General features: G+C 46.3%; 2 protein-coding genes across 10 annotated transcripts; one reads left to right on the top strand and one right to left on the bottom strand.

The window, feature by feature from the left end:
- Positions 1-2,129: 2,129 nt before the first annotated feature.
- On the top strand, positions 2,130-109,061 carry kcp (kielin cysteine rich BMP regulator). 3 transcript variants are annotated; one of them, XM_078419626.1, is made up of 56 exons: positions 2,130-2,382; positions 16,030-16,583; positions 17,798-17,870; positions 21,527-21,780; positions 22,738-22,921; positions 25,216-25,355; positions 26,531-27,446; positions 28,992-30,363; positions 32,531-32,715; positions 34,555-34,728; positions 35,706-35,782; positions 36,388-36,484; positions 38,358-38,425; positions 39,357-39,453; positions 46,383-46,465; positions 46,692-46,785; positions 48,327-48,406; positions 56,155-56,248; positions 58,475-58,554; positions 58,969-59,054; positions 59,425-59,515; positions 60,392-60,491; positions 62,850-62,935; positions 66,740-66,833; positions 69,113-69,265; positions 69,511-69,617; positions 69,824-69,917; positions 71,795-71,968; positions 72,305-72,387; positions 75,866-75,959; positions 77,030-77,212; positions 77,590-77,760; positions 78,527-78,703; positions 79,461-79,543; positions 79,736-79,826; positions 81,407-81,489; positions 82,456-82,629; positions 86,146-86,325; positions 88,079-88,343; positions 88,710-88,792; positions 90,012-90,179; positions 91,051-91,144; positions 92,122-92,295; positions 93,804-93,886; positions 94,768-94,888; positions 95,984-96,066; positions 97,973-98,072; positions 99,047-99,135; positions 99,259-99,361; positions 101,723-101,865; positions 102,220-102,392; positions 103,025-103,136; positions 103,474-103,575; positions 104,717-104,881; positions 105,801-106,101; positions 107,582-109,061. In XM_078419626.1, the coding sequence occupies exons 1-56, from the start codon at positions 2,271-2,273 to the stop codon at positions 107,797-107,799; spliced, it is 9,615 nt and encodes a 3,204-aa protein (XP_078275752.1). In that variant the 5' UTR covers positions 2,130-2,270; the 3' UTR covers positions 107,800-109,061. The 3 variants fall into 3 exon arrangements, with proteins under 3 accessions (XP_078275752.1, XP_078275753.1, XP_078275754.1); XM_078419627.1 differs by lacking the exon at positions 71,795-71,968; XM_078419628.1 differs by lacking the exons at positions 2,130-2,382; positions 16,030-16,583; positions 17,798-17,870; positions 21,527-21,780 and adding an exon at positions 23,364-23,527 and having other exon boundaries at positions 22,834-22,921; positions 107,582-109,057.
- drd4-rs (dopamine receptor D4 related sequence) lies at positions 108,924-121,015 on the bottom strand. 7 transcript variants are annotated; one of them, XM_078419634.1, is made up of 5 exons: positions 120,622-121,015; positions 115,782-115,931; positions 114,347-114,459; positions 111,810-112,384; positions 108,924-110,718 (listed from the first exon to the last, which is right to left on the bottom strand). In XM_078419634.1, exons 2-5 carry the CDS (start codon positions 115,848-115,850, stop codon positions 110,516-110,518), a joined length of 960 nt encoding a protein of 319 aa, XP_078275760.1. In that variant the 5' UTR covers positions 115,851-115,931; positions 120,622-121,015; the 3' UTR covers positions 108,924-110,515. The 7 variants fall into 7 exon arrangements, with proteins under 7 accessions (XP_078275760.1, XP_078275755.1, XP_078275761.1 ...); XM_078419629.1 differs by having other exon boundaries at positions 115,648-115,931; XM_078419635.1 differs by lacking the exon at positions 120,622-121,015 and adding an exon at positions 120,332-120,381.
- Between the last annotated feature and the right edge of the window lie 2,002 nt (positions 121,016-123,017).

Genomic DNA, 123,017 nt, shown 5'->3' on the forward strand with positions numbered 1-123,017 from the left:
GGTAAACTTGATTCTTGCTGAGACTGGCAGAGATGCTCAAGGTCAATGGTCTGCACTGTATTAGAATTCATGACTGGTTCTACTATTAGAATCCAGAAATTGAGGAGTTCTTATCAAGAGCCACAAGATGTGCCACCAAAGGTTGCCCCTGTCCTCCATCCTACAACTGACTTTTCCCAAAACCTCAAAGTGTGATTTCACCACCCCTGACCTTCAAGTTAAAATCCCTCTTCCTTGCACCCTCAGCAGGGTGCCCCCCATTTACCCTCCGCATCCTCAGGATGGGACCTCACCCACCTGCCCCTCGGACCGGGACTCAGTCCCACCACACCCATCCCATCTCACCTGCCCTTCAGAATGGAACCCCACCCCAACATACCCTTCCTCTCCTGCAGCCTCAGGATGTGACTCCCCACATCGCCTGCATCCTCAGATTGAGACTCCTCACACACACACACACACAATCAGTTTGGGGCACTGTTCACTCTGCACCCTTTAGATGGGATCTTCTGCTCTGCACTTTTGAAGGGACATTCATGGTTGATGGTCTGAAGAAGGGTCTCCACCCGCAACGTCACCCATTCCTTCTCTCCAGAGATGTTGCTTGTCCCGCTGAATTAAACTCCAGCATTTTGTGTCTATCTTCATTGCAACATCCTTGGGCCAATGCCACTATCCCACCCAACCTCACACCTTTGACCTGGGATACCAACGACAAGACCCCCACCTCTCACGGTCAACCTGCGGCCTGTTCTCTATCTTCATCTCCACAATCTAGTTATTGACCCACTGAAAACCATTCACCTCGGCTCTATCTCCTCTTCCCAAACGCCCCCCTCTGTCATTCATATCCACCCTCAAACTGCCGGTGTCTCCTGCCCCTCCGTCCTTAACTCTGAACGAGGCCCCTCACCACTTTACCCCCCCCCCCCCCTGGAGAGGGAACTCCGCCCATCCCCGGCCTGCTGTTCCTTCCCCGTGGGTCTGCATTCCTGCCCCGGCTCACTCCCGTCTCCGCCCTCTGCGCGCCGGCTGGGTCGTACTCCAGTCCGCGTTTTGCAACAGCTCCGGGTCCGAGTGCGGGATCGGGGTGAGAGAGGAGAGGAGAGGAGGGGAGAGGAGGGGAGAGGAGGGGAGGGGAGAGCGGTGGAGAGGAGAGGAGAGGAGAGGAGAGGAGGGGAGAGGAGAGGAGAGGAGGGGAGAGGAGAGGAGGGGAGAGGAGGGGAGAGGAGAGGAGAGGAGGGGAGAGGAGGGGAGAGGAGAGGAGAGGATTGTGAGAGGAGGAGAGGAGAGGAGGGGAGAGGAGAGGAGAGGATTGGGAGAGGATTGGGAGAGGAGAGGAGAGGAGAGGAGAGGAGAGGAGAGGAGAGGAGAGGAGAGGAGAGGATTGTGAGAGGAGAGGAGAGGAGAGGAGAGGAGAGGAGAGGAGAGGAGAGGAGAGGAGAGGAGGGGAGAGGAGGGGAGAGGAGAGGAGAGGAGAGGAGAGGATTGTGAGAGGAGAGGAGAGGAGAGGAGAGGAGAGGAGAGGAGAGGAGAGGAGAGGAGGGGAGAGGAGAGGAGAGGAGAGGAGAGGATTGTGAGAGGAGAGGAGAGGAGAGGAGAGGAGAGAGAGGAGAGGAGAGGAGAGGAGGGGAGAGGAGAGGAGAGGAGAGGATTGTGAGAGGAGAGGAGAGGAGAGGGGAGGAGAGGAGAGGAGAGGAGAGGAGGGGAGGGGAGAGGAGAGGAGAGGAGAGGAGAGGAGAGGAGAGGAGAGGAGGGGAGGGGAGAGGAGAGGAGAGGAGAGGAGAGGAGGGGAGAGGAGGGAGAGGAGGGGAGAGGAGAGGAGAGGAGGGGAGAGGAGGGGAGAGGAGAGGAGAGGAGAGGAGAGGATTGGGAGAGCGGTGGAGCGGAGAGCGGTCGGTCAGCTACCCGGAGCCGGAGCCCTGACTCTCCCCCCCCCCCCCGTCCCCTCTCATCCCCCTGACTAACTCGACCCCTTCTCCCCTCTGACCCCTTGCCCCTCACTCTGCCCCTTGTCCTTCGCTCTCTTTCTATCTCTTTATCGCCTGTTCTTGCACCTATTCTCTCCCTCACATCTCTCCCTCTCTGGTTCCTCTCCCCCCCCCCCCCCCCCCACTTCCTTGCTCTCCACTCTCCAGTTCCCCGTCAGTCTTTATTTCCACGTCTTCCTGCCTCTCCCTCTCCAGCTGTGTGCCATCCTCACCCCCGTGTGAACTGAGGTAGGGGGTTATTCCGCCAGCAGCCTTGGTGCATCTCGGCCGGTGTCCAGGATGTGCTGCTGGCTGGCTGTGTGTGTCACGATCCAGGCAGCTCTGGTCTGGCAGATGGTGCTTGGAGCAACTTCAACCCAATTTTCCCAGCCCTACTATCACCAGGAGAACGGTAAGTGTCAACTTTATTATCTCTATGCAGGACGTGACAGGGCTGGCACTTATCACCTTATCGCACTATCTGCAGCAGAAGAAGGGAGGAATATTTCTGCTCCCTCTTCCCTCTCCCCCACCTCAGCCCGTCTGATTTGCTCTGTCTGTTCATGTCCCCCAGAGACATGGTCTGACTTGCTGAGTGACTCCAGCACTTTGTGTTTTACTCTGATCAGTATTGTCTGAAGAAGGGTCTCGACCCAAAACGTCACCCATTCCTTCTCTCCTGAGATGCTGCCTGACCTGCTGAGCTACTCCAGCATTTTGTGAATAAATACCTTCGATTTGTACCAGCATCTGCAGTTATTTTCTTACATAGTATTGTCTGCAGAATCATCAGTGCCATGGTGTTTGCCCACCTTTCCCAGGGTGCTGTCTGGCTGAATCTGCCTCCTTCTCTGTCTCTCTGATTTCCCTCTCTCTCTCTCATTCCTCACTTTTGATCTTTTTTTCCACAAGCCCCACCAGTCCCAGGTGCTTTCCACTCCCTTGGAAGCGCTGAAAGAACTTTATTTTTGTTCAATGATGCCTGCAGTTATTGACTGGCAGTCCCACAGGTCCACTCTCCTGTTTACCCCCCCAGTCCCTGAAAGGTTTCTGTGCTTCACTTGTTCTCTTTTCCTTTATTCAGGCAGTGTAGTCAGAAAGTGAACATCACAAACATCAGCTTGTGTGTGAAAAACAAACATGAAGTGGTGATGGGGGTCTCGCAGTCAGACAGATTGTGGGTTTAGTTCATGAGGCCCGGACAACTCCTGATTCAACATCCTCCATTGAACCATGGATGAGAGCGACCCATAGATTCCAGGTTTGCCCTCAGACAATGAGCAACTATTCTTGTGAGCAAACGTCTGTTGCTTTTTCACAGTGAGGTTTTGTACTTATAGGGAAAGCTCTCTGTGTAAAGAGTCTCATAGTGGTGGGTACTATAGCAGGGGCAGTGTTGGTGGGCTCCATTTCTGTTGAGGTAGAATCTGTTATTGTCAGACATGGGAGCATTGCATTCTGTTAGAGGATAACACCGGTTTGTTTTTCAAAAATATATACCTAATTCTTAAAATTAGCAGTCATACAAATAGAAACATGACATTGTCTTCATGCACGTTGCCGAAGCCATCATTTTCAGTACAATATTTGTAGTGCGTTGGCTTGTCATAAAACTTTGATCCTGACTACAGCTGCTGTCTGTCTGGAGTTTGTACATTCTCTCCGTGACTGCGTTTGTTTTCCTCGAGTGCTCTGGCTTCCTCCCACACTCCAAAGACGTACAGGTTTGTAGGTTGACAAAGATGCTGGAGCAACTCAGCGGGACAGGCAGCATCTCTGGAGAGATGGAATGGGTGATGTTTTGGGTCAAGTCCCTTCTTCAGACTGTTGGTTAATTGGCTTCAGTAAAATTGTAAATTGTCCCCAGTGTGTAGCTTAGTGCAGGTGTACAGGGTGATTGCTAGTCGGCACGGACTCAGTGGGCTGAAGGGTCTGTTTCCGCGCTGTATCCCTCAAGTCTAAAGATTACTTTACAGGGGCCCAGCCACTTGGTGGCCAATGGCGAGAAGATCCTACACTGTGGCTTTTCCCTCAGAGTCTCTGAAAGCACTGCACCAAGCACCTGTCCATCTCTCAACACTACTCCTGGAATGTGCCAATCTACAACTTGCGTTTGTGGGCAGCTTGTACGGGAAAACCAACAAGACCCACATGCATCTTTCACAATGATCTTCCAGCCACAGATCAGCTGGGTAGAGGTTACATTGTTTAATGTGCAGTCACCTGGTGGAAACAGGTCCCTTACCATCTGCCCTGGTTACAGTAATGCTGGTCTTTGGTCTGATGTTTCATGACGCTGAAGTACAGTACTCTCAGTACTGGTCTTTCATTGTATAACCTAATTATTCCCGGATAAGATCTTACTGGAAAACAAAGATTCTAACAATGGTTACAGACCTGTTAATTTATAACACTGTGAACACTGAGGTGTTCAGTCTGTACTCTGTAACGGGTGCATCAGTGTATATCACTTGGGAAATGAAGTCTTAGGTATTGGTTGGAAAGAGACCATTCAGCCTAACTTGCCCATGCCAACCAAGATGCCCCATCTGTGCTAATCCTATCTGCCTCAAGTTTGGTTCAAATTCCTCTAAACCTTTCCGATCCATGTACCAGTTTAAATGTTGTTATAATACCTGCCTCAACTCTCTCCTCTTGCAGCTCGTTCCATGTACCCACCGCCCTTTGTGTGGAAGAAGTTGCCCTCAATTTCCTATTAAATCTTTCCCCTCTCATCTTAAACCTATGTACTCTGGTTCTTGGTTCCTCCTTCTGAGACATGGACTAGTCACTGCAGGCACCACAAAGCACAAGAGATAACACCAACGCATTATGCCAAATCCTCGAAAGCCATTGGCAGCATAGGTGAACCATTATATGTCCTTTCCCCGGTCCCCAGTACCCTACTGATGATGTGTTGTTGCAATAGTAATCCTATACAGTACGAGAGGAACAGCAGGTTCGGACATTTGGTGTATGTGCTTGGCTGAGGAGCCAATGGTGCGAAGCTACCATCCGTGGGATTATGACTGAACGCCTGTGAGTCAGAGTCCCGCCTAAACGTAATGAACCCCTAGCGCCGTGCGTTGTTACTGGCCTGGTGTGCGGATAGACGTGCACCGCCACTCACCCGTTTAGCACACTGCATGTTCATGGGGAACCTGGTGCTAAAATAGTCATAGACCATCTGTAGGATCACTGTAGGGTGACCACGGTGGCGCAGCGGTAGAGTTGCTGCCTTACAGCGCTTGCAGCACTGGAGACCCAGGATCCATCCCAACCACGGGTGCTGTCTGTAAGGAGTTTGTACATTCTCCCCCGTGAGGTGGGTTTTCTCCAAGGTCTTCGGTTTCCTCCCACACTCCAAAGATGTACAGGTTTGTAGGTTAATTGGCTTGGTGTATATGTAAATTGTCCCTAGTGTGTGTAGGATAGTGTTAATGTGTGGGGATCGCTGGTCGGTGCGGACTCGGTGGGCCGAAGAGCCTGTTTCTGCGCTGGATCTCTAAACTAAAAAGGCCTGATTCTGGCTTGGTTTCGTAAGTAGCAGAGCAGCTACCTGGCTGCGATCTATTGAAAGTCATCCCCAGTAATGACATCCTGATTACAATCAGTGTCCTGAGCTGGACAAGCCAGGTCCTTCATGTGTCCAATTACGGACTCAAACACCCATCTGGATTACGGAAGCAAACACACATCGCCAAGCTCCATTACACCAAGTGGTGGTGGAAGGTTGCTTTTTGGAATGGAGGCCTGTGACCAGTGATGTTCCTCGAGGATTGTTGGTGGGCCATTACTGATTGTGGTTTATATCAACACTTTGGATGAGAAGGTACAAGGCATGATTAGCAAATTTGCAGATGACACTAAATTAGTTGGGATCGTAGACAGTGAAAATGGTTATCAAAAATTACAGCAGGATGTTGATCAGCTGGGCAAGTGGACCGAGGAATGGCTAATGGAGTTTAATGTAGATAAGTGTGGGGTGTTGCATTTTGGGAAGTCAAATCAGGGCAGGGCCTTCACAGTGAATAGAAGAGGCTTTGGAAATTATTGTAGAGCAGAGAGATCCAGGAGTACAATCACATAGTTCCCTGAAAGTGGTGTCACAGGTAAATAGGGTGGTCAAGAAGATTTTTTGTACATTGACCTTCATCGTTCAGGGTTTTGAGTGTACAGTTTAGGACATTGTTTTGCAGCTGGACAATACGCTGTGCTAAGTTTTGGTCACCTTGCTCTAGCAAGGCTGTTGTCAAGCTGGAAGGAGTGCATAGAAAACTTACTAGACTGTTGTCAGGACTCAAGGGCTTGAGGTATAGAGAACGTTTGTGCAGGAGGCTGAGGGGTGATCTTATAGAGATGTATAAATTCATAATGGAAATAGATTGGGTGAATGCACAGTCTTTTACCCAGGGTAGGGAAATCTAGAACCAGAGGACATAGGTTTGAGGTGAGAGGGACAAGATTTTAAATGAATTTGAAGGGCAACTTTTTCACTCTGAGAATGGTGGGTATATGGAACGTGCTGTCAGAAGAGGGAGTTGAGACAGGTACTATAACAGCATTTAAAAGCCACTTGGATGTGCACGGATAGGAAAGGTTTAGAGGGATATGGGTCAAACACGACAATGGCATTAGCTTAGATTGCGCTTCTTGGTCAGCCAGGATGACATGGGCCAAATGGCCTGTTTCCATGTTGTATGTCTCAATGTCTCATTCAGGGACAAATAGGTCTGTCATGTGGTATCACTGGGATATTCGGGTTAAAGAAGGCAATGTCACCTACTCCTGCTCCTAACCCTCATCTGGAGAAAAATGTGGGAAAATTTGGAAAGCAAAGTTACATAACACAAAACCAGGAAATGTAGGTGTACAGGGTGTGTGAGTTTGTGATATGGAAAGGAAGTTGGCAGTTACAGCAAGCATTTATGATTTCCAAGAGTAAGTTGGCCTCAATTTCAAAGGAGTTAGAGTAGAAAAATAGGGATTGTCCTGCTGAGACCAGACAGGCCTTTAATCAGACCTCATTTGGAGCAGTGTGTGCAGTTTTGGTACCCTATGCCCAAAACAGCATGTAGTTGGCTTAGACCCAGGGCTGCATGAATTCACCAGGTTGGAAAACATTCTCATCCCAGGAATTAATGAGGAAAGATTGAGTAAAGTTCGAATTATACTCACTGGAGTTTAAAATAATGGGAGGTTCAGGCAATGTGAGACAGGCCTGTAAAAGGGGTTGACACAGCCACCGCAGTGAGAAGGTTTCCCCCAGCTGGAGAGTCTTGATCTGGAGAAGACGACCTCGGGTTTGATGCTTGTGTCGAGAAAGAGGGAATATTTATTTGTGCAGATGAATTAAATTTGAATTGAATAGAATTGAATTGGATTGAATTGATTCGGATACTTTATTGTCACAAGTGACACATCACAGTGAAATTCTTTGCTTGCACACCCAAGATAGTCGCCACAAAAGGACGCCGACAGTTACAAAGAATCCTGCGGCAGGTCCACCATTGTTCTTTTGTCAGAATTTAGCAACTATCGCATTTGTTGACCCAGTTCAAATGTTACAAACAGAATACTGAAAAAGCTTTGCAGATCAGGCAGTGTTTGTGGAGAAAGAAACAAATAACTTTTCAAGTCAGTGATCTTCCATCTCACTGAATCAGTTTTCCCCTTCACAGATGATGTCTGACCTGTGGAATCTTTCCAGCATCTGCAGTTTTTGTCGTTCAAGTAATGAGTTTACTCAGTCCGCCTGGACCTACCTGATGTCCCGGTTGCCAAACACTTTAATTCTCCTTCCCACTCCCACACTGACCTTACTGTCCTAGGCTTCCTCCATTGTCAGAGTGAGGCCAATGGCAAATTGGAGGAACGGCATCTCATATTTCGCTTGGGTAGCTTACAACCCAGTGGTATGAATATTGATTTCTCTAACTTCAAGTAATCCCGGCACTCCCTCTCTCTCCAGCCCTCCCCCACCCAAGTCACACCAGGTTTCCGTTCTCACCTAGCAAACAGCTAACAATGGCCTGTTTCCTTTATCATCGTTACTTTTCTTCATATCTTTCATTCATTTGATCTACAATATATCTCTCGACATCACTGCCTATATCTCTCATTTCACTTTCCCCAGACCAGCCTGTGGAAGGGTTTCGACCCGAAGCATCATCGATTCCTTCTCTCCAGCGATGCTGCCTGTCCCGCTGAGTTACTCCTGCATTTTGGGTCAAAAATGAGTCAATGGTTGCACGGAACTGAATGGGAACCAAAAAATGATCGTCCTGTGAGGCAGATGACGTGGCGGAGGTTCTAACTGGGAACTTCCTGTCTCAGATTCACCAGTGAAGAGGTTTCTCCCAACGCACGGATAACTGAGGAGGCAGCTGACATATTGAATAGGTGGTTAACAGACTGATGTGTTTAAAAAGCCCTTCATGTCGAAAAGTAGTTTGACTAACGTAACATGTGGAATGTTAACAAAAGTAAAATCCTTTGGGTTAAAGGAATCGTGGCAGCATAAAATTGGCTCAGGGACAAAGAGTAGAAAGTAGCAAAAAGCAAACACAGCGGGTCAGGCAGCATCTGTGGAGGGGAAGGAACAGTCGACGTGTTGGATCGCGACCTTTCTTCTGGACTGACAGAGTGGAAGGGAGATAGCAAGAATAGAGAGGTAAGGAGATGGGGGGTGGGGGTCTGGCAGTTCCAAATAAGGAGGGGTGGATTGGCGGAAGGATTCAGGTGGGGAGAGAGAGATGGAGAAAACAACAGAACATGATAGGCAAAGGTAACAAGGGGCTGCAGATGATAGAATCTGATGGGAAAGGAAGATGGAGTGGAACCAAATAGGGCAGGTAGGGTAGGCAGTTGGGAACAGGAGGGGTGTGGGACACAATGGGATGGGTATGAAGGTGATGGACAGTGAGTGGGGTAGAAGCAGGGTGAGAGGAGGTGGGGCGCAGAGGAAAAGAAGGGTGTACACACAAAATGCTGGAGTAACTCAGCGGGACAGGCAGCATCTCTGGAGAGAAGGAATGGGTGATGTTCTGGGTCCAGACCCTTCTTCAGAAAGAAGGGTGTATGTGGGAGGATCTGGGTGGAGAGAGAGACGGAGGGTGGGGCGAAAGAAGGTTATCTGAAATTTGAGCATTCAGTGTTCATACAAAGGTGGAATATGAAGTGCTGTGCCACTAGTTTGCACTTTTCTTTGCCTTGGCAGTGAAGGCAGCCGAGTGGAAATGGGGAAGAAAATTGGAATGGGTAGCAACCAAGAGCACGGGCGGAGGTGTAGGGGCAGGTGTTGCAGTGGAAAGTGCCTGGGGATGGGAGGGATAAGCGAATCATAGAGAAAGGGGTCCTTACTGAAAGCAGAAAGGGGTGGTGAGGGGAAGATGAGACAGATGGTGGGATCACATAGTAGAATGTCAAAGAATGATCTGCTGGATGCAAAGGCTGGTGGGGCCAAAGATGAGGACCAGGGGAACTCTATCCTTCCTCCTTCTGGGGAAGATGAGGGCCAGGGCAACATAGATCACACTGGGGAGGAAAGGGTTGTTTCCTGACGAAGGGGAACATCTCCGATGTTCATGAGTGGAGGACCTCGTCTCGAGTATTTTTATAAACAGATGAGGCAGAGGAACTGAGAGAAAGGGATGGAGTCTGTTGAGAGGCAGGATGGGAGGAGGTAGCTGTGGGAGTCTAGGCAGCTGTGGGGGTCTAGGGAGCTGTGGGGGTCTAGGCACCTGGGGGGTCTAGGCAGCTGTGGGAGTCTAGGCAGCTGTGGGGGTCTAGGGAGCTGTGGGGGTCTAGGCACCTGGGGGGTCTAGGCAGCTGTGGGGGTTTAGGCACCTGGGGGGGGTCTAGGCAGCTGTGGGGGTTTAGGCAGCTGTGGGGGTTTAGGCAGCTGTGGGGGTTTAGGCAGCTGTGGGGGTCTAGGCAGCTAGGGGGGTCTAGGCAGCTGTGGGGATCTAGGCAGCTGTGGGGGTCTAGGCAGCTGTGGGGGTCTAGGCAGCTGTGGGGGTTTAGGCAGCTGTGGGAGTCAGTGTGATTGTAGTAAATGGCAGTGGATACTTTATCTCCTGAGATGAGGATAGAGAGATCAAGAAAGAGGAATGAGGTGTCGGAAATAGTTCCAAGGAATTTGAGAGCAGGGCAGAAGATGGTAGTGAAGTGGATCAAATCAATGAGTTACATCGCAGTTGAATTTCAGACAGGAGGGAGGTCTATAGTGATGGAGTTACACATGTGGGCATGTCAAAGTTTGCAATTGACTTAAGGAGGTTCTGAGGAAACCTCACTAACTTGAAACATTAGCTCTGTTCCTTTCCCACAGGTGCTGCCTAACCTGATGTGTATTTCCAGCATTCTCTGTTTATGTGAACATTCTAAGTGGTCATTTCCCGTGTGCTCTCCACCGCTCCTGCTTCAATGCAGCTTAAAACATGCTTGTTTTCTATTTCCAGTTCTGATGAAAGGTCATCACTTGAAATGTTAACTCTGATCCTCAGGTGAAACTGCTCGACTATTTCCTGCAGTTTTTGTTTTCATTTCAGATTTTCAGCAGCTGAAGTTATGTTTTTTGTTTCTCGATTACTGAATTAAAGTTTACATTCTTTTATCCAGCCCTGCCCCATAAACTGCGTGCCATGTTTAACAACCTGCTACATGTGTTTTAGTCATTAATGGCAATTTTAACTGAGGATCTAACACCAGTTTCATTAAGGATCTGTAAAATAGTGCAATAAAATATCAGAAGAGACTTTGTATCCAGCAGGGGTCAAGCATCTGGTGACAATTTGGAGAGTCACTCAGAACAATTGCTGGAGACTCTCCTCGGGTCGATGTAACTTGGCATGGGTTATATCACAGACTGAGCTATCGCTAGCCAATCATTAATGGTTGGGGGGATTTGGCCATGTTGTACATTGCATGCTGGCAATTAAAGTTCTGCTAAATTTAAACATAGTCAAAAAATGAAAAAATAAATTTAAAACTTGCAGATGCTGTAAATCTGAAATAAACAAAGAAAATGCTGGAAGAAGGAACTGCAGACACCGAAGATAGCCACAAAATGCCTCAGTAATTCAGCTGGACAGGCAGCATCTCTGGAGAGACGTGACGTTTCAGGTTGAGACTCTTCTTCAGTCTGAGTTACTCCAGCATTTTGTGTCTATCTTCAGAAAATGCTGGAATTCGATTCACCTCTACCCCATTGAGGATATTAGACTTTGTCTAAAGAACTGATGTGCTACAATGCTGATAAATATATCTTCCCCTTTTCCCCTTATATTCTGTATCTTCTCCTTTGCTCTGCTGATTGCACTTGAGTTTGAACTGATTGTATCTTTGTATGGTACATCTGATTTGTTTGGAAAGCAAACAAAGCTTTTCACTGTACCTCGGTACAGGTGACAATAATAAACCTAAACCTAAACCTCAGCAGGGTAGGCAGCAACTGTGGAAAGGCAAACAGAATTAACGTTCGGGTCTGAGACCCTTAATTAGGACTGGGAAAGAGAGAAGATTGTTTCATTTAAATTGCAGAAACAGTGGGTGGAGCAGAGGGAATATGTTTGGATGCAGATTATGTTGCCTTGGCTGTGTGGGGGTTGACAGTGGCTGAGTTGTGGATGGGCCCAGCCCACCAGGCTGCACTGACAGAGAGAGAAATACTGGGACACGACAGCAAAAACTGAGAGGGTGGTGCTCCACCAGGAGCTTCTGATGATTAGAGATGGAGAGAGTGTGAAGCCAATTGTGCACCTTCTTGGCTCACACAAAGCCAAACTGCCCGTAAATCTATCTTCGCCCAGCCCATACGTAAGCATTGCATTATAGTGTCCAAACTACAGCAAAATACAAGGTAATAATAATAATATGCAAAAATAATTAATGAACACAAAAATGGCTCCTGCCCCTGATAAAGGAGTCCACGTGGATGAGGAATTCTGAAGGCAAGAAACAGGGTCCATTGAATAAGGCGTAGATTCACTAAAAGAAAAGTGAGCATAAAGGCAAAGGTGGGCAGAAGAAAACATCAACCTCCTACTGAGCACAATATCTGTTAAAGTGGTGACAATGTGATTAGGCTGAGCCATTTGTACGGATTGATAACTTGGGGATAGTCAGGAGAGGAAAAATACAACAAGAGGTGAGATTCAGAGAGACAGGGTCATAGAAATGTGATGGGATAAAAGGTTGAATAAGTGTTTGTATCCAAGAATTATTGAAGCGTACAATCTGTTGAAGGGATGTGTAAAACCATAGGTCATATCCTGCTGATCAGAGAATGTTTATTTTATCTTTCTATCCCCCCAATGACCATATTAAATTCTGTTGCACAGTGAACTCTGCTTCTGTGGCTGTCATTTGTCATTAATGCTCTTATGTAGAACTTATCCCAAGTTTTTTGATACTGCAAACAGAAGAAAATGCTAGATATAACCCATTGTTCACAAATCCATGTTGAGCCTCAAGTCAATGATTCCAAGTAATCAGTAACTCTGTCACTGATAGTCAATTTGAGGAATCTGTACGGCGCTGACATTATATTGCTGGGTGTAAGCTCCTGGTGACCACCTTTGAGGCCTTGCCACCGAGAGAATGATTTAACCGGCAACAGGAGACCACGTCATAAGAATTGAGCCCATTAATGCACAGCGATATCACGCCTCTAACCACAGGTGGCAGTGGGATTATTTGGTGGACTTTATGTGCATATGGAGAATAATAGGGGGCTAAAAGACATTGTTTTAAGATGTGAAGGATAAAGTTTAAATGAGATGTACAGAGCAGGTTTTTTTACACAGAGGGTGGTGGGTGCCTGGAATGTGCTGCCAGGCTTGGTGGCAAAGACAGATAGAGTAGTGTGTTTGAAAGGCTTGTAGATAGCCACGTGGATATGCAAGGAATGAAGTGATATAGGTCACGCGCAGGCAGATGAGATTAGTTTATCTTAGCCTCATATTCGGCACTGAGGGGCCAAATCTGATGCTAATAAATTAATCTCATCTGGCTGCACACGATCCATACTGTACTGTCCTAGGTTCTATGTTCTTAATGGGAGGCAGTTTCCTCCTGCGAATACATCAGAGTAAGTTGATGAGAAGATTGGTGTCGCCAATGATGAACAGGAAAGGAAGGCTCCAGGTAGAGAAGAGATTCCGATCACCCTGAAGGGAAGATTTGTGGCCAAAGAAGTGAGCAGTGAGGTAAAGGGAATGGAAGAAAACAGCTCATGTGATATAGGTTTGGACTGAGTGCAGCTGATCATTCTACTCAGCTAGTCAGCGCTTAAACTAAACCCCAGGCAGTGGTACCAAGTCTCTGTGGTGACAGCGTGGAAGAGGCCGATCTCTCTGCTGATTTATCTGTTTTCCTGGTCATGGGTCGACCTTGTCCAGTGTCAGTGGCTAAGAGACTTGGCAACAATGAGAAGCATCGGCAGCATTCACAATCAGACAGCTTGGCATTCAGCACTGCTCTGCACTCTGGTGTGAAAGGGAAGGTGTGTGTGTGTGCAGGTTGTGGATACTGGGAGTGGGGGGAAAGCTAGAAGAATGTGGAACGGTGCGGAACAAAATTACTGCAGATTCCAACTAGCCACTCTTCTGTAAAAGCTCTGACCTTTTTTAGGTGATACTATTGGAGCATGCTGGACACCAGCTGTTGTGATGGAACTCCTGTTTGAGAATATTGTTTGCATCCATCCTGACTCTGACACCATGAGAGGGAAGACTTGAGGAGGAGGTTGTGTGATCACCTGGTCCCTTTTGAGCAAGGCATCCCAGCAATGTGAATGTAATGTCCTGATCCTGTGGTCAATCATTCTGGTACCGAACAAACTGGGGAATGGCAGCGGTTTGAGTCTGGATTCAACAGGGCTGTGGAAGGCTCAGAAACAGAGTACACAGTTCATAGCAGCAGGGAAAAATCCCACACTGTGTGACCTGGGCGATGATATATACTGGGGCCATGTGCACTTTCCAAACTGGCAATTTTCCCATGGCTCATAATTCTCCTTTTTTTCCACAAGGTTAAACTGTTATATTGATATAAAATCAAGCAGTTTTTCCTTTCAAGCCAGCTGTTTTATTTAAATAAATGGTGGGCCTATGACATTACAAGAACATTGTTGGTCCCGACCTGAAACGTCACCTATCCACGCTCTCCAGATATGCTGCCTGACCGGTTCAGTTATTCCAGCATATTGTTGTTATTGTTTTTCACTGTGGACGATACCAGAATGCTTTTCGTACACAGTACCCAAAAGGAGTGTGTGTTCTTTGGTCACCCTCTATGTGTCCTGCTGGATTACTTTAGGAACCCTGTTACCCTCGGAAGAGCAGTCGGTGATCTGGGAGGAGACTTAACGGAATGCTGAAGCAGTCAATAAGATTTAAGAGGTGTTTGGAAGAGTGGGGAGATTAGGAGATCCTAATTGACAGCAGCCTGAGAATCATTGGTTAAAGAGATTCAGCTGTGTGATGTTATGGAGGGGGAGATGAGGGAATGCAGACAGGAATGTTTTGTTCTGTCAAGCCTGCACAAACTTACTCTTCAAGTCCCTATACATTCTTTACAAAGAGCTGAAATCTTACTCTGCAAAAATAAATTCTCCTCATCCACAAGATCTTGGTGTTCCTGCCCCAGACAACTTGGCTCGTGTGGTTGAGACTTCACTCGTTTCAGTGCGGCATTTAATCTTATCTAACATTTTGATTGAGAAGGCATAAAGAGGAAAGGAGAAATGGGTTATTTGATTCTTCACATAGAAATATGCTCTTCCGCCAGAAGAACATATGGCGGAATGTTCTTCTGCCATATGAAGAACATTGTTTATCTTACAGAGATAAACAAGCCCTCATTGGTACTGAGAATTCTCTTTCTAAATGTCATCATCTTTTGTTTTTCCATATTGTTGTCCTCTCCCGCAACTACAACTTTATGACAATTGTACGCCTCCATTAGTTTCTTAGACATCTTTTGATTTGTCATTACATTCTGCCTTCAAGTAACCGTGCCCGATACCATTCTCTCTGCAAACCTCTTCGCTTGCAACATCGGTCACTTCCTCGATGGCACCAGGGTACAGTTTTGTCTTTGTTTTGTTTTAATTGAGTTTAGTGATACAGTGTGGAAACAGGCCCTTCGGCCCACAGAGACTGCGCCAACCAATGATCACCTGTTCTATGTTATCTCAGTTTCGCATCTGACACACTTGGGACAATTTATAGAAGGCAATTAACCTACAAATCTGTACATCTTTGGAATGTGGGAGGAGACCGGAGTACCCGGAGAAAACTCACACGGTCACAGGGAGAATGGACAAATTCTGTACAGACAGTATCCGTAATCAGGATTGAACCCAGGTCTCTGGCTCTGTAAGGCAGCAACTGTACCACTGTATTGCCCCTAACAGTTTGTAAATATCTACCTTTTCAAGCTTTTGGCCACCTGTCCTAATATTGCCAACTGTGACCAAGTGTCAAATATTACTTGATAATACTTCTGTGAAGAATCTTGGAAAGTTTTAGGTTAAAGTTTGGATTTTAGCAATCTTGCCAACCCTTCACAAGTCCATCACGTAAACAAGAATTGCTCTAATCCTTGCGAAATTCAGCGAGAAACAAAAGGATGCCTTGAACTATAACAATAATACTGTATCATGGTGTTATAGACATTAAAGAAGAAAGTAATAACCATCCAGTTTATTAAATAGAATGTTCAAGGAATTTGTTTCATCATCTCCTATCTGCATAGTTATGTTTAACAGAATAATTGTTTCAAATAAAGTTTAGTAAAATATGCATGGACTTGAAAGTATGTATATCAACCAATGTTTTGAAAAATAAGCATTGAATTCTGCCCAGCCAATTTTATTAGATAAGTGCGTTGATGTCTAAGTATCTCTCTTCACATGTCAACACCTTTTTTTTTAAAGACTTTTCAAAAGTGCCCATAAATGAGACAAATGCCAGATTTTACAGTATTATGGGCGGAGAGTTAGGCTTTATCTGTGGTATTTTAGATCAGTACAATGTTTGTTTTTGTCTTGTAGTGGTTGATCTTCTGGAAGCGCTGAACATCACCAGATTTATAAAGGGAGTGAGCAGAAGCAAAGGTGTTGAGCCAGGGGTCCTGGCTTGGAAGTTTCGGAAGCGCGTCCCCAACCTCATACTGCCACGGGACTATGCCATCTACTTCCTCACCTCTATGCAGGGCTCCATTGGCTTTCACTTTGTGGCAAAACAAAGCAAGAACTCTGAGGGGTCAGTCATCTCCTTCACCTCTCCCACCACCACCAAGAAGGACGGGCATCCGCTGTTGCAGCTCACGTCCAGCACCAGAAGCAACGAGCTGCGGCTGGATTACCGAACTGTGCACAACATGGAGCCAGCATCTGTCGTCTTTCCTGGAGGGACCCCCTTTAGCAATGGGCAGTGGGGCAGAGTGGCTTTCAATCTGGAGTCCCGGAGAATAACACTCTTCATTGACTGTGAGGAAGACATTGTATTTGAGAAGAATACGGACGATGATGCCATCAGTCTGATTCTCCCCATCGATTTGGAGATTCACTTCTCCGGCATGGAGGGAGGAGGCAGCAAGTTCACGGTAATGGTGGCTCCAAGCCTCTCGCGTATGTTCCCTCGACAAGAGTTTTGCTATCCTCTTTGGTCATAGACTTACCTGTTTGACTGGATGATAAAAGATGAAAGGTTATCTAGCACATCTTCCGCAATCTTGGTAAACAGATGATCCATTGATAGTGGGGAAGTCAATCTGTCCGTTAGTCCTACAGTGAACACAAACTTCCCTGAAGACACCAGCCCCCATTCCAACCCTCCCTAAAGGTATGATCCTCTAAAGGTATCAGCGCCTGCCACCCTAAAAGGTACCACCCCTCTCCTGAAGATACAGTCCCCTGTATACGCTCTCCTGAAGATACAGTCCCCTGTATACGCTCGCCTGAAGATACAGTCCCCTGTATACGCTCGCCTGAAGATACAGCCCCCTGTATATGCTCTACTGAAGATACAGCCCCGTATATGCTCGTCTGAAGATACAGCCCCCTGTATATGCTCTACTGAAGATACAGCCCCGTATATGCTCTCCTGAAGATACAGTCCCCTGTATACGCTCGCCTGAAGATACAGTCCCCTGTATACGCTCGCCTGAAGATACAGCCCCGTATATGCTCTCCTGAAGATACAGCCCCCTGTAGATGCTCTACTGAAGATACAGCCCCCTGTATATGCTCTTCTGAAGATATACAGAAGCCCCCTGTATACGCTTTCCTGAAGATACAGCCCCCACAAAATACTTGCACCCCCCCCCGCACCCCAAGGTTTCAGTGCCTGCCCCACCCCCACCCCCATTCCAACCCTCCCTAAAGGTATGATCCTCACTACACCCTCCCCTTGAAGCTACAGCTCATCTTAGCACTGCCGATAAAGACACAAGCCCTCACTAGAAACTCCCCTCCACCCCCCCCCCCCCCCCCCCCCCCACCATGGCATTGGGATGGGGCAAGAAATTGAGGGTATAAGAAAAATAATCCTTTTCAACTGGTTACAGGATCCAGGATGCATCAGAGTCTTCCTCCTGACCATCAGACTGACACTGTATACTCAGAATAACACTGTTCCTCTGGGTTGTCTGATTGGGTGAATGTTCCATGTTTTTCTATTTATTCTGATTTTACACTGCTATCTGTTCATTCCAGCTCACTGTCAGAGCGAGCTTGTGTCTGCCCTGGGCCTGCTGCCAGGCTGTGGCTCTCTCTGTCTCTGGGTTTGCTCTCACACTGCACTCTCTGTCTGCTGCAGGGACACTGGCAGACGGCGGAGATCTCTCCGAGTGGGTTTGTTCACCGTCCGTGGCACTGCGATAACCTGCCAGGTAGGGAGGTCGTGTCTGTCCCTCAACAGAGGGGCGCGAGGCTCGGGGGTAAGGTGCGATCTCATGAGGGGCGTGCCAGCGAGGGATAAGGGGTGAAGGAGGGGCAAAGGGGTGAGGAAGGACTGTGGGGGTGAGAGAGGGGCACGAAGGTGGAGGAGCAAAGGTGTGAGGGAGGGGTAAGGGGGTGACAGAGAGGTGAGGGAGGGGTGAGGGTGAGGGAGGGGAGAGGGTGAGCGAAGGGAGGGGCAAGGGGGTGAGGGAGATGTGCTGGGGTGAGGGAGGGGGTGAGGAAAGGGTAAGACGGTGGGCCGCGGTAGGTGAGGGAGGGATGAGGGAGTGATGGAGGGGCGAGGGTGAGGGAGGGGTAAGGGGTTGAGGGTGGGGCATACAGGATGGAGTGGTGAGGGAGGGGAGCGTAGGTGGAGGGATGAGTGAGCAATGGAGGGGCACAGAGTGAGGGGGGTGAAGGAGGGAGTGGGGCAGCACGTGGTGTGCATTTGGAGGGGAGGGGGCAAGGGTGGAGCTAGTGCAAAGAGTTAACATGGGGAGGAGGGGGTGCGCAGAGAGTGTTCATGATTGGGGAGGGGAGCACGCCTGTTGGGGGTGGGGAGGAAGGGAGAGTGCAAGATGGGAGAGGCATTTCTTGCCTGGAGGGGGCAAGAGCCCAAGTAAGGAGGAATGTGTGAGCAAGAAGTGGGTTAGTGAGGGACGGGGCTGGAGGCAGGGGGTTGGTCTCTGAGTACATGTGGAGGACTGGATGTCTGTGAAGTGTTGTGATGGGGTGAGGGGGCTGTGTGCAAGGGGTGAGTGAGAGCAGAGAAGGGAAGTCAGTGAGGGAAGAGTGTGCAAGGGGGGTTTTGTGAATATACTGTATGAGAAGGTGTGTAGGAAGGAACTGCAGATGGTGGTTTAAACCGAAGATAGACACAAAAAGCTGGAGTAACTCAGCGGGTCAAACAGCACCTCTGCAACAGCATACAGACAGAGATGCTGTCTGACCTGCTGAGGTTCCCCAGCGTATTGTGTCTATGGGGAGAATGTGGTGGATATAAGGAATGAATTGTATTGAGCTGTCTGCATTCTTAATAAGAGCAGCTCACACATCAACAAGAGAAGTGGCAGCACCAGGGGCACTGAATCGTGGATGTCTTGACCCATGTCTCTCCCAGGGCAGCTCCCACTGGGTCTTTGGGTGTGGTGGGTGGAACGCTGGAGTCTCCAACTTCTGTTTACATTTAGAGTTTTTGTCATCGCTCTTTAAATGAATTGCAGATCAAAAATATTCCCAGACCTAGAACTCCCGCAATACCGTTCCATCAAACGCTTCCAGGGCAGGGAGAGGGCAGCGAGGGGTTCGAACCTGAGTTACTCTGCTAGTCTGAGCATAGTTGCATGGGTAGCTTGGTGCTACTATTGATACCCTGCTCCTTGCCAAGGACTTTCCCTGTGGAGCCCTCGGTGATCTCGGCTTGTTGACCACCTTCTGAATACTAACATGCTGGTTCCTGCTGATTACAAGAGAATCACGGAGACAATCAACACAGATAGGCCCTTCAGCCCATCGTGGCTGCACCAACCATCAGACACTAATCCTATCCCAACCCATTTTAGCCATCCCACATTTCCATCAACTCTCCACTGATTTTACCACTCGTGCGCACACCAAGGGCAATTTACAGCGGCCAATTTACCTGCCAACCCCCAACGTTTTTGGGATGTGAGAGGAAGCTGGAGCACCAGGAATCTCTACATTAGGAGCCCAGACTCCATCATTGTTGACTTGTTTAATGAATCAAACATTGGACCTTGTACTCACCGCCCCCAGAGCCAGGGCTTTACATCAATAAAGTCCTGCGGTGCAGCAGTGCCCTTTAACAACGAGTGTCCATGACAATGGAAAATATGGACCACTTCTCACATCGTCAACAGGGGCAGAATTGGTGATTAAATTAACCACTGCATCCAGTGTACCATTTGAGGAAAGCCCCATTGAAGATCAGACCTCAAACCAGGCACAGTTTACTTGGAGGTTGTGAATCTAGCCCATCTGTACACATCTGAGATATTGGCTTCCACACTGGCACCCTAACACTATCTCTGCAGAATTCACCAGACTATTAGTGGGTTTAAATGAACCAAGAGCAGATTCTTCTGCCAGGCCCACATCCCTAGTATTGAGGATCCCAGTACGTGTAACCCAGCTCCGACAGGTAGGCCACAATGGGCCAACATCATAACTCCTGGAAAAGTTACGGCAAGAGGTTATCAGGGGAAGAGAGAGAATATTTCAGGGAGGTTCTCAATTGGGGGGAAAACCCACAACATCTCCACTGAGCCATGAGAATCCCTGACATTGATCAATCATTATGTCTGAAGAAGGGTCTCGACCCAAAACGTCACCCATTCCTTCTCTCCAGAGATGCTGCCTGCCCCGCTGAGTTACTCCAGCATTTTGTGTCTATTATGGTGGAACATCTGTCAGGGAACGGAGAAAGTTGAATCTCTTCATTCGCAGCACATGGGAATCCTTTGGAGATGGGGCAAAGTGCCCATATCTCCCGTACTGCTGAGTCAAGCATCTTCTGCTCCATCTGTGCCAGAGCCTGTGGATCATCTTAATCAGCAACCCCAGAGTACATAGTAGTGGAAGTAATTCATCCTTGACCCCGAGGGACTGCCTGAGTAAAATAACGTGTTGGACCACCCAGTGCAGGGAATATTTTGCGTTGTTTAGGTTAGCAAGGAATTCTGTGCAGTCCTCTGCGAGCCTGTTGTTAACAGTAGTGGTATTTAGTGCTGAAAGTGATCACAATATACCCATATGCCATACCCGTATTTTTTACAAATACTCGTCTAAGTATTATTACGCTGAATAATCTGTGATTAAAAATGACATGTTTAACTGTCCAGAGTTACACAGTGCATGATCCTTTAATAGCAACCGTACATTTACCTAGCAAGTGGCTATTATCCAGAATAAAGCGGCTGTAATTTCACACCAAGGAATCTTTACTCTGGGTAAGCAGTTGCCGATGGAAGGCTGCAGGAGGGTGGGTGAATGGGATGAGCTGGATTGCTCTTGCACAGAGCCCGCATGGACTCAGGGCTGAATAACATCCCACCTCCCTGAAACATTTCTGTGAGCTGAAATATTTTGAATTCCTCCATAAAAATCCCGTCTGACTTGCCGAGTACCTTCAACATTTATTTCAGTTATATTTCAATATCCTTTTACACCGGTGACGGCAGTCATTAGAGGGAATTCTCCCTTATCCTGATTAAACAGATTCTTAAATGACCTCTCCTTGAACAAAACATGACAGCAAAACATAGAATCAATGTTACTCTGATTAAGCAGTCACTGTGAATGACAACAAGGTGACTGATCCTTAACCTGATTAAACAGTCTGTCGGTAGAGTTAAAAGAGCGGTAAGAGTATTTAATTGTCATATGCAATTACACTTTTACTTGTTCTAGTTTAACAGGCCCATTTACAACGTAACACACAAATATATATATAATAGTTAACATTACAACAAAGTTACAGGGTAATCGGTATAATTAGTGACCACACTGTGATGTTTGTGTTGTTCAGTTTATGGCTCTGTTGACTGGTTTTGTACATGTTTGAGATGATTTGGTATCTCTTTCTCAGATTCCTTACCTTTGCCATATTCTTTGGCTGAGGAGCGTTATTCTGATTCAGACGAGGAATTTCAGTTCAATGAGGATGTCTCCGCACATTCAATGTCCTTGTCTGATGTCAGTCAGGATGGTCAGCAGCAGAACGATGCTGAGGCTTCACTGTTGACCCACAGCCTAAAACCCAGAAGCCAAGAGCAGCGACTAGAGAGGTTGGAGGAGACGGTGACCTCGCTCAGCAGAATGCTGGACATGGTCAAAGCTCAGGTAGGTGGAAGCCAAGCTCAAAGGTACGTAACCTACACCAAAATATGCATTTTCACTACATTTCCCCAGACTCTCCCTGGGGTACAGTTCCCAAGACTGCCTCTCCCTGGGTACAGTTTCCCAGACTGTCAGTGCTGGTAATTCCACAGACATTGACTGTGAGTGCTGCACAGTTACACCAGCGCTATCCTTCACTGGGATACGATTCTCTTAACCACTGCCAAAGGCCGGTTGTGCAAAAGGGCTGTTCCAATTTCACATTTGCTACCCATCTAATGCATTGCAAACATATGTCAGTGCCCTGGGGTAGACGTCAGGAAGCTGCGCCCAGTACTCGATTGAAGAACTATAAAGTGAGCTCCAATTTTAGCTTTTGATTACTGGACCCTGCTGTGAGTGATGAGGCTGAGTTCTGAATTTTCCAGTTGTTTTCTTGCTGGCTTCTTCCCTTTTCTCTCCTGTGGGCTTGGATTTGACAAGTTATGAAACAAAGTCCCCCAGCAGTGACACTGGTAGGAGGCTGTCTCTCCTCCTGATCCTGGCTCCGTCAAGTGACCCCAGTGAAAGGTCATGCTTCCAAATGGCTTTGGCCACAGCAAGACACTTTGCCATCGCATTTATGTTCATACGTCAAAGGAGCCGAATTAGGCCATTAAGTCTACTCCGCCATTCAATCATGGCTGATCTACCTTTCCCTCTCAACCCCATTCTCCTGCCTTCTCCCCATAGCGGCTGACACCCGTACTAATCAAGAATTTCTCAATCTCCACCTTAAAAATATCCATTGACCTGGCCTCCACAGCCTTCTGCAGCACTGTATTCCATTTGTAACCATGGTGAAAGGTCACACCTCCTCAAAGTCATGATGCCAACAAGTGTCTGCACATCTTTCTGACCAGGCAAGCTCTGCACCTCCAGGTCTGGGTTTGTGATGCTTTGCTTTCCTCTCCTGTTTAGAATTCCGACCTGCTGCTGCGAGTCAAGCACCTTGAGGCGTGCGAGTGCAGGAAGGCCGTGTGCTCGTGGCAGGGAAGGCAGTACGAGGACGGCCAGTCATGGGTCCTGGACCCCTGCAACACCTGTGCCTGCACCAAGGGGGAGATACAGTGCTCAAAGCAGAGTGCCAGCCCCACCTGTCAGAGTAAGTAGTGGGTCGAGGAGGAGGGAAGGTGTGCTCTGCCCCTTACACCATGTCAAGGGTTGGATTCACATCAAGGTTATTGATTATGTAGCATTACATTGAAGATGCAGAACAGAAACATGGCCCATCCATGCCATTCTGGTATTTTGCTCCACTGTGAGCTGCCTCGAAACGCATTTCTAACAGCATTACTCCCTGCTCTGCTCCATTCTCCCTCAATTGTTTCTCCGAATACTTTTGCAATGCATCTGTACTATTTGCTTCAAACACTTGCTGCATTGGCAAACTCACATTCTTATTATCCTCAAGGATGCTTCCAAATGCTGCATTCAGAGTTTGGTGACCATTCGGGATTGATAGCCTTTCGGCTTGCTCATCCATACAAGTACAACTATTCTAAAACTTCTCTATCATACTGTTTCATTATTTCTACTACTGTTAGGTCACCTTCTCAGCTTTCGCTTTTTAAGAGAAGATATCCAGACTGTGCCTGACTTCCAGGAGCATCCTTGTAAATCTTCTTTCCACTCTCTCCAATCCTCTACATCCTGCCTATGATGTGGAGACAAGAATTGTACACAGCACTCCACGTGTGGTCTAACTCAGGTCTGTTACCAGTTTACTTTAACTCCTTGTGTAGTAAGGAACTGCAGATGCTGGTTTAAACCAAAGATAGACACAAAAGGTTGGAGTAACTCAGCAGGGCAGGCAGCATCTCTGGGGAGAAGGAATGGCTGACGTTTTGGGTTGAGACCCTTCTTCAGAATGGTTAGAGATATGGAAAACAAGAGATATAGACGATGATGTGGAGAAATAAAGAACAATGAATAAAAGATATGTAAAAAAGAAAAGATAATAAAGGAAACAGGCCATTGTTAGCTGTTTGTAATGGTGAAAACGAGTGTGATTTGGGTGGAGGAGGAATAGAGAGCGAGGGAATGCTGGGGCTACCTGAAGTGAGAGAAATCAATATTCGTACCACTGGGCTGTGAGCTGCCCAAGTAAAATATGAGATGCTGTTCCTCATATTTGCATTTAGCTTCACTCAGGCAATGGAGGATACCTAGGATGGAAAGATCTGTGTAGGAAAGGGAAGGAGAATTAAAGTGCTGGCAACTGGGAGATCAGGCAGGTTCAGGTGGGCTGAACGAAGGTGTTCCGCGAAACGATCATTACTCCAGCTGTTTGTGTCTATACTTTAACTACTTGACTTGTTCTCTCTGTCTCTTTCGCCTTGAGAACGTAGGACGTACCAGCATTGTGGTCTGCACTCTCACACACTCACGCCTGCTCTGCCATGCATTCAATCATGGCTGGTATTCAACCTCGTCTCCATTTCTCTGCACTGTCCGATATCGCTTGATTTATTTGATGCAACAATATGTTGGCTTTCAGTGGCAAGTGAACAAGGATATCCAGTTCCCTTTAAATATAAGCAATGCTCAATCTCTCACCGTTCAAAAAAAAAAGTCTTCTAGTTTGTGCTGCACAGTAGATGTTTCCCCATTTTCCCACGGGGTATATTGTATTTGCTATGTTCTTGCCCACTCACTTAGTTTGTCTGTATCCCCCTGAAGCCTCTTTACATCCCCCCTCCCACTCACAACTCCACCTGGTTCTGTGCCATCTACAAACTTGGAAATGTGACCTTGGTCCACTTAGCCAACTGACTGATATACATCATGAACATCCAGGGCCAGAGCTCAACCTGAGAAAGATCTGTTTATTCCCACCCCTTTGTTCAAAACCAGACCTCAATCCATGTCATTATGTTGCTCTCCTCTCCTCTCCCGCTCCCCCTCCCATTCAGTGTTCTCAGATCTTGTTAACCAGCCTCCTGCACGAGACCTCATTGAAACATCTTTGACAAACCAAATCCACCACAACCACTTCTTCTGCCTCGTCTATGTTACTGAACAGATCCTCAGAGAGCTGCAGCAGTTCCTGAAAAAGTCAATAAAAATTAAAACTATCAGATATAGATAGCCCAGTCGAGGACCGTTCCGGTTCCGAAGCAGTAGCTGGTGCCTCCAAGTCTCGTTTGGGATGTAAGCCCGTAAACCAGGCTCACGCTCCCCGTACAAGCCTGGACTGAGGGAGTCCTGCCCTCTGAAGAGCCCACTGGGTCGCTCTGTTGTGTCAGAGGTGACGTTTTTCAGGTGAGGCATTAATCCACGTTCTCACTTCCCTTCCAGGCAGGGAGGTTAGGGAACCTGTGCTCCACACACAGTAGTTTGTTCTTGTCCCTTCTCTCAGCAGCCATGGGCTTTCTGAACATTCTGCTTCCTTCCTAGATCCCTGTGTGAGCAACCCATGCAAGAACGGGGGTGTCTGCCAACCTCTCACCTCTGACTCCGCGACACAACATTCAGGGTTTACGTGCAACTGCCCCGGGACATCGACAGGCCACTTGTGTGAAGATCACTTGGTCCAGGTAACGGAATTGTTCAGGGAAATGTCTGAAAGTATTCGTCTTTGTAGAAAATAGTAAACATACAGCCCATGGTGACGGTCGAGACACTGAGAATATTGGAAGTACAGAGTGGGTCCGTCCATCACAGTCTCGCCATCTAGCCATGAGATGCATCCCTCTAGGACTCAAACATCCCCACTGTGGCCCATCCTTTTTCAGTACCCTCCTACAAGACCTTCTTTGCCCTATTTCCTCATAATAGGCCTGTCCATGTCGACCCAAGCTCCGTTAGTTTAGTTTAGTTTAGAGATACAGTGCGGAAACAGGCCCTTTGGCCCACCGGGTCCGCGCCGACCAGGGATCCCCGCACATCAACGCTAACCTACACACGCTAGGAACAATTTACACGTACACCAAGCCAATTAACCTACAAACCTGTACGCCTTTGGAGTGTGGGAGGAAACCGAAGATCTCGGAGAAAACCCACGCTGTCACGGAGAGAATGTACAAACTCCATATAGACAGCACCTGTAGTCAGGATCGAACCCGGGTCTCCGGCGCTGCAAGCGCTGTAAGGCAGCAACTCTACCGCTGCGCCACCGTGTCGTGTTGAAGCCCATCTCTCTTCCAATTCTTCCAAATCGCTCATGGATTTTATTATGATTATTATTATTTTATTTTATTATATTCCATTATTATATTATATTGTATTATAGTACATTATATTATATTATATTATGTTATATTATGTTATATTATATTATATTATGTTATATTATGTTATATTATATTATATTATATTATATTATATTATATTATGTTATATTATATTATGTTATATTATATTATATTATATTATATGATGTTATATTATATTATATTATGTTATATTATATTATGTTATATTATATTATATTATATTATATTATATTATATTATATTATATTATATTATATGATGTTATATTATGTTATATTATATTATTATATTATATTATATTATATTATATTATATTATGTTATATTATATTATATTATATTATATTATATTATATTATATTATATTATATTATATTATATTATATTATAAGAAGTGTTATTAGATCCAGGGTCAGATATTTTAGTGCCTTCGTGCAGGGCATATCTGGTGACCATTTGGCAGATAAACCATTTGTTGCTCCTCGGTTGGCTCTGCAGGTTTGTACTTTGCCTCGGGTTGAAGGACGTTGCAAGGACGGACACAGTGCTCCCACACAACGCTGGTTTTACAGCAGCAGCTCAGGTGTGTGTGAAGAGTTTAATTACAGTGGCTGTGGCGGCAACAGCAACAACTTTGTGACCGGTGAGGAATGCAGGGAGAGGTGTGGGGTTGGAGCTTGCTGCTACCGGCACCCACAATTGTCCGACGTCCTGATTGGTTACGACCACGAGGGCTATGATCGCTATGGTTACAACGTATCCAGCCTGGACCGGAGTGGAAGGAAAGTGGTGGCCTTTAACCCCGTGCGGTCTGGGCCTGCACTCTTTGGTCCAAATGGGCAGGTCTTCAGCGGCCTGAGCGACGGGCGGGAGTTCGACAAGTACGGATTTGACAGGCAGGGATACGACCGCGATGGCTTCCACAGGGACACTGCGTTTAACCTCACTGGCCACAACAAGAAGGGGGAGCACGACTCGAGGGCAGAGTTTGATGCAGCAGGATTCAACGCGGACGGTTACAACCGTGCCCAGTTTGACTGCGTCGGGATTAACCGAGAGGGTTTCAACTACCTCGGGTTCTTTGCAGCCTACACCTATCACTGTGAATATCTGCCAACCTCTCTCTGCCAGGCTCTCAACAGAGGTGAGCTGGGGAGAGAGGTGGTCAGCTTCAGGCCTGGCCAGCGGTGTGAGGATGTCCAGTGCAGCCAGGGCTGTGGCTGTACCTTCCATGGTCGCTCCTACCGCTTCGGAGAGTCCTTTGAGTACGGCTGTGAGATCTGCCTCTGCAGCTACACTGGGGTGATCGAGTGCAACTGCCGGCATGTCAGCCAGCGCAAGGAGATCCGCGACGTGATGGCTGAGGAAATGATGGTTTACCAGGCAGCAATACGTGATCTCTACTTCAAACGGGGTAAGCTCCAGTCTCTACTACACATGCCGCCTGTCATCTGTGGGCATGTACTGTTGGTTCATTTACAACGCACGGTGTCTCTTGCATGACCAACATTTAATGGCAGCCCCTAATTTCCTGCAGTTCTTGAACCACTGCTTTCTGTGTGGTGAAGCTGCTACCTTGATACGTAGGGTGCAGGCATTTCAATGATTTTGACAAAACGATGGTAAAGGAACTGCAATTCCGGTTGCAAACCAGGATGGTGGGTGGAATATGGAGGAAGTAGTGATCTCTCTGTAAGTGTTTTTATTTATTAAGATGGCAGAGATCACAGGTTTGCACAGTACTAATAAGGTCTTGGTGAATATCAGTGGATTTTGAGTCTGGAACATACTGGACTGCAATTGGCAAGGCGTGAATGTGCAGGGTTGAGTGAGGTGCAGATATGTGGGCTCTTATACTTTTTTCAGTTTAGTTAAAGTTTCACATGTCCAGGCCAAGTGGAAAATAATCCCAAGCATTCATGTTGTGTTTTAAGTCTTTGGAAAGGCTTTGGGAAGTATATTTGTGCAGAATACTGCACATGCTCAAATGCATTGGCCTTGTGCTTTCTGAGGGAATGTTGATGGCGCTGTGTCCGATGCCTGACCTTTTGAACCTGCTCGTGTGTATACAATTACAAGTGCAGTGTTCACATGGGTGCACGGTGCCTTGTTCCACATCAGATGGTTCACCAAGCTGCATCCTCTCAGCTCCAGGTAAAATATTGCATGGCCTTGTTGGGAGAAGAGGGGAAGAGTTCTCTTGGCTAACATTCACCTTACAATTGACATCATTAACATGCACGCTGTCGCTCAACAACCTTTGCCGGTAGGAGAAACAGCTATCCACAAGATGGTTCCTCCTCCTTTCCCTTCAGCCCACAATGACATTCCAACACCTCGTCCTAGCCCAAACTGCTTTATCGTCTCCTGCACACTGGTTGGTGCATTCTCTGACAGTAAATCCAATGGAGATGTGGCATCCATAGAGTCATAGAGACATACAGCTTGGAAGCAGGCCCTTCAACCCCAGCTTGCCCATGCTAGAGTAAACTACCCCATCTACACTAGTCCACACCTGCCTGCTATTGGCCCATATCCCTCTTAACCTTCCCTAGCCATGTATCTGTGACAGGTGGCTTTTAAATGTTGTTATAGTTTTTGATTCAACTACCACCACCACCCTCTGTGCGAAACGGATGCCCCACAAGGAGGGCCCAGCAAAGGTCATCTTCTAAAATGATTTAATCCAAAGCCACATGTTACCAGGGTGTTTCATTTGGAGAATATTTAGATCATTGACAGTCCTTCCCTGGTTATACTTGCTCAAGCATGACAAAATCAAGTGAACCATTCAGTCATTAGATTGTTGTTTAGAGACACCTTTTTGTGCCCAAATTGGCAGCATGCTTCAAACATTGCAGAGCCTTCTATGCTTCGTTGGCTGTGAGGAGCTTTGTGGTGCCGTGAGGAGATAAAGGCACAAGTGAAAAATGGTTAACACTTCCTTGTGGTCCAACAGGTTTCTGGGAGAAGTTTGCCAAGCTGAAGGCAGAGTACTCGCCACAGGCCAATGGAGTGTCCACCTTCCTGCCCTGGCACCGCTACTTCCTCCGAATGATGGAGCGAGAACTGCAGAAGATATCATGTGACATCAGCATCCCATATTTTGAGTGGACCATTGACGCGGGTTTGATGGAAAGCTCGACGGCTTGGCAGGGAAACTTCTTTGGGGCAAACGGAGAGTCTGAGACGGACTGCGTGTCCCATCACCCTTTCCAGCAGGACAGTGAATGGGTGCCTTGCCTCCGTCGTCACTTCAACCCGTCCATCATTCTTCCAGATGCAATCAACATTCAGTTGATATTAGCAGAACAAGACTTCACCCAGTTTTCCATTCAAATGGAAGCCATCTCCGCGCTCTTCCATCTCTGGGTAGGCGGCCACATGGCCTCACCGTTCAGTGCCTATGATCCAATATTTCTGTCTCATTATGCGTTTATAGATAAGCTGTGGAGTCACTGGCAAGACCGCAGCCCCACTGGTCTGCCCCGTTACCCATGTGAGTCCCGATACGTGAAGATGAAGCCGTTTGACATTGCGCCGGATGACCTCTTGTTATCTCAGCAGCAGCTTTGCACAGTGTACGTGCCAGTCACACTCGGTGCCCCTTGCAACTACACTCACTCCGATTCTCTCCACCGTGACCAGGATGGCTATGACGGGAAAGGTTTTGATCAAGATGCGCAACCAGACACACACAGAGTTTACGATATTCATGGGTATGACAGGCAGGGTTATGATCGCAGCGGCTGGGATTGCAATGGTTACGGCAGAGACCATTTCAATCGGGACGGTTTTGACATCGAAGGATTTGATGTTTCAGGGTACAATCGGTATGGATTCAATCGGTCTCTGGTCACACCATTTGGAATGAGGAAAGATGAGACCTACCTGCCTAATGTTAAGGTGGAAGTTATCGAGTCACTCTTTGATGGTGGCTATAACACTTACGGATACAACAAGTTTGGCTTGGATAAGAATGGGTTTGACATGTTTGGTTTTGATGAGAAGGGGTATGACAAAGACAACTGCAATTATTTCTTCCGAGGTCCTCATCACATGCGGTTCTACTTCTTTGTCCAGCAGCAGCTGTACATGGCAAACACTGAGCTGCTCCTCAATATTAAACGTATCTGCCCCCCAGTGACCCCACTCCCAGATTGGTGGCTTGCCCACAACTGGATGACCACTGATCAGCACGATACGATCACCCTCATCCGGCACATTGAGCAGAAGTGGGCTTCACATCATCCTTTTGACAGCGGATATATCCCCGACATATCCTCAGTGAAAGACGATGGCATCTGGCTTCCTGTGACCCCTGACCTCAGGTAGGGATAGAGAATATGTACTTGTTAATTATTTACTAATGTACTATGTACTTGTATAACTGTTTGACTATGGTCCCAGTACAGTACTTTTAATGAAGGTGGTGTGATTTAGTTTAGTTTTGAGATACGGTGCAGATACAAGCCTTTCGGCCCACCGAGTCCGCACCGCATCGACCAGCGATCCCCGTACACTAGCACTATCCTACACACTAGGGACAAGTTACAATCTTTACTGAAGCCAATTAACCTTTAAACATGTGTCTTTGGAGTATGGGAGGAAACCAAATTACCCGTAGAAAACCCACGTAAGTCACGGGGAGAACGTACACATTCCGTACAGACAGTCTGGATCGAACCCGGGTCTCTGACATTGTAAGGCAGTAACTCTGCCACTACGCACCATGACGCCCGTTGATTTAACATTTTTTAACATTATTGATTTAACATTTACTGAGAACTATTTTATAAAGCTATAAAAAACCTAATTGTGAGTTAACTTCAGATGCAGAAACGTGCTCTTTAGTTTCATGCTCAAAACAACCAACATTTGTTTTTTAGTTCCTGGATGTACTGCAAAAGTTCACAATTACCAGAGCCTCACACTGTGATTACTCCAGTACAGCTTAGTTTGTGCCCTGGTCTATCAGCAGAACCCACACTACACCTACTCCAGGTATACTGGGGCTGTGCCCAGGTCCATCAGCAGAGCCCACACTACATTTACTCCAGGGTAGGGGTGGTTTGAGTCCATCAGCAGAACCCACACTACACTTACTCCAGGCTGTGGCTGGGGTTGAGCTGGTGCCGACCTGCAGTGCAGTGTTTGTTAAACTAAAGCAAAAGTCTGCAGAATGTTGGTTGGCACGGAACATAATTTATCCTTAAAAATGTCACTATCTTTAACATTGCATTGATTTTGGATGGATTGTGTAAATAAACTGCAGAAATCTTGCCTCTATGCCCCTATATAGATAAAACACACACTGCTGTTTGATTTTTATGGTTTATCTGTTCTCTCCTAAATGTAAAACTGCTGCTTTGCCTATAGTAAACTAATTTCTGTTTCATCCCTTCAATCCGTCACGTGTTAATTTTAACTAGCTCCTAACTAAACAGTATTTTGATTTTAAAATCCTCATCCATGTAGTCCAATCCATCTGTGGCCTTGTCTCCCTAACCTCTCATCTAAGATCTTGTGGTTCTCCGGTTTGCTTCAGACAATTAGGAATTAGTCCACTCTTTGGCAGCCATTTCCTTGCTGTCCAGACCTCAACCTTTCCACAGCTTACCTTACTGCCTTCATTAACTATCTTTTCCTCCATAAAACATTCCTTAATATGTATTTCTTTGACTAGTCACTATACGGGGTCATCTGTCCCCATATAATTTTTATGTACCTCAATGTCATGTTTTGTTTGGTAATACACTTAGGGAAACACTTAGGGACACTTAGGGACAGTTTACCATGTTAAAGATGCTTTATAAATGCTGCTTGTTGCTATTATTGTTGTTTTAGCTACCAGTACTTGAACTGATTATAATTTGTGATACAAAATTCTAAGACCCAACTCATCCGTATTAACAATTATGCCGATATATGTTAATCCCACCTGCCTGCAATAGGACAGTATCCTTCTGCTCATTTCCTACCCAAGAACCTGTCAAAATTAATTTAAAATACCTTAATGGTACCTGCCTCTCCCACTTCCTCTGGCAGCTAGCACAATATAACCACCATCCTCTATGTAAAATAACTTTCTCCTCCTTTAAATTTCTCCCCCTTACATTAAACCTATGCCCTCCAGTTTTAGATTTTTAGAAAAAGACTAAAAATGTCTCCCCCTCACATTAAAACTATGCCCTATTTACAGCACATAATTTTATAAACCTTAAAGTGGTAACCCCTCAGCCTTCCATATTTAATCCCATGGCTCTCAATGTTCATGTTCATACATCATAGAAACAGAATCAGGCCATTTGGCCCATCAAGTTTCCTCTGCCATTCAGTCATGGCTGATCTATCTTTCCCTCTCAACCCCAATCTCCTGCCGTCTTCCCGTAACCCCTGACACCATTACTAATCACGAATGTTCGTGCGCAGGGTGATGATATGAACCTGTCCCTGCTTTGTTGACCTCTCCCTTGCCTGCTTTCTCTTGCCTCCTAGGTTTTGCTTCGAGCTGCATTGGTACTTGGGCTGCCCGATGGGCACTCAGCCAGTCAGCTGCCCTGACCTGTGCCGGCACACGGAGTGCCTGGGGTTCCCAAACGCGGAATGCCGGGTCCATCGCTGCGGGGCCTGCTTCAGCGAGTGGTACGACCGAGCGACAGGCCGCCATGTCATGTGTCAGGGTCGGTTACTAGCACTTCCCAGTCAACCTCTTCACTTTGCCTGCTCGCTGGGTTTAAAGTCTGGCTCGTTGGGGCCGGATTATGGCTGGGATGAGGGGGGGGGGGTGGAGGGAAGAATGGCTGTAATGGCTCTAATGCATAGGAAGAAGGTGCAGATGCTGGTTTAAACCGGACAGACACAAAATGCTGGAGTAACTCATTGGGACAGGCAGCATCTCTGGTGAAAAGGAATGCATGATGTTTCGGGTCATCGTTACTTTTTTTGCATATTTCTCATTCATTTGTTCTATATCTCTCTACATCACTGTCTGTATCTCTTGTTTCCCTTTCCTCTGACTAGTCTGAAGAAGGGTTTCAACCCGAAACGTCACCCATTCTTTCTCTCCAGAGATGCTGCCTTGTCCCGCTGAGTTACTCCAGCATTTTATGATTATCTTTGGCACTAAAGAGGGATTATTTTGGGCTATGGGAGGGGAGACAAACTGTTGGTTAGGACCACAGGAAGGGAGAAGTTGATTTTCCACGTTTACCCTATGATGTAGAAAGAAGCCATTTGGCCAGCCAAGACAATGCCTGCTCCCAGAGCAACCCCACAAATCTCATCCCCCCCTCTTACTTCCCTGCAACCTGATCTCTCTCACATGCCCATTGACACCTCTCTATTCCACCGACGTTACTTACACTTGGAGTGATTTGCTGCGGCCTATTGACCTACCAACCAGCACGACTTGGGATGTGAGGGGGATTTGGAGCACTTGGGGAGACCTGTCAACATCAAAGCCAGGGCACTGGAGTTGTGAGGCAACTGCACCATCAGGAGCACTACTCTGCCACCTGTTGGAGCAGGTGAAGGGGCAGCTCAGAGGTGAGGTGAAGAGACTGTGTTGGGCTGGGATGGTCAGGCAGGAGATCGGTCTGTGTTTGTACAAAGGGTGACCTGGACTGCATTGTGGAGAGGGTATGTAGGTCTCTGGGGAGGGGATGGCTGTGGAGGGAAAGGAGAGAATGCCTGGGACTTTGCAGAGTGGAGTGGTTGTGTCGGACTGTGGAAAGAGGAGGGGCTGTGGTGAGGAGAGTGGCAGTGTCGGGCTGTGGGCGGACAAGGGTCTGTGTTGGGTGCAGGGAAGCAAGGGGCTAAGTTGGAGGGGCTCTGGGGAAGGGAGGGGCTGCTTTGAGCTATGAAGGGAGGGGTTGGACCAGGCTGCGTTTGTGCATTCACTTTGATTTCTGTGGTTGATATAATGTGAGAAGATTGAAGGGCTGTGCGCAAAACCTAATACTAATGGTTGGTATCTGAGCATATCCAGTTCTCTCCACCTTCCCTCTTGCGCTGGTCTCTTTTCACTTTGGAATGTAGAGTTGCAATCACTTTTGGCTTTCTCCAGACAAAGCTTGGCATTTGCCTCTGGACTTGGACGATACTGATCACAACATCCTGATGGAGCATTTCGGTTTTGAAAATGCCCCAAGTTTGTGTAACACATTGCCGACCCCCTGGTAATCCCAACATCAAGCCTTGTGTCAGGATAATTATTGGATCCAGACTCTGACAATAGCACACAAGGGAATGGATGCATAGACTGGGAAATAATTTGGGCAGCTTCTTGCTAATATGTTCTGCATTTGAGGCTGAAAATCATTTATGCTTGAATGTATTGACTGGTACTGACATTAATCTTCTTTGCAGTTTTAGCTGCTTTATGTACCAATTTCTTTAATTTCTCTCTCCATCTAATGACCCCTTGCTCTCAGAATGTGCCTCCCCATTATTTAGCTCACTCGTAGCTCACTCTGCTGCATGTTTGCTCATTGTCTTTACGACTTCTTTCTTCATTCCAGGTTGTATGGATGAAATGGGCATGAGTCACGTGGATGGGTCAAGCTGGCAGTCTGGATGCCAGCTGTGTATATGCCAAGGTGGTGCCGTGTCTTGTTCGAAGCTGCACTGTCCAGACCCTGGGAGCTGCCAGCACCCAGCCCCGGACTCGAGTCAATGCTGTTCTTCTTGTGATGGTACAGCCTGCTCCCCATTCACTGCTCCCCGAAACTAGCTCAGTCTAATTACAATGTAAACTTTCAAAAGGGTATCAAAACCAAAAGGTAACAGGCACACATGGTGAGATCTAAGATAACCCAGCCTCTCCTCTTCATTAGAAACTGTCTCCATAAACTTCCCACTCTCATTCATCTCTTAATCACTCTATCCCTGGACTGCAACTACAAGGAACTGGAACTTATACAGCCTTGTTGTGTATGCCTCTACACTCCCTTCCATTTCTCTGCCACAGCTTGCTGCCTGCCTTCTCCCATCAACCCAGAGTATCTCTGCACTTATCCAGATAAGAAATGCAGGAAGAGCGCTCATGAGAGTGACAGAGGGGAGGGAGGGGGGTAGTAGAGCAGGGAGATCAGGGGGTATAAAATTGTTGGGTATTGGGAGGGAGCATAGGAAGTATGAGAGTCGTAACGGGGAGCAAGTGATCTCGCAGAGAAGTAGGATGAAGTTAGCAAAGGGTGGGAATAGGAGAACACTGAGAGAAATTCATTAATAGGGTAAAAAAAAAACAGAGAATTAACAATATGGAGTTTGTGGGAATTAAAGAGATCTTACCTTTTGAGACGTAAATTGAAAAGGGAATAACATGGGCAATTATGGATAGAAAAATTAAATTGGAGATGGGTGTGTTGCTGAAAGGAATGAATGTCATGAATTTAGAGATGATCACACCATGAGAACTTTGGAGAAATTTACCCATTTTACGAATGGACCAAGGGTTAATGATCTCAGTACAGCAATTTAGAAGAGGCGGGAGGGCATTGAGTTTAGGGCTTTTATCTGTAAATTGATAGAATGGAGCAAGGTTTTAATTTGTTATTTTAATCCTAACAAACCAACATGATGGTCAGAAGAAAGGGAATAATTTTCAGGTATTTCAGGGCTGGGGTCTCAGATGTGAAACAATTTACCAGCTGTCTTCTTCCTGTTGAAGGTTGTAGGTATAATGGGCAAACCTTTCAGAACGGAGATTCGGTCATCGTTGACACTTGCACATCCTGCGTGTGCCTGGTGAGTGAACGAGACTGAGAGTTGGCACTGTCAAGGGAAGGGGAAAGAATCAGGTCTCCAGGGGAGGGGGAGGGAGGGGAGAGTCTCCAGGGAGGGGAGGGTCTCCAGGGAGGGGAGGGTCTCCAGGGAGGAGGGGGGGCGGGTAGGAGAGTCTGGCAGACGGAGAGAAAGCCAGGTTTCCAGTGTAGGGGAAGAGAGAGAGTCACGCCTTCAGGAGGAAAAGGAGGGTCAGTGCTTGGGAGGAAGGGAAGGGTGAGTCACAAATTCAGTAGGAGAGGAAGAGACAGACCTTCAGGAGAGGAGTCAGAGAATCAGTCCTTCAGAGGAGGGTGGAGGGATTTAGCACCTTGAGGGGAGGGAGAGAGAGAGAGTCACGACCTTCAGAGGAGGAGAAAGGAAAGTCAGCACCTTCAGAAGGCAGGGGAGAGAGTCAGAACCTTCTGGTAGGCGGGGAGGGAAGGAATCAACAGTTCAGAGTCAGCATCTTTCACAGATGGGTGGGATGATGAAAATGTGTAATGGGTTATTGGGAGGTAGTTGTACTCTTGAGTTTGAATCTGTGGGTGAAGCCCATGGCTGATGAGATGCATGACCTTGCTTTGAAGAATGGAGATATATCCTGTGCATCAGTCCAGTGCCCGACTCTCAGCTGTAAGGATGCTGTGCAGAGACCAGGAAACTGCTGCCCACAGTGTGCTCAAGGTAAGTGGTGGGAGACAGGACTTGGTGTTGATCTGTTTGGTGTGTGTGCCTTCGATTGACACTCGTTAATCCCAAGTTGTGTCTATCAATTGGACGGGACCCTTCAAACATTATAGTTGTCTCTGGGAATGTGGGTGGTGCAGGGAACAAGAGAGCAGGCAGGAATTTGATTTCCTGACTTTTGAGCAGAGTGGATAAGGCCAGGGTTCAGAGGACCTCAGGGTGCACCTCACATGTGCTGATTCCCTGATTCCTGTATGATGCTTTGTTTTATCCTACCTTCCTTGCGGTAGTCCCTCGGGATTAATGGTGACTTGTTTCCACTCCAGTTCTATGGGTTCAGAGGTGGCTAGAGCGTGGCCGGATACAGAGCTAGTTGTGTGGCTGGGAGCGTGGCAGTCACGTACCTGGGGGGCATTGAGGGTATAATACAGGATGGGACAACATAGCGGTGGAGAAAGGGGCATTCAGTGGGATAAGGTGTCTTACTATTTCCCCCTTTAACAGCATCAGCTTAGAATAATTACACCATTAATATTTAAATATTGTTAAGTGCAGAAAAGACAAGCAAGATGTCGGGCTGATTAATTAGCGATTCTTCGTGAAATACGGAGTCATAGTCATACAATGTGGAAAACAGGCCCTTCGGCCCAACCTTTCTAGTATGGATGCCCCATATAAGCAAGTCCAATTTGTCCGCATTTGGCCCATATCCCTCTAAACCTTTCAACAGGCCCTTCGGCCCAACCTTTCTAGTATGGATGCCCCATATAAGCTAGTCCAATTTGTCCGCATTTGGCCCATATCCCTCTAAACCTTTCTCATCTATGTACCTGCCTAAATGACTTTTAAATGCTGTTATTGTGTCTGGCGTCACTAATTCCTCTGGACAGCTAGTTCCAGATACGTGCTAAAATACTTATTGAGAGCGTAATAAGTGTGAAAAATACTTATTAAGACCGTAACGTTCATGCTGTGACTGTGTGGTTAGTGCATGAAGCACAGCAACTGGTCAAGGTCATTCAGCCCCTTCCACTTGTTACACCACCCAATTAGTTCATAGCCATTACAACTGCCTGCTCAGTCTTAACTCCAGTAAAAATGAATCCCTTTGTCAAACGTAAAGCTTCAGTGTGTTTGTTAGTATATCTGTGCTCCTCTGCTGCTCCATGTGTGTGTCTCTCTGTTGCTCCATGTGTGTGTCTCTCTGCTCCATGTGTGTGTCTCTCTGCTCCATGTGTGTGTCTCTCTGCTCCATGTGTGTGTCTCTCTGCTCCATGTGTGTGTCTCTCTGCTCCATGTGTGTGTCTCTCTGCTCCATGTGTGTGTCTCTCTGCTCCATGTGTGTGTCTCTCTGCTCCATGTGTGTGTCTCTCTCTGCTCCATGTGTGTGTCTCTGCTGCTCCATGTGTGTCTCCCTGTTCCATGTGTGTGTCTCCCTGCTCCATGTGTGTGTCTCCCTGCTCCATGTGTGTGTCTCTCTCTGCTCCATGTGTTTGTCTCCCTGCTCCATGTGTGTGTCTCTGCTGCTCCATGTGTGTGTCTCTCTGCTCCATGTGTGTGTCTCTCTCTGCTCCATGTGTGTGTCTCCCTGCTCCATGTGTGTGTCTCTCTGCTCCATGTGTGTGTCTCCCTGCTGCTCCATGTGTGTGTCCCTGCTGCTCCATGTGTGTGTCTCTGCTGCTCCATGTGTGTGTCTCTCTGCTCCATGTGAGTGTCTCTCTCTGCTCCATGTGTGTGTCTCTGCTGCTCCATGTGTGTGTCTCTCTGCTCATGCTCATTCATGTGTGTGCCTCTCTGCTGCTCCATGTCTGTGTTACCCTATCCCAAAGCTCTGCGGTTTGGTAACTTGCTTGTTTTGATTGCATGGCAGGCTGTGCCAATGGAAGAGCTGATGGGGAGAGCTGGAAGCCGGAAGCCTGTGCACAATGTTCGTGTGAGGTAGGAGGACCCTGCAAAGGTATAACTGTATTGTCAATGCGAGTGAAGACAGTTCCGGGAGGCTGAGAGATGCAGGAAGCCAGCCTAGGCTTAGTCTGCCTTGCATTGGACCACAGACCCTATTAGGTGGGGCCACTGGAAACTTGAGTAGTGAGCAACCAGTTTCAGATGTTGAAAGTTTAGTCCCTAATGCACTCAGAGTCTTGTTTCAATTTAAAAGAGATTCGGGAAGAGACTCAAGGGCGGGAGATATCTCCCTGGCAATGCATAAGGGGACGTGGGAGATCAGTGGTTCGACCAGTTGGCCACTAGATCAGAGGAGAGAATAATATTAATGAAAAATTAACCAACGCCAACTGAAGCCCTGATTCATGCATGGAAATGCAAAGTGGGGTTGTGGCCTGTGTTCCGATATTTGGACCACTTGTCCTGGATAGCCTGGCCCAGCACAGCGCCTCCTGCTCTGACTGATCTTGCCACTCCCACCTGCCAAGGAAAGAGCTGCTCTCCAATGGTAGCCCCCCCCACCCACCCCCCCACCATAGCCATGGATGGCCCCACTCCTGCCCGCCATAGAGAGACCCATCTTCAACAGATAGCGCCAGTCAGGAGATCACTGTCCGCCATAAATGGTCCCACCTCCACTTGGCCCGGGTCAGCCCACCTCCATCTGCTACATACAGCCCCATTTGTTGCCGGATAGCCCGGTTCACCAGGGATGCCAATTCCCTCCCCCACTTTGGTCATCCCAACTCCATCCTCCAGAGAGTTGTCCCACCCTACAACTCTGGACCTATTCTCCACACCACCAGTCCCCCAATAACTGTTGCCCAGAGTTTTGCAGGTGGATTTTCTGTTCATGCTGCCTTTCTAATTGCAGAGTCTGAATAATGTGCGGATTAAAACACAAAGAATTCTTTTTTCTCGGCAGGATGGGAATGTCCAGTGTAAGGAGGTCACCTGTCCAGAGCTCACTTGCTTAGACCAGTACAAGCCAGCTGGAGAATGCTGCTCCATCTGTCAGTCAGGTAACATCAGATAACATGAGATGTACAGGTAACTTTAGACACCCTGTCATTAGTGTCTGGTAAACAGGGGAATTTAATTGACATAATTAAAGTTAGAAAGCTCGAATCATAGTTTTTTGCCATGCAATTCTCAGAATGCAACAAAACTGATCTTGTTCTATTATGTGCCGTAAAGAAGGACATTTATTTTTTTCCAAGGCCTTGTTGCTTGTGAACCTATACCAACTTTGCTACTCTTAACTGTCTTCTGAATTGGGCAAATGATTTATCACATTCACTCAGAAAAAAATGCAATTAACATTAGAATGCACAACCCTGCAACATCCTGGGCAATGGGTTCAAAACCAATAAAGGTGGGACTGTCACAGTCTTCCCAGCAAAGCCCCTCTCACTAACAACTGGGGAAGTCCCAGAGTGTACGTAACCGGCTCCAGCTCATTCAAGCCAATGACCTTTTTTGGAAATTGACTTGGAATTGCTAAGGCCCCTTGTCCCAACCTCGAGATCCCTCTGTCATCGATCCTTCTTCCTCCACTCCCCCAGGACCCAACTGCTCTCCTTCTCTCCCCAAGAACTGAAGAAAGGCCTGAAGAAGGGTCTCTACGTGAAACGTCACCCATTCCTTCTATCCAGAGATGCTGCCTCTCCCGCTGAGTTACTCCAGCATTTTGTGTCTGTCTTCGAACCCTTCCACCCTTGCCCATTCCCGGGGACCTTCGTGCCATTGTTATGCCTCAGGGACCCTCCCATCCTCATCCCACTCTATCCCGGGATTCCTTTTGTCCTCAATCCCCCCCCACCCCCAGGACTCTCATAGCCCCTATTTGGAATCAGTTAAGGATACTTCAGTCAAGTTGCACGGAGCCTGTGCCTCCTTGTCACGTGATTGCTACGGTCTAGAATTGTTCCTGCCAGCAACACGGGAGCCAGTCATCAAAGATTCCAGTTAGGTTTATGAGAAAGTGGGGGCAAGATGTGTTGCTCATGCAACTGCGCTTCGCAGCGCTCTGTGACGTCGACACGTGTTGGAGGATTTAGTGAAGGGAGAATTGCTGGTAAGATCACTGCTTCTGTAAGATCAAGACTTCCACGGGGGAATCACAAAGGAAACAAGCCATCACACAGCTGCAGCGTGAGGCGCGTGGTGAATGTGAGCAGCTCACAGCTACGAGGGAGTGCTTCAGCTGCGACTCAGAGGAACCTGAAGGAGTTTCCACATTGTCTTTGATCAAACAGCGATGATAAAGGAGAACAGGCAGCCTTTCCCAATGAGGCCGCTCTGGTTATACAAAACATCCACAAGAGGAGAGTAGGGCTGGTCTGCATTGGAAGCCATCCTTTCCTCTCCATGGGGCTGCTTGTTTCTTTGAATATAAGGGTAGTTGAAGTTTCACTTTAGAGATACAACGTGGAAAACCCGTCCCTTCAAAGAACCAGGTATACCCACTCAATTGAACATTGTGATATCATTGGCACTACTTTATGGCTAAACCTTACTCTCATCTATCCCTGAAGAGTCCGAAGAAGGGTCTCGGCCCGAAATGTCACCCATTTCTTCTCTCCAGAGACGCTGCCTGTCCCGCTGAGCTACTCCAGCATTTTGTGTCTACCTTCGATTTAAACCAGCATCTGCAGTTCTTTCCTACACACCTCTCATCTATCCCACTCTCATCTGAGCCATTCTGTCATCTGTCATACCATGAACCAAAGATGTTCTCAATCATAGCGGCAAAGTCACCTTGATCTAGAAAAGGTGTTGCAGAAACTATGGCTTCTGAACTAAACAAAGTTCCAGATGCTCAATACATGCTGCGAAGTGCAACAGCAATATTCAGTGCAGAAAGGCAGGGCCAGCATCCAGCCCTTCCTCAAAGGCTGCCTGTTTCTGGGGACCACGACCCAAACCTTCACTGATATTTTCTTCAAGGCGATTGGTTCAGGAAAGGGCAGGTGAGCTTCTTGGGCTGTTATTATTAAACAATTTAGGAAGAGATGGATAAAAGGAAGGATTTGCTTCATCTTAGATTGAGTGAAGCAAATGGCTAAAAAGTGAGAGGTTAAACCAGGGCAGGTATTAATTGGCAGGGCCCCGAGAAATACTCTCTGGGGAGTATTGTTGAGTGTTGTTCAGTTGATCTGTAAACTTATACGCCTGTTGTTATCCTGGGGTACAATCATCTAGATCCCTGAGGTCAGAAAGGTGGTGAAGAAAGCATATGGCAAGTCGGCCTGCATTGGCCAAAGCACTGTCAAGAATTGGGATGTTGTGTTACAGTTGAACAAAAGCATTGGTTCGGTGCAGTTTTGGTCTCCACCTTGCAGGAAAGATGCGATTATGCTCGAAGGGAGCAGCAAGAATTTGCAAGGATGATCTCCTGGTTTGGATGTGGCTGAGTTACGAGGAGAGATTAGATGGATTGGGACCTTCCCTGGAGTAAAGATGACTGAGAGGTGACATGATATAAAATTGAGACGCATAGATAGGATTGGTAAACAGAGTCTGTTTCCCATTGTAGGGGTGTCTAAAAATAGAGAGCATAGGTTTAAGGTGAGAAAGAGGAGCTTTTAAGGGACTAAAGGGTAGACCTTTCCCACAGAGTTGTTGGTATCTTGAATGAGCTACAGAGGAGGTGCTAAAGGCAGAAACAGCAACAACATTTAAGAGGCATCTATACAGGTACCAGAATGAGCAAAGCATAGAGAAATATGAAATTAAAATAGTCTATAGCAAGTCTATAGTATAGATAGGCAAGGTGGCACAGAGGCACATCTGGTAGGGCTACTGCCTCACAGCATCAGAGGCCTGGGTTCGATCCTGACCTCAGGTGCTGTCTTTGTAGAGTTTGCCCGTTCTCCCTGTGTCTGTGTCGGTTTCCTCCATATGGTCTCTTCCCATGTCCCAAAATGTTTGGGCTTGTAAGTTAATTGGCCTCTGTAAATTGCCCCTAATGTGTCAGGAGTAGATGCGAAAGTGGGATAACATAGAACTAGTGTGAATAGGTGATTGATGGCCAGCATGGACTAGGTGGGCCGAAAAGCGTGTCTCCATGCTCTGTCTTTCGATCAATCAGGATATAGGACAAAGAGGTTGTGGAGAACTCCATGATTCCAACCTTGTTCAGAATCTCCAGCAAGGAGGCCTAGTTGTGGTCATGAACAGTGTCTCCTTACAAAAACTTTGGCTGCTGGGTTGGTTGGTTGGAAGTGAGACAATGAAAGAGAGTCTATTGCAGAAAGTGAGACAATGAAAGAGGATCTCGTGGAAGCTTTAAAGTTCAGACACTGCTTACAGACATTGTTTCCACACGATTCTCAAGGCTGTTGGCAACACTGCTCCCCACATCATTGGAAACTCATTTGTAACACTGATCCCAACACTGTTGGAAGCTCTCCAGTAACGAGGCTCTCAACAAGCTGGAAGCTCTCCACTAATGATCTTCCTGGTACCATTGAAACTCTCCAGTGTTACTGCCCCCAGAACTATTGGAAAGACTCCAGCAATATTGCTTCCAATGCTGTGAGAAATGCAAAAATAAAAATAGATAGCATTGGAAGCACTCAGCCGGTCAAGGCAGCACCTGTGGAAGAAGAAACAGAGTTACTGTTTCAGGTCAGTGGTATTGGAGGCAGCGTTGCGCTTCCAACAAGTGTTGGCAGCAGTGTTGGCATGGAGACACTAGAGCTCAGAAGTCAGCACATACACTGCAAAATAAATTTTGGTAATCCAATGAGAAATAATAGGAGTGAGAAATATCAGATCAGGGGTAGAGTGAATGGCACTTGCTTAATCTGTCCAAGTCCACTTAAAGTCACCTTGTAGATGCAAGCAATCCAGATGCTAGTTTACAAAAAAGGCACCAAGTGCTAGAGTAACTCAGCAGGTCATGCAGCATCTCTGGAGGACATGGATAGGCGACATTTCAGGTTGGGACCCTTCCGACTATCTGTCGTGTCGGTGGGAGGGGGGGGGGGGGGGGAGGGGGGAGAAAGCTGGAAGACAAAGTCTGGCAAGTGAAAGACAGATGCAGGTAAGGGAGTGGGGAGGGATGACTAATCTACAAATACCCTTCACAGGCCTTTTTCCCCTCTCTTCCATATATGCCCCACATGTATGTGCAGCCCTTTTTCCCATTCCCTTCCACACCCCCCCCCCCCCCCCCCGTCTTCCACCTAAATCCCTCCTCTCCCCTCATATTTTTAGACCTTTTCTCCTTATCTCGCACTTTGTGTCTTTTCATCCCTAGCTTTTGCCAACCATCTGCCAATCAACCCTCCTCCCTCACCTGTATCCACCTATCACTTGCCAACTCTGTCCTGCCCCAACCTCTCTTCCAGCTTTTGTCCCCTACTAAACCAGTCTGAAGAAAGGTCCCATCCCGAAACGTCACCTATCCATGTCTCCAGAGATGCTGTCTGAACCGTTGAGTTACTCCAGCACTTTGTGTACTTTTTTGGTAAACCATGTTCTGCAATTCCTTGTTTCTTCTAAACATTTGGTTTTCATCAAGGAAAGAACGCTATATACTTGCTGTGGCCCTGCGATCTTTATCATGGATCCCTTTTCAAACAAACTTGGCATAACTATCATTAGGTTAGATTTAAATAAAGAAATATGGCACAGGCAATTTTAAGCAACATTCAGATATTGTTTCAACTGTGCCTGGGCAGTGGTGTGAAATGTTGTCTGTTGGTGCTGCAATAAGTGTCAAGAATTCCTCAATATATGCAACAAAAAAAATTATAATGAAGTTTAGACACCACGAACTACAGATACTGGCTTACTAAAAAACGCAAAGTGCTGGAGTAACTCAATGGGTCAGGCAACATCTCTGGAAGACTTGGATAAGCCTTACCCAAACGAATCAGGTCAAAACCATTCTTCAGCCTAATCTGTCTGTATTATTAATTAGATAGGTCCTGACCCGAAACCTCACCTGTCCACTTCTCCACAAATGCTGCCTGTCCAAGGTACTCCAGCATTTTGCGTCTTTTTTACACGCGCACACCACACACAACAAATACACAACGTACACATCACTTCACACACGCAATATACACATTTACATTATGGACATCCCATGTGTGCGTATCACATGTATGGCACAAAACACACCAGGCACAGTAGAAACAGGGAACTGCAGATGCTGGTTAATACACAAAAGAACACAAAATGCTGGAGTAACACAGCAGGTCAGGCAGCATCTCTGGAGAACATGGAGAGGTGACGTTTCAGGTCAAGACCCTTCAGACTAATTGTAAGGAGGGAGAAGAAAGCTAGAAGGGGGGAAAGACAGACAATGCGTGGTAGGTAATAAGTGAATGCAGGCGCGACGGGGAGTTTTGATACGCAGATGGTTGGAACAAAGGCCAGAGATAAAAGCAGAAGGTGTGAGACAGGGGTGAAGAGTTGCGTATAGTGAAGCTAGAAGGAGGAATGTAGCAGGAGGGGGAAATACTCCTGAAAACTGTTAGTAACATGGGTGAGCAGCTGATTATCTGGAAGCAACACAGCAAATGTGCTTCAATCCACTTTTGCCAGGTTCACAGCCACAGTGTGAGGCTCACAACCCCAGTGTGAGGTTCACAATCCCAGTGTGAGGTTCACAATCCCAGTGTGAGGTTCACAATCCCAGTGTGAGGTTCACAACTGCAGTGTGGTTCACAACCCCAGTGTGAGGTTCACAACCCCAGTGTGAGGTTCACAACCCCAGTGTGAGGTTCACAATCCCAGTGTGAGGTTCACAACCCCAGTGTGAGGTCCACAACTCCAGTGTGAAGTTCACAACCCCAGTGTGAGGTTCACAACCCCAGTGTGAAGTTCACAACCCCAGTGTGAGGTCACAATCCCAGTGTGAGGTCACAATCCCAGTGTGAAGTTCACAATCCCAGTGTGAGGTCACAATCCCAGTGTGAGGTCACAATCCCAGTGTGAGGTCACAGTCCCAGTGTGAGGTTCACAATCCCAGTGTGAGGTCCACAGACAGTTTCGTCAAACCATTTGAACAGAATTATGAATTGATTGTATTTGGCTTTATGTTATCTCAAACAATTGGGCATAAATTCATCTGGGTAGGAATCTTATGTTTAGTAGAGTTTATAACTCAATGCAAGGGCACATGGGACTTTAGAGGCTTCCCAATACTGTCCTCCTTACTGGTGTCAACTGAGATGATGCTAAAATAGCAGCCTGGACCTGAGGCTGTGCCTTTAATGAAATAAAGTGACTGTTCTCAGCTGGTACATAATGAGAGCTTTATTACGCCTTTGTTCCTGAGAGCTTATATTCTCATGTGTTGTCTGCCCTGATGGCAGGTACAGTTGAAATACTTGAATGGTGAACAAAATATAAAGTACAACCTGTGTCAGCCCAGGCATGGCACTCCATGTTCCTTTCTCATAACTCTGGACAGCAAGACATGCGCAGGGCTTCAGTTGTGACTTAGAAACGTAGCAAATAGGTGCAGGAGTAGGCCATTCGGCCCTTCGAGCCAGCACCGTCATTCAGTATGTTCATGGCTGATCATCTAAAATCAGTACCCAGTTCCTGCTTTTCCCCCCAGTTCCCTTGATTGCTTTAGGCTAAAAGCTAAATCTAACTTGACGACTTTGAGATTATCGCAAACCAAATAAATAATTGAACTGTTTTGTATTCCGCCTCAGTTTGACACCCTGTCATTATCTTTACTTGTGGGTGCAACGGCAGTCGGGTTGGTTTGATTGTATGGTCATGGAGAACCTCCCTTAAAACCACTGGGCCACAGAAATGCAGAGGTTTCTTTCTTTAACGTTGTCTCAAACATCTTCTGGCTGCTGGCAGCAGGAGTTAGGTGCCATCTGCATTATCACATTTGGCAGTGCTCTGCAACAGCAGCAGGGCTGAGATCATTTGTCTGGAATATTTGTGACTGACTCTGTTGCCTTTTGTTCAGGTTGTAACTACGAAGGGAAGCAGTACATGAATGGAGATATCTTCTCACCAATTGCCAGCCCCTGCATGAACTGTACGTGTGTGGTAAGTCCACCATTGTGAAATGCTGAAGAGTAGCGGCATATGCTCATCAATGACTTACTGAACGAGCCAGCTTTTTTTACATGGGTTAATTGAAGCTGTATTGTTTGAGGCTCATTTACGTCTGGTTGCATGACCCTTGGATCTGAATGCTTCTCTGTAAATTCCAAGTTTATTTCTGTTTTAATTTGGAGCTGTTTTTAATTTCTGTTGTTTGTGTTTGTCATAGAGCAGCTTGGTGAGATGTGCTTCCCCACAGTGTCCGCCCCTGGCTTGTTCTCACCCGGTCCAGGAGTCTGGTCAGTGTTGTCCCAGCTGCCCAGGTGAGAGGCTACCAGGCGTCTAGCTCAGTCAATGCGGTCTGAGGGAAACACCCAGCTAACTCCGACACACAGAAAAATCAACAGCATCGACCCTAACATTAATGTCTCTGTACTCTGATATAATAATAAAATAATGACTGGGAAACATACATCAAATGAGAAAATAGTGACACAAATGCTCACCATTTCAAGTAAATACTGAGACCAAAGATAAACACAGAGTGCTGGAGTAGCTCAGCGGGGCAGGCAGCATCTCTGGAGAACATGGATAGGTGACGTTTCACAGAGTGCTGGAGTAGCTCAGCGGGGCAGGCAGCATCTCTGGAGAACATGGATGGGTGATGTTTCACAGAGTGCTGGAGTAGCTCAGCGGGGCAGGCAGCATCTCTGGAGAACATGGATAGGTGACGTTTCACAGAGTGCTGGAGTAGCTCAGCGGGGCAGGCAGCATCTCTGGAGAACATGGATAGGTGACGTTTCACAGAGTGCTGGAGTAGCTCAGCGGGGCAGGCAGCATCTCTGGAGAACATGGATGGGTGATGTTTTGGGTCTGGACCCTCCTTCAGACTGGGGAGGAGTCTGCAGAAGGTCCTGACCCGAAACGTCACCCAACCTTTTTCTTCAAAGATACTACCTGACCTGCTGAGTTACTCCAGCACTTTGTGTCTATCTTCAATAAACCAGCATCTGCTGTTCCTTTCTACACAAATACTGAGACCATTTCAACAATATTTCAAATTCCGGTATACGCTGCTTTAAACTGCAAACCACCCTCTGCTGGGTGCACCAATCTCTAGTCTGTAAACCACACTTTCCTTCAAACTTCAATCCACATCCCAGCTTCCATACCAACCTTTAATCCTCTTCATCCCAGTCCACCGGTTGATAATTCCCAAACTGTACCATCCCACTCTCTGCTACTGTTCCCAATTATTTTCCCCAGTCTCCTGTCTTTATCCTAGACTCCCCCCATATCACTGTTCTCCATCTTGCACTTGCCTTAACCTTTAATCTCCATGTACATTCTCCTTTAGTGTCCAGCCTTCATCTCACACTTTTTCCCCGTCCAAGATCTTTCCGCTTTCTCACTCGGTCTCAAATCTCAATTCCATACTTCATTTACCAATCACAATACTGTCCTGCACTCTCCCATCCCCCCCACCCCCCGCATCTTGAATCCCAGCCACACGCTTCCTTCGTACTTCCTCAATGTGTTGAAATCAAGACTCTTCTACCGTTCATTCCCTTGCTGACCCTCATAAGAAGATACTCCTGAATCCTTTGTCCAGCTGATATTCACTACAGCCTTTTAAAAGCTTAAAGTTGTTGCCATTGATTCACCACTAGACTGTCTTTATCCCCACAGGCATCTTTTGAAAAATGATATGATTCTGCTGCCTGGGGCCTCTTTTTATGTTTTCCATTAAAACTGAATGTGCTGACACCGGCACGTTGCTGCAAGTCACTACAGGACAAGTATTGATCCTGCCATGTGTCTTTACCTAGAAGGTTTGATTGGTTTTCTTTATTGCTTCCCCCAGGCTGTGAGCTGGAGGGAGCCATCTTGGATTCCGGCCAGATATTCACGTCACCAGACGGCTGCCGAACATGCTCTTGTACGGTGAGTAACGGCAAGCAATCAGCTTGCTGTGTATTTAAGCTCACGTCAGTTTAGAAATGTGCCATTTGGCCCACCTCGTTTCTCATGGCAGCTCATCATCTCAAACCTCTGTCCTGGGAAACTGAATCCAGCAGATAAGCTTAGATTGTACATGATTACTTGGAGCAGAAACACTTTTCTTTTGACACAGTTACAGCATGTGCAATCAATTGCTGCACACAAACATCCTCCCAATCACAGGAGTTAAGACATTATGTTACAAAATGCTGGTGAGGCCACACTTGAAGTATTGTGTTCAGTTTTAGTCAGGCAATTATTGGAACAATGCCATTAAGTTGGAAAGAGCGCAGAAAAGATTTACAAAGAATTTGCCTGGATTCAAGAGACTGTTATAGGAAGAAGTTTGGCAGGCTCGGACTCTATTCCATGCAGCGTAGGAGACTAAGGAGTGACTTTATAGTGGTGCATTACAGTGGACGTAGAAAGGAAGAATGCAGAGGTTTTTTTCCCAGGATTGGGAAATCAAGTGCATGGTGAGAGGGGAAAGATTTCATAGACAGAGCCATATATGAGGGGCATTTTGTTTTACACAGAGGGTGGTGGGTACATGGAACAAGCTGCCAGAAGAAGTGAGTCAAGTGCAAAACAACATTTAAAAGACATTTGGACAGGTACTTGGAAGGTACAGTGTGGTATGGATCAAACAGAGGAAAATGGGTCTAGCCCAGATGGGCATCTTGGTTGGCATAGAATAGGTGGGCCGAAGAGCCTGTTCCCCTCTAATAGACTCTATGATTCTGTGATCTGTTACTCAAAGTTCAATTCATTTTTCTCATTGTAAATGGGCAATGAACAAACCATAATGGACTAGCATTCCAATCTTGGCAGAGATGGCACTTGCACCAATAGAATAATTTATCGGGACATCACTGAGATTTTGAGTTGTCAAGAGTCAAGACTCGAGTATTTTATTGTCATACAGTAAGTCCCAGATAGAACAATGACATTCTTACTTGCAGTAAGGTATATTCGTGTATTTGGAGCTGCACACATTCAGATAAACAGACACTTGCACGGGACTAATACATACACACCCACACAAACAGCAGCGGTCTCATGGACAATTTTTGAATAGTCAAACATATGGTGGCCTTATCAATTTGGCCAAACCTTGTGATTCAAGCATGTGTTGACTTTTGCACGTGTGCAAGTACGTGTGAACCAACAGTGGTCCCATTCAGTGAGAAGGAGCAGGGATCTGAACAGATTCATTTCTAGAAACAAAGAACTGAAGATGCTGGTTTATACCAAAGATGGCAGAGTGCTGGAGTAACTCAGCGGGTCTGGCAGCATCTGTGGAGAAAAAGGATAGATGATGTCTTGGGTCGGGATCCTTCTTTAGACTGCAGATTCATTCTACATCCTCACCCGGTGCACGGTCCCCAAGTCCACTGGCTCTGTCAGTGGGACTTCCCATCTCCATGGAAGCAATATATGGTGCCGAGACAATGGAGCTGCCGTAGGACTCCTAGCCACCCGTAATCCCAGCGACAACCTCCTGCTGCCACAGAGAACAGGGATCAACAGAGCGGGCAATGAATTGAATTCAAGAAGGGTCTCGACCCGAAACGTCGCCCATTCCTTCTCTCCTGAGATGCTGCCTGACCTGCTGAGTTACTCCAGCATTTTGTGAATAAATACCTTCGAACTGGAGCAGAAGATCACTGAGCTGTTGGAAACGTTGAGCAGTTATTTAACGGAGCACAGAGGCTCCGTGAGGGACTGCTGCCTGCGGTGTTCCATCAGGACTTGGCGAAGGAGCAGCGAATCATGAGGGTGGATGCAAGAGCTCGGTAACTTGATCCTCGAGGACCCCACGTCAAGGAGCCCTGCTCTTGAAAAGTTTCCAACAGACGCTCAGTTAACCCTTGAGGCACAGATTGGCTTTCTGTTGAAAGTCTCTGTTAGGATTAATAGTTTTCAGATTGTTTATTTGTCCAGCTACCTGTAGGTACGTGAGTGTGAAACACGGCTGAAATGGAGCAAGCACCATAGGGACAGGTGGGCGCGTGCGTATGTTAGTTGAGGTCTGATTGCTCATTTTCCTGTAATTAGAAGCATGTTTATGTGCGACTCTCTACATTTGCATATTTCTGTTTTCATGCATGCACATGCCTGCACCCATGTGTGTTCTTGAATGTGCGGCTTTATTTCTACGTGCACATGTCCATATGTCTCTGTGGTTTAGTGTCTTTGCATGAATACAGCTGCAAGCATGTCAGCTCTGTAAGTGCCGGAGTGCTCCCACATTATTGTGGACAAGTGAGATTATGCAGGGTAGGACAGTACTTGTGTCTTAGCTCTGGGCACTGGGAGTTGTGTGTTCATTGGGATCTGCCCATTTATATTTCACATCTTGCTTCTCCTTTCCCCTCTCCATGCTGCACATCTGTAATGTTCAGGAACGTGCCAGTGTTTAAATCCCCAGGGACCGTGTGCCAATCCTCAGCAGGTCCAGCATGAATCCCATTCCGGTCACGGAGATCAAGGTAGTTGGGAGAGAACAAACCCCAGAGTAAGATACTATTCTCATGCAATATTCCAATGTTGCTTGCCTTTAAGGTTGATTGTTCTTGTGTGCCTTTCCGTCCAGAATGCTGACTTCTTTGTACTTTTAATCTTACACAGAAATACACTGCAAAGAATTGGGTCTGATATAATGGTTGACTCTCCTCCCAGTTCAGCAGGGAGACATAGGAGACGACAGATGCTGGATAGTGAGCAAAAAAAAAGTGATGGAGGAACTGAGAGGTAGATACCAGGAACTGCAGATGTTGGTTTACAAAAAGACACAAAGTGCTGGAGTAACTCAGCGGGTCAGGCGGCATCCATGGAGAACGTGGATAGGTGTCATTTCGGGTCGGAACCATGTGGCGCCCTGTTCTAGTCAACAAATTGTTGTGGTGACTCGTTTGAGGGGACAGGAATGAACGCAGTCACAGGTTGATCAATGTACAAAGTCCTTTTGGTTGCTAAGAGAGCTCTGTCCCCCCCACCCCCACTATCCCAACATTACCACCTCATCTTTCAGCCCCTGTGTAGGTGGAGACCGCGGTGATCAGTTGTTGGACCTGTGATGATGTGATATTGACCCTTGGCTTTTATTGTGTCTCTGGCATGGCAGTGCACGGGGAGTTGTTGGGGCTGTCGAGCTGCTGCTGAGGAGATGTGAAAGGTTTGATGTGGTGATGGAGACGGGGAGATGTAGGAAGACAGATTAAGAGGGCAGTCTGCAAGAGTTGTTTTGTGGGAAGGATTCTGGGGTAGGTCACAGGAAGTGGGGGGGGAGGGGGCAGGAGGGTTAGTGGCAGGTTGGGGGAGATGGTAGTTGAATGGTGGGATAGATTTGGAAGGGAAAGGGTGGGAGGTGGATTGAGGGGGGGGGGTATTTGGAAAGAAGCTCACTGATGCAGGAACTGGCCGCGACAGCTTTGATCCACTGATGCTTTTAATGAGCTGATTTTGTGAAGGCAGTTAATGAGGGAGAGAATATCGAAGCAGGCAGATTTCTGCTTCACCTGCTCTGCATAAAGAGCCATTGCCGGTCCTGCCCACTCCCAAACTGATGAATGTTTAGAACAAAAGGCGATGAGCTGAGAGACTAGGCCAAGGGCATGAGGTTAGGGGGCTGAGACTGGGATAAGGGTGAGTAAGGAGCATGGTGTTGAGTATAAACTAGCGATGGTCAGAGTGGGTGGCTAGCTGGGTTTGAGGTAAAAGTCAGGAGTGTGGTGCCTGACCTGCTGAGCTATTCCAGCACTTTGTGTCTTTTTTTTTTGTAAACCAGCATCTGCAGTTCCTTGTGTCTACATTTGATAAGAATTCCCGGGGGCCATTGTAAAGGTGAGAGGGTAGAATTACAATGAGAGTCAGTGTTCAGTGTGGTAGAGAAATTAATAAAGGCTCTGCTCAAATTTTTATTCTTACTTTCATTATTGGCGTTTTAGTGCAAAAAATTCAGTTCTGAGAAATAGAAGTCCCAGTGCAAATTTCCTGTATACGAGTTTAGGTCATTCTCACGTGTGCAGAGGTACAGTGAAAAGCTTTTGTTGCGTGCTAACCAGTCAGTGAAAAGACAATACGTGATTACAAGCGAGTCATTTACAGTGTAGAGATACATGATGTATACCATCCTAACGCTGGAGGCTAACGTGTGTCTAATTGTGAAAGTGCACGATTTAACACTTTTGACGCATGTTTCCGTCTGATGTCGACTTCTTCCACTGCTTTGTTTCCAGGCTATTCTGATGCATATTCTAAAGGAGCCCGCAGTTACATCTTCGTTGCATATGTTTGCTGAGTGAAGCATTGAGTGAGATAGTGATTTGCTGTTGGTAGCTATTTGGTAGCTATTTCAACGCGAGGTTTGTTTCCTCTTGTTTTAAAAGGAACATCTTGCAACACCAGCCTGTGTGGCTTGCCATCCAATCTACCGGCTGAGCAATTGCGCCCCCTACAGTTACATCCAGTGCATCAGGAACTTCTCAGCCGTTGTAATAATCCCTGCTCCGTGTTAATTCACTGATTTTGTTTTTCTCGGTAGTTTAAGATTTAGTGGGGTCCTGGGAAAAGAGAATATATCCACCCCATGTTCACGCAGCCACACATGACATTGTAAACACAGGTCTGCCAAGATGCATTGGGCCATTAAAGGTTTAACACGATGCATTAATAAATAAATATAGCACAATGTGCAATGTTGAATTTAACAGCTCTTTTTTATATTACTCAAATAAATAAAAACAGCTGCCTTGGGAAAATATGTTTTACGTTGGACCTACACCACAACAAAATGCTGTCCAAGTAACCTCAAGCACCTTTCTGAATACCACTGGCCATTCTCCCTGTGAAAATAAGGCAGCAGGTCTACACAATTCAGGCCCTTTTTTTTCAATAATTCCTGAAATACCAAACATCTACTGAATTTGTATGATAAAATCTGCCGTCATATACCCGTCACACCTGCTTTAAAAAGCATATAATTGTGATCAAAATGTGAAAAATGCAAACATATAAAATGGAGACACAAGGGACTGCAGGCACTGGAATCTTGAGCAAAAAAAGGAACTCAGCAGATCAGACAGCTGAGCTCAGTCTGAAGAAGCTTCCTGACCAGAAGGTGGAATTCATTGCCACAGAAGGCTGTTGAGGCCAAGTCAATGGATATTTTTAAGGCAGTGTTAGATGGGTTCTTGATTGGTCTAGTGTCAGGGAGAGAAGGCAGGAGAATGGGGTTGAGAGGGGAAGATAGATCAGCCATGATTGAATGGCAGAGTGGACTTGATGGGTCAAATGGCCTAATTCTGCTCCTATCCCTTATGAACTTATAAACACGTCTATCCATTCGTGCCACAGATTCTGCCTGACCCACTGAGTTCCTCCAGCAGTTAGTTTTTTGCTCAGACATGCAACATCTCATGAACATGTAGCTCTAGTCTTTTACATGATCAGTTTCCTATAAGCTTTTAGGGAAGAAAACACTTATATAAATTAAGTCAGTATGTTCAACCAGTTCTGCTTTGACAGCCACCAAAGATAAGAGAATCAGGTGGTTCTCACAGCCTTGGCTTTGGGAATGTTGGTCCCTTTACAAAGTTTGGAACTGGCAGCGTCAGGAAAAGTTGAAGAACAATGTAAATGTCAAGGAAGGTTGCCTGACTTTGCATTAAAATCTGTAGCAATTTTGCAGTTTTGTCTGGCTTACTCTGTACAAAGAATTTCAATTGTATGAGTTCATCAGGAAGGTTCTGTTGCATGGAATGGGGTGAACTGCAGCAGGTTTGTCAGTGCTAGCATGACGAGTTTTGGCCAAAGTGATTGTTCAGCAACCAGTAACTAACTGGCAATCTCACTTAAAAAGGTTTCAGTGCAAAGCCGCAGGCTTCCCAAAGATAAGGCCGCAAGTTCTCCCTATTTAACTGCAAACTATTTTTGATTTTGTATAAAATCAGGTCGGGTGCAGGTCAAATCACTTTAATATTTGTTTGGAACAGCCTCCTACGTGTCTGTACTTCCTTTTTGGAATTCTGGAACAGATTTCAGAGAGACACCAGGAATGATTCAAGTGATTGTTGGAACTGACCAGATGTATTGAGTCAACATTATTTATCAGTAGATGGAGTAACACAGTGGGTCAGACGGCATCTCTGGAGAAAAGGAATATGTGATGTTTCGGGTCACCCCTGACTCAGTCTGGAGAAGGGCCTCGACCTGAAACGTCACCTATTCTTTTTCTCCAGAGATGCTGTCTGACCCGCTGAGTTACTCCAGCTTTTTGTGTCTATCTTCGGTTTAAACCAGCATCTGCAGTTCCTTCCTGCACATTACTTTTCAGTTGCTGCAAATTGATCATTTTAAAACATAAGGTCATAAGTTCTAGGAGCAGAATTATGCCATTCGGCCCATCGAGTCCACTCTGCCATTCAATCGTGGGATATTGAAGAATAAGGTTTCAAAATTGTGCCATGAAAGCAACTTCCAATGGTCTTATCTGAAGAGGACACCTCCCAGTGATGTGACTGACTTTCTGCCTTATCCTTTAACATATCTTCTCGAGTTTGTTGAATTGTGTTGCAATTTTGACAGAGGGCTTTCATAGAATCTGTGCCACTGCTCCAGCCTGGGTCTGGCAGCACTTGTGTCAGGAATTTATGGCGATAATCATTACTGAAAACATATCTCCATTTATATAGGGTGCCATCAGACGGCACACAGAGGCTTTAGAAACAGAAAATATTAATAGCGGTTGAACAACTGTTGTTAATATTATGAATGCCCTACAAATGTAATGTGTAGGAAGTATGGGGAATGCAACATATAGGTGGCACTAGTCATTTTCGGTGTGACTGTACTGCATTGTATAACCCTGATAAAGGATTGCCCATGGCAATTAGAAATATCCACACTCGAGTTCTCCACCATTGCAAGTAAGCAGGTGAGCAAGGCTTGCATCTGAGGGATTCTTTCATGGCACAAATCCAATAAATCATTCTACAGTTTCCCCTTTGAATGAATAACTTTCGACATGAGGATATTTATTCACAAAATGCTGGAGTAACTCAGCAGGTCAGGCAGCATCTCAGGAGAGAAGGAATGGGTGACGTTTCGGGTCGAGACCCTTCTTCAGTTAATGTGCGGGGATCACTGGTCGGTGCGGACTCGGTGGGTGGAAAGGCCTGTTTCTGCGCTGTATCTCTAAAACTAAAACCATGGTCGCATACAGTAATAGAGGAGCTTCTAGCCTTTCAGTTTCATGTTAATCTTCCCCTGAGTGATGGCAGTCACATTGGAGGAGCAAACTGCAGCCACAATGTTCAGTGAAGTACATATACTCTGTCAGTCCGCAGCTACAGGCTTCCAACGGTCAGCATGTAACACTGTCTCATACTATCACTGGGTGGCAGGTGCAGAGTGATACAGTTATTGCAGGCTCTTCATTCTTCTTTCCTCAGTGAGGAATCAGTTACTTCAGGTCATGCACGAAGAGAACTTTAAAAAACATAATAAATTGTTCTCCTTCAGCAACCATCTTCGAACCGAAAAAGGGTCCTGACCCAAAACGCCACCTATCCATGAGCTCCAGAGATGCCGTCTGACCAGCTGAGTTACTCCAGCACTTTGTGCCTCCTTTTTATAAACCAGCATCTGCAATTCCTTGTGTCTAAATTGTTGTTGTTTGTGTTTTCCAGGAAGGGCAGGTTGTGTGTGAAGAGAAACACTGTGAGACCACCTGCAGGAACCCAGTCCCACCCCCATACGGAAACTGCTGTCCACTCTGTGTTGGTGAGAGCCCTTCATACTCGTCTCCAGTTCCAGGGTTTGGTGACCTACCTTGTATATAACTCCCCACAATCACTAATTCACTCATTTTATACATATTAATGCTCTTTCTAATGTACACATCTCAGACAATCACATCTCACTCAGTGCCACATAGGACGGCACGGTGGCGCAGTGGTAGAGTTGCTGCCTTACAGCGTCAGAGACCCGGGTTCGATCCTGACCACAGGTGCTTGTCTGTACGGAGTTCGTACGTTCTCCCCGTGACCTGCATGGGCTTTGTCCGAGATCTTCGGTTTCCTCCCACACTCCAAAGTCGTACAGGTTTGTACGTTAATTGCCTTGGTATAAAGGTCCCTAGATGGTGTGCAGGGTAGTGTTAATGTGCAGGGATCACTGGTCAATGCTGGCTCGGTAGGCCAAAGGGCCTGTTTCAATGCTGTATCTCTAAAATTAAAAACGAAAACATATTCTGAGCTATGCGCACTCACACAAACACAAGTGTGCCATTCTTGTACTCCTCACATCTACCCCATTGTGGACATTGGACTTTGTCTAAGGTAGAACGGTCTCGACCCGAAACGTCACCCATTCCTTCTCTCCTGAGATGCTGCCTGACCCGCTGAGTTACACCGGCATTTTGTGATACCTTCTCTAAGTATTAATGCGCTACAATGCTGAGAACTACGTACTGCATTCTGTATCTTCCACTCTGCTCTGTTTATTGTACCTGAGTTTGAACTATTTGTATCTACGAATGGTATATCTGTTCATTTTTAACATCAAGCAAAACAAAGCTTTTCACTGGACCTCAGTACATGTGACAGTAATAAAACCTAAACCTAATCCCTCACTGTCACTGAAACCCTCAATCAGGCAGTGACCAGTGGGGTACCACAAGGTTCGGTGCTGGGACCCCAGCTATTTACGATATACATTAATGACTTAGACGAAGGGATTAAAAGTACCATTAGCAAATTTGCAGATGATACTAAGTTGGGGGGTAGTGTGAATTGTGAGGAAGATGCAATAAGGCTGCAGGGTGACCTGGACAGGTTGTGTGAGTGGGCGGATACATGGCAGATGCAGTTTAATGTAGATAAGTGTGAGGTTATTCACTTTGGAAGTAAGAATAGAAAGGCAGATTATTATCTGAATGGTGTCAAGTTAGGAGGAGGGGGAGTTCAACGAGATCTGGGTGTCCTAGTGCATCAGTCAATGAAAGGAAGCATGCAGGTTCAGCAGGCAGTGAAGAAAGCCAATGGAATGTTGGCCTTCGTAACAAGAGGAGTTGAGTATAGGAGCAAAGAGGTCCTTCTACAGTTGTACCGGGCCCTGGTGAGACCGCACCTGGAGTACTGTGTGCAGTTTTGGTCTCCAAATTTGAGGAAGGATATTCTTGCTATGGAGGGCGTGCAGCGTAGGTTCACTAGATTAATTCCCGGAATGGCGGGACTGTCGTATGTTGAAAGGCTGGAGCGATTGGGCTTGTATACACTGGAATTTAGAAGGATGAGGGGGGATCTTATTGAAACATATAAGATAATTAGGGGATTGGACACATTAGAGGCAGATAACATGTTCCCAATGTTGGGGGAGTCCAGAACAAGGGGCCACAGTTTGAGAATAAGGGGTAGGCCATTTAGAACGGAGATGAGGAAGAACTTTTTCAGTCAGAGGGTGGTGAAGGTGTGGAATTCTCTGCCTCAGAAGGCAGTGGAGGCCAGTTCGTTGGATGCTTTCAAGAGAGAGCTGGATAGAGCTCTTAAGGATAGCGGAGTGAGGGGGTATGGGGAGAAGGCAGGAACGGGGTACTGATTGATAGTGATCAGCCATGATCGCATTGAATGGCGGTGCTGGCTCGAAGGGCTGAATGGCCTACTCCTGCACCTATTGTCTATTGTCTATTGTCTATTGTCCTCCTTACCCTTCACACGTTCCAGTGCTGTAATCGTTCATCTCTCTTCTTCACTATCCATCCTTCCAGGATGGTGGCCCAGGGACCCAGCATTTGAGTCGATCAATCCAGATCCCTGCCCCTCTGGTTACATCCCTCAAAGAATGCTGGGTAAACTGATACTGCCTTATCTGCTTGCTAATTAATAACAGATATCTTGACATTACTATTCCCTAAGTTACTGTTCCACTGTCATAAATTGTGGAAGGATTTTGGGTATTTATAAATCCTCCAATTACCATCAGCATGTTTGTCTGTCTCTCACTCTGCAGATTGTTCCGTCAATGGACAGATCTACCTGAATGGGGAGAGAGTGCCCAGTGAGGATCCATGCACAGATTGCAGCTGTCGGGTAAGTTGGTGGGTCTCCTTTATCAAAAAGCAACAGCACTCGAAAATCCTGTCATTTCTCAAAGTTTCTCTGATTGGATTTGTGATCTACACCATATGAAGAACACTATCAATATGAAATCTGATGCATGTACAATACGTGTTGGATGCAGAATGTAGCTCCTTCCACACTCTTCCATCAAATGCTCTCAGAAATGGTTTAGCTTGGATTAGATTGGGAGCACAGTTCCCTTTACACTCTCCCTGCAAACACTCCCAAACCTAATGAAACATGAATTAGGTTTAGAATACACATCCCTCCACATTTTCCCTCAAACTCATGATAAAATGAAGTGTTGTGTAGACGATGAGCAGCTGTTGGTGAATCAGAGACATTGGCCTCTCTAACATAAAGATGCTTCCTGTTTGTCCACAGGCTGGAGATGTTCACTGTGTGCCAGTGACCTGTCAGGCTGTAACTTGCCAGGACCCCAAACAAGAACCAAAGGAATGCTGTCCAAGGTGCTCAGCTTAATACTCTCTCTGCACTGCTGGGGAAGGTCTGGAGGTTTGAGATCAAAGGAGCTGTTTCAGTTCTGCCTGTGGGGCTGAGCTCTGGGTTTGCCCCTTGGGGAAGAGTCGGGACGCTGTGAGCTCTTGGTCTAATGCATCAAGGTGTCTCATTTTTGATGACAAGAAGGCTGTGATGCATAATAACACTTGGGATTTCTAGACTTCCTGATCTCTCCACTGAAGTACCTTGCAGCCCTCAAATTCCAGTGTAGAGTTGTGTGTGTTGGGCACAGCAAGGGGTGCATGATTCAATGATGGGCGGACGTGCCTGCTGGTAGGGCAGTTCAGTGACCTCTCACTTGTCTATCTCCACTGGTAGGTGTGTGGAATGTGAGTACGAGTCTCAGACTTTCGCTGATGGACAGACCTTCATCCCTCGGTCAAAGCCCTGCCTGAGCTGCCATTGTGAGGTGAGTGAAGAGCAGCATTGCAAAACGATATTGTCACCCCGCCCAGATCCCACATAGAACGCACGACTGAAAGGCAACTATCAGAGAAAGCACTACCTGTGTATCTCATATCGAGCACCTTCCCTTCCCCAAATCCAGGCTACTGACGCAGATGATGTTCCCCAGCTAATGTGACCTGAACGCACATCTGTCCAGTTTCCTGCTCTTTATTCCCCAACTCTTCTGGTCTCAGCACAAGACCCAGAAAAGTCTTACAGAGAACATTTCCTCTGCATGTTCTCTCATCTTAGTTCGTGAGGTATGGCCATTGCTGGTAAATCGCATTTATTGTGTATCCCTGGTGATGATTTGCAGCAGTCCACATAAAGCAGTTGCTCCAAGACAGTGGATGACTAAGCACATTTCAGAAGGCCGTTGACTGCTGGTCATGTGTAGCCCACACTGGGTGATGCCTGCAGATTTCCTACCGTGAAGAACGTAGGTGAACCTGATGATTTTTACAACAGTCAGTTTGTTTCTTGGTCTCCATTACGAGACAAACTTCCAATATCCAACCTTTTGATTGTGTTGGAATTGTGATTTTGTGTCTGAATCATTGATAAAGGCTAGAGATAACAGACTTGTTATCGCACCTATCATCCACCATCATATCTTGTTAAATACAGCATTGTGCTTCTGCTGGTCCGTTGAATTGGGAATAATTGGTGTTTTGGGAGGGCATTGGTCTTTCATCACAATATCAATTAACTTTCTGATATTGGATTGAACACTTTGGTAATAATGAGGAAGTGGACAGGGATAGCTTGCTCCACCTCACAACCTCAGCTGATGAGATATGTTGAGAATTCATGATGGCATTAATCTCCTTCTTCACAGGCTGGTAAAATATCTTGTGACCGAATGGCCCAGAATTGTCCCCCTGTCCGATGTAGTCACCCGGCCAATCTAGTTGGGCAGTGCTGCCCGTCATGTGACAGTAAGTAAACATGCCGTCTTGAGAGCTACCTACTGGAGCAGTAGGTTGTAGCACCTGAAGGACTGACAGTCAATCACTCGAATATGTGTCCACTAGATCCTCAGAAACAAACCAAGACACACAAACAGATCTACGGACAGAAATACTCCCACACCGACCTATCAAGAGGATGCCAATACATGCACCCAATTGTGGGGCAAAATACGACAGAAAAGATAAACATTAACTTAAACAGTTTGCAGTTGATAGAATTGTTTTTAGATTTTCTCTTCCAATGCCTCCATTTATTTTATGGCAAGTCTCTTCTGGAGTGAATCAACGAAATGGACTTCTGTACTCGATTAGAATGATTGGGTTGATTCAAGTTTTAATAAAACCACATTTGACGCTGAGGGCTAGGCAGGAGAAGCGTGATGTTTTGAGGTTCGCAGTGGCTGTCATGATTGTGACCACATGGAGCACTGTCGATATCTAATCATCATAAGATCATGTGATAGGAGCAGAATTAGGCCATTCAGCCCATCAAGTCTACTCCACCATGCAATCATGGCTGATCTACCTCTCCCTCCTAACCCCATTCTCCTGCCTTCTCCCCATAACCCCCGACACCAACACTAATCAAGAATCTATCTATCTCTGTCTTTAAAATATCCATTGACTTGGCCTCCACAGCCTTCTGCGGCAAAGAATTCCACAGATTCACCATCCTCTGACTAATGAAATTCCTCCTCATCTCCTTCCTAAAAGAACGTCCTTTAATTCTGAGGCTATGACCTCTAGTCCTAGACTCTGCCACTAGTGGAAACATCCTCTCCACATCCACTCTATCCAAGCCTTTCATTATTCTGTACATTTCAATGAGGTCCTCCCTTATTCTTCTAAACTCCAGCAAGTACAGGCCCAGTGCCGTCAAATGCAAATCATAATGTGATCTGGCACAGCCCTTGACCCACGCACTAGTAGAGTACTCATCCACCCTATGAAGGTGTAAGGATGCTGTGACAACATGGTCTATTCCCATCAGTTGATTACAACACTACGCAGTTTTTGGGCTCCCTGTCAATAATGTCAGAGTCATCGAGTTGAATCCCCATAATGCATGGAAAATGCTGGAAATACTCAACAATTTTGACAGCGTGTGAAAGGAGTAACATAGTTAATGTTTCAGTTCAAGGACTCTTCATCAGGACTAAAATGGAGCAAAACTAGTCACAGCTAAGTTCCAGAGAAAGTGTGGAGGGGTGGATAGGACAGAGGAATATCTCTGACAGTGTGAGGTCAGGGTTGCCACTGGGATAGGTTGAATGGGTCCTCAGGCCGTGGGTTAACGGGTTAATGGAGGGAGGAACACTGAGCCAGTTTCACAGATGGACCGTTTACAGCAGAAATGGCCAGTCTTGATGCAGAGATAGAATGAGGGTTACCTGAAGTTGAAGACGTTGACTTTGAGTCTGAAGGCGACAATGTGGCCAGGCAGAAGAGGAGGTTCAGTTCCTCTAGTTTGCTCTGGACCTGGTTACAACAGTGCAGGAGGCTGCAAACAGATATGTCAGAGTGGTGCTTTAAGTCTCCACCCACTCACGTCATCAGCACACCTTGACCTGTGTAAGAAAATAACTGCAGATGCTGGTACAAATCGAAGGTATTTATTCACAAAATGCTGGAGTAAATCAGCAGGTCAGGCAACATCTCAGGAGAGAAGGAATGGGTAACATTTCGGGTCGAGTAGGTCCAACAGCCCTTTTATCAGCAACACATTAGAGCTCTTTGTCTGTGTTATAAGTCACTAATCCATTTGACAACAGACCCATACAAATTAAACCCATGGCAACCTTGGCTTCACTCTATTGCAGATGTTCCCTTTGTCCTATGTATCAATTTTCACCTTCTCCACAATGTAATACTAACTGTTTCCTCCCTTTCCCACTTCAATTTTCCCACTTCACAGTCTTCAATTTGAAAAATCAACTCTTTCTCTTTCCACAGATGCTAGTGGACTGTTGATTGATTCTAGTGTTTTCTGCTTTCATTTCCAATTTCTATCGGCTGTATTTTTTACATTTTTCTTATACAATTGAATCCTCACTCTAGACTTGGGTGAGTGCAGAACATGTTAAAGAAAAGACAGGAGTATAGAAGCAAGGATCTGCGGATGCTGGTTTACAAAAAAGGAACCAAGTGCTGGGGTAATTCAGCGGATCAGGCAGCATCCCTGGAGAACATAGATAGGTGGCATGTTGGGTTGGGACACGTCTTCAAACAGACCGGACGGGAACATCTTGTGCAAAACTATGGGAAGTGTTATTGCTGATCCATGATAATATTCCACAACCTTTTGTGCTTTTATTCCTTGTTCAGTGTGTGACTACGAGAGTGCACTCATCGGCAATGGCCAGACGTTCCAGCCACCTTTTGTTGGGCCCTGCATTCAGTGTACCTGTACAGTGAGTATATGACCACCTGCGCGTGTTTGATGACAAGTGCTGGGTTGGTGGTGCGGAGGTGGTGCCTAATTGTAGAGTCACAGGGCCAGTGGTGTGGGAGCAGCGCACAATCACGGGACAGGGTGAGAAAGTGGTTGAAAATTGTATATAAAGTGAAGCATTTCCATACAAGAGTAAGGAAGTCGTGATGAATCTTCACAACATGTGAGAATATTAGGAATTTAGGCAGGAGTAGGAAACCCAGACTCTTGTGCCTGTTGTAGAAACAAGGAACTGCAGATGCTGGTTTACACTAAAGGACACAAAGTGTTGGAATAACTCAACGAGTCAGGCAGCATATCTGGAGAACATGGATAGGTGCCAGTCTGAAGAAGGGTCCCGACCCGAATCACCTATCCATGTTCTCCAAAGATGCTGCCTGACCCGCTCAGTTACTCCAGCACTTTGTGTTCTCTTCTGCCTGTTCCCCCTTTTGGTGAGATCCTGTCTGACCTTTAGCCTCAGTATCGTCTCCCTGCAGTTACCCCATATCCATTAGTGGTTTAAACATCTAAAGATCCGTTGAACCATTGATCCATTGATTATGCCAAAGAATCCTCCCCTACCACTGACGCGAGGCTCGCTGGCCTATACTTCCCTGGATTCTCTCTACTTCCCTTAAATAAAGGAACAACATTAGCTACTCTCCAGCTCTCCGGGACCCTTCCTGGGGCTAGAGAAGAAGCATAGATCTTTGTCAAGGCCTCTGCCATCTCTTTTACCTCTCAATAACCTGTGAAAGTTCCCATCAGGCCCTGGTGATGTATCCCCCTTAATGCTCTTCAGGAGGCCCAATGCCATCTCCCTGTTGAACTCAAACTGCCCAAGCATGATAGTATTCGTCACACTGATCTCACTGTACGCTATGTCCTTCTTCTCAGTGAATAGAGATGCAAAGTTCTTGTTTAGTACCTTCCTTATGTCCTTTGACTCCAAGCATAAATTTATTCCTTTATCCTTGAACGATCCTATTTTCTCCCAGGGGTTACCCTTTTGTTTTTAATGTACGTATAAAAACCCTTGGGATTTTCTTTAATCGGACTCAACAATGACATTTCATTTCTTGGCCTCTTGTGGCCCGTCTAATTGCCCATTTGAGGTCTTTCCTGCTTGCTTTATATTCCTGACAGGCTTTGTGTGATTTCATATTTCTAAACCTTGTATGTACTTTATTTTTCGTGTTGACCAAATTTACATCCTGTTTGATAATCGAAGGTCCCCTTATTTTGCCATCGTTATCCCTCCTCCTTACTGGCATTTGCCAGAGCTGAACTATGATCAGCTGGCTTTTAAATGGCTCCCACTTGTCAGATGTGAACTTATCCATCAACAACTGGTCCCAATTTACTACCCTTAGCTCCTGCTTAATAATGCTATAATCTGCCTTCCCCAAATTTAGTACCTTACCCCACGGTCCAGAATTATCCTTTTTCATAACTATTATAACTATGGAATTGTGCTCACTGTTCCCAAAATGCTCTTCCACTGAAACACTAGTCACCTATTTCTCAATACAAGGTCCAGTATAGTCCCAACTCAAATCATATGCAAGACAATTGTGGAATTGTCTCTGTTGGGAATGGATGGAGCGGGAATTGAACTGTTGATTTCTCCCGGGCAAACCTGTGGTATTTGCAGGGCAAAGATGTTCCGTTGCTGATCCAAGCCATTTTTAAAAAATGGTGTGAGTCGTCCAAGGTCTTTTCCCCTCTGGTTTTTATCGTTAGCAAGGAGTGAAATTCTCACTAGTAATGGGATTTGTTTTTCGGTCTTTCCGGTTTCTCTCCAATCTCTTGGAATTCTACCAGGTGGGATTCTTTCAATTTTTGGTTTTCCCCCCTTGGAATAATAGTTTAGAGGCAGGGAATTTGCTGCGTTAATACCTCGTAGGCACAGGCGTATCTTCATTAGTTGTTGGCAAATGTTGTGGCACCTTGACACAAGGAACTGCAGATGCTGGTTTAGAAAAAGAAGACACAAAGTGCTGGAGTAACACGGCAGGGCAGGCAGCATCTCTGGAGAACATGTTTGGCTGACACTTTGGATCGAGATAGCTGCTTTTGACCTGAGGCGTCGCCTTTCCATGTTCTCCAGAGGTGCTGTTGCACGCTGTGTACTCCAGCACTTTGTGTCTTTTTTTGTAAACCAGCATCTGCAGTTCCAAAAAAGGACACGGTGGTTCAGCGGGTCGGGCAGCATCTCTGGAGAACATGGATGGGTGACGTTTCAGGTAGAGAGCTGGTTTTGACTCGAGACGTCACCATCCCATGTTCTCCAGAGATGCTGCCCGAGCCGTTGAGTTGTGTCCTTTTATCATGAGGCAAAGCGAGACTGAAAAGGATTGTGTGGCCAAGACCTCAGTGACAATGGATTCAAGGCAGAAGTGAGTGAGAAAACATAAATCACTCTCCGTTTCTTAGTCTGTGTTGTCTCTGGGGCCAGAAAGAGACACTGAAAGGTGAGCATTGGTACCATACCTCAGACTATCTGCCCAGCCCAGCAGCACATGGAGATCTGTGCACATCAGCCACCCTGCACCATTATTGTCTACCTCTTCCTCAGCAACCGTGGGCATGTCCATACACAAACTCTTAGCGATCTTGACCACGAGGGCTGTCTGTACAGAGTTTGCACCTTTACCCTGTGACCTGCATAGGTTTTCTCCGGGTGCTCCGGTTTCCTCCTTACAGTCCAAAGATGTGCAGGTTTGTAGGTTAATTGGCTTCTCTAAATTGTCCCTAGTGTGTAGGATAGAACTATTATAAGGGTGATTATTGGTAGGCGCTGACTCGATGGCTGAAGGGCACGCTGTATCTCTAAACTAAACTAAACAACAATGTTTAAACTCTCACCATTTTAGCGGTATTCTGCACTGCTGTTTTCTATCATGGATGACTTTACAATTTTCCCACATTATTTCCATCTGCCATGTACTTGTCCATGCAATCGACCTATGTATAGCTCCCTTAAACCTTCCAACGCCCCACACTGCACACAATTTTGTATCATCAGCAAGAATATTGTATTTGAGATCCTAATTCAAATCATTGTTGTGGATTGTGAACAGCCACAAATGGAATAAGTTCCAGATGTACAGGCTTTTCAAAGGGTGTATCAACATGATCCCAGAGATGAGAAACTCTAGTCAGATGGATAGGCTGGAAAAGCTGGGATTATTTTCCTTGGCACACAGGAGGCTCACAGAAGGGGATCTGATACAGATATATGAAATCATGGAAGATAGAAGCACATTAGATAGAAATTGATCCAATTGGCAATGTGGTCTACGAGTTCTATATGTGGAATGAAATGATTGGAAAAATAAGCAAAATTAACATAATCAAAACTTTTCTTTCTAGACAGATGATTGGGGTCTGGAATATGTTCAATTATAGCAGAATAATTATCCAAAAGGAACAAACCTGCAGGATTAAGGGGAGAGGAATGTCCTTTGGGGACCAGCAGGGTTCCCTTACATGGAGCTGGTACAGGCTCAATAAGCCAAGAGGCTCCATTGCAGTAACCAGTCTGAGATTCTGTCGTTCATCAATGCAGTGCTGAAGGGATGGTTCACTGTCACAGCGCAGGTCTAGTGGAAGGTTTTTTGTAACTGGCAAGGGGAGAAAGCTTTAAGAGAATAAATCTTGGGCCAGATGACCAGATGGCAGGGCATGCACCTTTCAATAATGAGATGCAACCAGTCTTGGGAGTTGGAGGCTATTGGGCAGATATTCTGATGCTGTGTTTGAATCGTTTGTTGCTTAGGATGGAAATGTACGATGTCAGGAGGAGGTCTGTCAGTCCCTGACTTGTGCCAACCCATTCAAAGATCCAGGCCAGTGCTGCCCCACCTGTAAAGGTAGGTGACCCTCTGAATCAAGATGTGCAGGGCTGCCCCAAACCATGACCTATGGAATCCGCCAGCCTCCTTGTCCAGTTTCCCATCACACTGGCTCCACTTTCAGAACTGATACGTACCTCCGCCCCCACATACCCAGAACGAGCCTGTAGTCCAAAAGTCTCGCGTCATGTCTCAGACATCCATCGTCAAACCTTGAACTTGATCCCATTCCCCAATTTGTAGGGGAAATGCAAGGGACAGAGGCAAGTTCTGCACAATAGCATCTCTTACTGTTCTGGACCGAGATGGTACTGATCATCAACTGGAACTCGGACTGGGGGCGGGGTGAATGCAAGGTGAATCCAGGGTGCATGCAAGCGTTCAGATCCAGGCCTGGTTTTACCTGCCAGGTTACCCACGTGTCATGGTTGACATATGAGGAAAACTCAGATGTGCAGATTAATGTGTTGTAACTGCCAATGTCGTTATTAACAGACATTATGGCCAGGGATAGATTTTTTATTGTGTACCGCACAGGACCACAGATGTATTTAGTACTGGTGTACTATGAAGTTACTTCCTTTATTTAAGGAAGTAAATACATTGGAAACAGTTGAGAGGAAGTTTGCTACACTGATACATGAAATGTGTTGGTTGATTTTGATAAAAATCCTCAGATGTTTGAGAGAGGGTGATTTGGAGAGAAATATTTCCTTATGGACAATAGACAATAGGTGCAGGAGGAGGCCATTCAGCCCTTCGAGCCAGCACCGCCATTCAATGTGATCATGGCTGATCATTCTCAATCAGTACCCCGTTCCTGCCTTCTCCCCATACCCCCTGACTCCGCTATCCTTAAGAGCTCCATCTAGCTCTCTCTTGAATGCGACTTTGTGGAAATGGGGATCACTGTTTAAAATAAGGGATAGCCCATTTAAAACAGATTAGGCAAATTATTTGAGGATTGAGGATAACACTAAATACCAGGTAAATGACACTAAAATAGGTGGTATTGTACACAGTGAAGATGGTCATCAAAAATCACAGCAGGATCTTAATCATCGAGGTAAGCGGGCTAAGGAAAATGCATTCAATTCAGATAGTGCAAGGTATTTCATTTTGGGAAATCAGGGTAGGACTTTTACAGTGAATGGTGAGGCCTTGGTAAGTGTTGTAGAACAGAGGAACCTAGGAGTATAAGTACATAGTTTCCTGAAAGTAGCATCACAGTTAGACGGAATGGTGAAGACGACCGATGGCATGCCTGCCTTCATCATTTAGGCATTTGAGTATAGGAGTCTGGATTTAATGTTGTGGTTGTACAAGACATTGGTGATGCACTTGGAGCAATGTGTACAGTTTTGATGACCCTGCTATAGGAAAGACATCATTAAGCTGGAAAGAATGCGATGAAGATATATGAGGATGTGTCCAGGACTTGAGAGCCTGAATTATAGGAGGTCGGCCGACTGCGTGTTTATTCCTTGAAGGGTTGGAGACTGGGGAGTGACCTTACAGAGATGTATGAAGACATGAGAGCCATAGATAAGGTGAACACGTACATCTTATCTATGCCTACAGTCTTTTTCCCAGTGAAAGAAGAATCAGTTTAAACAGCGTGGGATTATAGTGAGGGAGGAATGGTTTAAAAGGGACCTGAGGGGCAACTTCTTCGCTCAGAAGGTGGTGCGTAAATGTCAGAGTAATTAGTTAAGACAGGTACCATAACAACATTTAAACGACATGAGGATACGTACATGGATAAGAAATGTTAAGTGAGATATGGGCATAATGCGAGCAAATGGGATTAGATGGACAACTAGTTCAGCATGGAGAGCTGGGCTGAAGAGCCTGTTTCTGTTTTGTATTACTCCATGACGATGGTTATGAGTCTTGTAGGAAAATAACTGCAGATGCTGGTACAAATTGAAGGTATCACAAAATGCTGGAGTAACTCAGCGGGTCAGGCAGCATCTCTGGAGAGAAGGAATGGGTGACGTTTCGGGTCGAGACCCTTCTTCAGACTGATTATGAGTCTTTGTAACTCTCTTTATCAAGAGGCAGGGAGAAACAGAGTCTTTGAGTATTTTTAAGACATTGATAGATAGACAAGTGGGTGAAAGATTACCAGAGACACGGATAAATGCAGTTCAGATTACCATCGGATCAGCCATGATCTTCTTGAAAGGAAGAACAGGCTCGGAGCCCAGGTCACCTAGTGTAGCTCCCAGTTTATACCTTCATATCGCTCTGTCGGTGTTGTGTCTTTAGCTGTCTGCCTGTCTCTCCTCTGCCAGTGTGTGTTGTGCAGGGACTGGAGTATGAAGATGGAGCAACATGGAAGCTGGAGGATGGCCAGTGCACCACCTGTACCTGTGTCAACGGTGACTCCATCTGCAAACCCCAGCAGTGCCCCACTGTTAACTGCCGGCACCCTTCTTCAAACAATGGTACGTCCAAAAGGAAGATCAATTGAGTAAATAAAAGTCCCATGGTCACAAAATGTAACGGATGTAGAGTCACGGGTTAGAGGGAAGTGGGGGGCTGGTGTCATCACATGGGGTGAAGAGTGAAGAGTAAGACCAGGAATGGGAAGGCTAGGTCAGGGAATTAGATCTGGAGTTATTGAGTCAGGTGAAAGGGTAGTGGTATAATGAAGATTTTTATTCTAATTTGCCAGAATATTTGTTCCTAGGTGATTGCTGCCTGTCGTGTGACCAGTGCACATACAACAAACGACGGTATAGCAATGGGCAGAAGTTCATTGACCCAGACAACCCGTGTCAGGATTGTCGCTGTCAGGTAAGGTCTGCCTGGGTTTTCTGCAGCCGCGGGGAAGATGCCTGTGTACATGGGGCAGAACTGGTTGTAGCTGGTCTCTGATGGGTGAACCCGGTGGGCGGTGGGCTATTGAGTCGGGCTGCCGTCACCTGGAATAGGTTGGAGCTATTGAATGAATGCTACATTTCTCAACAAACTTTTGATCTAAATGATTTCCCTTTTGGCAGGCTGGTACAGTACTCTGTGTCCCAACCGATTGCCCCACAGTTACTTGCAACAGGCCAGAAAGGAAGCCAGACCAATGCTGTGCAAAGTGTCCCGGTAAGAGCGGACTCTGGAATCTGAACACCAGTGCCAGTGGAGGAAATAAATAATAAGCACTGCCTCGTGGTGTATCTACAGATGTAGCTGTTGAATATGACAAATGAGGACAAGGTCACAGACGATAATAACTTCACCATTTGGGTCAATCATTAAATGACAGGGCGGCATTGCTTGTAGTCAGAGCTCAGTGTGTTGCTGTGGGAATCAAAGAGCTGTCCCTGCAGGAGGTAGTAATCATCAACAAGATGTCTTGCAGTGAATTGCAAGTTGTTAGAGCTCAGACTCTACCGAAGGAACTGGTAGTTAATTTTGTCCATATGTCGTCAGACTCTCAGTTTGGACTGATTTCAGGCACTGACAGTCTCCGGGATATATCATCCTAGAATCTAGACACATTTCACATTTAGATTTTTAGATTGAGATTTAGAGATACAGCGCAGAAACAGGCCCTTCGGCCCACCGTGCCTGCGCCGCCCAGCGATCCCCGCACACTAACACTATCCTACACCCACTAGGGACAATTTTTACATATTACCCAGTCAATTAACCTACAAACCTGTACGTCTTTGGAGTGTTTCATGGAGTGTCTCAAGGCCACATTTCAGCAGATACCGACGCACTGCGGCATAGTTTCACAGACACTAACCTATTGGACACTGCCACTCAATAGACAATAGACAATAGGTGCAGTAGTAGGCCATTCAGCCCTTCGAGCCAGCACCGCCATTCAATGCGATCATGGCTGATCACTCTCAATCAGTACCCCGTTCCTGCCTTCTCCCCATACCCCCTCACTCCGCTATCCTTAAGAGCTCTATCCAGCTCTCTCTTGAAAGCATCCAACGAACTGGCCTCCACTGCCTTCTGAGGCAGAGAATTCCACACCTTCACCACTCTCTGACTGAAAAAGTTCTTCCTCATCTCCGTTCTAAATGGCCTACCCCTTATTCTTAAACTGTGGCCCCTTGTTCTGGACTCCCCCAACATTGGGAACATGTTTCCTGCCTCTAATGTGTCCAATCCCCTAATTATCTTATATGTTTCAATAAGATCCCCCTCATCCTTCTAAATTCCAGTGTATACAAGCCTAATTGCTCCAGCCTTTCAACATACGACAGTCCCGCCATTCCGGGAATCAACCTAGTGAACCTACGCTGCATGCCCTCAATAGCAAGAATATCCTTCCTCAAATTTGGAGACCAAAACTGCACACAGTACTCCAGGTGCGGTCTCACCAGGGCCCGGTACAACTGTAGAAGGACCTCTCTGCTCCTATACTCAACTCCTCTTGTTACGAAGGCCAACATTCCATTGGCTTTCTTCACTGCCTGCTGTACCTGCATGCTTCCTTTCAGTGACTGATGCACTAGGACACCCAGATCTCGTTGAACATCCCCTCTTCCTAACTTGACACCATTCAGATAATAATCTGCCTTTCTATTCTTACTTCCAAAGTGAATAACCTCACACTTATCTACATTAAACTGCATCTGCCATGTATCCGCCCACTCACACAACCTGTCCAAGTCACCCTGCAGCCTTATTGCATCTTCCTCACAATTCACACTACCCCCCAGCTTAGTATCATCTGCAAATTTGCTAATGGTACTTTTAATCCCTTCATCTAAGTCATTAATGTATATCGTAAATAGCTGGGGTGCCAGCACCGAACCTTGCGGTACCCCACTGGTCACTGCCTGCCATTCCGATATGGTGCACAGGCATTGATTCTGACTGGGGGGTCCCCACATTGTAGTGTTTTGTCAGTCGCACTGCAATAGCAGTGTGATGAAGGTGCAAGGACATGAACACCAGGTGAGGGAGCACTGGAAGAAGGAATACTGACTGGTGAGATGCTTGGTTTTTGTTTGCAGACTGTGTATTTGAGGATCAAGTGTTAGTGGATGGTCAACGGTTCCCAAATCCCGAAGATCTGTGCCAGGAATGTGCGTGCTTGAATGGCCAGGTGATCTGTAAGGAGAGAGATTGTATCAGCGCCCTCTGCTCCTATCCACTGTCTGGCAGCTGCTGTCAGAACAACTGCAACGGTAACGGAACAGTCTGTGTGGTGGTTGAATGTACGGTGGAGGTGGGGTTGTTCCAGATCAGGTGTGGGGCAACAGGCAGCTTGGGATGGGGGAATGAACCCATGGGGTAAAACAAATAGGGTGAGAGGCAAGGGCAGGTATTCTGTGGATTAACTGCATGTACTAAAGGATGGAAGGAGCAAAGGGAGACTGAAGAAGTCCAGATTGCAAACGAGAAATGACCCTCCCATTGTAACTGCCATCGTGCAACTGGTATGACCATCTCCAGAGAAGGTGCAGAGAGTGTTTTGAGCTGTCCTCTGTCTCTCTCTGTCCTCTTTTTGTCTCTCTCTCTAGGTTGTCAATATGCTGGTAAGGAGTATCCCAATGGAGCTGATTTTCTGCACCCGACTAACAAGTGCAAGGAGTGTCATTGCATCGTGAGTATCGGGATAAAGACAAGGGTACAGATTTGTGTTAGCTTAAGTAAATGTGAAATATCACTCACTCTTTCAATCTCTCAGTGCTCCTCCTTGTCCAATCCCTCGCCCTTTCTCCCGACATCTCCATTTCCACATTGTTTCTCCCTTCACCTGCAATCAAGCACCATGTCTCCATCTACCTACTGATTGCTGCCCTTGTCTCTAAGTTCAACACTCTCCTTGCTGCCTCTTCCCCACTATTTCCAACCCATCACTATCTGTCACATTCCTTCTTTTCAACATGTTTGTTTTTCCATTTCACACTTTGGAAGATAAGAAATGGAAACAGGAGCAGGCCATTTGACCGCTTGCATCTTGCGATAAGGAAATGACTAATCTTCTACCATGGCACCACTTTCCTGCACTAACCGCATAATCACTTGGTTCCCAAAATAACTACAAGTCAGTGACTTCCAAAGATTTTCCAGTTGAAAAACAATTCTCACCAGACTCCTGATACTAGACAGTGAAACCATGGAAACATCAACTCCTTATTGACTGTTTTTAACCTCCTTAAAGAATTTCATACGTTTTCAAGAAATCACCTCGCATGGTTCTGAACTCCAGAGAATAAGGCCCAATTTTATATATTTTCCTCGCAACACATTTGCCATTTCAGAAATTAATCCTGCAAGCTTTTAGCACTCCCTCCATGTACATCGCTCCTCCAGTAGAAAGCAGCTCCGTACATTTTATCCCAGAAGCATTCACTCACAAGGGCCCTGTATAAATTTAACAAGAAGTCTCCACTCATGAACACAAATTTGCTTGCAATAAGCACCCACACGTTGTTTGCCTCCCTGACTGCTTGCTGAGACTGCACATTATCTTTCAGCAACTTGTGTACAGGGCGTTTCTGGGTTACGCAGGGTTCCTTTCCCAAGAACTGTCTGTAAGCTGTATTTTCCTAAAGCCGTAAAAGAAAAATTTCCCCCAGAAACGTAATTTGAGATCAGTAGCCTCAACAGCCCTCGAGAACTGATTTGTAAAGAGCTGGGAAGGTCAGTGCGGATGATAGGAGTTGTTACCAAGGAGTGAACAGACATTTGGCTGAATGCAGCCAGGGTGGAGTACTGCTGATCAGCCAGAAAACTATTGTCAGTTTAATAAAATAAAGTGTGCGCGAGTGAGGGGTGGCTCAGGTTTAGCTGTAGGAGAATTTACCATACGGTACGACAGAACTTTATTTAGCCCAGGCGGGAAATTAGTCTGCCAGCAGTCATAAAACACACCAAGATACATGAAACATGAGATTAAAGTGACGAGTGGAAAGTCCAGGGTGTGCAAAGATTGGGGAGGGGAGTCAGTCTTCCCCCCGACAGAAGGGGAGGAGGAGGAGGAGGCACTGGCTTTTCCTATGGGCGATGTGTGCAGTGTTCCTTGGTCTACACCTGAGAACAGAGTTTGGGAGAATTTGACAACATTAGATTTTTGTAAGTCAGGTCCTCCGTAACCTGGGGAACCCCGTTGGAATCTCAACACCCCTATCACTATTTTTCAATTACTCCGTTTATCCATCTGATCTCACATTTTATCTTGTATTTACATTCTATTTCATCAGCTGTGTCCTTGCCATTCACTTAACCTGTCAATGTCTTTGTGAGGCTGCTCTGTATCCCACTCCTTGTCCATATTCCCACCTAGCTGTAAACAAAGTTTGCAAACTTGAATATATAACACTGGGTCTCCACATACAAATCCCCTTCCAACACCCTGACCTGCAGGTCATTAAACCTGGGATTTTGTTGCCACTTGTCCCAATAATTATTACAATATTCTTTTTTTTTAATGAACATATAAATCGTTGAGCTCCGCATCACTCAAAACTTGTAAACCTCCTCTATTCCATGAAGCGAGATTCAAAATGTAATTTCTCTCCCACTTCTTTATCCACCATTATGATTCCTTCTGACACAATCGATTAGGGACCCATATTAACCTTTGCTAAACTCTTCTTTCATGTATATCTACAGATGCTCTTACAATCTTCCTTAGTTTCTTGCTAGCCTACTCTTGTATTTGGCCTTTCCTTTTCAAAGGCCAGGCCTTCCTTTGAATTCTGAAATATTTCTAACCCTCAGGCTAACAACTATATTTTTAGCAATGTTATAAGACTTTTTCATTGAATGAATTCTGTCTTTAGCTTCCAAAAGCCAATCCCCATTACTTCCACGTTCCTTTTTCTCTCCTCACATTGATTGGTACCCTGCACCATGTTGTGGTGGTCAGTTTCCTCATTCTCCTTACAGTTTCTGCTCTTGTCTGCACAAGCAGCAAGGACCTCATACCTTTCAACAAGTGCAAGGCTGAGCCTCCAGCAACACTACCTTCTCGATCCAAATACCTGTGTCATTCATAGCTACCCTTGACCTACCAGTCAAGGGACCCTTCTGTCCCTCTTGACTGATTCCAAAGCACTTAATCTGAAACATATGACTGTCCCTTGAAACATGGTGAACAAGTATCTTTCCTCTCCCCTGGCCCATTGCAGTGAACGAGTCTTAGACTCTGGCACCAGGCATGTGCTGCAGAAATGGTCACTGTGAACCCAGTGCAACCTATCAATTGCCCTTTGACGGCACTGGTTTAGAGGTTTGAGGGGGGGGGGGGGGAACCTCATAGAAACTTACCGAATAGTGAAAGGCCTGGATAGAGTGGATGTGTAAAGGATGTTTCCACTAGTGGGAAAGCCTAGGACCAGAAGTCATAGCCTCAGAATTAAACGATGTTCCTTTAAGAAGGAGATGAGGAGGAATTTCTTTAGTCAGAGGGTGGTGAATCTGTGGAATTCTTTGCCACAGAAGGCTGTGGAGGCCAAGTCAATGGATATTTATAAGACAGAGATAGATAGATTCTTGCTTAGTACAGCTGTTCGGGGTTATGGGGAGAAGGCAGGAAAATGGGCTTAGGAGAGAGAGATAGATCAGTCATGATTGAATGGCGGAGTAGACTTGATGGGTCGAATGGCCTAGTTCTGCTCCTATCACTTATGACGTTATGACCCTGTTATTCCTATCTTAACATGGTTATGTAATTTTAATCATTTTATTTAATCCTTTATCAAAGTCCCTCATTCATCAAAGTGCACACTAGGCTTTGCAAGGAAATTGGTTTTGGCCTGTCCTGTAGATTTATATTTCCAGATGACAGCATGAATCACCTGCCTTCAATTATTCAGTTCCGGATGGTTGCCCAATTACCTGGGTGATTACTTGTTCATATCAATTCAATATAAACTGTGTGGGTAAGAATTGAACCATAAAACTAAATTAATGAACCTAAAACACTTATTCTACAAACTTTCCAGTCTTTCAACACTACAGCCAGAGGCCACTATGGCAAAGTCATGTTTCTAAACTACATTTAGAACCACTCTTCCTGTAACATTGTGTTTCAACATCAATATTTCTCTGTGTAACTTGTTATCTCTTTGTAGAATGGGAACGTGCAATGCCTGTCGAGGAGGTGTCCTCCTTTATTGTGCAATGACCCATTCCTCCTGCCGGGAAGCTGTTGCCTTCAATGTCCAGGTGGGTATAGGTATGAGCTGAATATCTCCAGCAAGGCTTACAGTGTATCAAGGCATTACACAAAGCTGCAATGCATTCAGAGTGTTACTCTGGGCCCCATGGGCACACTGGCGACAGTTACTATCAGGAGGCAAACACAAGAAGAGGTACTTAAGAGGGTTTCAGTGAAAGATCTAGAGCCTTATCAGAGGATTATGAGGAGAAGGCAGGAGAATGGGGGTTAGGAAAGTGAGATAGATCAGCCATGATTGAATGATGGAGTAGATTTGATGGGCAGAATGGCCTAATGCTGCTCCTATCACTTATGACCTTATGATTATGTTATCATAAAATGAGCCTCAGGGTATTTTGGGAGAGTTGCATTGGGAATGTTGTTGTGTGAGTGCGGGATATATCAGTGTTATGAGGGTGTGGAATATATCAGAGTTGCAGCAGGTGATGGGGAATCTGTGGGAATGTAGTGAAGCTGTGGGATTTATCAGCGTTATCAATGAGGGATGTGAGATATATCAATGCTATGGTGAGGTGTACTAAGTGTTTGGAATGTATCAATGAGGGATGAGGGGCATTTCATTGTTACAGTGAGGGTGTGTAATGTATCATTGTTACAGTGAGGGTGTGTAATGTATCATTGATTCAGTAAGGGTGTCAGTGAGGGCGTGGAATATCTGGGTTATGAGTGTGGGGGATATCGTCATCGTACAGTGAGAGTGGGATATATCGTTATAGTAAGAATGTGGGATACGTCAGTGTTACTGTGAGGATATGTGATCCATCAGTATTACAGTGAGGGTGTGGGATACATCTGTGTTACAGTGAAGGTGTGGGATACATCTGTGTTACTGTGAGGATATATGATGCATCAGTGTTACAGTGAGGGTGTGGGATACTTCAGTGTACAGTGAGTGTCTAGGATATATAGTGTTGGAGTGAGGGTGGGGATATATAGTGTTGGAGTGAGGGTGTGGCATATGTTGCATTTTGAGGTGATGTGGGGTTATCAGTGTTGCATTGTGACATACGGGACTTAACTGTTGCACCCGATTGATGTCCTATTTTCTGTGTTCCAGCTCCACCGGCTGAATGCCTGTACTCTGGCATTCTTTACATACACACGCAGCATTTCTACGACCCATTGGACAAGTGCCGGTCCTGTATGTGTAACAATGGCACGGTCACGTGTCAGAGGAAGCCGTGCGCCCCCCTGCAGTGCTCACACCCCATCCTGCAGGATTGCTGCCGCACGTGTGACGGTAGGGATTGCACAGAGGGAGGGGGCTGCCAGAGGTTGCGAGTTCCGATTGGGGGCCTTTTGACAAGGGAAACAGGAGTCAGTGAGAGGGGCCACATATAGGGCGGGAGCTGCAGTGGGTAGGATATTAGGGGGGGAGGGTTTTGAGTGGCACGCGTGTGTTTTGGGGATGCATTGGTTTATATTTTGTGCAGGATCGAAAGGATTTGAGAATATGATGTTGGATAATTTCAATATGCTTGGGGTGAGGTAGTCACAGGATTGGGGCGGGTGGTGGATTCAGCTGTGCTTCGGGTCAGGTGGGACTGAGGAACACAACATATCCCGGGTGTTACGGGTACCTCAGACTAATTATTTTCCGAAACGTCTTCATTTCAGGCTGTCTGCTAGGTGGAAAAGAATTTGCAAATGGAGAACAATTTGCCGATGTGTCAGATGGCTGCAATGTTTGTGAATGCAGAGAGGGTAGTGTGTTGTGTGAGAGGAGACCCTGTCCCATGCTGGATTGTCCCTTTCCTACACAGGACCGCTGCTGCAAAGCCTGTGACGGTACGACAGACCTTAACTCAACGTAGCCGTTATCATTTGTCTTCATCATCTTCAATTCTAACTGATCCCTTGGTTCATTTTATAGCTGAGCGATCAGACTATGGTCTTTCAGCTTCTGAAATGTGGCAAAAACATTTTCTGCTGTGGTTGGAGGGATTTCATAAGAATAAGACTTAGGAGCAGAATCAGGCCATTCAGCCCATTGAGTCTTGTCCCCCAAGGAAATTTCTCTAGGATTGGTGGGATGGGATATCCTGAGTTGGGTTTTTTTTTAATTTTCTAGTGGTGGATAGTGTCAGGGAGCATTTAATGTGTAATTCTCCATTAAATATTTTGGGGATAGTTGTGGGGTTGATTTGGGGGGGTGGATGTTCCACTGATTTATATTCCCTTTCGGGAGGGATTTTCCTGCTATTTATTAGTGGGGATTTTTCTAACAATTTGTGTGGAAGTGCTTCCTATCAGTTTCCTGCTGCTTTTGGATTAGGACTTATTTCTTGCTGAAATGAAGGGGATATTAATGGGGATATAGGGAGGAGGAGAAGGAAGCTAATGTGGAGCAAATGATTCAGCACTGACCGGCTGCATTGCATAGCTGGCTTCTGCACAGAAAATTATTTGTGATCATTTAAAGATTTCTAGCTATTTTGGGGGTATTTCCTGCTGCCTTTCCGGGAGGGGGTGGATTCTTCTGGAGGAATGTCCCTGCTCTCCAGTTCTCCCTGTGCTTGTGTATCTCCTGACCTTGTCCCCTTTCCCTATCCAGGTTGTAACTACATGGGGGTGGACTATCTCAACGGCCAGGAGTTCCCTGGGCCCTTGGACGCCTGCACCCGCTGCGAGTGTATGAACGGATTTGTCAGCTGTTCAAGGAGACCATGTTACAACCCAGGCTGCAGCCATCCCATCAACCTCCCCTCTCAGTGCTGCCCTGTGTGTGAAGGTAAAGACCGTACTTTATAAGAATGTCCTCAATGTACTAGGAGGCAGGGAGACTAAGACACATCTTTGTCCAGTGCAAGAGAGAGATTGAGAAACATCGGTGCACGAAGAGCGGGGTTCAGTGTGTAGACATCTCACTTAGAGAGGGAAAGGGACAGCGGTCTGTGTGTGGTTATCTCCGTGAGCAAGAGACGTTTAGAGATATTGATCGGCCTACAGACATGTCCAAGTAGGAGGGCAACTAAGTGTCATCAGCAAGAGTACTGATCGCCCCAAGAGGGACAGGACAGGGGTTGTGGGGAGAAAGCAGGAGAATGGAGTTAGGGGGGAGAGATAGATCAGCCATGATTGAATGGTGGAGTAGAATTGATGGGCCGAATGTCCTAATTGTACTATTACTTATGAATTTATGAGTGACACCAGTACCGATAACAGTCAAGAGAAGGCGATAGGGAGGCATGACAATGTGCAATGGTTGGAGAAACGTACCCTGTCTATGGAAGAATATGGAATCCATGATCCCAAGGTGTAGCTGGATAAAATGGTAACAACTTATCCAATGAGAAGCTAGATAAACAAGGAAGGGAAAGGTTCACCAATAGGGTGAAATAAATCTGTTGTTGGTGGATTGAGTGTTAACACCAATGTCACCATTTGGGTCAAGTAGCCTTTTTGTGTGATGGACATTCTTTGTAAAATTGTTATTAGTCTTGCGTTCTATGGAAATGTATCACTTACAAGCAATCTGGTTTTCACAGCCTGTTACTATGCTGGTGTTGGTATCAGCAATGGAGAGACATTCGCAGACCCAAGTGACTTATGTTCTCAGTGTACCTGCCGGGTGAGTAATGGCAGCACATGGGAGCCAAGATGAGGCCTGGGAGGAGTTGACTCATCCACTCACATATTCCCTCCATCACTGCCCATCCTCGCCACCCTATCTCTATTCTCTTGTCTCACCACATCTTCTCCTCTCCTCCTTCCACCTATTAGACGCAAGTCCACTTATGCTGTGCTCTGCATTGTGTTCCAGATGGGCTCTGTGCAGTGTGTGAGGAAGCTGTGTGGTCCAGCTCCATGCCCCCACCCAATTACCGGACAGTGTGATTGCCCCCAGTGTAACGGTGAGTGCAAAGCCCCCATCACAATCTGATTGCCTGACCTTCATCAAAATCAAAATGACTGGAGATGCTGGAGATTGGAAATTAAAACCGAAAATGCTGGAAATTTCAGCAAGTCAGGCAGCATCAGTGGAAGGAGAAATAGAGCTGTCAATTCAGGTCAAAGGCCCTTTATCAGATGGAGCAGGAATTGGCCATTTGACCAGCCAGACCTGTTCCACCCTTCAACAAGTTCATTGCTTCTCCCTTGGCACTGTTTTCTTGCACTATCTACCATTTCCTTGATTCCTTTCATAACCAGAAATCTGTTCAACTTTGTTCTGAATGCAATCAATGTCTGAATTTACACAACCCTCCAAGGCTATAGAATTAAAAGGATTCATCTTCTCTTTGGGAAGTAGTTGCTCCCCATCTCAATCCTAAACCTCCTGCTCCTTAGTTTGTGACTGTGATCCCTAATGCTAGATATCTTACCCAGGGAAAAGATCCTTTTTCTTGTAAAATGTTGAACCCCGGGAATTTCTTTGTTTCGATGAGGCCATTTCTCATTCTTCCCAACTCCTGAACAGCTTACCCAGCTCAATGTCTTCTTCCACCCCTGCACCTACCAATGTTTGTTCATCTTTGCTGCACTTGCTCGAGAGCAAATATATCACTATACTCCAGGTGTGGTCTTAGCAAAGCCCCATGTAATTGAATGAAGACATCTTTACTCCAATACTCAAATCCTCTTTCAAGAAAAGCCTCCCCTGTTATCTGCTCCACCTGATTGTTACCTTTCAGTGGCTTCTGTCAAATAATCTGCATGTTCCTTTGAACATCAGCATTTTTCAATCTTTCATAATTTATAAACTCCTCAGCATTCTTTTTTTTTTTTTACCTCAGTGGATTTCCATCGTGTTCTACACATTTTGCCTCTTTGAACTTCCTCTGCCATGCAGCTTATGTATACCCACCTTGATACCACTTTGCATCATTTTCATCACCCACATTCTGATTCGGGAGGGGAGATGATCCGGATATCAGAGAGGATAGTCAAGGCCAGGACTGCAGCATTGACGGAGAAATGAACAGGTTGAGAGAAGCCCAGTCATTCAGAGACAACAAGATGTCTGGAAATATTTATACTGATGAAAACATTTCAAACAAAAAAAAATTGGGAGGTTGCAACTGAATAAGAATTGGCTTTGACTTTGCAGCCTGATATGTGATTACCCATTGTATGACTGGTGTGGACCCACAACAGAACTCAGGGACATCTCAATGGCGATATCTTGTCTCAAAGGTTGCATCAATGAGCGAAGAGGTTAAAGAGGCTTTGTCCAATAGCTGCCAATAATTTGTTGCTATTGCCTCAGATGAATGTCCACGGTTCTTGTTTGCTGGTTTTACCTTTTTCCTTGTTACTCCTCCTCTTTCTCCTCCTGATAACCTGGCTCTTAACTACTGTGCAGTTCTTCAGCAGAACACATTCTCTGATACCTCGCAAGAAATAGTTCCCCTACCACAAAGTTTACTATGTCTCCCACAATGGTGGATATATATTATGCTAGTTGCTTCCTTCTCTGTCTTTTATTTTTAAGGTTGTCATTTCCAAGGTGAAGATTATGCAGAAGGAGCAACATTCCCTGCCACCAAAGCGAGATGTGAAGAGTGTCAGTGCTGGGTAAGGTCCTCCTGACCCGCGCGCGGTCTGTGTAGGTGTAAGGACATTCAGGGCTTTTAGTGCCTTTAATTGTTGACCTAGGGATGGGTTTACAATGCCAGCCACGAATGAGTGGGAAGTATGTGTCTTGCCCAACCCAACCCTATTAGTGCAGGCAGATATCCAAGGTACAGTGGTGATAGAATGGCATAACATCCAACATCCTGTCTTTTTGACAAGATGTAAAACAGAGGCTTCATCTCTTCCCCCAGTTGGTTGAATAACACTCATTTCAGAATTTGATGTAATATAAAGAGTATGGAAACAGAGCCCAGGTGAAGTTAAGGAGAGCATGGGAATGAGTTCCCGGTGTGCTTACAGGGAAGGCATATGAAAAAAATGAAGAATGGAAACTAAAGGAAGTGAGGCAGATGCTGAAACAGACACAAAAAGCTGGAGTAACTCAGCGGGTCAAGCAGCATCTCAGGAGAAAAGGAGTAAGTGAAGTTTTGGGTGGAGACCCTTCTTCAGCAGTTGGTTTGCTGCAATGGGATAGCAGATTATAGATGTTTTACTGTACCATCGTTGACAGGGCAATTGGTACCATGTTTGCATGAGTAATGCATACTGTGGTTGAGTGAGAAATTGGAACCATGTACGAATGAGCAAATTGGCACCATGCTTGAGTGGGCAGTTGGCATTGTGATTGAGTGGGCAATTGTTATTGTGGTTGAGTAGGCAGTGCGTACCACGCTTAACTGGGTAATTAATATCATGTGTGAGTGGCAGCCAGTACCATGTTTTTGCAGTAAATTAATGCAGTGTTTGAGTGGACACTGTGATGGTTTGGACTTGTACTGACAACAGTGGTTGGATGGGCGATGAGTACAGGGATGGCTGATGCATTATGTGATAGGTTGAGCTGGGACTGAGTACAAGGACACGGGTGGCAAATACAATAATGTTTCATTTTTTTCCTCACTTTAGAAGGGGCAAGTGATCTGTGACACCAAGCAGTGTAAGAAAGTGCCATGCCGCCATCCTGCAATCAATCACTGCGGCTGTCCAGAGTGTGTGGGCTGTCGGTACAAAGAGAGAGACTGTAAAAATGGTGAAAGATTCCCAGACCCAAGCAACAAGTGCAACCATTGCATCTGTGTGGTAAGGAATCTTGACACCAATCTATCCTGTTGCAGTTTTGTTTGTGGCATCCATGTTGTTATTCTGACGAACTTCACATTGATCCTGCAGTGTCCTGATGCAGGGTCTTGACTTAAGCTGGCAGTTCCTGTGCCTCCACAGATATTTGATGGTTGAGGTTCCACCCTCCACCCTCTGCGGTCCCTTGTGCCCCAACTTCACATTTACATCTGGCATCTACATACTAAAACTCTCGTTTGTTATCTTGTTTGTGACTGAACTTCAGCCAAAACGGTACACGATGGCGTGACATTTTTAGGCCCACCTTACTCGCCATTGTCACTTTAGTGATAATGCAAGTAGTTTTATTGAAATCGGTGTTATATTTTTTAAGTTATTCACATTTTTAAGTTTAAAAGGAGGGGAGGGGGAGGGGAGGAGGGAGGAAGGGGGGGGGGAGGGGGGAGTGGGGTAGAAGGGAGAGGGGGGGTAGAGGGGAGGGGGGAGGTCAAGGTGCTGCACCAATGCAGGAGAGGTTTTGGCCCAACGGGTCCACTTGGTCTAGTCTATATATTAAAACTCTCGTCTGTTATCTTGTTTGTGACTGAACTTCAGCCAAAACGGTACACAATAGCGTGACAATTTTAGGTCCACTTTACTCACCGTTGTCACTTTAGTGATAATGCAAGTAGTTTTATTGAAATTGGTGTTATATCTTTTAAGCTATTCACATTTTTAAGTTTAAAAGGAGGGGAGGGGGAGGGGAGGAGGGAGAGAGGGGGGAAGGGGGGAGAAGGGAGGGGCGGGAGGGTTAAGGAGAGAGGGGAGGACGGGGAGGACAGGGTGCTGCACCAATGCAGGAGAGGTTTGGGCCCAACGGGTCCACTTGGTCTAGTAAAAACTAAAAATGCCAGAAACACTCAGCAGGTCGTGCAGCATCTGTGGAAGGAGAATCTGAGTTAACATTTCAGATCAAAGATGTTTCATCGGAACTTTTTAATCAGAAAGATTATTTGAAAAATTATTTCCGTTTCAAGCATCTGACATTTTTTGCATCTGAAGTGTTTGATTACAATAACATTTTGTAACAAAACTGGCAACGTATCTTCAGACTGAAGTCGCATATAGGGCAACTGAGCAAGAGTGACAGCTTTCTTCTATTAGTGAATCATAGTGGATTTTTAAACCATAATGGTTACCTTACTGTGTTTTGTTTTCAGTAGCAGCTTACAGATGACTTAATCAGCTGATTTAGCTTTCACAGCCTGTCCAGGTGGGACTTTATATTCTGGGCACAGGTCTTTTGAATTGCATGGTTTAAATATACAGTATGGAAACTGGTCCTTCAACCGACCGTCCACACTGACCATCGAGCACTCTTTCACACAAGTTCTGTGTTATCCCACTTTCGCATCTACTCCCGACACACGAGGGATAATTTTACAGAAGCCAGTTAATTTCCAAACCCACACATCTTTGGGATGTGGGAGGAAAACCATGCAGTCATATGAAGAATGACTGCAGAAGTAGTCACAAGATCCTAAGTTTAGACTTTAGAGATACTGTGCGGAAACAGGCCCCATTGGCCCACCAAGTTCATGCTGACCACCAATCCCCAAACGCTAGCACTATCCAACACACTATCTACAATTTTACCAAAGCCAATGAACCTACAAACCTGCAAGTCTTTGGAACGTGGGAGGACATCAGACCACCCGGGGAAAACCCCAGCGGTCCCAGGAAAAATGTACAAACTCCATACAGACAGCACCCATAGTCAGGATTAAACCCGGATCTCTGGGCCTGCAAGGCAGCAGCTCAATAGTCAATAGTCAATAGTCATTTATTTGTCACATACACATAAATGTGTAGTGAAATGAAACATTACCCGCAGTTGAACAATAAGACCAATAAGATTAATCAATAAAAATGCAATAACACATACAATCACAACTAACACCAAACAAAAAGAAACATCCATCCCAGTGAGTCTCCTCCAGTCCCTCCTCACTGTGATGGAAGGCCAGAATGTCTTTTTCTCTTCCCTGCCGTCTTGTCCCGCGGTCAGGCTGTTGGAGTTGCCACGTCGGGGCGGTTGAGGCTCTACCGCTGCATCACTGTTGGCGGTTTGGGCTCTACCGCTGCATCACTGTTGGCGGTTGGGGCTCTACCGCTGCATCACTGTTGGCGGTTTGGGCTCTACCGCTGCATCACTGTTGGCGGTTTGGGCTCTACCGCTGCATCACTGTTGGTGGTTGGGGCTCTACCGCTGCATCACTGTTGGCGGTTGGGGCTCTACCGCTGCATCACTGTTGGCGGTTGGGGCTCTACCGCTGCATCACTGTTGGCGGTTGGGGCTCTACCGCTGCATCACTGTTGGCGGTTGGGGCTCTACCGCTGCATCACTGTTGGCGGTTTGGGCTCTACCGCTGCATCACTGTTGGCGGTTGGGGCTCTACCGCTGCATCACTGTTGGCGGTTTGGGCTCTACCGCTGCATCACTGTTGGCGGTTGAGGCTCTACCGCTGCATCACTGTGCTGCCCCAGGTTCAGTGAGATACCTAAGAAACACTGCACTGATTAAATTCGGGTCCATCCTCGCAATTCGCACGAACAAATTTCCAATGCCTGTCAGTGCAGCGAGGAAGATGGCAAGAACATCAGCAACTCCACAGAGGGAGAGGGCCGCAATTCTACTGCTGAGGTGTGTTGCTGAGCCTTGCTGTGGGGAAGCAAGAGGTGGATCTGCCTCTTAGCATCATTCGCCAGACCGCAGAAGAGAACAAATGCAAGTCGATAGAGAGTTCACCAATGTCCCACGGTTATGCAGAGCTGTGGTCAGGTACCCTGGAATATGCTGGAGGCTGAGCCTTGATTGTTCAGCCTCATAGTCTGTATTAAGGAATGTATCACCTTTTCAATGATCAGCATAAGGAACACACATACTCTGACACACAGTCATTGGAGGTCTTGAATACAATGTGAAAGCCAGTCAGAAGTGGGATGTAGATTTGATATTTTAATTTCTATGCAAAGTGTGGGCCTTCACACTTTGAATATCACAGTGAGGGTCCTCCTTCAGTGCTGGCGAGTGGTGACTTTTGTCCTGAGATTTCCAAGTGAAATGCAGGGAGATGGCTGCCATGATTCTCCAGGGGTGGTAGAGGTCATACACTTGATTGGGGATTTTTCAATTATGTATTTGGAGGTTACCTCTGAGTGTTTCTCAGAACCATCACACCCCACACACACACCCACCCCGCTCTGACCTATCCCAGTCCCTGCCCCAAGGGATGTCTTGTTGACTCACAGATGTTAATTGGTCATTCCTGTCCCATTACATGGCTGGTTGAGTTGTTCCAACATTTCTGTTTTTATTTTTACAACATTTCAAGGTTTTATTAGGATCCCACAGCACAGCTGCTTTTACTGTTGTTTCTAAAGGGATGGCCTGACTGCCAGCTTCTTACTTTGCGTTACTTGCTTCTCAGTTACATCTGCTCAGAATGTTTTATGGCATTATGATTCCCTTTCCAGAATGGAGCGGTCAGCTGTGAGTCTGTGGCCTGCCTATCCGTCCCATGTGAGAACCCAGTGACTCCTCAAGGCGAGTGCTGCCCACAGTGTGCAGGGATTTGCCACTACCAGGGCAGAGTGTATGAGAATGGAGCCACCTTCACCTCGCCCTCAGAGAAATGCTCAAAGTGCACTTGTCTGGTAAGTAGCCAGGTCAGGATGACCAGGTCAGGATGATCTGGGATGCAAGATAAGAACAGCAGCTCCACAAACCCAATGAACTCGAGTCTGCAAAACTTCCTTCCCCATCCACATTATACGTGGGTTGTGCAAGAAGATTAAAGTCATGAAATTACAGAACGTGAGGAAGGAAGTGGAGATGGTGACTGAAGCAGTAAGTGTAAGGTGAAAGAAAGGAAATGGGCCAAAGAGTCTCTTACTGAACTTCTACATTAACTCCACATCTTCACGCTTATTCACTTTAGTTTAGAGATACAGCATGGAAACAGGCCCTTCGGCCCACTGAGTCTGCGCCAACCAACAATCACCCCATACACTAGTTCTATCCTACACTCTAGGGACAATTTACAGAAGCCAAGTAACCTATAATCCCGCACGCCTTTGGAATGTGGGAGGAAAACGGAGCACCCCAGAGAAAACCCCCGTGGTCCCAGAGAGAACGTGCAAACCCCATACAGACAGCATCCGTCGTCAGGATTGAACCGGGGTTCGGGTGTTGTAAGGCAGCAACTCTACCGCTGCGTCACTGTACTGCCCACTTGCTGCCATAAAATCGATTGATCGTACCGTGAACATACACATCAACAAAGCACCCCAGGTAGAGAAGATAGAGAAGTCCAAAATGTCACAGCCCTTTGATTAAAGAAAATTCTCCTTCATCCTAAATTACCCTGAAATGCAGCCTTCAGTTTAAGACTTCTCAGAGGAGTAGCCTCTGGCCATCAACCCTCCAGGTATTTTACATGTTTCATGGTGCTCACCTCTTGTCCAAAGAACATTCCACTCTAGAAACTGGCTTCTTTTGGGTCAACCATCATATTCAATATTTTCATCATTCTTCATGTAATACTCCATCTGTATCTTCTTGCCCAATCACTACACCTATATTTATGCCTTTGTTATTTACTTTGTGCCTTCTTCACGGCCTGCATTCTAAATTGCTTTATGTTGTCACCAAATTTGGCCACATCTTTTTCTCAGTTCCCTCAATTAAGTAATTGAAAAAGATTGTGAAGGTCAGAGATCCCAACCTATATTCCGTGCAGGCTGTGGAAGGATAGTGATTAATAGCCTGAGTGCACCAGGAATGTGGGAGGAGAGGGATTGAAAATTTAGTTTAGAGATACAGCACGGAAACAGACCCTTCAGCCCAGTGAGTCCAGGCTGACCAGCGATCCACGTACGCCAGCACCAAACTACACACACTAGGCCAATTTACAATTTTACTAAAGCCAATTAACCTACAAACCTGTACGTCTTTGGAGTGTGGGAGGAAACCGGAGATCCCAGAGAAAACCCCTGCGGTCACGGGGAGAACATATAAACTATGTTCAGATAGCACCCGTAGTCAGGATCGAACCGGGGTCTCTGGCGCTATAAGGCAGCAGCTCTACTGCTGCACCACCGTGTCGCCCTTGTGAAGGCCTGAGTGTGAAAGGACTGCGAGTGGTCTGTCCCAGTTGTGAAGAGACAAGCTGAAAGGCATAAATGTGCAAGGGGAGGCTTGACCGACTGCATGTAAGAGGTGAGGAAGGAGCCAGGTTAATGGGGCTGGGGTACAGAGCCATGCGAGGAGGCAGGTCAGTGAGGGTATGCATGGGGGAATCATGTGAAGAGCAGGATTGTTGGGCTAAGTGACACCAGCCAAGTGTAACAGGCCGGGTGTCCTGCTCCGATTTGGTACTTAGTCTGTTGTCCACTTTTCCATCCGCAGGCGGAGGTGGTGAGCTGCTGGCAGAAGCCTTGTTCCGAGCAGTGCACCCATCCAGTGCCCAGCACCAGCTGTTGTCCCGTCTGCAACCACTGTTCCTTTGAGGGCTTGGAATACAAGAACCGCGACACCTTCTTTCTTCCGTCTGACCCCTGTAAACGTTGCAGCTGCCGCAATGGGAATGTGTTGTGTGTGGAGGTTGTGTGCCCTCAGGTAACCTGTCCAGAGGTGGTCACTAAACCAGGCCAATGTTGTCCAGAGTGCCCAGGTATGTCCCACGTCTGAGGAGAATAGGAATAAACGTTGAGTGAAAATTAGGATTGCTTGGCCAGACTATCCTTGATCGGACTTTGTTGGCTTTAACTTGTACTAAACGTTATTGCTTTGTCATGTATCTATCTATACACTGTAAATGGCTCGATTGTAATCAACAAAAGCTTTTAACTGCACCTCGGTACACGTGACAATAAACTAAACTGAACTAATCTGTCAGAGTAAGGGCAATTGTGCATGGGTCCACTCTGTCACAATTAGACCCCTTAAGTGGGTAAATTAGGGGGGGGGTTATCACCATGGACGGATGTGTCAGTGATGAATGAGATATGTAGAGTTGTCTTTTGTTTTCTTTCCACAGTCTGCACCCACCAAGGAAGGCATTATGCAGAAGGATCACATTGGATTTCAACCACGAATCCCTGCCACAAGTGTGTGTGTACAGTGAGTAGCCAATTAATGTCAATCACAATAGAAAGTCCCTGGGACCTGCTGCTCATTAAGAGCCAGTGTGGCCCACAGGATGCCCAGGTACACAGGAGGAGATTAATCTTTGTTAATGCAGATGAGTTATTGAGGCAAATTCCATCCAGCAGTTTATATCCAGAGTCAGAATCTTTTCCAGTTCTGTGTGGGACTGTAATGGGAGCTAGATCTGTGTTTATGTCAGTGGAGCTACATAATGATGTGCACAAATGGTCCCAAAATTATTTAGAACATGGAACAGCACAGCACAGAATCAAGGCCCTTCAGCCCACAATGTCTCTGCTGATCATAATGCCATGATTAACTAATCTCCTCTGTCCGCACATGATCCACATCTCTCCACTCCCGGCTTATCCATGTGTTTGTCTAAAAGCCGCTTAAACACACTGTTGTATCTGGCTTCACCACCAAAAGAAATAGATATTTTTCTTAGTTTAGTAAATCATTTTTAAACTGGTACATTGTATAAGATCACCGAATCACCATAACGAGCAGGGGCAGGTCATCTGCTCCTAGTGTGTAGGGAGTGAATGAGCAAGTAGGATAACATAGAGCTACAGGTGCTCCTCAGCTTACGATGGGGTTACGTTCTGAGAAACCCATCGGAAACCGAAAATATCGTAAGTCGAAATGCATATAATACACATGATCACGTGGCCGGAAGCGAGCTGAGGTTCGCTACGGGTCGCTGCCGTTTGCACCATCGCAAAGTCGGAATATTGTAAGTCGAAGCAACGTAAGGCGGGGGGCACCTGTAATGTGAATGGGTGATCGATGGTCAGCATGGACTTGGTCAGCATGGTCAGCAAGGGCCTGTTTCCAAGCTGTATCTTTCAATCAATCAATCAATCCCTCAGTGATGTCAGAGATAGACACAAAATGCTGGAGGAACTCAGCGGGACAGGCAGCATCTCTGGAGAGAAGGAATAGGTGACGTTGGGGCTCAGTGATGTCACATGGACACTCCCTGAGTGACGTCAAATGTCAATCCCTCAGTGAAGTTCCCCGGTCACGCTCTTATTTAGTTTAGTCTAGTTTTAGAGATACAGCGGAGAAACTGGCCCTTCAGCCCATCGAGTCCATGCCAACCAGCGATCCCTGCACATTGACACTATCCTACACGCTATCATATCCTGGAACTCCTTCTCATTCTGTGTGTCCTCTTTTCCCCCTACAGCGAGGCAAAGTGACATGTTTGGAGCCAGAATGCGAGATCACTTGTCAATATCCCACGCAGATCCCTGGCCAGTGCTGTCCGGTTTGTCACGACTGTTACTTTGACGAGAATATCTACAGACACCGGGAATCTTTCAAGCCGGACTCTTGCAGAGACTGTTCATGCAGTGTAAGGACTAAATTAATTCAGAGCTCCTGTTGTTTGCTTCCCAGGGAATGCTCTATCCATTGTGACGCACCTACACACTGGCCTCATGGATGAGAGTTCTCTGGTGTGACCCAGAAAACCCAGTCACAAGTAAAGCCCTGTGTTGGGAAGGCAACAAAGAAGCTGTGTGGGTTAAGAGCAAGTGTTGCTCTTGGTAGTCACCAGGAGACAGACAATCAGTGGATGTGGTGAGCACTTCATGTGGGGATCACTGCGCTGCAGCATGGTCCTCCACCAAGCACTTGAATCAGGTCAGCGTTTCACAATGCAGATCGCCATCCTTCCGCCCGAACCTTTGAAATTCAGATCTCCCTTCCTCAGTTCCAAAATCAGCCTGCTCCAATGGGAAGGAATTCCACAAGAATTCTGAGGCCAAATCTGTTCCTTCATCTGTAAATCTAGCAGCATCACAGTTGGAAAAGTGAGGTCAATCTGGGTGGAGGGGGATCATATTGAACTAACCTCCTCTCGATGTGTACGGAGCTGGACGGTCCTTCACCTCTAGTACATACTAGGTGCATGGATGGTCCACAGGATGCCCTCTGGCTATTTCTCTGCCAGACTTTCCTATTCCCCAGGTCTGGTCTGAGATGGCGGGAAGAGGCTGTGGATTTTCTCTCGCTGTGTGGAACAGACAGCTGCAATAATATATTCTCCCCAATCTGCCCCATGCTGACCGGCTGAAGACCCTGCACTGGAAACCTTGCTGCACTCTCAGAGATCCCTCGCCACCCAGAGGGGTTGTTCAATTAACAGGAATTGAATGGCAGGTGCTTGGTTTGATGGCCAGGTATTCAGCTCACATTGTGATGTTTAATCCTTCCTGCTGCAGGATGGAAATGTCCACTGTTTGACCATTGAGTGCCCGATGCTGAGCTGTGGGCAGCAGGTAACCCGGGAAGGATCTTGCTGCTCAGAGTGTCGAGGTAAGACGCTGCTCTCCTCCCTCTTGCCCTCTTTCTCTCCCTCTCACACACACATTCACTCACTCACTCACTCACTCACTCACTCACTCACTCACTCACTCACTCACTCACACTCTCTTCCCTTCCCTGCAACCCTACCACAACCCAACCTTGCTGCAAATATTTTTATTACGTTCCATTCTTTTGCTTAAATTTAAACCAATGTTAATATCGGACACATCTGGAACCATTGCAAAGCTGTGAGAGTCTCTGTAGATGTGAGGCTCTGCCCACATCCTTCCCTCGTGTCAAAGGCTCGGTATTACAGGGGTGGGTTTCCATCCCCTGACGCCACCCTGCCCACATAGCCTGGCCTCACACTGCCCGATGCAGAGGGTCCACTGGATGAGTCCTCTGCAGCTGGCCCAGGTAAGCATAGGGCAGGGGCTGCAGGTGGAATACACCCCCGGTTATTGAATGGTAGAGAGACCAGAGGAAAGAAGATAGACTCTTTAGTTAAAATGTTCAGGGATTTACTGAAATTGTTCAAAATGATAGGGTATAAATGAATGATACCTCCAATGTTCAGGAAAATCCTTGGCTTTGTGTTGAAGGCAGAAATAGACAGGCGAGAGAGAATGGCTCTCACAGAGTTACTAGAGGTCCATTCTTCAAGGGCTGTTGTCGTATTTACCAAAAAATGGGGAAATAGCTGTCAGGAAAAATATTAGAGGGACTTGGAAAGAGGGCTGCTCTTGAATGGGAATGGGGGGGGGGGGGGTGGGATTTGGGTCACAAACTGACCTTTCTGCCTCTGGGGCCTGGCAACGAGTGCTACAGGTTCTGAGGGGCCCCTGTCTACGACAGTGGGACTCAGTGGCTGCCTCATGCCGGCTGGGCTGTGGGAGAAGCTACACTCTAAGATAATATCTGACAATCATGGCTTGGTCTGGACACTCCCCTTGATGTTTATTAACCTACTTTGTCTTCACTGCAAGGCTGTGTGTACCACGGGAAGGAATACCAGGAAGGAGCAACATGGTTTGATCCTTTGGTTCCCTGTGTAACGTGTATGTGTGCAGGCGGAGTCACAACCTGCTCGGAAATTCATTGCGTCACTCCGTGCAAGAACGTTATCCACGTAACCGGGGAATGTTGTCCTCTCTGCGCAGGTATGTGGAGTGAGAAAAGTGCAATTACGGCCCATCACAATTTGTTATTTTGAATGTGATTGTGAACCACTTTCTTGAGCCACTATAATCCTTCCAATGCAAGTACTCCACAGTGGTGCTGGGTCGGGTGTTCCAGGATTAGACCTGTCATCAATGAAGGATTGGTGACGCTTCTTGAGTCAGGATGGTGCAAGGCTTTGAAACATTGTCCGCCTTGGTGGTGGAGGCCACGTGTTTGAGAGGTGCTGTCAATGCTGCCTTGTTGAGCAGCTGCATTACATTTAGTAAATGGAACATCCTGCAACCACGATGTGCTGGTAATGGAGGGAGTGAACGTTGTGGGCGGATGGGGTGTCAATAGAGGAACAACTCGGACGGTGGCTGGTCTTTTTGAATCCTGAGACAAATGGAAAGTATTCAATCACTCTCGTGCCTTGCATCTGCTGGATGGACTCAAGAAGTGGATCACTCTCGTGGCAGGCCCTGTTCTTGGAGCACAGCGTTTATGCCTGGTTCAATTAAGCTACTGGTTAGTCTTATTCCCTTTGATGTTCATGGTGCAGAGTTTGTTGATGGTAATGCCTGTGAATGGCAAAGATTGACGATCAGAGTCTCATTTGTTAGAGGCACCTGTGTGGCATGAATGTTACTTGCCAATATGAGAGCATGGTACAATGTCATGGCACAATGTAACCTTGTACAGTGTAGTCATCAGCAAGGTCTTCTGATCATTAGAAATTAATTAGCGGATGGTGGTGAAGGGAGTCGTGGTCACTGTTCTGAGGGATTCTTGCTGCAATGTCCTGAGGCTGTAATGATGGGTTTCAATAGCCACAGTTAGACTGTCTTGGAAACATAATTGTTAATATTAAGACATGGATCTTTTGTTACATTTTTAGATTTTGAGATGGTGTGCTTTCCCAGAAATGTTCTTTTTTTGAAGGTTTTTTTAAGATAAATTATATGGGGGATTGGGAGTTGGTTATAGAACTGAAAAATGAATCGATAAATGAGGTGTGTTCAGGTTGTTACTGGTGGGTGCCACGCGAATCCATACTGAGCCTTCTGCTAGTCACGATTTATATTATACTTCTGCTAGTCATGATTTATATTAATGACTCGAATTTTAAAATGGGTGTAATGTATTCATTATGATATGAACCTAACTGGAAAAGTGAACTGTGAGAAATATACAAAACCTCAGTCAGGTGAGTGGACCAGGACCAAGTGAGGGAGGGGGAGGGGAGGGGAGCGGGGAGGGGAGGGGGGGAGGAGGGAGGGTGGGGGGAGATGGGGAAGGTGGGGGGAGGAAGGGGAGGGGGGAGGGGGGGAGAGGGAGAGGGGAGGAGAGGGTGCTCCACCAAGATTTGGGCCCAACGGGTCCACGGTACAGTAGTCATTAAATGTTGGCCTTGCCAATGGCACTCATCCCATCGAAAATTAAAATCACCATCCAGCATTAGAAATGCTCGCACAAAGGTAACGTTTACATCTTTCATACTTTGCAGATTGTATTTATGAACACCATGGGTACAGTGCAGGCGAGAGTTTCCATCCCAACCACAATCCCTGTGAGATCTGCACTTGTGAGGTAAGAGCTGTCTTATCAGTAGAGCAAGACCGAGGTTGCCCTTTCAATTTGCAGTCCTCCCATTCTCATTCTCATAAAAATAGAGCTCTGTTACAGAGCAATGTGGAAAGCTCAAGCTCATAGATGAACTCCTTTAAAAAGCAACTGCACCTTGTAGGAAAGCACAAGATGGGATTAACTAGGCGAGGTCTTAGATGACAAGGGCTACCCGGCACATGCACGATGGGCAAGCATCCAGGTACATTGCAATAAAACGGTGTGACTGGGGCTGTACAGTCACTGGCAGGATGGTCCATTGGGGCCAACAGAAACCTTGGGGAGGAGGGTCATGTTTGGGAAGAGCATCATTCTTGGCAGGATGATCCTTGTTTGGAAGTAGGGATTCTTCGGAGAGGGTTCAACGTGACTTGGAGTAGACATCAGTGAACTCCCTGGCCTTGCGGGGACAATGGTGCATGGTTGAGAGTATAGAGGCCATGGGGATAGTTATCTGTGATTATGACTGCAGTGATCCAGGAAGGTTGAGAGGGTATGTTTGAAGGATGGTCAGGTTTGGAGAATGGATCCAGTTTATGAATATTCAAGGTTCTTGGTTTATTTATTGTCACTTGTACCAATTAAGGTACAGTGGAATTCAGATTGTTTATTGTCACATGTACCAATTAAGGTACAGTGGAATTCAGATTGCCATACATCATACCAATAAAGACCAATTTTACCATGTTTTTCTTGTGGCTGAGACTATCTCAGACTCACTCTAAGTAGGTCAGTCATGTTACAAGCTTCACCAGATGCACTGTCACTGTGCCCCTGCCATCTTCCATCGGGCTCACTGCTCTTGCCCTAACTTGCCCCACTAACTGTGCCTCCTCTCTTCACAGGTGATGGTGGATGGAGAGCAGCATCTACGCTGCTACCACCGTCAGTGTCCCAGCCTGGTGGACTGTCCTAGGGATTTGATCCTTGCCCCAGATCCGTCTCAATGCTGCCCCAGCTGTGCCCGTGAGTAACGTTGTCCTTTATTCCCTGGCATGTTTTCAGTAACAGTTTTTCCAGAGGAATGCAATCAAAGGCCTTCCTGAAAACCAAAGACACCATACCATTTCATCATCCTTGGAGGCACGTTTGTTCTCCCAGCTATCACCACAAATAAAATCATTCCATTAGGTTGGCCAAACCTCAAGTTCATGTTGGTTACATTTAAATTTGAAATTATATTTATCAAATTGTCCATCGTCCACCTCCCTTCCCTTGGATGGAATCTCCAAGGACTGCCTTTTATTGTGTATTACATCAATCCAATTATTTGAAAGGTCTAGAGACAAGGAACTGCAGATGCTCCTTCCTAAGAAGACACAAAGTGCTGGAGTAACTCAGTGGGTCAGGCAGCATCCCTGAAGAATATGGATAGGTGATGTTTCAGGTCAGGGCCCTTCTTCAGATGAAAGGTCCTGACCCAAAACGTCACTTATCCATATTCTCCAGGGATACTGCCTGACCCACTGAGTTACTCCAACACTTTGTGTCTTTATTTGAGAGGTCTTGAGTGTTAAAAGAAAAAAAATAGTTTCAAGATCTCCGAATGACCCAAAAGAATGGTCAGAAATGAAGTACTGTTGGAATTTGTTATTTTTATATAGAAAGCATTGCAAGTAGGTCATCTCCAGCATGTCCCTGCAAATAGAATTGTGTTAATCATTGGTCATTTTGCTAATTGTTAATTGATTGCTGGTGAAATATTGACAAGGTTGCTTGGATTAACCCTAACTCTGAAATAATTCTGCAGGATCTTTTATGGTCATCGGGGAGGAAAGGTGCTGTTTGAGATCACATTTAAATGATGGCACATTCAGTAGTGCAACATATCCTCGTTGCAGTCAGCTTAACGCTCCTACAGTGTAGGCCTGATCAGTGCAATGCTTCCTTAGTGCAGCCTCTCCAACAGTGTGACACTCCAGTCCTTGTTGTCTCTTTCCTTAAAAGTGCAGAGTACCTTGGTTTAGGATGGCTCCCTGCTTCGTAAAACCTCAAAGGCAACAATAAGGAAACATGCCATCAAAAGCAATCCAATGACCAATGTTCTCACTCTTATCACAGAGCCACTGAGTAACTGCACTGCAGCCCTGGGAGGGAGTGAACTCCTTGCCACTGATGACCCCTGTTACACCTGCCAGTGCAAGGTAAGGGCTGGAAAAGGTGAGAACACTACAGATTATGTGCCAGTTATAGTGCAGAGCAAACGCGGGACTCCTGCTCACAGTACAGATCAGACACAGAATCCCCACTCACATACAGATCAGACACAGGATCACTGCTCACATACAGATCAGACACAGGATCACTGCTTACATACAGATCAGACACAGGATCACTGCTCACATACAGATCAGACACAGGATCCCCACTCACATACAGATCAGACAGGTACAGGTCAGACACCAGCCTATCACATCACTGTACTAAGACTGACACAGAACCATCGCACATGGTTCGAGAAAGGCACAGGACCACTATTCACGGTACAGGCAACACAGACACAGGACCACTGCTCACGGTACAGGCAACACAGACACAGGACCACTGCTCACGGTACACGCAACACAGACACAGGACCACTGCTCACGGTACAGGCAACACAGACACAGGACCACTGCTCACGGTACAGGCAACACAGACAGAGGACCACTGCTCACGGTACAGGCAACACAGACACAGGACCACTGCTCACGGGTCAGGCAACACAGACAGAGGACCACTGCTCACGGTACAGGCAACACAGACACAGGACCACTGCTCACGGTACAGGCAACACAGACACAGGACCACTGCTCACGGTACAGGCAACACAGACAGAGGACCACTGCTCACGGTACAGGCAACACAGACACAGGACCACTGCTCACGGTACAGGCAACACAGACACAAGGCCACTGCTCACCGTACAGGCAACACAGACACAGGACCACTGCTCACGGTACAGGCAACACAGACACAGGACCACTATTCACGGTATGGGGCAGACCCAGGACCCTGACACACAGTGTGGGGTGACATTGAACCACTTCTCCTGGGGTAGGACAGAGGACCTGAGCTGTGGAGAAGAGAATGCCACTAGTCCAGAGTGACTGTGGGGAGAAGAATGAATGGAATTGTGGATCTGGGTTATTTGAGCATAACCTTCGCACCGATACAGTCTCTGGTCTTCATGCAAAGGAAAGGGAACAGGCATTGTGCTCATCCCTGCTGTTCACTGATCCCTCTGGATTTCAGCTTATTTCAGGACTCGATTTGCTCCTAAGATATCACCTTGCTATCCTTGCCATCCCTCACATCATCAGGACGTGCATGGTCAGTGTGATGCATTACTGCTCCCGCTCTGGGGCGGTTTAGTAGTAGCATGCACAGAGCTCTACGCTGTCCACATACTCTGCATGCAGGGAATATTTCATTGCGGCCTTACTTCCTCTTTCCCTGGCCACATGCGAGCACTGAAAACAAACCCAGCCGAGTACAAACACCTTCCCCTCGTCTGTGTGAGGCTGGTCAGCCCTGGCCACCAGAGAGACAGGTCGGGGGCTGATGTGAAACTCCTCCCTGCAACCCTGGCCACAAGGTGATAGGTCGGGGGCTGATGTGAACCTCATCCCCACAACCCTGGCCACAAGGTGATAGGTTGAGGGCTGATGTGAAACTCCTCCCTGCAACCCTGGCCACAAGGTGACAGGTCAAGGGCTGATGTGAACCTCATCCCTGCAGTGGCAGACGTGAGACTATGTGATCCATACAAGTACACCGCCTGTCAGCTTCTGCAGTGGTTTGTTGAAGGACTGAAGTAAGCATTATTTCAGTCCGCCAACAAGGATGTGGACATTATCAAGGACCTTTCGCTCAAGGTGTCGAATGATTTCTCCGGTGCAAGTCGAGTCATTGTAAAATCCTGAGGGATCAGAGAGCAGCAGGGATGAGCACAAAGTCTGCTCCCTTTCCAGTGCCGGAGAGCAGAGGCAGTGGGGCAGTCGTGCCTTGCTTCTGAATGGGTCAGCCTGTATACCCAGCCCATTGCATATTGCGGTGTGTTTGTTGCAGGATTTAACTTGGATCTGCGTCCATCAGAGTTGTCTCCCGCTCAGCTGCCCGATCTCTGAGCAGTTTACCCCAGCAGGGGCCTGCTGCCCAACCTGTGACGGTATGGTTAATTCCTGTTAATACTCCGTTATTACTGTTTATTATCCTTCCACCTAATCGGTTTTGTTCATTATTACTCTATTCTTTGTGGTGACCGTATAGTAACAGAAGCCTTAAACCTGGATAACGATCCAAAGACTTTATTAACTACATAGCAAGCACGACCTCACACCTGCACGTTCCACTTACACTAACCCGAATCTCGCAAGCAGTGGTGACTTCTAATGGGGCGTAACTACAAAAGCATGATGCATAACATGAGTGACACCATTACACTAATCTACATCCCCCCTACAGACCCATAAACTCAGCACGTCATGTATAACAATCGATGACAAACTGGAGGAAAGTTAAACATAGTCCGGATACTTCACAACCGGCCTGCAAACATGACCAGCACGTGTACGATAGAGACCATCTCCATTCTTCTTATCCGGGGAGAGAGCAGGTGATTCCACAGGCGAGGGAGACTGAATCAACGTCCCTGGAGACGAAGCAGGAAACTGTGGAACAGGCGATGAATATGGAGGCGAAGATGGAACAGGCAGAGGAGCTGTTGCAGACATGGATTGTTGAGCTGGCAAAAGCATGGGAGTGGCGACCGTATAATGACAGAAGCCTTACACCTGGATAACGATCCAAACACTTTATTAACTACATAGCAAGCACGACTTCACGCCTGCACTTTCCACTTACACTAACCCGAATCGCGCAAGCAGTGGTGACTCAAAAGCTAATGAGACATAACTACAAAAGCATGATGCATAACATGAGTGACACCATCACACTAATCTACAGACCTTTGCTACAAATATAAATTGTTGCAACTTTAGGTGTGTTTAATAGAGCACCATAGAGGCGGCCTTCCACTATTACCTACTCTATGCTCTGTCTACTCAAGGAGCGTTGGATGGGGGCTTTCTTTGCTGCCTCGTCTATGTTGTGTCTGACTAACCTTTCCTATTTATTCTGCAGAATGTGTGATCGAGGGTGAAAATCAGCGTGTTTCTGATGGTGAAACCTGGACTGACTCTGTTGATGAATGCATCACATGCTCCTGCAATGTAAATGACCTATGCAATTACCTTGTGCAATCTTCATCCCTTGCGCGTGTTTAGTTTGCACGCACTCATCGCCATTTGCCATTCCTCTCTCGGTTGCTGATCCCTGTCTTTGGTTTTCCATAGCTTGGGCACGTTGAGTGCCACATTGAGGAATGTCTCTCCGTCATCTGCCATGACGGCCTTATCAAAATCCGGTCACCAGGAAGATGCTGCTATGAGTGCCAAGGTAAGGCAGCCAGGCGATCAGGCACCAGGTTTGGATGCATGGTCCTCGGTGGGCATTGCACCTTGATAGTCTTCTGCGCTCTTCGTCACTGGAACTTTCATTGCCCCCTGTCTGGGTCTGTTCTGGGCCTGCTGATAGAGATCGACTGCTGAGATCAGTCAACAACTCCATGGTCATTTTATCAACATACATCCGGGATTGGTCTTTTATCATCTAGCAGTCTAACACTACCTGAGATGCAGTCCGTGCCATGGAACTTTACTCTCAGCAACACCAATGTCCGGGTTCCTGGCTCAGTTACCCTGTACAACATTCTGAACACAAAGTCAGGTTTAGAGTCAAAGAGCAATACAGCATGGAAACAGGCCCTTCAGCCCCACCTTGTCCATGCCGACCAAGCTGGCATTCTGGGTGGATCTCATTTGCCTGTATTTGGCCCATCCATATACTAAAACTCTTGTTTGTTTGTTTGTTTGTTTGTTTGTTCCTGAACTACTGCCAAAACGGTACACGATAGTGCGACAGTTCTAGGCCCACCTTACTCACCGTCGTCCCTTTCATGCTAATGGAAGAAGTTTCATTGAAATCGGTGTTATATTTTTTAAGTTATTCGCATTTTAAAGTTTAAATCTATCTCCCCACTTGGTCTAGTGCCCCTCGAAACTGTTCCTATCGTGCATCTGTGCAAATTTTAAATGGGGAGGATGAACAGCTCAGACCCTGGCAGCTGTTCATCCTCGGACTCTGAGGTCCATTAAGCTCTGACCCCACCTCCACCCCTCCCTCAGTAACAGCCCTTCTTAATGTACAGGTTAAGGCTAAACAGCCAACTCCACTTGCGTCTTTGCAGGGGATGAGTGTGCCGGGGAAAGGAGCAGCAGCAGCCAGGTCTACGGCACTGGATCTGGCTCTGAAACACTGTAGGGACAACTGAGATAGTGTAGCCGTAATAGAAATGTGGCTGAGAGAGGGACAGGAGTGGCAGTTCCATGGTACAGATACTACAGGCGAGATAGAGTTGCAGGTAAAAGACGAGGGAGGGGGGTGCATTTTTGTTCTGGGAGGACATAACTACATTGCTCAGCGAGGGATTTTCTTGGGAGATGAATATGCACTGAAGGCTGCGTGGGTAGAACTTGGAAATAGGAAGGGATTGATTACATTGATGGGACTGTAATATAGGCCTCTTAATAATCAGCATGAATTGGAGGAGCAGATGTGTGGGGACATTGCAAATAGCTACAAAAATAATAGGATAGTATTGGTGGGAGATTTCAACTTCCCTTATATTGACTTGTTCAACCATGGTGTAAAGGACTTGGACAGGGTGGAATGTGTTACATGTGTCCAAGGAAGCTTCATTAAACAGTATATAGAGGGTTCTACTAGAGAGGCTGGACCTCCTCCTGGAGAATGAGCTGTGGAAAGTGCCTGAAGAATCAGTGAGGGAGGACTCTTAGACCAGTGGCCACAATTCTATTAGTTTTAAAGTATTTATGGAAAAAGATAGGACCGGCGCACAAGTTAAGGTCTTAAGTTAAGGTTGATTGAACGAGTCTGTTTGCAGGTAAAGGGACGTCTGGCATGAGGAAGGCCAGCCACCCCCTTAACTACAAACAGGAAAGGTAGCAAAAGTGAGATAGGAAGGGTATTGGGGCAGCAGGTTCCTATTCGGGTGAAGGGCAAGGCTGGTAAGTTTGGGGGACTCTGGTTGAGAGATTTTGCAGCTCAGGTCAGGGAAAAGGAGCCATACGTCAGATTTCGGCAGTCGGGATCAAGTGAATCCCTTGGCGATTATAAGTGTCGGAGTACACTTAAGAAAATAATCAGGAGGGTGAAAAGAGGACATGAAACAGACAGGCAGGCAAGATAAAGGAAAATCCTAAGAGATTCTACAGCTATATAAATAGTGGCTCAGGAAAGAATAGGACTCCTTAAAGATCAGCATGGCTGTCTCTGGAGAGTCAAAGAATGTTTAATTTTCATATGTACTGATATCAGAGCAAAGAAATTGTTAGCTGCAGCAGCATAACAGGTACATAAACACAATACACATGGATAATATAGTCATATAGCATGGAAACAGGCCCTTTATAACTTGCCCACACCAACAATATGTAATAAACAAACATTGTGTGGAACCACAAGAGATGGGGAAGATATTAAATAAGTACTTCTCATCCATTATTACTGAGGAGAAGATTGTGAAAGCCAAAGAACGGGAATCTGAGCTGTGATGTTTCAGGAGATGTGGGTGCTTTAGTACCATGCTGGGCAGGGCGTTATTTTTCATAGGATGGTGGGAGCAACTGTTTGTTGTGAAGGTGGGAGATTTCTCTGTTCCCTGATGTCTCTCTGCAGATCCCAGGGTTTCCTGCAGCTACCAGGGAAACTCGTATCAATCAAACCAACACTGGGAAGTGAATGAATGTACAACCTGTACCTGTGTCTCTGGGGAGGTCCACTGTCAGACCGAGCACTGTCCACAGCTCACCTGTTCATCGGTAAGTCAAGGGGATAGCGCAAAGGTGGTCTCACCACTGGATTCTTTTTGATACAAAATCACTGAAACCAAGGAATGAGTTAGAAGCTGGAAGCTAGTTGTGGTATTTGGGTAAAAGACGAAGCAAGAGAGTTGCAGGTTAAATCAAATTAAGGAATTTCATTGGGTTTTTGCACAGAATAACAAATACCCGAGAGTGAGATGTAAGCTGAAATATGAGAGCAATTTAGTATGAAGTAAGCTATTTGTTAATGGGGATGAGTGGCTGCCTGCAGTTTGCATTTGGTATCGGCGATGACTAAACAGACTGCAGGCGATGTGAGGTTCAAGCAATGACTCTTCCTTTGTCTGTAAGGATGAGAGCCCTGTACTGATCCCAGGAATGTGTTGCCCTCACTGCATTCCCCGCCCCGCCACCTGTATGGTCTTTGGAGATCCTCACTACCTCACCTTCGATGGGAAGATGATCCATTTCCAAGGAGCGTGCAGCTACATTCTGGTGGAGGACTGCGAGGGAGGAGACTTCAGGTCAGTACCTCAGTGAAGCAATGCAAACCAGCAGGTCTATGGGGAGGGAAAATGGGAATCAATAGGCCCAGTAACCACAACCTGGCCCTGTCCTTTCTGCTTCTGCCCATCTCTCTCCCACTTTCTGTCATGCCCCGCCTTTCCACCTGCCCCTTGTTCTGGATCTTTGTTACTGGTGAGGCGATTTTGCCCAGTGCCCATGAGATGCCCTCTCAACCGAGCATCCCAGCAGTCCCGTTACCCCCCCTTTTTTACAAACTCCTTGCAATTTATTCTCTTTTACGTGCCCATCAAGTCCTTTTTGATCATTTCATCACTTACCCACAGCAAGGGACCATTTACAGCAGCCAGTTAACCACCCTTTGGGACGTGGGAGGAAAGAGGAGACCCCTAGCAGAAACATACACTGTCAGGAGACAAATGTGCAAACTTCACGCAGACAGATCCCAAGACCGTGGTCAAGTGCAGGTCGTGCTGTTGCCTCCCTGGACCAGTGAGGCAGCAGCACCACCTGCTGCACGACCATGGATCCAATCTCATCGTTCTATCTCAGCGACTGGTTTGCTTGCAGTCTACCTCTCTCTCTATGCACCTGCCTGTGTTGCTCGGAGTATTTTATCTTTTCTCCTCAGTGTCCGCGTGACCAACGATGATCGAGGTCGGAAAGGAGTATCCTGGACTAAAGAAGTGACGATGCTGATCGGAGACCTGAACATCCAACTTCTCCAGGACTGGGTTGTGATGGTAACTGAACTGATTATTGCAGCCCATTAGCTGAAGGGTTGAATCCACTTTGGGTGTTGGATGAGAGAGTGCAACACAATTGAGAATCTCACAGTGAAGTTGGTTCTGAAGCTGACAGAAACATAATGTAGTGTTTAAAGGCAACTGACGTGGGAGGATGGACAATAACGTAGCATAATGCAGCTCAATCCGATGCCCTCGTCTTGCGTAGGATGTGGAAGGTTTACCAAGCTGTCAGCATGATGTCGCACTGCTGAGTCAGACTGTTACATTGAGCTCTTCTTATTTCCTGTCCTCTGCCTGCTCGACGTGGTGTGAAATGTCTTTGTGTTTGCAGGTGGACAGCCACAGTGTGTCGCTACCTTTTCTCAAGGAGCCATACATCTACATCGAGAGAAGAACCAACAATATCTTGCTCAACACCAACATCGGTGTGAAGGTGAGACCATTGATTCACCCTTTCCAGTTGCTGCAGGGTGAAGGGGGAGCAGCAGACGGTTGGCTCCAGTGTTCCTCACTGTGTTACGTGGGGAGAGGGTCAGGAAGGCTGACGCATCTGGCAAGAGAGCCATGATAACTGTGGGCTCCTTCCACTGCCCCCTCGCCCAGTGCAAGAGGCTGGGCTGCTAAGACTAAGGATTCCAAAGGAAAGCCAGACCTTGGAGTGGCTGGCACCTGGGCTGAAAGCCTTCTAGGGATGAGCTCCAGGTGCTCCACATGAAGTGAATCTGGTGCCGTTCCATTCTGAGTGGGCTCCTGCAGTGCTGGTATCTCTGGCATTTGATAGCCCTGTAATCCTTGGTGGCTCAGCCATTGATTCAAATCAGATCAGACGTTGGTAGATTACTGTGCGTTTAGGAAATTCAGGTATGAGGAGATAGTTCAGGAAAATGGCACCTAGGTAGAAAATCAGTCTGGACCCTGACAAATATTTAAAGGAAGAGAGGCCAAACTCCTCAGCTATTTCTTATGTATCTCATCCAACTCCAGCCTCAGAGGGAAGAGAACCACCTCTTTACTGAGAGGGGTGGTGCCAAGGGTGGGGAAAATGAGGAAGCACCTTCCTGGAGATTGGACTGAGGCCCATTGAGGGAAGTGCTGAACATACACTGGCTGCCTTCACTCGCTCGGTCACAGGTTGGATTCCTTATCCCTCAGACTTCCCTGAACACTTTGCAGCCAATGGATTGCTTTGTAAATGCAATCTCTGTTTTATTGTGGTAAACACAACAGCCACTTTGCAGCACAAAGCAAACTTTCACAAACACCAATGATCACATAAACTGGTTTAAGTGAACAGATAGGGCCTCAGTGAATCCTCATTCACAAGAGGGCACTTCAGTCACTGCAGCAGTCAAATGTTCAGCAGTCCCTCGGTTCATAGTGGAAGTAACAGCCTGTGTTCTTATGTACAAAGCTTTGGGCTAATGTGAAGTGCTGTCCACGAGGAAAGCCATGTGACATATTCCTCTCCATTTTGCATTCGCGATGCAACCACCTAACCCGTTCATTGTCCTTTGGCCTCTGGACTCACTTGATTTGGATACATGAAGTTCCCAATGATTCCTTGTTTCCTGCAGGTCCTGTGGAATGGGAAATCTCACCTGGAAGTGAGCTTGCCCGGAACCTACAAGGGTCAGGCATGTGGTCTGTGTGGGAACTTCAACAACTACCCCCAGGACGACTTGCGTATCCGCAGCGGACAAATCGTTAGCTCAGAAGCAACGTTTGGGAACAGCTGGAAGGTGGGTCCTGAGGGCAAGTCAGAACAAAGCCATGTCTGTGTGCTGATCGCAATGACCTACTGTCACACGTACTGAGAGTTAGTCAGCAACCAGTGCTGCTCGTTGTTTGGAGACACAAGGAACTGCAAATGCTGGAATCTTGAGTAAAAACAAAGTGCTGGAGTAATTCAGGGGGGTCAGGCAGCATCTGGGGAGGGAATGATCCTGCTGTATCCCTTGACAACCTTTCTCACAATCCACAATTCCACCAAGTTTGATGTCATTTACAAACCAACTAGTCAGACCGCCTACATTTTCATCTAAATCATGAGGTCCCAGCGTCCCATCAGAAAAACATCTCTACCATTACCCTCTATGACTCAAAGATGACTCGCCTTGTCATCCAGTGTTTCAGAGGCAGCATTGCAATATTTTCCAATATTTTCAAAATTGATCAAATCAGAAATCAACATATATGCACTCCTTTAAACTTGCACTATGTAGGGAAGAAATAGGTTCTGAGGTAGAATGTGCACACTTCCCCTGCAGGTATTACACTGGGTTTAATAAAGGATAACGTTGCCCCTCAGAAAGCAGTCCTGAACTATGTGTATTTCATTGAGATTTCCCAGTAATTGCCATAAAACCAACTACTTTTGCAGGCTTTCTCAGTATCGTTATTCTAGTAGTATAGATGTATAGATATATAGATCTTCATCCAGACCACAAGACTTTATTCACCCCTTACCATGGCTCCTTGTATAAAAACTACATTTCGTTAATTATGTCCTCCCACCTCAATCTTTTCCCATTTCCCATTTTATTCCGATTTGCAAATCCTAGTTCAGGGTGCAAGCTTGTGATCCAGGAAAGACTTGAACGCCTGTGTTAGTGCTACTTGTTGATCTATGTTTGTGTGCCCACATGCCTCCTCTCCCAGGTCCACAGTGAAAATGAGAGCAGCCCACATTGTGCAGATGCTGAGGACATCGACCCCTGTAAGCGAGCAGGTTACCGGGCTCGCAAAGAGGCCAACGCCAAGTGCAAGATCCTGAAGTCCAAGAGCTTTGAGCGTTGCCACGGGTTGGTGCCACCTGAGATGTTCTTTGGATCTTGCGTGTACGACCTGTGCGCCTGTGGTTCGAATATTGACGATTGCTTGTGCGATGCGTTGGAGGCCTACGCGGCACAATGTCGAGAGGCTGCAGTTGTCCTACACTGGCGATCACCAACACTCTGCGGTAAGTTGTCCGAGTCCAGGGACCGACTGGGTTGAAGTGGTCGGAGAGGGGACACAAAAGGCAGGGCGTGGTAGAGCTGTGTTGACAGGTTGGGGATGGAGGGCCGTCAACTTTGGGATTGCTGTCCTCCTTGGGAGCTGCAGCCAGTGTGTATCTGATGGGAGCTGCAGCCAGTGTGTATCTGATGGGAGCTGCAGCCAGTGTGTATCTGATGGGAGCTGCAGCCAGTGTGTATCTGATGGGAGCTGCAGCCAGTGTGTATCTGATGGGAGCTGCAGCCAGTGTGACTGGACCACGTGAAATAGCAACATTTCCCATTCTATTCCGATTTGCAAATCCGAGTTCAGGGTGCAAGCTTCTGATCCAGGGAAGACTTGAGTGCCTAGATCGGAAGGAAAAATGTTCCTAATGTTGGGGGAGTCCAGAACCAGGGGCCACAGTCTTCGAATAAAGGGGAGGCCATTTAAAACTGAGGTGAGAAGGAACTTTTTCACCCAGAGAGTTGTGAATTTGTGGAATTCTCTGCCACAGAGGGCAGTGGAGACCAAATCACTGGATGGATTTAAGAGAGAGTTAGATAGAGCTCTAGAGGCTAGTGGAATCAAGACATATGGGGAGAAGGCAAACACGGGTTACTGATTGTGGATGATTAGCCATGATCACAATGAATGGGGGTGCTGGCTCGAAGGGCCAAATGGCCTCCTCCTGCACCTTTTTACTATGTTTCTACGTTAACAATCATTAACGACGCCACTAAAGCCATAGAAAGATCCTAAACCACTTCACTCTAACCTTAATAAACTAACATCAGTACCATACCATCAATAATATGGCAGGTGGCCAAAGATTTGGTGACAGTGAGGATTTTAAAGAACAACTTAAAGTAAGATGGTTATTGAGGTAAAGACATTAAAGGGAGGAGGGAGGGAATTCTAATGCTTGGTGCGTTGACAGCTGATGGCACAATAGTGGAGCCATTAAATTCAAGGAAATTGACGGAGGAGCACAGATACATTGGTTGTCAGGCTGGAGGAACTGACTGGAGAAGTGGAGGGGCAAGACCAAGGAGCCATTTGAAAGAGGATAAGAAATTTAGAATTGAGGTGTTGTGTAACATGAAGCCAGAGCATGTCAGCACGGATCAACATGATGGTTGAAAACAGTAATGCAAGTTAGGATGCAGGCAGCAGCAATTCAAAGGACTCATTAGTAGAGGAGAGGAAGAGGAAAGTTAGCCAGGAGTGCAGTGGTATGGTGAATGGAAATGACAAAGGCATGGTTTAGAGCTTTAGCTGCAGACTACCAAAGGCAGCCCCAGTTCGGGTAACGTTATGGAGGTGGAAATACGATGTGAAGTACTCAGGCAGCTGAATGTAACAGAATAATCGGGTATGTTTTAGCCTCATTGGGAGGGATACATTGTGCTGTATGTTTATGAAGTTAATCAGCTTGCTAACTGGTCCGTGGTCTCTCCTTGCAGCGGTTGGCTGTCCATCTGATCGCGGCTACGTGTTCGATGAGTGTGGCCCCCCGTGCCCAAAGACGTGTTTTAACAAAGATGTTCCGCTGGGAGTGATTGATGCCCACTGCTTCAAGCCTTGTGTCCCAGGCTGTCAGTGCCCGGCTGGTCTGGTGGAACACGAGTCACATTGTATATCACCAGACTCCTGTCCCAAAATCATCTATGGAAACTTGTGATTCACACTGTCACAGAGGGACAAGCACACACTGACGCACACACACTGACGCACATACACTGAAACATCAAGCACTATCAATCCACCCATGGTCGCATTTTACTGCAGTAAGGAGAAGAGGAAACCCAGCTGATATTAAAGTGACAGGCCAAACTATTAACCTTCAATGTTGGCCCGTGCACTCTGACTGCTGGACCAGGTACGAGCTTAGAGAGTGTGCACAACTTTTAAAACAGATGGATTAGAAAGTCTCATCCCTCTCTCTGTTCAGCTAGAGTATGTGTTTCTGCCATCTGGTGCTTTTGTTCAAGTTCTGTCTTCATGTCACTGTTTCTGAGCATATCCGGTCACTATTATGTAAATTATATTTTCAGTTTTATAGTTACAATGGGTGCGATATCCAATTCGAGGCTGTGAAAGGGATTCTAGATTCTTGGGCCTTGTCATTATTGAACGTGGTCATATTTATATTCAATCTAGACACTGCCATGGAGAGTGTACAGAGAGCGTTCAGAGCAGATCTTCCCGCGGACATTGCAAACTAATCGCATTGCTTCACAACCTGACTGTTACTCTCAATCAATTCCCAATTGACCTAATCCCCAATTTCTCCATTTCATTGTGCATCTAACTGTTGGTTTCACAATTCCCTTTCCTTTCTCTTCCAAAAAAGAGTGAGAGAGTGAAAGAAGAGATTTTTTTCCCAATATTCATAGTGTTGGCAATACTCTGTAATTCTCCACAGGCTCCAGAATTTTTGAAAAATGTTGGGATTGTGCCACCTCCACTGTTGTTCATCCAAAGGGCAAATGAGGCCCAGGTTTAACCTCTCATTTAATGAGTAACTCATCATATAGCAATATCCCTGGCATGTCAGCCTAGTTTTTTGCTCTTGGGTGTTGTGCTTGGGACTTGAATCCATTGACACCATTAGCGGTACATGATAATCCTTGAGCAAATTATCACTCGATTGAGCAACAAATCCATTGGATCTGTCCCAGACTAATCTCTCAAGCTCTCTTTCGTGGGAGTGTTACATCCCTGTTCCAATATCTTGAAATGAGCCTCTCCAGGGATCTGGAGTTAAGATTTTAAGAAGCAGAATTTATTTAATCTTTGCTCACATTATCACTGAGGAATGTTAATGTCTAGTATACACTGCAATAAAACCACTTTTTTGTTATTTGTTTTGCTGAAATTATCTGTTAATTTATGTGCCTGGCATTATACATGGACCCACATCAGAAAAAAACATTTTGTGCAGAATTACAGAAAAATACTCTTAAAACAATACAAACATTCCCTCAATTCTTTCTCCTTCAGTTAATTCATACTGGACTACATTCTCCAAATCCATAACCACACATTCTTCAAGTGAATGCTGATCATGGAAACTGGGGTTTTAAATTTTTCTCGTCCTCTCTCAGGTGATTGCTTGGGATCGAGGATAACTTGCTTCCTCTTCAGTTTTGTGGATTGCTTTCTGAATGAAGTAAGATTTGTGCCACATAGAAAGTACTGTTTATATGGATAGCACTCAGTCCATAAAGCCAGACTGTTCATCAGCCAAGTGGAACAGAGATGTATTTTCCAGAGTATTTTCCTTATTCTCCCCAGAGCTTATTCTATGTCTTCTTCGTAAAAAAAGACACAAAGTGCTGGAGTAACCCAGCGGGTCAGGCAGCATCTCTGGAGAACGTGGATAGGTGACGTTTCAGGTCGGCACTCTTCTTCAGACAACCCAAAACATCACCTATCCATGTTCTCCAGAGGTGGTTCCTAACCCTCCGAATTACTCCCAACATTTTGCGTCTTTTTTTATATACCAGCAACTGCAGTTCCTTGCATCTACTTCTTTGTCATCTTGTCTCCTTCAGGCATTTACAAAGGGGAGGAGGCAGGTTATGGCAGGAAAACAAAAGCATCTTGTCATGGTGTTCCAGCCACTGTAATGTGGAAAGCTTCTCGATCTGATGGTCCTTTCCTGCCTCGGTTTTGTGCAAACAATGTGCACAACCTTGCCACCAACACGAATGACAGGTCGATGACCTTTTCTAAATGCCCATTCTGTTCTTCCAACATTCACCTTCAAAGGTCCTAACTAACTCAGCAGAAAGGTTGATGGGAATTGTTTCAGAGAGTGAATCCAAAGTCCAGCAGAAATGGTGAGCAGCATGGTGACATGGCAGTTGAGTTGCTGCTTACATTGCTTGCAGTGCCAAAGATCCAGATTCGTGCCCGATTTTGGGTGCTGTCAGTACGGTTTGTACGATCACCCCGTGACTGCGTGGATTTTCTCCGATCTTCCGTTTCCTCCCACACTCAAGATGTACAGGTTTGTAGGTTAATTGGCTTGGTGTAGGTGTAAATTGTCTGCCCCTTTTCCATGCAGTGGAGCGACCGAACCCTCTGCACAGTGTGAGACCTTGCATGGACTGGGCCTACTCTCACCCAGGTCGATGCCCCTCTCCTCCCACACTTCAAGCAACGATGATCACCACAAAACACAAATCACATGTTAAAGGTATCTGTTTAAAGGTGTTCAATGATCGGAATGTGGAATTAGTGGAGATGGCGGTTGACTTCAGTCTTGCTCTTCCTGAGGCAGGTGTAGGAAGAGCAACAAAGCTTCAGCCAGTGGGTGGGGCAGCTGTCCGTGCCCCCCTCTCCCCTCCCCACTAAACAACACCAACAGTTCCAACGTCCACGATGCTTCTTCACGTTTGGCAGCGCAGCAGCCTCTGGAAAACCTTCCTGAACGCGACATTGAAGACGGTGTAGATGATGGGGTTGACAGCACTGTTGACATAACCCAGCCAGGTGACGATGCTGATCAGCGTGGGCCCAATAGCACAGACCTCACACAAAACCTTCAGCACGTGGACCACGAAGAAGGGAGTCCAGCAAGCCAAGAACACCCCTGGAAACACAACGGCAAAGGAAGTCAAGCCGCTTCGTCATTCTTTCCGGAATGGAATTTAATGCAGGTGAAAGGTGATTGTTTAAACTACTCCACAAATTCTTCCCCAACTCTCCCTACCCTAATCAAGGGTAAATATACCACTGGAGAACCACAGCAGGTGGCCAGCATCTGTGGAGGAAAGTGTGGCTCCTTAGCCTTAACTCTCCTCCAAAGACCCCATCCACCCACCTTGTCCTCTTAACCCCTCCACCCCAATTCCTCCTCCATCAGCCTCCCCAGCCCTTGTAGTGAGGAGAGGCTGGTTGGGGACCTGAGGAGAGTCAATGTGAGGACACAGAGTGAGTCTAGGTGAGCAGATGTACTGACCCAGACTCACTTTTCTGCCTCACACCCACTCTCCCCTTCTCACGGTCCTTGACTTGTCCACCCACCCAACCCTAGCCCACCCAATCCCAGCCCTCCACAACCCAACCTCACCCCACCCCCTCCAGCCCAATCCCAGCCCTCCACAACCCAACCTCACCCCACCCCCTCCAGCCCAATCCTAGCCCTCCTCAACCCAACCTCACTCCAGCCCAATCCCAGCTCAATCCCCATCCCAACCTCACCCCACCCCACACGTCCAACCCACCCCTCATCTCCAGCCCAATCCGCCCCAACCTCGCCCAATCCCAGCCCTCCACAACCCAACCTCACCCCACACCTCCAACCCACCCCTCATCTCCAGCCCAATCCGCCCCCAACCTTGCCCAATCCCAGCCCTCCACAACCCAACCTCACCCCACCCCACCCCTCCAGCTCAATCCCCACCCCAACCTCACCAGCCCAATCCGCCCCAACCTCGCCCAATCCCAGCCCTTCACAACCCAGCGTCACCCCACCCCTCACCTCCAGCCCAATCCACCCCAACCTCGCCCAATCCCAGCCCTCCACAACCCAACCTCACTCTACCCCCTCCAGCCCAATCCCAGCTCAATCCCCACGCCAACCTCACCCCAACCTCACCAGCCCAATCCGCCCCAACCTCGTCCAACCCCAGCCCTCCACAACCCAACCTCACCCCACACCGCCGCAGAGTGAGCGCCCACCTACTACAATGGGCAGCACTTTCATCGCCTTCCTCTCCCGCCGGCTGACGCTGCGGCTCCTCGGCCCGGCGCCCGTACTGGCCGCGCACCCGTTCTCCCTCGGGTTGGCCGCCTCGGGGAACTCCATGTCCGAGGTGCTGTCAAGCGGCGGCATAACCAGCACTCCCTGCAGGCCGGGGCTGGTACCGGTGTCCGCCGCCAGCTGCGTGCCAGCATCTGCCTTGGCTTCGGTAACCGTGAGGCGAAAGGAGAGCGTCCGGTCCCTGTCCCTGTCCCTGTCCCGCTGCCGGACCTCGGGCTTCTTCCCCCAGCGTCGGAGCCCACGGAACATGCCGTAGTAGAGCAAGAGCATGGCCGGACACGGGATGAAGAAGGAGCAGATGGAGGAGTAAACTACAAAGGTGCCGTCCTCCAGCTTGCAGGTGGTCACATCTCGCTGAGGCACGTTGTTGAGCCCGAAGATGACGGGGGAAGCCACGCCGAAGGACAGGAGCCATGTGGCCACAATGAGGATCAGTTGCCGAGCACTGAATTGGTTCCTGTTGTACTTGAGGGGCACCATCACTGCAATGTACCTGCACAAGAGGAGAAGGCGTCAGTGGACAGCGCTCACGTTGGGCTCACATGGCTGTCAAGAATCAACTACCTTGGTAATCTGTTCATAGCCTCACATTGAAACAAGCCCATTGAGACAATCCAGTGGGTAATGAGCTCAGGGTCACCAATACTGGGTCTTGGTTTCCATATTTTTAAATTACTTTGATTGAGAATTGTTTGTTTTATTTATGTGTGTGTGTGTGTGGGGGGGGGGGGGTGGGGGGGGGGGGGGGGGGGGGGGGTGGTGTGTGGGAGGGAAGGAACTGCAGACGCTGGTTTAAACCGAAGATAGACACAAAATGCTGCAGTAACTCAGCGGCAAAGACAACATGCTGCCAGTCTCGCTGAATTATTCCAACTTTTTGTGTCCATGTGTATAATATATATATATATATATATATAGATAGATATGATGAACTTTTTTGTTTATTGAGGGTTTTATAAAGTACTATGCTAACATATATGTTGTGCTGCTGCAAGTTAGAATTCCATCGTTCCGCTTTGGGACATCTACCCTCGTTTGTTTGTTTGTTTGTTCCTGAACTACACCCAAAAAGGTACATGATAGCATGACAATTTTAGGCCCACCTTACTCACCGTCATCCCTTTGGTGCTAAAGGAAGAAGTTTCATTGAAATCGGTTATATTTTTAATGTTATTCACATTTTAAAGTTTAAATCTATCTCCGAGGGAGGGGGAGGAGGGAGGATTAAGGGGGTTGAGGAGGATGGAAGAGGATGGAAGGGGGTGGGGAGGGAGGGAGTGGGAGAGGAGAGGGGAGGGGGGGAGGAGAGGTTTGGGCCCCACTTGGTCCAGTGTGACAATAAAACCCTCTTGAGTCCCCACCTACAATGGCGAGTTTAGGGCCCAGTGGGGTGACCATGATGGAATTACAAACCAAATGCTTCAGGGATATAAGGATGTTTATCAACAATCTATACAGACACATATATCAGTTTAGTCAATGCAATTGGTTTTCCTGGGTTCTAAGGTATCTACTATTGAACCACAAAATCACCCAATTTACAAAGCAAAACTAGATTGAGACATTGGGGGCTGTTTTTATTTTTCCAGTTCCAGATTACTTCTCCCACTTCAGTGTATAGAGGACGCATTAATTTTTGTCAATCTTATCCTTTTATCTTTTGGTTTGCACTAGCTCGCTCTACATTTCCTGTACTTATTAATCTCCATGTATATACTATAATACTATAAATGTGTATATATATCCTTGGGGAAACACCAATGTGTACCACCGTCCCCGTCCTCTTCCCCCCCCCCCCCCCCCCCCCCCCCATTATGGGGAAAAAACCCAACTGTTACCAAGAAGTGCTGTTCTGTATTATTATGATAATTTTTTATATAAGCAGACACTGAACCTCTTATTCTTTAAAATATAGTTTTGCTGAATCCCCTTTCACCTAGTACTTTACCAAATATTTTCTTAAAATCCATGAAGGCAACATCCACTGTCTTCCATTTATTAACCTTTGTTGCTTTATCAAAACAATTCATTTAGGTCATGATAGCCCTTTCACAAATTTGTGCAGCCTCATCAATTAATGCAAATATATACAAGCACTTTTTAAATGATTTCCTTGATTATTACTTCCAAAACCTTTTCCATCGCTGATGTTAAACTGACTTGTTCATAATGCGCTAAACACGAAGCAAGGTTGTCATTCATCCTCATCTTAAACCTTATGTATGTAACCTAAGAACCTAGGTTACGTAAGAACATACAGCACAGCAAAAGGGCAGGTACCCTTTTCACTCGTCTGCTTTTAACTAATTTTAATTCAATCCTGTTTTAGATGGGGACACACCAGATTAGGGTCAAATTCTCAACTGTGGAAGGGGTCTGCAGTCACTTCAGTCTGGAGGTTTTTTGGAGGTGGGTCAATGGTTGCCTCTGAGAGGAGATGAACATTGATACTGACCTGTCCACACTAATGGCACATAGGTTGAGAATGGAAGCTGTGCAAAGCATCACATCCATCGTCATTAAAGCATCACACAGCAACATGTTCAGAGTCCAAATCCCCCCCTGAAACTAGAGGAAAGGAGAAAGATTGAGTTGAGACAGAACCAACACAGCCAGTGGAGCCTCGCGTGGACAAACAGTGGCAGAGATATTCCAACATAGAGAGCAAACAAGGGCATAGGGGAAATTTCCCTGTTGAACTTTCTTTTGTGGGAACTTAGCAAAGGCTGTTCGGACCCATACCTGATGGACATTAGGAGCAGGCAGATTGATTAATTCTCAGCAAGTTTATGTCTCAGGACCACAGAACCGATCCCTTTATAATTCCATAATGGCTACCTGCCATAGCCTGCACTCAACATGAGAAAGCTTTTGTTCAAGTCCTGTAACCCATGATTGAAGAAAGGACCAATATAGATCAATAGGTCCAAAATAATCAGAATTATTTCCACAGAGAGAAAGCACTGAATGAAATGGTGGATGGGAATAGAGTGGAAAATGGGGAGAAAGTGTCCGTGTGGCAACAGGGAACATGTGGTCAATAGGGCTACGGTGAGTTGAAGGAATGAGTGAGTTGGAGAAGAGGGACTGAGGTTGAGGGATTTAAAAAGATGGGTAAGATGTTGATCTATACAAAGTGAAAAAGGTTTGTTTAACCAAAAGGACAATTTCTATTCCAAACATTTTAGCTTTAGATTAGTCAGTCCCTCATTATTTAAATAGTTGTCTCCTGATACAGTGTGTATTTAACTATCTGGTACTAGCCTTTGGAATGTCAGAGGATACTGCAGAATGAGCATTATTCGATCTAATCTGCCTTGGATATTTGACAAGCCAACATAGATAAATATCTTTATTGAATCTTGAGCGGGATAGACAGTGATCGAGGATCAGTCAGTTGAAAGAATTCATGTTTATTGAAGAATGGGATTTTTAAATACTTCTGCCACTTGTCACTGGATACCTAATGTCAGACCTGTTACTAGTTGTGGCATTTATGTAGCTGGTGAAGGAACATTGGAAGTTGTCATGGGTGCGTGAATGCGAGTTGCCACTTATCTGCCCGTTCCTGCATGTTCTCCAACAAGTTCATTATTTGAGAGGTTGCGAATAGAAATAAGGACTCTGCAATCATCATCAAACATCCCACTTTTGACCTTGTGCTGGAGAAAATGGTCATTGATGAAGCCGCTCAGGATAAACCCTGGAGCTGGCCTGTGGGTTATTGACTGGTGGGTAAGTGAGTGAATGCTCTACCTCAGTGTAAACGTAGAGAGGCAGAACAAGAACTGCGAGAAGTAGATCTGCTACAGCCAGGCTGACAATGAAGTAGTTTGTTGCTGTCTTCAGAGACCTTTCGAGAAGCACACTGAGGCACACCAGAATATTACCCAGCATGATGGCCACAATAAGCAGGATACCAAACAGGAGGGCCAAATAGTTGTATGGAGAGCTGCCATCCTCCTGAGTTTTATTCGCTATCCCATTGAACATGGTGAAGAAATCAAATCTTCAGCACTGACTGTATGCTTCAGAACCATCTGAAAAGAAGAATATGGGACAAGTCATGTTGTGGTAGCACACATTACAATTACAATCGGTTCTTTCTTGACTTCTCTTTATTTCAACTCATAGATCACTGATCACTATCTATGACAAGCCTAAGATTCCCATAGCCATTTTGCCTAGAATCCTCCCAGCCTGTTTCCTGTAAGAACTCCATATAATTTCCCCAGTTACTGCAGCTTCATTGCCACGCTCTGTTTCCCACAGTTCCAGCATGTATTTAATTGCGTCTCCTCTACTCTCTCACTATTTACTCCACTTCACCTCCGATCAGTTGACGTTAGCAAGCTTTCCTCACCCTCTCTGACTCCAGTGTGTGCCAGCCATTTCCTATTGGCCTCCATCCCATCACGGGCATTCCCTGTGTTCTCTCGGCCCGATCCCTTATTTGCAACTTAAAACATGTTTGATTTTTCATTTTCCCCTGTTCTAATCAATGGCCATCAACTTGAAACCTCATCACTGTTTCTCTCTCTACAGAGGCTGTGCAATCTCCCCAGAGTATTTCGATTCTAGTTCTGATTTTTAATCCCAGCTCTGGTTCACTGTTTAATGACCCTGGGTTTGTGAGTGGGGAAAGCAAGCAGGTGCCCAAAGCTCCTGGTTGCTGCACAATGACTCATGAGCTGCAGAGAATTCCCATGGCACCAAGCTTTTTGGAGGTGGTGGGGGAAGCTAAAAGTGAGAAACCTCTCAAATAGATGACAACAAATGGTTCTAATGTTGATCTCTTGTAACTTTATCCTGAGATATTATCCACCATCCCTCCCCAATCTTCCATCCCCCCTGCTATCTTCCTCTCAATCAGTCTCACACGTGCATTCCTTTCTGGGTCTGGGCTGTAATGTAGAGCTGGTTCCCCTGTTAACATTCCTTAGTCTCTCACCTGCTGCCTGAGGTAACTGTAATCATGCATTTTACTCATTGCTGAATGAATTTGTCCATTTCCTCTGCTTCCCCATGGTGTTTTTTTTTAAACTGCGCACTGCATCAGTATGACTTTCTGAAAGCTCAGTATTAAAGTATATGGCGGCACGGTAGCGCAGCGGTAGAGTTGCTGCTTTACAGCGAATGCAGCGCCGGAGACTCAGGTTCGATCCTGACTACGGGTGCTGCACTGTAAGGAGTTTGTACGTTCTCCCCGTGACCTGCGTGGGTTTTCTCCGAGATCTTTGGTTTCCTCCCACACTCCAAAGACGTACAGGTATGTAGGTTAATTGGCTGGGTAAATGTAAAAATTGTCCCTAGTGGGTGTAGGATAGTGTTAATGTACGGGGATCGCTGGGCGGCACGGACTTGGTGGGCCGAAAAGGCCTGTTTCCGGCTGTATATATATGATATGATATGATGATGATAAAGTCTGATAAATTTGGTCCTTTAAGACCATGCTGTCTCTCAGTAAATGGTCAGCCAATGAGAGAGGTAGAACTGCAATGGTCAGCCAATGAGAGAGGTAGAACTGCAATGGTCAGCCAATGAGAGGATTAGAACTGCAATGGTCAGCCAATGAGAGAGGTAGAACTGCAATGGTCAGCCAATGAGAGAGGTAGAACTGCAATGGTCAGCCAATGAGAGAGGTAGAACTGCAATGGTCAGCCAATGAGAGAGGTAGAACTGCAATTGTCACGCAATGAGAGGTAGAACTGCAATGGTCAGCCAATGAGAGAGGTAGAACTGCAATGGTCAGCCAATGAGAGAGGTAAAACTGCAATGGTCAGCCAATGAGAGAGGTAGAACTGCAATGGTCAGCCAATGAGAGAGGTAGAACTGCAATGCAAGAATGGGGAGCATTTAAATGTTCTGATTAATTCAAGGTACATCTTTTGGTACCGATTGTTACTGGGCGAACATTTTTCTGCGTCTCTGCTTTCTCAGTAGACCTTCTTACGACCGATATATGTGTGAAATTGTAAAAGATATGGTGCAGTATCACATATTCAATGCCTGTTTAAATGTAATACATGGGATGAAAGATACAGTGCCAATACAGGTACAAAACTGAACAAGTTGAAAGCATGAAGTATTGGTGAACGTGTTTCTTTCAGACTGGTGGGAACTATGCATTGGCACCTTGTAGGGGTCAGCGTTAGAACCATTGCTCTTCCTGATACAGGTTAATAATACATATCCAATCCACATTTGATTTTTTAGGCATTACAAAATACTGAAAAGCATCAAATAATGAGTATAAGAATAGACTTCATAAGGACATAAACAGACTAATGAATTAGTAAATTTGTACATGAAATTTAAGGCAGATTATTGTGAAGCGATTGCCTTGATGGGGAGAACAAGAAGATGTAATATGGACTAAATAGTAATATTTTAAAGGGGGTGCAGGTACAGAATGACTACATAGCTTGGACACAAATCTATGAAGGTAACGGGGCCAAAATCAAGCATGCTGTTAGAAAATTGATTCTTTTTTGTTCCAGTTAAAGACAGAATAAGAGGAAGTTGTGCCAGCTCACTGAGTGTGTGCACTGTGGCCAATGCTAGGCAGAACACTTTAGGAAAGATGCGTAGGCCTGGGAAAGAGTAGAGGAGATTTACTGGAAGGTAACCAGGGATGACAACCTTAGTCACATGGAGCGCTTGGAGAGGCTGAGGTGGTTCTTAGATTACAGAGGTCAAGTAATAATATAATACGAGTTTAATATAAATGATTAAAATCATAAAGGATGTTCAAAAGAGTAAGGAGAAGATGTTTCCAGTGGCAAAAATGTACAGATTTAAATTAATTAACAAAAGATCCAGAGACAATGAAGAAATGTGTCTTAGCAAGTGGTTGCAATCTGTACTGTTTTGCGTGAAAGGCTGGTGGAAGCAGATTCAACACGAGTTTCTGAAATGGAGTTACATAAACCTAGTTTCTGAAATGGAGTTACATAAATCATAAATGGAGTTACATAAAGAATTTAAGAACCATGAAGAAGCTGGGACTGGCTTTATAGCTGCACCAGAAGCCAGGGTAGGCACCATGGCCCCTCTCTGTGCTGAACCATTGGCTGATGCTGGGGTAGTTTGGTGCTTGTTATAACAGTCAGATCATTGGGATGAAAGCTCACTTCAGTTCCCTATCAGGAGCTGATAACATTTCAAACCTCATCACAGCGGCAATAATAAAACGGAAAACTCACAGAATTGCGAAATGGTTATGCCCAAGGTGAAGGCCATTCTGCCCTTTAAAACTGTACTAACCCTATATAAGAACAATTTAATTAAACACGCTGTTCTGCCCGCTCCCTATAGCCCTGTAAATTCTAGAATTTCACATACAGATCCAGCTCACTGAGAACTCATCTCCACTGCTTGTGTATTCCAGACCCTAACCACTTGCTACGTAAACAAATTGTCACATTTTTGTTCCCTTTTGAGTCATCTTTATTCTATGTCTTCTAATTCCTGACCTCTTCCCTGATAAGAACAGTTTCTCTCTAATTTATTCTGTTGACGCTCAGTCAAATCCTCTCCCAATGTTCTCTGTTCCAATGATCCCAGCTTCTCCAGGCTGTCTTTATAACTAAAATCCCTCATCCAGTCATGTTGGTAAAGTCTATTCTTCACTGTTTCCAGAGCCTTAAAATCATTCCTAAAGCGTGGCACCCAAAGCCAGACACAATACTCCAGTTGTGGCCAAGCCTGTGTTTTATAAAGATTTATTGCGACATTCTTGCCGTTGTATTCTGTGCCTGTTATAAATAAAAGCCCAGGATTCCATATACTTTTCAAATCATTTTCTGTATTTGCCTCTTTTGTCAGTCATTCCATCCTTCCTGATGCCCGTTTACTATCCTCCGCACAATTCATTATTCCTCCAATTATTATTTCATCTGCAGACTTGGAAAATATACCCTGTCTACCCAAGTCCAAATTATATTAAGAAGTAGAGCCAGTAATAGCAGATTAACATCTGAGCACTTTAGACCAAATATCAACGTTGGCTTTTAATATTCCTTCAGCTGATCAGAGTTTATTTGTAAAGATTTCAAACTTACAGTTGCGACACTTCAGCTGAGAGCACAAACTGGTAACATTGTTTAATATCCACGAAAACATAAGGTTTGCACCCGTGTGGAGTAACAGTACAGAGACAGTTCACTGGCTGCATTATTAGACAAGGAGATGCAGCCCATTGCACACAGGTTGAGACAAGGGTGCTTTTTGTGAGTGAATAATGTGTGGGTGTGAGTGAGGGATTATTTTACATTTTCCTCATTTCATCTGGTATCCAAAAAATCAGATTTACAGTCAGTGATTCAGACCATCAGTGAAATGCATCAGCTAGGATTACCAGTTACAACAAACATTAATGCTGTTCAGATAATATTTGTGCTCTATCAGTGCATGTTCCTCAGACTTCAGCTGAGATTACCTGTTCCTGCAGACTCCAGCACGAGAACCTTCTTTTGAGCAGAGAGAGCCCGATCCTTATTCTAGCATGCTCCTTATTCTAGCAGAGCAATTACTCCTGCAGAGAGTCTGTTCCTTACTCCTTACTTCGACAGAGTGCCCAGTTCTTATTCCAGCAGATTGCCTGCCCCTCACCCCAGCAGAGAGTACCTGCTCCTTACTCCAGCAGAGTGCTGGCTCTTTACTCCAGCAGAGAGTACCTGCTCCTTATTCCAGCAGTGTCTACTCCTCACTCCAGCAGAGAGTACCTACCTGCTCCTTATTCCAGCAGAGTGTGCTCCTCACTTCAGCAGGTAGTGCCCGGTCTTTACTCCAGCAGAGGGCTGGCTCCTTACCCCAGCAGAGAGTACGTGCTCCTTACTCCAATGGAGAGTTTTTCCTCCTTCAGGTACCACCTGTTACTTGGTGGCTCAAAGGAATCCTTGGATAACAAAATCTGGGAGCTGACAATGAAACAAGCTGTAGATCCCCAGGTTATCAATAGACCAGTGTCCTCAACCCAGTGTCTGTTGTTGATTAAATCTTCAGAACTGTTAGTTCATTTAAATATGTAGTTCATGAGGTCAACAGCAGCCAAGAGGCCTGGCCAGCAGTTCCCAGCAGTAATCCTGGTCTCAGTTAGAGAAGATTTTACATCTGTGCCTGCTGAGCAGGTGCTGGATGAAGCCGTTGAAGACCAGCAATCGTGGAGCATTAAAGCTCCTCCCTGTCACCATATGTGGATACAGCACTTCACTCTCTCTCTCCACCCCATCTCCCCCCCCCTCTCCCTCTCCCCTCTCCCTCTCTCCCCCTCCCCCTCTCTCTCCACTTCTGCCTATTCATCCCTTTCTCCCTTCCGCATCTACTCTTTCTCCTCTTCTTTTAAATTGTTCCACACTCTCTCTCTCTCTCTCTCTCTCTCTGATTATTCATCCCTTTCTCCCTTCTGCATCTACTCTTTCTCCTCTTCTTTTAAATTGTTCCAAACTCTCTCTCTCTCTCGCTCTCTCTCTCTCTCTCTCTCTCTCTCTCTCCCTCTATCTAGCTTTTCTCCTTTCCTTCCTTTTCCCTCTTTTCATCTGTCATCACCTCTTCTTTCTCTCTCTTCCTCATTCTTGCTCTCTCTCTCTTGCTGCACAGAATTGGTAAAGCAGAGTATCTGCAGGGGAGATTACAAAGGTAGGAAGGAGCAAAGCCAGGGAGAAATGCAGAGTGAGAATTTTAACATTGTGTTGTTGGACAGGAGCCAATGAGGGGACATTGATGAGCATTTCAGCTGCAGACAAGTTGAGGGAGGAGAATAGATGTGTAGAGTTAGAGTAGAAGGAGTCAGTCTTGGTAACTGGAATACAACTGGGATCACAAAGGTTAACAAGTTTGTGTTCAGATTTCAGAAATTGGCACAGGGGAGAAATGCAATTTAGACTGAAAGAAAATATTTTTTGTTGGTGGCTGAAGACAACAGTTTTGTTCTTCCCCACATGTAGTTGGAAGAGTTACCTTTCATTTATTAATAGAACGGCAGCTTAGAACTATTTTTAAGCAGTGCCACTGCAGAATTTTCTGAGCACTAATTTCTGGCCAACCTCTATTTAAAAAATAGAAGAGCTGGTGTAAGTTGTTTGATGTTTGAAAGGGATTGCAGGTACAAAGAAACGGGCTGAGTCCCCCCCTTGTTGTTCTCTGCCGCTGCCTTGATGTCAATGCTAATGAAGAAGGCGGAAACATGACACTTCATTTGGGAATAGCAAATTATCACAGCATTTATTCTGAAACACCCCGTTAACCCTTTGCAATATCAGCACGGTTTCTTCCTCTCTCCTATTATAATATCAAGCCAATGTGTATTGGGATCAATGAGGATATGTTTTCATTGTTATATGCAAAGAGGCCAAAAACTTATTCCAAATTCCTCACAAATACTCCAACTTGTTCAAACCATAATGAGTATAATCAACACTTTACAAGATGAAGTTTCAGCAGATTCATCCAGATTAATTAGCTACTGTAATTTACATCATTGCGTAGGTTAATGGCCAAAAGAGTCAAAGGGGACTTGAAGGGCATGTGTGAGAGAGAAAAAAATCAGTTTAGTTTAGAACTACAGCATGGCCACAGGCCCTTCGGTCCACCAAGTCGATGCCAACCATCGATCTCCTATTTGCACACAAGTTCTATTTCATCCCATTTTCTCATCCACTTCGTACACACGAGGGGGCAATCTACAGAGGCCAATTAACCAACAGACTCACACGTCTTTGGGATGTGGGAAAAACACACACGGTCACGGGGAGAACATGCAAACTCCATACAGACAGCACCCAAGGTCGGGATTAAACTCGGGTCTATGGTGCTCTGAGGCAGCAGCGCTTTCAGCTGCGCCACTGCGCCGCCTTTAAGTTGCAGCTGAACAAGGAAATGTGGTGGACCCATGGGATTAATAGATTGCTCCCCCAGGAGCCAACATGCACTTGATGCCCCCTGTGTGTTAAGTATAAGATTGAATAAGATGATTTTAGGTTACAGGGATGTTAATTAAATTAGAGAAGGGTTAGTCGAAATGTGAGCAAAAACAGCCACTGTGGAGTCAAAACTGTCTCCCAGGGATTAACCATCAGAGCTGGTTAACTGAAGTGACTGTCAGGAGATTTGGAATTGGTAGTACC

This window comes from Rhinoraja longicauda, chromosome 23 (assembly GCF_053455715.1).
Source record: "Rhinoraja longicauda isolate Sanriku21f chromosome 23, sRhiLon1.1, whole genome shotgun sequence".
NCBI classification, from domain to species: domain Eukaryota; kingdom Metazoa; phylum Chordata; class Chondrichthyes; order Rajiformes; family Arhynchobatidae; genus Rhinoraja; species Rhinoraja longicauda.

Bases quoted from the DNA above. Each gene is read 5' to 3' on its own strand.
- kcp (XM_078419626.1), top strand. From the start codon at position 2,271: ATGTGCTGCTGGCTGGCTGTGTGTGTCACGATCCAGGCAGCTCTGGTC. The intron at 36,485-38,357 runs GTAAGTGGTGGG...ATTGCATGGCAG, and splicing joins CTGCCCACAGTGTGCTCAAG to GCTGTGCCAATGGAAGAGCT. The intron at 77,761-78,526 runs GTACGACAGACC...TTCCCTATCCAG, and splicing joins CTGCTGCAAAGCCTGTGACG to GTTGTAACTACATGGGGGTG.
- drd4-rs (XM_078419629.1), bottom strand. From the start codon at position 115,884: ATGTTCAATGGGATAGCGAATAAAACTCAGGAGGATGGCAGCTCTCCA. The intron at 112,385-114,346 runs GTCAGTATCAAT...CCTCTTGTGCAG, and splicing joins TGTGCCATTAGTGTGGACAG to GTACATTGCAGTGATGGTGC. The intron at 110,719-111,809 runs GTGGGCGCTCAC...TTGTGTTTCCAG, and splicing joins AGTGCTGCCCATTGTAGTAG to GGGTGTTCTTGGCTTGCTGG.